This window comes from Myripristis murdjan, chromosome 18 (genome assembly GCF_902150065.1).
Source record: "Myripristis murdjan chromosome 18, fMyrMur1.1, whole genome shotgun sequence".
Taxonomy (NCBI): domain Eukaryota; kingdom Metazoa; phylum Chordata; class Actinopteri; order Holocentriformes; family Holocentridae; genus Myripristis; species Myripristis murdjan.
Genome location: NC_043997.1, coordinates 2,271,781 through 2,391,717, shown reverse-complemented (window position 1 = coordinate 2,391,717; position 119,937 = coordinate 2,271,781). Strand labels below are relative to the sequence as shown.

The window sequence follows — 119,937 nt, the reverse complement described above, 5'->3', positions numbered from 1 at the left end:
CACTCACCAAAGGAATGAAGAATGTTCTCGGTTCAATCAAAGCGCTTGATCTGGAGTTTAAATGTTGGAGGTAATTTAGTTTAGTTGGTAATGAAACCACAGCAATTCAATTTCCACTTCTGAGGTTCTCCTGTGTCTTTTCCATCAGGACGAACTACAAGGATTATTCCATGGAGTCCAGACTGCACTTCAGGATCCACGCAGCGCTCAACAGCCTCAAAGGATCACCAGTCGGCACCCCGTGAACTCTGGCAAACGTTTCATACGTCAACGTCGGCGGCGTCTCGCGCTCCTCCGAGTTTCAGTTCTTACGGGCACAGTGGGATCACGATACAGAATTTTCTAAACAGGTTCGAAAAAATCATGTCAGCCTTCCGCAGTGGAAAACGAAAGTCACCATCTGAAAGGTGCTCAACTCGATATACCTTTACCTTGCCTGCGATTACATCTGCACTTCAATCCGTGGTACATTAAGACTGAGGATTTGGGAGAAATTTCAGCTTAGAGTCCGTGCAGCTAACAGCGTCCTTCAGCAAACTACTACACTTATGTATCCTCCGTAAGGTGGCTAAAAATATTACCCAATCTAAGCATTAATAAGGCCCCTGTCTGGATTAGTGAATAACAAATTTTCTTTGAAGCTACATCTGTTTGTTCCCCATTGAGCCCCAATCAGCGACACTGGATTGCAGCAGTGATGCATCATTTCCCCGGGTTTTGAAAAGTAAATCAGGCATCTGAGATTTTGTGTGTGAAATACAGAGGAAATTATGAAGTACCCTGAAACCCACATGCGTCATCCCCCAAAACTTCATCAGAACTGCAAGGATTGTCCGAATCGCTCGTCCAAGATTACCGAGGGATGGCTGCGGTTTGAGGTGGACTTAAGACCTTCCCGTTAAGGAGTTGAATCCTGCTCGGAGTCCATGCTTTCTTCATCAGGCTTTAAGAATCATCCTCAGCACTGTGCCACATAGCTTTACCTAAACCCCACTTTAAGACAGACAACACAAAGCGCCTCCATGCCCTCAGTGGCCAACAGGACAGGAAGTCTCATATCCAGGTTAAATATGCAATAAGAATTCATGAAGGTCTCACTCCACCGCTGAATCCAAGATGACGTGTCTGTCCTGAAATTACAGGAATTAACAGAATAGTACCTCTTTTTGCCGTTTTTCCATCGGTACTTTTGGCGCCGAGTCAAGTTATGCAGCGTTGATTTGCATTGTCGAGCGTGCCGAGCGGTGCTGAACCCGAGATGGACGTCTCCACAGTCGTCCAAAGGAAGGATGCCGTGACATCAGAGGGCTTCGTCGTCAGTCACTGGTCAGAGACAAAGTGAACAGAGCTGCTTACAACCAGGAAGTCCCCATAGCAACACTTGTGAAAGCTGTGTCGTAGCGGGTAATTTAACCATGAAGATTATTTTTCTCAGCAAATCTCTTAGTCACACTAATATTGTCGATCGGTTGAGAATAAAACGCTCGTGCTGTACACTAGTAGAGAAGGGAGGAAAAACCAGTCAACACAGGTGACCAGTGGGGTGTCGACACACCTTCAAGCAGGTAGCCATGTTGTCGTGGAAACTTGAATTACAGCCACACTGGACCGATGTGACAAGTCAAACCAAGTAGAGCCGGACCAGCACATGTATGGAAAAACAGCATTTGACTATGACTCCAACTCTGAAGGACAGTGGTGTTTGTACTGTAATACAGTGTCAGAACAGGTGACCAATCGCTGTTGCTTTATAGAACAACAAAATATCCACCAAAAAAAAAAAAAAAAAAATGGGTCCATCATCTCTGTTTTGTGTAATCAACAACAGAAGAGATGAATTCTTTCTTTATCCGTTTTTGGAACAAATGAGATCTGAGGAGCTCAGCTGCTGAGTTTGGTTCGAGTCGACACTCCCGATTTCATCTGCGGCTTCTCCTCGCCTCCCCCTTCCAGTTTTCACTGTCAGCTTCAGACTGAACCACAACCTGGAAATACTTTATAAACACTAAATTAATATTTAATGCCTACTTTCAATCACTGACAACGTCAAATCACAGGGAAAGCAGTTTCACGTGGATGTCAGAACTACGCCATTCTGCAGCGACAACTCATCCGATACGATCCATATTGTCATGATGCAATAAGCTCCACCCGGGTCCCGACCATCTGGTACCGCCAGCGAGCTGAAACCAACACCAAGAACTTTGGCTTGTTTCAGCTTGATGCTGTTTGACCCGGATCTGGACGATGAAGGAGGTTGTGTGTGTCAGAGCTGGAGTCAACCCACTTTAACATGTCACGTTAACGACATACCCCCGTCTTCAGGTACAAGCGTCTATGATCTCATTTTTTTTAAATTTGGGAAGGAGTGCCGGTGTGCAATGTCAACAGCAGCAAGATCTTAGCAGGTTTAAATCAGGAGTGCTGAGATCTCTACGTTCGTCTGGGAATAGAGCCCCATCCAGCTCCTCCCGTCAGCATCTGTTAATTCATTTCCAGTGAATCGGTCTCAAAGGGAAATCTCCACGACGGCATGAAATGAAAGTTGATGTTGAGGTTAAGCACAATATGTCAGGAGTCACAGTAACACGTCTGCTCATTAACCTGCCTGATAATTCAGTGACGGCTGGTGAATTTTGAGTCCAAAGATTTACTCAATCACAGCAAAAACAAAAGGCTCTGATACACTACACCGGTTTATGGTTAAATACTCATTAATACAGTTCATAATCAAAATTGGGAGTTATTTAGAATGGGAAACTTTCAATCATGAGTTGTTAAATTGACTGACAGAGTTAAAATGACTGGCTGACTGAAGCAAAGTGAATGTCTGGACCCAGCTCTGATGTGTACGTTATTTATTTTACCAACAGGGAGAGCAGCATGTTATTTATATATTAAAAAAATATATATAATATGTAGGACTAAAAGATTTTACTTTACCTTGCCTTTAATTTCAGAATGCAAACATGCAAAGTGCATGCTCATGCAGGCATACACAACATGCGCCCACACAACACCGACGTGTGTATGTGCAGACGCAATTACAGCCTTGTCACCAACTGTGGCTTAAAGAAAAACACACACACACACACACACACACACACACACACACACACACACACAATACCCAAATATACACACTCCCAAATATTTTCTCTGCAAGCTTACACACACTACACAACATGGACACATACATATGCACAATTACACACACACACGCACGGCTGTAAACGCACAGATTTATTAGCAATACAGAATAATTTGTGCAATTAGTTTGTCATTTGTTCCCTGTCATTATGTTAATCACTGTATGTGTGTCTTCTCATATAGTAAAAATTGAAATTTTGGTAATACTATATATCTAGGTGGCAGAGCTGCTCTGGAGACAGAAATAATCTCTTGGATTGAATCAAACTGTGGCAGGTGGAGCCAGGAGCTGCAGTTTTTTAAGAAAATTACACACAATAAATGTATATTACTACATAAGATACTTTCAGTAGATGCATACTTTATAGTTTTTTTTATTTTTCATCTTAAACGTGATCATGACATTTACAATTTTGGCATAGCAACATAGCAAATGTTAATTATTGGCTTGTATGGCTAAGATAAACTTGGAAGGTTATCTACCTTAGTGTGACCAAACTGTGCTTTGGTAGTTACGAGCACAACTCTGATCTTCGTAATATTAAATTCATCCATTGAATCTTTTGTACATCATATTGAAATTACATGGCTAGAAGAGAAGAAAACGTTTTGGCCCCACTAGTGAGTTTTGGTTGAGCGCTGAGATCATTTCTGCGTCTCCACGGCTTTGCTTCGAGTCCTCATGTTCCACTTTAAATCTGTTCATGACATTAAGAACAAATAGTTTGAGTCATCATGGTCATCGTACTGTTTGTAACTGCTTTTTACATTGTAATATTAGTGTCCAAATATTTAACTTAAGGTAAAAACAGATAACAGGCCAGGGAGAGACTGAGAGGAACTCTCAGCTCTGAGTTTTGGCGGTGAAGGCTGACACGGAATCCTGGTCATTTATTTATGGCCTGTATTAATTTAATGCCAGCCTGGTTCATCAATCAGACACATGAAGAATGCATCTGCAACTCTGACCTCCACTCAGACAGTGATAATGGCTACACAACACACACTCAGTGTCCACTTTATCAACTCCACCTGTATAATCTAATCTAATATAATCCAGTCCAGCTGTTGTGCGATAAAGTTTCCTCGCCTGCTGCCTGTAATGCTCAGCTTGTCTTGTTGTCACAGTAACAGAGGTGTTCATTCACTTCTATGTTTGGCATTGAGCTCATAGTTAGTGCTGCTGTTGGACTGGACTGCACTTTACTGACAGCTGTTTCCACTATTCTGTCCCCCATCACTGTACATAAATAGGGAGAACAAAAAATCAGAAACCCCTCTCAGTATAATGCAGTCCAGTAGCAGACCTCTGCAAACTACAACCTCAGTAATAAACAAAGAATTAAAGTGACACATTCTGCACAATGTCAACACAAACTGAACATTATAAACTCTGTTAAAAGGTAGAGTTTATGGCAGAGCTGCTGAGCTGAGCTGCATCAGACTGGACAGCTGGACCTGAGGAAGTGACACTGAGTGGATGCACACCGTAAAGATTCACGACCCGCCGAATTCATCTGTCTTACTCCCAACCTCGTAACATCCACATTTACAGAATGAGACACGAAAGCTTTGCCCTCATGTATGACATCTACCATTGAGCTTCAAAGTAAATTTTCTCTCCAAAGCTACACAGAAACTGCTTTAAGACTGCGACGTATAATCTTTTCAATTCAGTTCATATTGCAGTGTGATCTGTCAGTCCTGATTTCTGACAGGGACCAAAAACAAAAGCATCTCTGTCGCTAAAACTGCAGATTTGCTTCGGTCTTAACATTATAATGAAGGATGCACTTCCTAGTTTCAACATGGCCATGGTAACAGGTCAGCCTTCTCCCTAGATGCTTCATGAATGTATCGGTCCATCTCCTTTAAAGACCAAATTGTGTTTCTTGCTGTGTGTCTTATTTTTTTTTTCTCTTGCCTATATTTTGTTAGTGCCTAAATGTGTGGGATCATTTCTTCCTCAGTGGGATCATTAGCTTTTTCAACTGTATAATCTTATTTAGCAAGTCTAGCAGACATGTGGGAGAGCAGCGAATATCAACAGAACTGTCCTGAGGTCTCCTCGATGATATTCAATCATCAATTTGTATCTGGCAACAAATACAACTTAGAGTTACTGTGTAAAATTGAACTGATGTTCCTCGATTATTAAGATTTTGAAGACAGAAGGGACAAAGAGTGATTCAACTTTCTGGCAGAGTGTCCTATTTGTTTGCCGTAGCTGTTGAATGATAAAATGAGCAAGCATCAGAACTACCTGCTGTAATCTGCTGCAATAAATCTTTGGATCTGGTGCTCCATGCTGATATTACAGGACGCAGTACACTAAATGACAGCAGCCTCCATGCTAAACAGCTGACCAAACAGGTTTATTTTGATCGCGTTAGCATGAAACACCAGAGCCAACGATAGATGATTTTGATGTCTTTGGGAAGTCTTCCAAAGGTTTGATGTGAATCCCTTCAAAATAGAAACTTCATTCATGTAAGGCTCTGGTCTGTGTCGTAGTTTTTGCGTTGATTTGCTGTCAGTGCCTCGCCGTTTAGCTCTTTCTAAATGCATCTATATGTTTGTTATTATTCTGACTTTGTTTACTATAGCGTTTGCATTGCATGTAGTTTCTCAGTTTGTTGAGTTAGAGATGAGACAGCGCTGTGTCACACGGCAGGAGGTGGTTCTCCAATATTACAGGCTTTGCTGTAAGAGATGGTTATCCTATGGTGCAATAAAGAAATACAGAATAATCTTACCAGTCATTCTGAATGACAAGTCGTCTTATTTCATTGTGTCCTCAGGTCATGACCAACATTCAAGTCAGTGAGTTATTCAGCCATCATTCCTCCATGTTTGTGTATAGGCTGAATAATTCTCCTCATAACTTTAATTGTGCCCTAGTGACCTTGTAGATGTACATCATATTACATTCAATACGATAACAATTTAAGCATCAGTTGCTCTTGATTATGTTAAAGCTGCCACTGTGAGCATCAGAGAGCTTTTTCAAACTGGGTTACAGTCGATGTTGCCTGACACCATGCTCATCAGAGAACGTGTCACTCTAAAATGTGCTTCAAAATCATGAGTCAAGGGAGTTTATAGTCGTATGTAGAGAACAACATGCAGGTCTTCCAAACGATGTAGATCTTATTACATGGCTCGGTCAGGAAAACATAGCACATAATAAAAACAGACTGTCAGACAGACAGCAGTGAGAAAAATACACAATATATATCAGTAGAGCCAGTGGAAGTAGTGCAACGGAGGTTGCTATTTACAGATACACAAATGGTCAAATGTAAAGAATTTACAGATCAGGAAAAAAAATATTTCCAATTGAAGAAAATTTACAACAAAAATTGAATGAATAATCAACTGACTGTGGTATTTCTGCAGTAGAAGCTGCAGGTGCGGACCAGAGTTCAGAGTTAGTGGATTACAGTGCAGGTAGTGGAGCTGATTATGCAGTCTGATGGTGGGTTAGGAGTTACTGAGCGATTTGCAGAGCCTGGTAGTCTGAGCCCGGACGCTCCTTTAACACCAATCAGACAGCAGCAGATAGAAGAGGCTGAAGCCTGGGGGACAAGAATCTGTAATGACACTGATGTTTCAAAGGAGCAGTGAAGGAAGCGATCTGTGTTGACACAGAGAGATCACAGGTTTACAGGAAGTTGAACCGTTCAGTCTTGACCCTCTGTGACCCTAACAACCAGCATCCTCTCCTGGCGTCAGGTGACTCACAACAGGGAGGAGCCAACAAGCCCATGACCTGGAAAATGTCCCTAACACAGGATTAACACCTGGGACTCCCCACCAGTATGTCAGAGCTGAAGAAGCTTCTTGGACGAGAAGTGAAACATTCTTGAGTCCAGCTGACCTCGACCCAACTCTGTGTGGATAGACCCTAATATTCCACTAATAATCAGATTAATTGGCTAATCCAAATAAAAATGGCTCATATAACCAGCAGATTTCCAGCAGGTCACTTTACTTAACATCCACGTAAACAGAAAAGCTGGACTCTCGAATCATGACTTCAGTCCTGTTGAATAAATATTGTCCATGAAAGTGCTGCCAGTGATGGGCTTAGCGGTCCTCACCCCGCTCTGGAGAGCCGGGGGGTCCAGAGCGGAGCAGCTCCCATACCAGGTGGCGATCCAGCCAGAGACGAAGCATCTAGACGGTGCATCTAGAGAAGTTCACAAGTGTCCTGGGACAGAGACTTACCCTCCAAGGCCTCCTCAGGACCAAGACTCGTTTTTGTGCCGTCTTCATTACTGAGTCTGTCTGGACCTGGTGAGGTTTTGTTGATGTACACTGATCTATGTCTAAGTTTCCTGAAGACCACGATCATCTCCTCGGTTCTGCAGATCATGCTGCCGGGTCCCAAACCTGGTCTGGATCTACGATAGTTCTATCAGTGACTTGACTGAACCCCATCGACTGAATTACCTCTGGTGCTTGTTTTTCATATTGCTGAAAGTACGCTTAAAATACTTCACCCGCACTTCCTTTCTACCACCTTCCTGCAAACTAGCCTGTCTAGCTTGTTTGGCGATGTCTCAGGAGCACTTCCAAAACAAATATCAACTGTCTGCGTCCATATTTTCACTGAAAATAATGTAAGAAACATATATAAGAAAGAAAAAATCGACCAATCATCATTTACACACTAACCACACAGTTCCAGTGTAAGTGCATGTGTCAGTGTGCGGGAAATGACCGGCAGCCCCCTGACAAACACAGGCAAATATTTGATAAACTCACCACTGTAAATATAACCTGGTGTCAAGAGATTTCAACAAGTGAACACAATATCTAAAGCAGGACAGAGGATTCTGCTCCTCCACTGGGGAAGTGAGATGAGACATAACCTGCAAACTGCTGCTTATGTTGCTTCCGAGTCTGCCTTTGTCACAGAAAATGTAAAAATCTAATTATATTTCATAGTGGAGAAAGATACCCATCAGATCATCAGATTGTCAAATCGTGTTTGTGTCTCAGAAAAATGTTGTAAATAAGAATACGGCATTACCCTTCAGCTACAAGCCGCTAGACTTCAGCACAAAAACAGCCGCCACTTTATTACTTTCCCTCTGTTTCAACCACACTGAACATTTGATTTTTTATCTGTTGCACCTCATTTAACCTTTCATTGCTCAACTGCAGGCAGGCAATATCACACAATATTGCTCTTTGCCAACAAAATACATTTTATTATATTGTGAAAACTGATTACTTAAATTAATATGGCGTATCTCTGATTTGTACAAGTCAAACTACTTAATTTTAAAAGTCGTCAACTTATGACGTATGCCTGCCAACTATGTGTGCTGCTCACAGACATGTGACGCTGAGCTATGTAAAAATATGGTTAACATTAGAAAACAAACTTGCCAGGGAAATGGCACACTACCTGGTCTTTGGGCGTTGCATATCCAGAAATTATCTGACGGTTACGCTTTCACACTCGGATCAAATTCACAGCGACACACTGAGGCGGTCTGAATTCCCAAGTCTGACATTTTTTCTCAAGCCTCCTAAACGTGTTTCAAATTCTGGTTTGCCAAATCCGAGTCTCACACTGACCCTTGGATCACCTTTTCACAGATCTAATTCAAGCTAAATCTGTTCTGACTTTCATTTCAGTCAGGCTTTTATTTGCTCTCATGGATGTGATAGTCCTTGATTTTGATGTATGTAAGTCTTTTCTGAAGATTCATTCCAGCAAAAACCACCCGAGAAGAGAGGACATTCTGTTTGAATTTAGGGTTATGACTCTTATTGCTGACCTGTGGAGAGCAGGCATGTTAAGTACACAACAATTTGTTTTGCTGACAGCAAGTTGAACATTAACTGCCACATTTGTGTAATATTTATGCGTGCATGGTTTTCTACATTATTTTCATGTTGAATTACTGGAAATAGACTCTTTGAAGTTTGCCCAACACACACGGAAACATGGCCCACCCCCTCATGGCCGTGTGCACACACTTTGTCCACCCCTTCAGAGACTGTGTGTGGTATTACATGAACTGAACTATTCCAGGACACAGATTGATTTTGTGTGTGTGCACTGACCAGACAAGATAATGATTGATTGATGATGTCACAGCTGTAAACAAAAGAGACGGCTATGTTTGTTCCAATCACTCCTTTCTTGGGAGTGGATCTCTTTGCCTGTTTTTCCTAAGTCATAAGGGATATTTTTGTCTTATTAACAAAATTTCTCGTCTTCCATCAATCAGCGGAGAAGAATATCATTATTGGACAGCATCGAGGAGGATTATTGGTTAAAAAACAGATTCCAAAAGAACAGCCTGTTTGATTTTCTGCTCATCAGGATGAGATCAGCTGGACTTCTCTTCATGTTGCTTCTTGTGTCTGACTCTAAGTCGGTGAGTTGACGGTTGGTAATCTGTAGAAACACGTATTCTGAGGTACAACATTCATCCTGATGGCAACCGGTATGCTCTCACTGCCTCTCTCTCAGTTTAACGGCCTTTACTAGTCGAATACGTATCCACTGTTTGCACTGTGGTGTTTGGACTAGAGAAAAAACATGTAGGATAGATTGACAGGACAATCCATATTTCTGGTGTTGTGTAACTCAGATGAATATAGTTGTGTGCACATCCGAACAAATCAAAGTGCTCGTTACAAAACCCATGGCTAAAAGGGGGAAGCTCTCCGAGGAAGCTCTTTAAGTCAGTGTTCGATTAATTTCTTCAACTCTTAAAGAATCTGGAGTCTTGTGCCGAGCTTAATTCAGCATTTAATACTTAGTTGCTGCACTTCCCTGTTGGGTTAACTAGTCTAGATTAATTCAGATCACTACGTTCCTACCTGTCACACCCATCAAGAAACCCTGGATTATCCTTACCCATTTACTTTGCCCAGGTTGTGTAGAAAAATGTCCGATTTTCATTAATTACAATACCGCATTCATGTATAATTTACACTTCTACAGTACCACTACATGACTACTACTCTGTACGTACTTACCTTAGGGTTAGGGTTAGCTTACCTGTTGGGTTAAAACCTATTGTAGAGCAATGCAGCACATTTTATGCCTGCCTGTCATACCTGAAGAGAAAATCCTATAACTTACCTGGCCCAGGTTCTGCGGAAAAAGCTGATGACCAATGTTAAATCAAACAAACCTGCTTCAGTTATAATCTAAACTAGTTATGAATGTGCCATGTTACTACCTTGAATCACCTTTGCTGTAAACTAAATGGGTTATATTTACCTGGAATGTTTGAAAAAGAGAAAAAGGATGTCTCAAGAAGTTGGACCAGAATGCCTTTGGAATTCATCTAAATAAAGTCTAGATAGGAATAAAACTGAACTCTAATAACTGGGTTCACTGGTCTGGCAGCTGTCACATGGCTGTTCCTCACCTCTTTCTTCAAGTATCTAACATGGCCTCGGGTTTGCTGAAATAATCTTGTCTTTTATTGACCTCTGGACAATAGTTTTTGGAACCTAGATTAATCCATGCTTGGGAGATGATACTATAATCTCAGTTCCAGGAAAAGGAAGAGCTGGCGGGACCATCGCCTTGATCGGTGACTTGGAAGAAAGAATCTATCCTGAATTCCTCATGTGTTCAGTCTAACAAACACACATACCGGTAACACTTGAGTGCTCTCACTGTCCTGGGGCAGTGAGAGAGGTATGATGGGAAAACTGTATGCTCATGGTGGCTATACCGAAGCTGCCAGGGGAGGCGGCTTGTCTCACATAGGCAGGACGGGCCAGAGTGGCCCGCTGCTCGCAGGAGAAAAACATGGTAAAAATAGGATAGTTTACTTTCAGTTAACTCGTCAACTTTCAGAGTCTTTTGAGAATAATTTTCCAAACCATTAAGAGGAGGACACTTCATTCCTGTTCAGATCTCCAGCCTCCATTTTAGCACTCAATTTCACACATTTTTTCAGAGTTTTAAGTTTTACTTTTCCTTCTCAATTCCCTTACATTCCTGTTCCAGAAATGCAAATGCCAGCTCAGGTTTCTTACATTCTTGTTTTTCTTGAACTGCGACTGGAGCGATAACAGAAGCAAATTAAGACTGGCGCTTAGGGTCACGAACCCATAATCTATATTAATTCAAAAAACAAAACAGGAATACTTAGCACAAAGGTAATATTTTACTGCACAGCATGGTTCAAGAGGTTCCTCAAATCCACGTCTGATGATCAAGCACATTTTCAGAGTTTTACCAGTTATTTTGTGGACTCCCTCCCCTATCAGTCACACAGTCCACCTTAAGAACCACAGGTTTAGAGATTGGGGGAGCGTGGCTCAGGTGGTACAGCGGTTATCTAACAACTGAAATTTTCCTGGTTTGTTCCCTGGCCAAGCCGGAGAACGTATTGAAGTGTCATTAAGCAAGACACTGTACCCCTAACTGGTCCTGATAGCAGCCTCTGCCATTAGAGTATGTGTGTGTGCATTTTTTGAGTATCTATACTTGAGTATTTGTTTTTTGGAAACTTATGACCTGTAACTGTTTCTGTAAAGATCAATACTCGTTACTCATTACTTCTAAGTGCAGCTTTAAAGTTAAATGTTGAAAACCAATCACAGGACCCGCTCTCAACTGGATTTGATGTAACAGCACAAACCTCCAGCTCTGAGAAACAAGTGCGAGCAGGACATTCACTTTCAAAGTAAAGCGCATCCGTTCTACTTCGTTCGTGAAGCGAAAACAACAGACCCGGTGGTGGTTGGTACGTCTGTGGCTCTACAAGCAAGTCAACGTGTTCACTGGGTGGTTTCAGAGAGTTACCATGTCCTGTAAATGCACCATGACAACAATACTGCAATTCATATAAAAATACTTCTGAATGTGTAAATATTTTTTTAAAATACTCCAAGTAAAAATCTGACCAAGCAACTTTCAGTGGTAGTGTGGTAATATTTCAATATGTATCCTTTGACTCAAGCAGTGGAGATGTGTACTTTATCCACCACTGACATTGGAGAGCAGAGAGTACTCCACACAACATTGTACCACCATATCTCACAGTCCTGCACAGAGCTGAATGAAGTGTAGAATCAGATGTGTGAGAACTGAGTATTTTGTTGTAGCTCTACTGAGTTCTACTTTCTGCTCAGGACAGTCCAGAGGAGGGAGACCAGGCGTCCGCCATGCAGCAGCAGATCCGTCAACCGGTGAAACCACCGTTCCTAACCTGTGCAACTGCCCCCCCGACCACTAGCCCCACCACTGCTAGCCCCACCACCGCTAGCCCCGCCCCCACCAGACCGCCCCGTAAAACAGACGATTATCTTGGACCAGCTGAGTGTCTGGAGAAAGAGTAGGTGTTCTGTCCTGTACTGGATTTATTCCTTCACTCTAACACTCTTTATTACTGTGTTCACTCATTCATATCTGTTTATCACCTTCCTACCATTTTTATCACATCATATTCCTTGACTGTCCCTATTTTTTAATATATTGTACTTCATGCTTTGACAGTCCTCTTAATTTTTCTCGTGTTTTTTGCTCATTCTTGATTTTAGCGTCACCAAATATAGATTTATTCGATTTTTCCTCCAGGTTTTTGCGATCTTACTGACTTTCTGGTTCTTTTCCAGCTTCCCTATGATTTATTTCTTCCTCTCCCTCTGTCAGGTTCACTCGTGCGTCATGTGACCTGGTCTTCTGTCCTCCATGGGAGCGTTGTATTAACGGTCACTGTTCCTGTAAACTGCCCTATCTGTGTCCCAGAGATGGCGTGGTCCCAGTCTGTGGACGCAACACGAGGAAATACCTCTCTTACTGCCAGGTGACCAGGGGCAAGGCACTTACACTGCTAGGGTTGGGGGTTCATTTCCCAAAGGTAACCTGCTTACTGGGAGATGATGTAACGAAGGAACTGAGGAGCTTTGTATCATAACACCAGCTGCGAATGACTTGGCGATGACATGAATTCTGGGTACTCAGGCAGCCAAAACTGAATTTGTAACTTGCAAAAGAGCTCAACAGTGAGGTTCTGGAAATTAAATCCCAGCCACATCGTGAAGCGAAAACAGCGATGATTAACCACAATATCCGTTAACCATACATCATCATGCAACCTTGGCAGGTAGACTCATCGAGCTACAAGATTACGTGCTCCACAAATCAGTGAGATCAACCTTGTTTTAAGAAAGATGTATATTATGACTGACACAATACAATCACTGTATACACAATACAAAGCACTGTATACAATATCCACACACAACACAACCTGCAATTTGTCAAATTCAAGCTGAAGCAAGCCAAACTACTGTGGGGTAGGTAGGTAGTTTGTGGGATCTGTAGTTCCTTTGCAGGACAGGAAATCCTTTCAAAACTTCTCTAAAAACAGGTAGGGGCTTTGTGCTTTTCTACATTCTGTATGAAAAATCGCTTTCCTTCCAGTTTGTGTCAACACGTTTCTATGTCTGCATGTCTGTCCGTCCGTCCATCAGGTGATGGTTCTCTCCTGCCGCACGGGAATATCCATGATGTCCCACTTTGGGGAAAACTGTGAAGGTGAGCTGGGAAACATGCAAAAGGTTCTGTGGCTTCTAAACGTTTTGCAGTTTGTAGATTGCTTTTGTGCAGATTGTGGTAATGAAACAGTTTTTATTCGTATTACATATTCTACTATATTGATCAAGACTTAAGTATTTGAAGCTTTCCTGAGGTCATGACTGAGGTAGATTATTAATCTGAGTAGTCACAAAGTGTTCCAACTGGCATTTGTACAGCAACAGAATTAATATAAATCAAAAAATGAAAAACCCTTAGATGCATAAGTATGTCAAAAATGACTGGTGTTGGTTGTTTTTTTCTCTCTATTTTCAATAACCTTGCAATGAATATATTTCATCTTTACATGTTCTAGGTATTCCCCTGTCCTATTCAAAATTTGTATTTAGGCTATGTTTTGTACTTTTTTAAAAAAACAGATGTTATATGTTACTACCCTAAGTTTTCATAAATGGGTCAAAAAATACCCATATGTATTATCTGTCAAATCTCAGTATAACATTTAATTCTCATTAGGTCTGAAGCCTGTTTATTGTTGAGCATGCTTTAAAAGTCAGTATTGGAACCACTTATCAAGATTATTTTTCTGTAATATATCATATCATCTCAATATTATCAACATTACATAATATGATGATATGTTTTTTTTTTTTTTTATCATCAAATCAGCCTTTCTAGATAGCCAGCTAACAGCATGTAGGTAAGATAGCTTGTTAGCAATAGCGGTAGCTTGGTTTGTGTGGTCGTATTCAAAACAGTTGCTAACATTTTTATAGATTTGATAGATTTGATTTCATATTGATTTTAGATCATCAAAACACGCCTTTCTATTAAGTGAATGTTTTTTTTAAACTGAGGGTCTCTCTCTCTCCTTGTTTCCCTGTCAGACAGTAATTCAAGGTTCAGCAGTTTCATAGACCCACAGAGCGGCGTGGTGAAGCTCTTCCTCCCCTCTAACGGGAGCAGCATAGAAGAAGGACCTGGGAAGGAGGTGCTGGTGTGTGGGACGCTGTGGGACATGGCTGCTGCTAACGCCGCCTGCAAGGACGCCAAGCACAAACTGTGAGGAGACACCCCCCGAATATGTTTACACACACACACACACACACACACACACACACATACGTTTAACACACAAGTCCACAGTGTAGTACATTACTGGTGTTCACTGCTGTTCTTCCATATGTGCAAAGCCTTTTGATAATTTAGTTTTTTAGAAAGGAACTGTACAACTTAGGTCTTTATGTCATGCAGTTTCTTTAACAGGAATATGATTTCTTTGGCTCAGCAAAAGGTGTTATCCTTTATAAAGTGCTAACCACACCAAAGAGTCTCAGGGATTGGATAAGTGAATGATGCCACACCCAAATAATCCCACAATGCATTTCATACGCCACCTGAACCAAACAAGATTTTGTGAAACAGTCTATGGTGTTTGTTTAAAGTCATGTCAGGCATGTGTTCGGGTCATGGACATCAGTTGACACCAGTCTCACATACAACACTAGACTGAGACAGCAGGCAAAGAAATGGTTTGCATGCGCACCATTTGATTTTCATTATTTTTCATTTTACTCAGCGGGGGAACAGGAAACACAGATGTTACGGCTTTTGGACCGTTGCTGCTGTACGACACAAACAACATACACACTGATGAAAAACTCCAGCATCAGAACAGCCAGTACATCTGTATGAACCCAATTCTACCTTTAACATCAGACTGTGCTGCTGACTAACGTAAAACAAACATACAGCTGCAGTTTGTCTTTGTGCAGATGTGCAGACAGCGCCCCCATCAGTTCAAGCTGTGGGAGCTCATAATAAAACCACACCAGTATCAAATGAAAGCCAAACACACTGGACCAAGCGCTGCCTGTGACCCCTGCATGCTAGACTGCTCAAGTGCTCATTTATTCCTCTATTTGCCAAGATACTACTGGACCACCACGACATAAGCTGAGAAGAAATCCTCTAAAATTAACAAAAAATAATGATGTTGATTTACATGGCAGTATAAAAAAAATAACAGCCCACAGTTCACAGAGCTGAGGCCTCCAACACGGCCACATTACAATTCCACCATGAAAACGACAATTCAACACACTCAATCTCTAATAAGTGTGTGTGTGTGTGTGTGTGTGCGTGTGTGTGTGTGTGTGCAAGCGCAGTGGAGCAGCGTCAGCCAGGGTCGTCCCCTATCACTCCCTGACAGCCGACCCTAGCAACGAGCCGTTGCCAGGGAGTTGTGTGAGTGTTCGTTGTCAAGGTTACGAGCGCTCCCTAGCTGAGTGTGTCATCTACGACCCGACCGAGATCACAGCGACCGCCGCCACAGCGACCGCCGCCACAGCGACCGTCGCCACAGCAACGTGCTACACGGAAACCCAAGGTCAGGATCAGTGCCTCTCAGTCGACTGTATTGTGGTCAACTGTTACTTTGATATGAGGAACTTTACTGGCATGTTAACGATCCTGTGTGTTTGTTTGTGTGTGTGTGTCCATCACAGAGGAGGACAACTGTGAATTCAAGTGTGTGAACAAGAAGTGTGTGTCTGTGGAGCAGACATGTGACGGAGTGGACGACTGTGGAGACCGCAGTGACGAGATGTGCTGCAAAAGTAACACACACACACCAAGCTATACCATCCCATTAAAACCAATAGTATCATACAATGACTTAACATGTGTTTGTGTGTGTGTGTGTGTGTGTGTGTGTGTGTGTGTGTGTGTGTGTGTGTGTCAGAGTGCAGAAACGATGCATTCCACTGCAGGACGGGTGTGTGTGTGCACAAAGAGGCGGTTCGCGATGGAATCGTCGACTGTCTGGACGGCAAAGATGAATCACCGGTTCATACTGCTGACAGGAGTGAGGCTTACACACACACACACACACACACACACGTACATATGCCTATAATGCTCAGCTTGTCTTGTTGTCACGGTAACAGAGGTGTTCATTCACTTCTATGTTTGGCATTGAGCTCACAGTTAGTGCTGCACTTTACTGACAGCTGTTTCCACTATTCTGTCCCTCATCATTGTATATAAATAGGGAGGACAAAAAACTAGAAACCCCTCTCAGTATAATGCAGTCCAGTAGCAGACCTCTGCAAACTACAACCTCAGTAACAAACACAGAATTAAAGTGACACATTCTGCACAATGTCAACACAAACTGAACATTATAAACTTTGTTAAAAGGTAGAATTGATGGCAGAGCTGCTGAGCTGAACTGGTCAGACTGGACAGCTGGAGCTGAGGGAGAGACAGTGTGTGTGTGTGTGTGTGTGTTTACACAATTAGACAGTGTTAAATTAACAACACCGTGTTGTTCTTAACTGTTTTACCTGTTTGTTTGTTTTTTCACAGCACGGTTCGAGGCCAGAACACTCAAAAACACAGGTACAATTGTTACCATAGCAACACACTACCCGTCATGTGATCCCTTCACCAAAACACACACCAACACGATGCCAGAAGTGCGTTACACTGCTCATCAGCAGCAGCAAATTTGCTCTTACCCACATCTTCTGCACCATCCACTTCCTATGAATCAAATCAGGGTCAAATGATTTTTTTCACTGCGGTGATGCGCCCACACCAGCCCGGTTTAACGGTGTCACATCAGCTGTTTCAGTCCACACCGGTGATTACTGTGTCCATACCTGCCCAAACAAACTGCACCAACCACATTAACCACACACACTTTCCACAGAAAGGTATTTAACCTCCAAGAATGTGTGTTTCCGCCTCCAGGGGGCGACACAGGGGCTAAAATGGGGCCAAACAGAGTCAAATGAACAGCAGTCAGTGTGTCTTTTCCAGAAATTCAGCCCTCTAAATGAAAATGCTGGGTAATGAAACAGTTACAGTGAAGTAGTTTAACAATAAGTAACTCAAAACTTTAACCAAGAGGGTTAATAAGCTCTGCAACGCCTAAAACACAACGGTTAAACGCACTACCATGGTGATCCCCACAGCACCATGGTGACCTCATCTGTTGACGCTACCTCGGGTCTGGAACTGAATGAAACTGGAATATCACTAAACTTGTACCTGATGGGAATATTTGTATTTTTTTTTCCAGAATACATCTCTCCAAAAAGTGGTAAGTAGGTAAACCAAAGTGCTACAGTGCATTTAATTTAAAAATAAATTTAACAGCTGTTATGTTGAGTAATAGCAGAAGTAAGGCTCTTGTAAACTTTGAGTGAAATCATCTGAAATGGGACTTAGTGTCACATACTCAAATCATCGCAAATTCAAATTCATTGTGTGTGTGTGTGTGTGTGTGTGTACGCAGAGACAAGGGCCAACAGACAGCATTTAGAGTCAAAGCTGTACTGTGGGATTCCCAACTCCACCACAGTGGATGACGAGGAAGAGGAGGAGCGAGTGCCGGGTGGCCGAGTCAAGAGGGTGGTGGGAGGAGTCCCAGCTAAACCGGTTTGTTTACCTTTTATTTTCAGTATCTTAATATAACCAGTGAAAACCATGTATCTTACATTTTATTTACATTTCTTAACATGAGAACCTGCACCTTGATGGGTTCAGAGTGTTCATTTCTACAAAATTAATCTGAAACATACAGTTATCAATCTAAATTGAAAAATGTAATTTAATTTGATTTAATTTGAATTTAAATTTTAATTCGACACTTTGGAGATGCATGATTTTCACTTGAGAGCAGCAATATGTAATATTGTTTAACATTGCTCTGTCAACTTTTAATATCCGTGCTCAGGTGATGGGACTGTGTGGACACAGCCTCCTTCATGCAGAAGCTACCGTTAGCTGCCTTTCCATTGTTGTGCCAACTGCAGGCATGCTGGTGCATGCCAAGGCCAGCTGTGTTTCCATCATCACTTCTGGTCTTTGATGGCGCCTCATTGAGCACGTTTACATGCACACCTTATTCCTGTATTAACCGGAATATTCGCAATATTCCGGTTGCGCACGTGTCATGTAAACACGCACCGAACCCGATTAAGGTCATATTCCGGTTGGAGAGAATTCCGAATAAGCCACCTGGCATGTGCCTGTTCCAACCGGAGTATTGGGGCTTGTAAACACCTTAGTCGGAAAACTCCCCGAACCAGAATATTCAGTCACGACTGTGCATGCTCGACTCACAAGGAATTCTGTGGCGTCTTTGTTGCTATGGTTACCTGCAAGCGGGGAAAACGGCATGGCGAACAGCAGCAAGAGCCAGGAGACGGCAGTCCACCTTCAGCTAATGAAAGACTTAAATATCATGGAGGATATCGATGGGAGAAAACATAGAAATAGCGACAGAAGAAGAAGAAAAAGAAGACGACGAGGAAGAAGACTTCTTCGTCTGTTTTCCGGCAGACCAGACGCCTATACGCGTGCTGCTGCCCCCCGCGGCTGACTGTCGCATTACGTCAGAGAGTGGAATACACCGAAACACGGGGGCATGCCAAGTAACATGTAAACAGAATATTCCAGTTGCCGCGGCGCAGTTACCTTAACCGGAATATTGAGCCGAACCGGAATATGGTGTGCATGTAAACGTACTCAGTGAGGCTGTCGGGCCAGTTTTACAGGTGTCGATGGCACTAATGAGGCAGAGTTAAGGCTCGTGGGCGGGGCTTACCTGGCTGTGGGCGGAGAGACGGTGCAGCTGGTACAGATGTCAACACAGCAGCTCGTTTTGTAGCAGCAAAATAACGGAGAAAAGAAATATGGAGAACAAGCGGCAGTGCTGGTCAAACCAGGACATTAGGGCTCTGCTCACTATCTGAGCAGAGGACAACGTCAAATCGACAGCGTTTACCGAAATGAGGACATTATATGAGATATATAGTGAGAGAGCTGGCAGATGGGACAGGGCCGCCAAAAACTGAAAAAAAACTGAGGTCTCAGTACAAGGCAGGTAAAGCACACAATGCACAGTTGCTTTTAAAGGAAAAAAAATCCCGTGGTACGTAGTTCTGCAGGAGTTAGTTGGTGCCGGGTCTGCAGACTTAAACCCCTCGCTTCCTGCTTCCTGCTGGCTGCATGGACGGGACCAGACTGCAGGGCGATCGGCACCACAGTGGAAACATGAATGGTTTTTGTTGTCACAGATGGAGGCTGAGGGCCATTGACACCATTTGGCTGGAGGATAACGCTAGCACACTGACATTCTTCACACGTTAACTGTGGTAAGATGAAGGCAACTGAACCTGCTTCAATCTGTACTTTCCTCGTCTGTCTGCAGACTCAGATCCAGTGGCAGGTTGGTATCGAGGAGTATGGCAAGCTCGACTGTGGAGGGGCGTACATCGGAGGCTGTTGGGTGCTCACGGCCGCTCACTGTGTCAGGTACGATGGGTGAGGGTTAGTGTGACTGTATACCATGGGTGTCACTGCCATTTCAATAAAGGTCCAGGAGAACGAAATAACAGAATGCAAGCAGAGACGTCCAGCACATCATTCATTATAAATGCAAGAAAAATTAAATATATAAAGCAGTAAATATGTTACAGATATGCACATAAATTCAGTTAGTAAGGAGTTTCAGGGGAAGCTCAGGCTTGGTTTTCAGAACAGTCCTGACCAGAGTTCGCTTCTTTCTGAGGAGCTCCTCCCTCAGGGAATAGGAGGTAAAAACAAAACTGAGCTCCAAAACAACTCTTAACCAGGTTCGCCTCTGAGACCGTTGGTATTTTTTTCCTGTGTAATTCTGAACCTACTATCAGTACTTCAGCCAGACGCTGCAGTACTCCAGCCAGCAGCTGTGGTATTTGCAACAGCAGTCGCAGTAACTCTTCCCTCTCTCCCCTCTATGCAGGCCCAAACCATCTGCCTTTCAAGTGAAGTTTTCTCTGTGGAAAAAAAGGAGACCTCAAGACACGACAGATGTCGTTCCCGTTCACGACATCCACATTCACCCCAAGTATGTTCTCTAATCTGACTTTAAGCACATATATTCTTTTTTCTCATAAATTAAATTCGTTATTCCTCAGAGCTGAAGTCAGAATTGAGGATCATTTTTTTTATCATCAGCACAGTTTCTCAGTTTTTCTCTTGTTCTACTTTTTGTATTTCATTTGTTTACCTTCATAATTTGTTCCTTAAAAGAAACAGACTTGTAACGATGGGATGACCCCCTCACCCCCCACCCACATAGGTACAATGCAGCTACCTATGAGAACGACATCGCTCTGGTGGAGCTGGAGAAGCTTCCATTCAAACAAGAGTGTCTGGTAGAAAACCCGGCCGTCAGTGCCGTCTGCATCCCCTGGAGCCCACAGCTCTTCCAGACGAACCACACCTGCAGCATCTCCGGGTGGGGGCGCACCACTGCCGGTACGACGCCGGCCACAGAAACCCACGGCACAGTGATGGACACGAATACCCCTTTTCCACCAAACCAGCTCCAGGGCTGGTTCGGAGCCTGTGCCTGACTTAGCACCAGTTTTTTGGTTTTCCACAAGTTTGGCCCGTGCTTGGTTCCAAATTGGTTCCAAGCAAGCACCAACGGCGAGCAGGGGCTAAACAGGAGCCAGAGAAAGAACCGATGACGCGACCCACCACGTCATCTGTGCGCGGGCGTACAGACTCAAACGGGAGCAGCGAACGCTATAAACGTAAAGCTAAACATACTCACCGTTCATTCCGACCATGAATACGATGGGTAGCCGGCAATAACTGCGTTTTTCGCCTCTGGAATGCAATGTAGGCTTGTAAACACACGAGCAGTATTTGCATCACGTTTCATGCTGACGTAATGACGTGGCTCTGACTTGGCTCTTGGCCAGTGGGAAAGCAAACCGGTTCTTTGTTGGCACCAGTTAAGCACTGGCTCTAGCACCAGCTACAAACTAGCACCAGGTGTTTTTGGTGGAAAAGGGGCAACAGAAATAACAGTGCAGTCCAGGGACACCCAGACATCTTTAAGGAGCTTCTAAGAGTAAAATAGTAAAATAAGGAATAGTTTCACTGTAATTTAATTTACTGTAAACTGTAGAAGTACAAAAATAAACTTTTTCTCTCACCATGATACTTAAAACTTTTTTTTGTCAGCGCTCATGTGTGACATCTAAACAGTCTAATACTTAACATAAACCAAAATACCTTTTCACATCTGGGTCCCTGTGGAGCAAAATCACTTCACTTGACTACATGAACATGAAAACATGAAAAAGGTTTTAAAAGATCCTGATTTAGTTTGTTTACTAGTTATCTACCTATGAACCCTATCCACTCCCACAGATATATGATGGGTTGTAATACACGATGGAGAAAATCTGAATTAATGGTCCCTAATCAGTGAGTTGGTTCAGTTATTCTCAGTTTACTTACGTGGCCAATTAATCAGTTAAATCATCAGAGATGTGGTTAATTATTTAGTCAGTTGGCTGGTTAGCTAACCAGCTGGGGGTCAGTGCTGATGGTTAAACTGTGTCTACAGGTGGTTCATCAGCCAGGGTGTTACTGTGGGCCAACGTCTCCCTGATTTCCAACTGCCAGAGGTTCTACAAGGATCGCTTCAAACCAGGCATGATGTGCGCAGGTACGAGTGTTAGTGTGTGTCAGCAGTGGTGGCACTATACTCATTAAAGCAAGCTGGTCTGTGGATGCCAACAGAGTGTCTGAGTTTATCTGGATCTGTGTGTGTGTAGGGGATCTGAAAGGCGACGTGGACTCGTGTCAGGGCGACAGTGGCGGCCCTCTGGTGTGTGAGGATGACCAGGGTATTTCCTACCTGTGGGGCATCGTGAGCTGGGGGGAGAGGTGCGGCCAGCCGGGCTTCCCTGGGGTCTACACACAGGTAAACTTTATCACACGGGACGTCCCATGCCATTTAAGACCCAGGTTCTGTCCATACTGCCTCTGATAAAACAGAAATGGAGAAAATGTTAGAGGTAAGAATATAATCAGCTTCCCTTAGGTTAGAGCTGCTGCTGTAGTAAATTAAACCAGGACGTTTTCCCACATAACTAAGCACAGGTACGTCCAAGGAGCATTTCTCTCTACATGTCAGTACGACAGGTGAGTAAAAAGTGAGTTAGATCATTTTCAATATAAAAGTTAGCTATAAAGGTATAAAGTACGCACCTTCACCGTACCCTTTTCCGTCATACTCTAAAATAATTATTTTGAGGCACTAACTTTCCGCAACAACCATAATTTCTACGGAACAAACAATTCTGAATTAAATGAGCCTGTTTATTTCCATATTTGTTGAATAGTAATGACATTTTATGACATTTTAAGTGCCCAAGGTGGATTAAAGACCTTTACAACTGAGAGAAACACGACTAACTAATGTGACGGCAACAGCATTTACATGAAATTTGCCCACGTCAAACAAGCTAGCACATTGATTAACAACTGTAATATTTATGTAGTTTGCATTTTCCCCAAAGTTTTACACATAAAATATTCAAAGCATAATGCACATTCATGTATGATATTTTTCGAGCTTTGCAAGAAAAAAATGCACAGTATCTTTTTGAGTCTATCGCCTGGTTAGCTTACATCATGGAAAATGCTCACAAATAGCACAGCAAGTGGCTAATTCACACTCACTAGCCTGCTAACTAAAACACTACAATACACATGTATATATTTCTTTCAATAGATAGGTATACATAGTATTGGGTACATAAAATAATTTGTACTCTGATGCTGTTTGGAGAAAATTTTTACATTTCTTTAAATTTCTGTGACGTTGACCTTGGGCCTCCCTCTGATTGGACGAAAGGCAAGAGGGGCGGGTGAAGCGGCCTAGCAACAGTGCTGTGATTGGTGGGACGGGGGTAACTCTGTGGAGTTAGATGCTGCTCATATAAAGAAAAAGAAAGAAAGAAACTAATAATAAAATACAATGAGATAAAATAAACAAACCAGTTGTAAAGACAGGAAATACAACTTAAAGAAAGGAAAAGTCGACCAGCCGTAAGTTAACACGGTGAACTGACCAGAAACACGTTAGTCATCCACCGGTTATGCTAGCACTTGTTGAACACGTCAAGTAAATAACGTTACACTGAAATAAACCAACGGGCCATAGAAGTAAAAAGTTTAATCCTTACCTTTAGACTATATATAAAAAGCCGAAACAAGAAAAAAAAATAGTCCAAGTAAATCCCAGGTGCGAAAATCTACGAGAAGCTACCAACCGCCGTTAACTCCGATGCCGGCCGGTGGAAACTAGCACGTCTCGCGTTTCGTGCCGGGAGCTAAGTCTTTATAATGCCCCGCCCCTTCGTGCTGATTGGGTAGGCGTTACGGTGCCGACGTGATTGACAGCAGTTTGACCAAATGAAAACCACAGGAGCGGTGCGGCGACGTGGGGGGAGACTTGAAACCGTCGGGTTGATCAGGAGATGTTTCTAAATTGATAAAGCCTAAGTCTGGGGAGTTCTTGAAACCGTCTGCGTGCGTTTAAACCTCGAAGCCCAAACAACAAGGCCTTCTCACCCGGCATTATATATGATTTATGTACTGTACCAGAATATATTATAGTCTATATAAGCTACTCTGGTGTTTTTAGATAGGAAACACATCCATCAAAGCTACTTCAACTGTTGTCAGATATTTCAATTTGCCTGTGCATTCTCTCATTTGTCCAAAAAAAAAAAAAAAAAAAAAAGAAAGAAAAAAAAGGGCTCGGAGTAAACTGAAAAAGCGCTCTTTTCAAGTTTGACTAAGTAATATAGGCTTTACAATTTAAGGAAAAAAAAAAACATAAAATAGGCTGCTATAAGATCCATTACCAAGCAGCTGCTTTCCCACTTCATTCACCTGCTCTGTTGAAACCCTGCACCCGAATAGCTTTCTTTCTACTAGTTCTTCTTCTTCTTCTTCTTCTTCTTCTTCTTCTTCTTCTTCTTCTTCTTCTTCTTCTATTACTATTTGTATAAAATGGAAATGTTCATTTGTAATAACATCAACCACAATAATAATCATAATAATGATAATAATAATAACAAACACTAATGGCATTATTTTTATTACTATATTATTATTAATGAATAGCAAAAGAAAGAGTCTTTCAAAATTTTTTTTTCTTGCTTTTGTTTTGTATGTATGTATGTATATATGTATTATTATTATTATTATTATTATTATTATTAATGATAACTATAAAATAGTCCCTGGGAAAATGATATTTAACGATGATAATAATAATAATAATAATAGTAATAATAATTTATTATTTCATTTCTTTGTTTGTTTTTATTTTTCTTTAAAGGTGAAAGACAAACCAAACCAAACAGGAATGGCATGTTTGCTGTTGTATTGTTTACACAGATAAAAAAAAAAAAAGAAAAAAAGAAAGAAACATGTCTGCAAAACATACAGCAAGAGAGTACAGTCTAATGGTCACTAATACTCTCTCTCTCTCTCTCTCTCTCTCTCTATCTCTCTCTCAGGTCGCTCATTACTTTGAGTGGATCAGAAGCCACACGGGTTGGCCAGCTGTAACCAGATATAACTCCTGATGTCTCACACACACACACACACACACACTTGGGTGTTTAGCTGGCCCCATGATCCACGTGTGTGTTTTCCCGTCAGTCAGCTGAGTGTGTAACTGCTGATGATCAATAAACGTCAGTGCTGTGCTGATCAGTGTGTGGAGTCTTTTCCTGCAAAACACACATCAGGTCAACCTAATGAGAAATTAAACTGCACATGATCCTACAGATGATGCTGGAGCTCCCCCTGCTGGTGTTTCCCTCAAATTACTTCTCCAATTCAGTAAAGGATCTGATCCACCAGCAGCTGCAGCCGCACGGCACTCTGCAGCCTGCTGAGGTCGCTCTGCACCTGCACACACACACACACACACACACACTGTCTTAGTCCATATCTTTTGGACAAGGTGGAGCTGTTTCCGTTGTCCTCTGTCTCTGTTTTTTTTTTTTTTTTTTTTTTTTTTTTTAATGTTTATTTAACAGGGACAATACAAAAAACTATCAAGTTATAAAAACATGAAACCGTTGCATTGTATATGGGGTTTATAGCCGAGGCTAGTTTGCGACCCCAGTCCCTAATTGGGCCTTTCTATACAAGTATCTACAGTACCTATTTAAAAAATAATCAATAACACCAAATCCTGCATGAAGCTCTAATGTGTGCGGATACAAAAGCAGTGACAAAAGCAATAACGTTCCCTAAATTACAAATGTACAAAATTACAGTGCCGAATTACAGTCATAAAAGCTGTGTCATCACCAGTTTAAATTATGCCAGTTAATGTTAAGATAAGATAAGATAAGATATTCCTTTATTAGTCCCACGGTGGGGAAATTTCACGCATCACAGCAGCAAAGTGGATAGCAAGATACGAAGCACAATTTACACAATAAACAGTATAAACAGATAACAGTACCAAAGAGCAATATAAACACTGTAAACAAGGAATGAGCAATATAAACACTGTAAACAAGGAATGAGAAAAATAGTCTGTGAACAATTTAAACCACAGAAGAAAAAAAAAAAAAAAAAAAAACCCAAAACCTGACAACACACTCCACCAGAGGTTCAGGGTTAGTGTGAACCCATGAGACCAAGTGGCAGAACCTGACTCCCGGACCTGGGTCTCAGGAACCTGGGTTCACACATGTGGTTGGATTTCAACCAGAGTTTAACCTTATCATTAAATATTTTGATATTCAGTTTCTTTTTTTTATTTCAGTTGGTGGAGCATTCCACAAATGTAGGCTATCCCTTTCACTGTGTAAGACGACTGACCAAAAGCGGCGGTGCGCATTGCTACCCTGTAGTTGCCATTCACTGATCTCCTTGTAAATCTATTAGGCCTATTACCTGTCCCATTCACCTGCGAGCAATAATACTGAAGACGTAATTATTGTGTGTGTGTGTGTGTGTGTGTGTGTGTGTGCGTGTGCGTGTTTTAAAATAAACTTTTAATAAATTTGTCTGACTTTCCGTTGCTACATTTCATCGAGGAAGTTGTTAATTTCCTCCAGCGTGTACAGCTCTGCGCTGTGAGACTGTGAGTCTGAGACAGAGACACAGTCCGAGTCGGTGTCGTACTCCATCTCCTCCTCCTCCTCCTCCTCACCTGCAACACTCTCTCCCTGACCCCTGGCTCTACTGCTCTCACCTGTGCGCCCGCAGCCTGACCGAGCTCACATTTATCTCCCGGCTTTTCCCCCTTATTATCTCCACCTTCCCCGATAGCTGGCGGCGCACCTGCCACGGCCATGGGGCGGCGATTTGCTAGATTAGTGTATATCTGTATATATCATATATTTGTTTTGGCTTTTTAGTAGGCCTAAGTACTGAAATGAAATGAAATATTATTTATTTATTGTTTAAAATATGTGTATACGATATTCTTTATTTATATGTGTGTTTGATTTCTGCAAGTTGAAAATGAAACGAAATGAATTCACTAAACTAAAACTAAAACTAAAACATGGTCGTTTCCAGCGGCGTCCCGTGACCTCTGACCTCCAGCTGTGTGAATGAAAATGAATGGGTTCTCTGGGCAGCCACGGCTCTCCCCTTAATTTGCAGACACGCCCACCTTCTGCTAATCCCATGCAGTTTGGCCCACGAGGTCAGTCTGAGCCACCTCGTCCACAACACACACACGACACACTCACTACCCATAGAAACTGACCCAGCGGACGTCCAGAGGTGGAAATCCATGTGTCCAACATCTGGTCTCAGTCTGGGGAAGTCGAGAAAAGGGGATTTTGCCGCACAACATTGGGGAGTTCTTTTAATTTTACATCCTGAAATGTGGACTGGATCATCTCTCAGATTATCCGGTGCAGGTTTAAACATTAGACCGCTGTGGTTAGGAGAGGGTTAATGTTTCCCAGCTCCTCGCTCAGCAGTGAAACCTGTTTCCACCTGCCTGGCCAACTTCAGCCCTCATGAGACGGCACCATGTCTGCTCTCTGAGGTGAGCCAGCCGTGTGACCGTGACCCCTCTCAGCCTCACCATGAGCTGGTTCTGCAGGCTGGCCCGACGCGCCCGACCGGCCACACTCAGGATCCACCGGGTGAGTTTGGACCCGTCGGCTCTCCGGGGTCGAGACGAGACGCAGATCTGGGTTTAGGAAGTGCAGAGCGGTCGGGCTTGACATGATGCCTCTTTTGCCTCTTATCTTGTTGGCCACTTTAATTCACTTTTAATCTGATTTAGTTGAATCGAATCTAATCTTGTTTATGGATTTATAGATTTTTCTTGGGCGCCGACTTGTGACAAGTGACTTCGCTGTAAAAAAAAAAAAATAGGCTATCCAAATTCAGTTTTGTTTATTTAGTAAAGCGTGAAGTGCTTTGAGGTAAATATGACAGGACACTGGAATGTAATTTAAAATCCTAAAAAGTACTTTAACTACAACTAGTGCCTCTTCTATGAGGCTTACAACTGCATCCACAACTACCCCTGCAACTACTGCTAGTATCACTAGTACTAGTATCTACTACTATACTAGTACTACTACTGCCATTTGTACTACTCACTGTGCTGAAGTCAAAGTACTAACAATTTCCACTGAAAAGAAAATGTAGCTGATTAAATTATTGTTGTTTTTTTTATGATGTTCAGTTCACAACAACACCTCTGCTGTGTGTGTGTGTGTGTGTGTGTGTGTGTGTGTGTGTGTATGTGTGTGTGTGGAATGTGGAGCTGTTGTGGCATGCAGCAGGACATCCGTGTCTCTCTCTCTCTCTCTCTCTCTCTCTCTCTCTCTCTCTCTCTCTTTGTGTCTCTCTGCTGTTCAGCACACCTTCCTCTCACACAGCCACACCCGTTTAATGAGAGGTCTGACTCACACACACACACACACACACACACACACACACGTCATAATGTCATTCCTAAAGAGACATTAAACCTGATGAAGCACCGGGGCTGATGGGAAATGTAGTTTCCTTTATTTTGACCTGTCTCTCTCTCTCTCTCTGTTCTCAGGCCAGGCCAGTCGGTGTTTTCTGCTCCGCCAGGTTCAGCAGCCAGCCGCCCACCACAGGTAACAGCCCGTCTGTCTGCCTGTCTGTCTGTCTCTACCTGTCTGTCTGTCTACCTGTCTGTCTGTCTGCCTGTCTGTCTACCTGTCTGTCTGTCTGTCTGTCTGTCTGCTCTGTCTCTCTCTCAATTTCTTTTCAATTTAAATAGCTTTATTGGCATGACAAGGCAGTGTTTATATTGCCAAAGCAAATAACAGTGGTAATAATAATAATAATATTAATAAAATAAGCAAACGAATAAGTGACAGTTAATGACACAACATACACAATAACAATACCATAATAACAATAACAATACTCTCTCTCTCTCTCTGTCTGCCTGCCTGTCTGTCTGTCTGTCTCTCAGAAGCTTCATTGTCATTAAAGTTAGCCTACAAGAACAATTATTAAACATTTAAACATTAAACACACATAAAACATTAAGATTAATATTTGTTAATTGAGCATTATTACACTCGAGGGTGTGCTTTACTGTTATTATTGTCACGACTGTGATGTGGCCAGATAATAATGCGATTATACAACTATTACCAACAAAATAAAACGCATAATCAAAATGTATTCATACTGTGGGCATTTCACTCTCAAAATATCAAAGTTTTTTGCTATATCCTCTCCGTTTCAGTGGAAACACATGAGATCTGACGATAACTAGTCCTTGTCAGCCAACTTGGGCTTATCATGTTTTCTAGACATCGTGATTCCCCAAAACTGAATAAATACCACAGATAACAACACAAAACTGCTCTACTAGCTCAATCATGTTGTAACTAGAATATCCGCTGGAAAAAATCATTTTTTCATGCACTGATAGTTATACTCCTGCTGACTTCTCAGTCATTTTTAATCTAACAGGTGCCGTGACAACAACTCACCAACACAGCTGATTTTTATCTACAACCAACTCATATGAACAGTTATATTTAAATACAGGCTACTGCTTTCCAGTGTCGGCAAACATCTGTCTTTTCATAAACTCACTGGCAGATGTTTTATTTCAGCTGGGGTGTGTTGAAGAGCTCATGAAGCGCTCTGAAGTCTGACATGACAGATTTGAACTTGATCAAGTAACTTTTTGTTAATTTTTCTCATCTCTCTCTCTCTCTCTCTCTCTCTCCCTCTCTCTCTCTTTCTCTCTCTCTCTCTCTCTCTCTCTCTCTCTCTCTCTCTCCCTCTCTCTCTCTTTCTCTCTCTCTCTCTCTCCCTCTCCCTCTCTCTCTCTCTCTCTCTCAGATGTGTGTATCCAGTACAGGTTTGGTCGCCCGGTGCTCTCTCTCCCTCTCTCTGTGGGCGAGCGTTGTCGCTTCACTCTGACTCCCATGCTGACCACGGTGGGCGACCTGCTGAGGAACATCGCCACCGAGGACCCCGCCGTGCACACGGCCGTGCTGCTCACCGCCGGTGTGCACGCACACACACACACACGCACGCACGCACGCACGCACGCACACACACACAACATAAACATATACAAGTGTTTGTTTGAATTCATACATTTTTCTGTTTTTATGTAATTTATCCCACTTCTCTTTTCCTGCCGCTTGTTCTTTCATTTTTTTTTTCACTGACTTTCCTTTCCTTTCCTTTGTTCATTTCCTTTCCTTTCCTTTCCTTTGTTCATTTCCTTTCCTTTCCCTCTCCTTGTGTCCTTGTGTCCTCTCCCTGTGTCCTTGTATCCTCTCCTTGTGTCCTTGTGTCCTCTCCCTGTGTCCTTGTATCCTCTCCTTGTGTCCTTGTGTCTCTCCTTGTGTCCTTGTGTCCTCTCTCTGTGTCCTTGTATCCTCTCCTTGTCTCCTTGTATCCTCTCCTTGTGTACTTGTGTCCTCTCCTTGTGTCCTTGTATCCTCTCCTTGTGTCCTTGTGTCCTCTCCTTGTGTCCTTGTATCCTCTACCTGTGTCCTTGTGTCCTTGTATCCTCTGTTTGTGTCCTTGTTCCTCTCCTTGTGTCCTTATATCCTCTCCCTGTGTCCTTGTATCCTCTCCCTGTGTCCTTGTATCCTCTTCTTGTGTCCTTGTTTCCTCTCCTTGTGTCCTTGTTTCCTCTCTTTGTGTCCTTGTGTCCTCTCCTTGTGTCCTTGTTTCCTCTCTTTGTATCCTTGTATCCTCTCTCTGTGTCCTTGTTTCCTCTCCTTGTCTCCTTGTGTCCTCTCCTTGTGTCCTTGTGTCCTCTCCTTGTGTCCTTGTGTCCTCTCCTTGTGTCCTTGTGTCCTCTCAGATGGACAGAGAGTGTCCTCCACCACCTGTATGGACACTGTGTTGAGTAAAGACTTCCAGCTCGTCATCAACGATGTCACGTACAACGTGCGCTCACCTGGCCGAGGTGTGTGTGTGTGTGTGTGTGTGTGTGTGTGAGACACCTTGCTCCTCCTTTCCTTATACATTCATTCAGTGAGAGACAGACAGAGAAAGAAAGAAAGAAAGAAAGAAAGAAAGAAAGAAAGAAAGAAAGAAAAAAGAGATACTAGAGATAGCCTACTAAAGATACTTGGGAAGCATGATGTAAAATATAACTAAAATATATCTCTGTCTGTCTCTCTCTGTCTGTCTGTCTGTCTCTCTCTGTCTGTCTGTCTGTCTCTCTCTCTCTCTCTGTCTCTCTGTCTGCCTGTCTGTCTGTCAGAGTCTCATGAACACGCCACGTGTCTGGACGATGTGAAGTTTGTGGTTCAGCTGCTCCATGCGGCTCTGCAGCTTCCTCAGCAGCAGCACAGCCAGCAGGAGGCGCTGCAGAGCCGGAGGAGCTGCATCCTGAAGGAGCTGCAGCCGCTGGAGGAGGTGCTGCCAGACCTGTGGCACTGCTAACGCTGCTAATGCTGCTAATAATGCTAATGCTGCTAACACCGCTAACGCTGCTAATACTGCCAATGCTGCTAATACTGCTAACGCTGCTAATGCTGCTAATACTGCTAACGCTGCTAATGCTGCTAACGCTGCTAATGCTGCTAATACTGCTAACGCTGCTAATGCTGCTAATACTGCTAACACTGCTAATGCTGTTAACGCTGCTAATACTGCTAATGCTGCTAATACTGCTAACACTGCTAATGCTGCTAACACCGATAACGCTGCTAATACTGCTAATACTGCTAATGCTGCTAACACTGCTAACGCTGCTAACACCGCTAACGCTGCTAACACCGCTAACGCTGCTTACACTGCTAATGCTGCTAACACCGCTAATGCTGCTAACACCGCTAATGCTGCTAACACTGCTAATGCTGTTAACACCGCTAATGCTGCTAACGCTGCTCACACTGTTAATGCTGCTAACACTGCTAATGCTGCTAACACCGCTAATGCTGCTAACGCTGCTAATGCTGCTTACGCTGCTAATGCTGCTAACACTGCTAATGCTGCTAACACTGCTAATGCTGCTCACACTGCTAATACTGCTAATACTGCTAATACTGCTCACACTGCTAATGCTGCTCATACCACTAACGCTGCTAATGCTGCTATCACTGCTAATACTGCTAATGCTGCTCACACAGCTAACGCTGCTAATGCTGCTTACACTGCTAATGCTGCTCACACTGCTAATGGTGCTAACACTGCTAATGCTGCTAACACTGCTAATGCTGCTCACACCACTAACGCTGCTAATGCTGCTATCACTGCTAATTCTGCTAATGCTGGTAATGCTATTAATGCTGTTAACACCGCTAACGGTGCTGATTCTGCTAAGGACGCTAATGTCGCTAATGCAGCCAATGCCGCTAATGCTGACGCTGCAAATGCTTCTCACACTGTTAACGCTGCCAGCGCTGCCAACACTGCTAACACTGCTAATACTACCAATGCTGATAATAATGATAATGCCGCTAACAGTGCTAATGCTGTTAATATGGGTAATAGTGCTGATAATGGTAATACTGCTGACTCTGCTGATACTACAAATACTGTTAATACTGTTAATACTTTTAGTACTGCTAATACTGCAAATGGTGCTAAGAGTGCCAATATTGCAAATCCTGCTCATGGTACTAACACTGCTAATGATGCTAATGATGCTAATACCATGACTACCACACTGTTAGTACTATTACTCCACATGGATACTCTGAGGCACTGCTACTGCTGTTATTACTGCTTCCAGTTTAGTACTAAACATGAATATGTGACTGGATCTGTGTGTGTGTGTGTGTGTGTGTGTGTAGGTACGGGTCCAGATGGCACTGGAGGCGGAGTCTAGAGCATCCATGTTGGGCTGGGTGGGGCTTGCCTACCTCTCGCTGCAAGGGGGATTCCTGGGTTACCTCACCTGGTACACACACACACACACACACACACACACACACATATGTACTCTTACTCACACACTCTCCAAGTCAGAGTCAGTCTGTCTCTCTTGGCTGTTTTATCCTGCCTGTCGTACCAGGTGGGTGGGGCTTACTGCCTCTTACCCAATCAGGTCGTTTGGGGTGAGCTGTCAATCACAGAAAAAGACTCTAAACTGATTTCCATGTAAACTGCATCTAAACTCTTTGACAGTCACTCCACAAGCCCCGCCCACCTGGCACTGCAGGTACAATCAAACACACCTCCCATTGTACCCACACTCATCGTCCACTGCAACACATTACCAGACAGGTACAGTATGTGTGTGTGTGTGTGTGTGTGTGTGTGTGTGTGTTGCAGGTACGTGTTTGCCTGGGACATCATGGAGCCGGTGACCTACTTCATTTCCTACACCACCAGCATGCTCTTCTTCGCCTATTACATCCTCACCAGACAGGTGTGTGTGTGTGTGTGTGTGTGTGTGCATGGTGCAGCATGTTACACACATTGTTTACTGGCTATTTATAAGGTACTAAGCTGGATCGACTTTTTTTCCTCACCCACAATAAAAAAATTTCACCCAACTTTTATCATTTTTTTCAAACTAGGGGTGAGTGGAGGCAGAGCTGTCTGGATTTGTTTTTGTTTTTGTTTTGGAGCAAAATAATTCAGATTCAGATTCGGGAAAAAAAAGTGGGCGTGGCTTAAACTGGAAGTCATTTATTATTTTTTTTAATCATTGGATTTTAATCACAAATTAATATAAAATGACTGAAATTCCTGCTTATTAAAACTATATACATTTGAGAAACCCACTATAACAACTCTGTATTCTGCAAATCTAAAGAAATATAATATTATTCACATTATTTTCTGCACTGTGACTGTTACTGTCTATTCTTTTGGTCTATTTCCATCTGCTTCCATTAAAGTCCTGGATGTTAAATTAGAATTATCTTATGCAGGTAAACTCAGGTTATGAAGAAATTCTTTTATTTAAAGCTGAACTGAAACAACATTGTCTTTAAGGTTCATTTATTTAAAAAGGGACAGTGCACTGTTGATGGGTTGATACAAAAAACAGATGTGACTCTGTGTGTGTGTGTGTGTGTGTGTGTGTGTGTGTGTGTGTGCAGGACTTCATCTGCCCGCAGGTCAGGGATCGTCAGTTCCTCCACATCTTCCATGAGAAAGCGGCGAAAGAGAAATTCAACGTCCACAAGTACAACCAACTGAAAGAGCAGCTGGAGGAGGTGAGCGCGCGCACACACACACACACACACACACACACACACACACACACATAATACTTACGTCTTCATTATTATTATGAATTACACAGAGACAGAGGACAACGGAAAGAGCTCCACCTTGTCCAAAAGATATGGTCTAAGACAGTGTGTGTGTGTGTGTGTGTGTGTGCAGGTGCAGAGCGACCTCAGCAGGCTGCAGAGTGCCATGCGGCTGCAGCTGCTGGTGGATCAGATCCGGCGGCAGAAGAAGAGATCGGCCTGATGTCGCCTCTCGACTCTGTTTGCTTTTGTACATGTTTCTGTTTTATTTTCCTGCTTCTGTTTGTATCGGTGCCAGCTCTCTCCCAGTGTCACTGAAAATGACCGTATTAAAGGAACATTTCAGCGTTTTGCGACGAAATCCTCTTTCCTGTTAGCTTAGCATAAAGACTTGAAGTCTATGGGAGTGGTTAGCCTGGCTCTGTCAAAGTGAAAAAATCAACCTCCCAGCAGCTCTGAAGCTGTTTTGTTTACACAGCGGATCATCATTATTAACTTAAATGACAATTTAATGAAAATTAAATCTGGCTGTGAAAGTTTGGCTGAGTATTAAATGAAAATAATAATACAACTACTAATACTACTACTACTACAACTAATCCTTTACTGAATTGGAGAAGTAATTTGAGGGAAACACCAGCAGGGGGAGCTCCAGCATCATCTGTAGGATCATGTGCAGTTTAGTTTCTCGTTAGGTTGACCTGATGTGTGTTTTGCAGGAAAAGACTCCACACACTGATCAGCACAGCACTGACGTTTATTGATCATCAGCAGCTACACACTCAGCTGACTGACGGGAAAACACACACACGTGGATCATGGGGCCAGCTAAACACCCGAGTGTGTGTGTGTGTGTGTGTGTGTGTGTGTGTGTGTGTGTGTGTGTGAGACATCAGGAGTTATACTTGGTGACAACTGGCCAACCCGTGTGGCTTCTGATCCACTCAAAGTAATGAGCGACCTGAGAGAGAGAGACAGAGAGAGAGAGAGAGAGAGTATTAGTGACCATTACACTGTACTCTCATGGTGTATGTTTCGCAGACATGTCGGTATTCTTATGTGAAAGTGCTTTTTTTTTTTTTAAAATCTGTGTAAACAATATAACAACAAACATGGAACTCCTGTTTGGTTTGGTTTGTCTTTCACCTTTAAAATAAAATAAAAAACAAACAAACAAGGAAATAAAATAATTATTATTATGACAGCAACAACAATACCAATATTGTTGTTGTTGTTATCATCGTTGGTATTAAATAACATTTTCCCAGGGACTATTTCATAGTAATTAATAATAATAATAATAATAATAGTAATAATAACATTAATAATATTGATATTAATAATAATAATAACTAGAAAAGTGGAGTTTCTGGGGAAACTGTGTGGGCAAGCTGGAAGACGTGAAAATTTGAAAAGTTAAAAAATTCTAAGACACAAGCTGAACAGTTTAAAATTTGAATGGAGTTTCTAGTTCAATGTATGACAGAGCTTTTGACCTGCGTCCACGCACCAAATACGAAAAACGTTCGTCTTGTGGAGAAGAAGCGGAGCGCCGATTTTCAAGGTGCTCCGACTTTCCGTTTTTCCGGAATTCCAGTTTGAATTCGGAATTCCGGACGCAATACACACTAATGGTGTGAGCTAGAGTGAGTGACATCACGGCTAGAGTGCAGCAGCCCTGAAAAATCGTGACAAACTTTGGTCTTTTACTCGCTCCCCCGGCCACAATTTTCACTCCACATGCATAATTTTGGGTAAAGTAGTAGGAAAACTAGTTGTGCTTTGAAAAATGTAAAAACGAAAGCAAAGTAGCTTCAACTTTTTAAACGGTGACCCTTAACGAGGCAGGAGTGCCAGCTCTCTCCCCCATAGACTCCCATTATATCTGGAACCCAGAATCTGGGGAGAGGACAAACACACACTTTTTTTTAACTCGCTCTAGGGTGGGCATTTTTGGGAGTTGACAAATAATTTTGACAAAGTTTGAAAGCCCAAAGCCTTGCCTTTCTCATGATGCCTTTTATTTTCTGCTCGGACTTACTGTCATTGAGGAAAAAGCAGCTGTTTGACCACTACTTTCAGGAGATTCTCTCCCAAGCACCACTGTCACTCATGCTGTGTGCCTTACAGAACACACAGTCTCATTCTGCTTTCATAGTTTAGCTTACAGACGTCATTCAATCATAACATGGTTGAGCAGAAGTAGTAATTTAAAGGCCCCATGGCCTGAAAAATGAAATTTTCGTTGTTCTTGCGTGATAGGGAAGGTCTTGGGACCACATATATACTGTCCCAAGCATTTCACCTATGATAAATGGAGAAGTGCACAAATTCCGTTTTTTGAAACTGTCCCTGTAAAACGAGCAGATTGCACTTCCTGAAGTCTGCCAACAGCCCGCCTTCGATCCCCAGGCAACCAACTCTCAAGCCAGCCAACTCAGACAGTTTGTTTACGCTCCTCGAGCTACAAGCTACCAAGCTAACTTAGCCAGTTAGCTTCAACTCCCCAACCAACAAGCTACCAAGCTAGCGAGCTCAGCCAGTACCCCTCCGCTCCCCGGGCAACAAGTTCACAACATATTTAAGAAACATAACTTACCATTCTGAAACATCTGGTAATAAACAGATTTGAGGTGGTTCGGTTTCTCCTGCTGTCTGTGGTTCGGGATCGTACGGTCGTATAACATCACGCTCAGGGTCCCGGTTTCACGGGTCCCGCAGGGTTTTAGTCCAAAATTGCTCGTCTGTTGGGCTCAATTCAGTGCCGACTGTTTTATCAACCCGACACAATCAAATTAAATCAAGCTTTACTGTCATTTAGCTGCACATACAGCAGTAGTGCACACAAAATGAGATAGCATTTATATCCTCGAGTGATGGGTAAAGTCAGCCTAGTGTGGATCCCGGCTCTCTTCCGCCTCCTTTGTTTATGTTCACACCGCTTGCCCTGCCTCCTCTCCCTGGTGAGGAGAGGAGGAAGGGCAAATAGTTATGGTATCTCGTTGGCTCCATTTTCTCTCACTCTATTGTTTACGTCCCAGAATGCATTGTGCAGTGATGTTGGTTGATTGGCCCGACCATATGTCACTCAGAAAACAGTCAGCCAATCAGTGGAGAGGGGCTGATTCTCTCTTCTGATTGGCTAAATGAACCGTGCTGCCAGAGCTCAGGGATAAAGGCAAGAAAGAGGAGCTGTAAAACTATATTTAGCAGACCACAGGTACTCAAAACCACAAATACATCATGCTAGAGATATCAACAGTTAAAATAAAACCCTGGAAAAGTGTACACCATGGGGCCTTTAAAGGTTTAAAACGTTTTCAAGCTTTGACCTCAAAATTTCAGTGTCTTCCAGCTTGCCCACGCAGTTTCCCCCGGAAACTGCACTTTTCTAGTTGTTAATTATCATTATTATGATTATTATTGTTGTTGATGTTATTACAAATGAACATTTCCATTTTATACAAATAGTAATGGCAGAAGAAGAAGAACTAGTAGAAAGAAAGCATCTCTTCATGTGCGGGGTTTCAATCAGGTGAGTGAAGTGGGAAAGCAGCTGCTTGGTAATGGATATTATAGTAGCCTATTTTATGTTTTAAAAAAATTGTAAAGTTTGTCAAACTTGAAAAGAGCGCTTAATTTTTCAGTTTACCCTGGCCCTTATTTATTTATTTATTTATTTTCACATAAATGAGCGAATGCACAGGCAAATTGAAATATCTGACAACAATTTAAGTAGCTTTGAAGGATGTGTTACTTATTTAAAAACACCCGAATAACTGGTATAGACTATAATATATTCTAGTACAGTACATAAATCATATATAATGCCGGGTGAAAAGGCCTTGTTGTTTGGGCTTCTAGGTTTAAACGCACGCAGACGGTTTCAAGAACTCCCCAAACTTCGGCTTCATCAATTTAGAAACATCTCCTGATCAACCCGACGGTTTCAAGTCTCCCCCAACGTCGCCACACCACTCCTGTGGTTTTCATTTGGTCAAACTGCTGTCAATCACGTCGGCACCGTAACGCCTACCCAATCAGCACGAAGGGGCGGGGCATTATAAAGACTTAGTTCCCGGCACAAAACGCGAGACGTGCTAGGTTCCACCGACTGGCACCGGAGTTAACGGCGGTTGGTAACTACTCGCAGATTTTCGCACCTTGTATTTACTTGGACTATTTTTTTCTTAAATCGGCTTTTTAGGTATAGTCTAAAGCTAAGAATTAAACTTTTTACTTCTATGACCAATTGACTTATTTCAGTGTAACGTTATTTACTTGACGTGTTCAACAAGTGCTAGCATAACCGGTGTTCTGGTCAGGTCACTGTGTTAACTTACGGCTGGTCGACTTTTCCTTTCTTTAAATTGTATTTCCTGTCTTTACAAGTGGTTTGTTTATTTTATCTCATTGTATTTTATTATTAGTTTTTCTTAATATGAACAGTATCTAACTCCACAGAGTTACCCCCGTCCCACCAATCACAGCACTGTTGCTAGGCCGCTTCACCCGTGCCTCTTGCCTTTCGTCCAATCAGAGGGAGGCCCAAGGTCAACGTCACAGAAATTTAAAGAAATGTAAAAATTTTATCCAAACAGCATCAGAGTACAAATTATTTCATGTACCCAATACTATGTATACCTATCTATTGAAAGAAATATATACATGTGTATTGTAGTGTTTTAGTTAGCTGAGCTATTCGTGAGCATTTTCCATGATGTAAGCTAACCAGGCGATAGACTCAAAAATATAAAGTGCATTTTTTTTTCCTGCTTAGCCCGGAAAATATACAGGAATGTGGATCACACTGAATGTTTTATATGTAAAACTTTGGGGAAAATTAAAACTACATAAATATTACAGTTACTAATCAACGTGTCAGCCTGTTTGACGTGGGCAGATTTCATGTAAATGCTGTTGCCGTCACATTAGTTAGTCGTGTTTCTCTCGGTTGTAAAGGTCTTTAATCCACCATGGGCACTTAAAATGTCATAAAATGTCATTACTATTCAACAAATATGATAATAAACAGGCTCATTTAATATCGTAATAAACAGACATTTCATTTAATTCAGAATTGTTTGTTTCATAGAAATTATGGTTGTTGCGGAAAGTAAGTGCCTCAGAATAATTATTTTAGAGTATGACGGAAAAGGGTGTGGTGAGGGTGTTTACTTTATACCTTTATAGCTAACCTTTATACTGAAAATGATCTAACTCACTTTTTACTCACCTGTCGTACTGACATGTAGAGAGAAATGCTCCTTGGACGTACCTGTGCTTAGTTATGTGGGAAAACATCCTGGTTTAATTTACTACAGCAGCAGCTCGAACCTAAGGGAAGCTGATTATATTCTTACCTCTAACATTTTCTCCTTTTCTGTTTTATCAGAGACAGCATGGACAGAACCTAGGTCTTAAATTGCATGGGACGTCCCGTGTGATGAAGTTTACCTGTGTGTAGACCCCAGGGAAGCTGCTCCTCTCCCCCCAGCTCCCAATGCCCCACAGGTAGGAAAGACCCTGGTCGTCCTCACACACCAGAGGAGCACCGCTGTCGCCCTGACTCGAGTACACGTTGCCTTTCAGATCCCCTACACACACACACACACACACACACACACACACACACTCAGAGATGCAGATAAACTCAAATTCTCTGTTGACGTCCACAGACCCGAGGCCCGATGCACAAAAGTAGGATTAAGACATCCGGGATAAGTGACTGAGCCGAGTTCAATGAATCCAAAACAAAAGCATCCAGGCTTAATTGGTTGCACAAAGACCAAGCCAAGATGAGCAGACACGGATTCATCAAGCCAGCTGAAACCTATCCTGGATAAGTGCGTGCACGCGGCTTCCTCAGATAGACCCCGCCATGGCAACCAGAGCGGAGTACTTTTCCCCGTCGGAGGCAGAAATCCTCATGGAGGCATACGAGGAGGTGAAGGATCAAATAAAAAAGAAGGACAACACGGCCACTGCTTTAAAACAACGAGAGGAAGCGTGGCAAAGTATTGATAACCGCCTGAATGTGTAAGTGTTAGCTCCCGATTCTTTTGTTGAAAGCCCAAGAACAGACCGGAGTCAGTCTTCAATTTTCTGATGCAATATTTATTATGGTCACATATAAAGCAAGGCAGCGCTGGTCTCAGTGTGACAGAGCTCCCGCAGGATCTCAGTCAGAATGACCCCCGATATCAGGAAATGATACACATTTATGTTCTTGGGCTTGGGCCTGCCCCGTACAGAGGTTGGACTTAAACGCAACCGAGAATAATTGGCTCGTTACCCGGACATGGACAGGCCAACCACTGTCCATGCCTTGTTTCTGGAATGTGTGATGCTATGTGTGTGTGTGTTGACTGGGCGTGTATCTAATGCAACAGACCTAAATAACAAGATAGAGAAAGTACATCTGGCTCCTGCTGTGTCTATCCTCTGCTTAGCAGCCAAGCTGTCCTGAACTATGTAATACATTGGATAATGCAAGAAACATTGAACTATACGGCCAATTGTAACATAAGTAGTGCACAAATACACACTCACTGCTCCGCGTTACAATCCAGATAGTTAATTAACATCTCCGAAAACATAGCTGTATTCTGATTATTAATCAGTTGAAATTATAAGTGATATTGACTGCAGATGTGAGTGAAATTGTGTAAATGTAACTCCATCAGACTGTATAACACTTTGATAAATAGATGAGCTCACTGACTTAATTGAATTTCACTTTAGGATAAATAAAGTTCCTCTTATCCTTATATTTGCTCCTCATGCTCCCCTGCATGCACATCAAGGTAAAATCCCCCTCAGGTGCCCATCAGGTGGGTTTTGTGAATAGGAAATCCTTTCACAGCATTAATGTTCAGGTGAACATGACTTTTTGATATTGTCAGTTAATGAACACTGTACATTGCTTGTGATGTCAGTTGATTGGTTTAATAGTCTTCATCTTATAATTTCAGATGGTCTGCAGTGCTGACTGTCTGATCAGGAATGTTGTGGCAAAGTGGCCCGGCTCAGTCCATGACTCCCGAGTCTTTCAGACCTCCAGAATCTATCAGCACCTATCACAAGGTGAGCCACACAACCTCTATTAATAACCACTTTTTACATCATGGCTGTGTCAAGAATGTCACTCTATTTATGAGGTTGTGATGATGAGATTTTGTATTGACAGGTGAATTCTCTGGTGTGTTGCTGGGGGACATGGGGTCTGCCTGCCAGCCTTTTCTCCTGACACCACAGACCCCCAGGGGGCACAGCAGGCCTACAGTCCTGCCCATGCCAGGACAAGGGCCAGGACTGAAATGACCTTTGGCCTCCTGAAGGTGCTTTCACTGTCTTCCGGACTTAAGGGTCAGCCTTTTGAGGGCATGTGACATCACTGTGGCCTGTGCTGTCCTCCACAGTGTGGCCTGCCTGAGGAAGGAGAGGGCCCCCAGAGTGCCATCACACAGACTGGGACAATCCTGCATCTTCCCTGATGACGACAGTGGTCGGCTGCTCAGGGACCAACATGTGCTAAATTATTTTAGTTAACATGCATGCTTTAAATTTAAGTTACATATGTCCTGCAGTGGCAGAGATGCATGCTGTGAATTTCAGTTAAATATGGCCTGCATTGGCAGAGGATTTTTTTTTTCTTTTTTTAAATTCAGTTTAAATTGATTTGGCCTCTTATGTCGTTTGTGCTGTATACTGTGTGTATACAAGCTTGCTACTGCATCCATTCATTTGTCTGTTCACTTGTGTATGGATTTGTCCTGCATTTATTTCAGTGTGCAGACATGCAGGGTGTATTACATACAGACCTTTGAATGTGTCTTTATTCTTGTGTTGCATAATATGCTTTGATTCTGTGTCTCTTTGGGCAAAAATGAATCGTAGGCAACTGGACTTGTATTTGTCTTAGGAAGACGTTTCGCCTCTTACCAAGGGGCTTCATCAGTTCATGCGCATCGGTCTTTCTAGTCCGCACTAGTCTGACCACTAGTCAGACTAGTGCTAAATAAATAAATGAGATAAATGAGAATATCCATAGACACTTTGATTCCGTGCTTTCTATCTTGTAGAGTCACTGTGTGACTTCAGTTTGAAAGGAACTGATGGTTTACCTGCTTTGATTTATCCTTATCAATAAAGGAACATCATGTTACTCTTCGATGTGTATTTATATTTATATAACTGTAAATTATTTAATGATTGCAACATCATCTAAAATCATCATTTATATAAAATGATTGAAATTAATGATCACAAATGTTTAAATAATGACAGTGGGTCTAGTTTCGACACCTTCCTAAAATAATCGTCTAAGTCATTTTTTGTCAAAAATGAGTTTTTCGCCTAAATCATCTCTTGATGCTGGCCACCTCTGGTAAAATCATCAGCATCCTCAGTTGAACAGATCATACCATTCTACCCCTGAAGTATAACTGCCTAAATCAAGAGTCAAAACTGTGACTTACGTAGTTTTATTGTGCCTAAGTCGAAAGAAAATGTGACTTCGGCAATTTTATGTTATTTAGGCTATTTCAGGCTGTTTGAAGATGGCAGCGGCATCAAGAAGAAAGAAAATTTTCTCTGCCAGTGAAGTTATTTCAATGATCCAGGACTCCTCCTCAATTGGTAAGTGATGAGGTTTAGTATAACATTGGCATATAACGTATTACAAAGGCATGTTCAGAAATTTGCCTAAGTCATTTATTTCTGTTATGTGACATAATTGACTGACATTGTTCTTAGTATGTCAGTAATCATCTTTTTTTATAACCTTTTTGAACGAAATTATAAATAAATATCCAGTTAATTTTTGGTGAATTTTTTTTGTGTCTGCTGAAAAACCTGAAAAAATGACTTAGGCAATTATTTTAGGAAGGTGTTGATGTGATAACAATGTGTAGTGGGCAGTGGAATAACTATTAGTTTCCGTTTGTGGTGACTGCTGACTGAGATAAGGGATGAGATTAAATAGATCCTGGAACTTAGCCTGGTCTGGAGCAGGCTAGCTCCACAGAATATATCTCCATGGTAACTAATGTCATAACATATCCCACTATCCGCTATCCCACCTTTGTGCAACCAGATCAAGGATAAGTTAATCCAGGATGACCAAGATATCCTGGCATAATCCCTTATCCTAGTTTTGTGCAACAGGCCCCAGCTTGCTTTACTGATTATAGTGCCACCACTGCTGACACACACACTAACACTCATACCTGCGCACATCATGCCTGGTTTGAAGCGATCCTTGTAGAACCTCTGGCAGTTGGAAATCAGGGAGACGTTGGCCCACAGTAACACCCCGCCTGATGAACCACCTGCAGACACAGTTTAACCATCAGCACTGACCCCCAACTGACTGGTTAGCTAACCCGCCAACTGACTAAATAATTAACCACATCTCTGATGATTTAACTGATTTATTGGCCACGTAAGTAAACTGCGAATAACTGAACCAACTCACTGACTAGGGACCATTAATTCAGATCTTCCCCATCATGTATTACAACCCATAGTACACTCCTGATCAAAATCTTAAGACCAGTTGAGAAATTGCAAGAATTTACATTTTGCACTGTTGGATCTTTAGAAGGTTCTAAGTAGAGCTTCAAAATGCAAAAAGAATAAATGGGACTGAGGCAAAAAAAAAAAAAAAAAAATGAGTAAGCAATTTATTGCAAACAACCATTAAACTGAAATAGTCTGTTCATCAGCTGATCAAAAGTTCAAGACCACAGCTTTTAAAGCCCAAATCTTGGCAAAAATGTGGATTCAGTGTCATTCTCTGTCAGGTATCCACACTGTCATGACCTCCTGATGGCAAACGCAAAAAAGCTTTCTTGTTAATCACCTCAAAAATTTGTTTCAGCATGCTTGATGCTAGTGTTTCCAGGAGGCTAGTGGGAATGTTGCTCCAAGTGGTGAAGATGGCTTCACGGAGGGCATCCACTGTCTGGAACTGGTGTCCATTTTTGTAAACTTCCCTTGCCATCCAACCCCAAATGTTCTCAATTGGATTGAGATCAGGGGAACATGCAGGATGGTTCAAAAGAGTGATGTTGTTTCTCTGGAAGAAGTCCTTTGTCAGGCGGGCATTGTGAACTGCAGCGTTGTCCTGTTGAAAAACCCAGTCATTCCCACACAGACGATGGCTTTCAGTCATGAGGGATGCCCCCTGCAACATCTCCACATAGCCAGCTGCCGTTTGACGCCTCTGCACAACCTGAAGCTCCATTGTTCCATTGAAGGAAAAAGCCCCCCAGATCCTCTCCTTGTCATGCCAGTAACGTTGGAAGCGATCAGGACCGTCAAAGTTACATTTTTTCTCATCAGAGAATAAAACTTTCTTCCACCTTTCAATGTCCCATGTTTGGTGCTCTCGTGCAAACTCCAAATGGGCAATTTTGTGCCGTTGAAGGAGGCGAGGCCTTTGAAGACGTTTTTTGTTCTTAAAACCCTTCTCTCGCAGATGCCGTCTGATGGTTATGGAACTGTAGTTGGCACCAGTGACAAGCTTCATTTGGGCCGAGGATCGTCCCGTGTCTTGACGGACAGCCAGTTGGATCCTCGGGCTCAGGGCTGGTGAAATTTCTTTGGGTCTACCACTTGACTTTTTTGTTCCATAAACCTCAGGATCTTTTAAGAAGCTTAAAAAGACTGTCTTACTACGTCCAACCTCAGCAGCAATGGCACGCTGCGAGGGCCTTGTTGTTCGGCCTTGCTTATGCAGCTCAACAATCCGGCCGCGTTCAAAGACAGAAAGCTTTTTTGCCTTTGCCATCAGGAGGTCATGACACTGTGGATGCCTGACAGAAAATGACACTGAATCCACATTTTTGCGAAGCTTTGGGCTTTTAAAGGCTGTGGTCTTAAACTTTTGATGAGCTGATGAACAGCCTATTTCAGTTTAATGTTTTTTTGCAATAAATTGCTTACTCTTTTTTTTTTTTTTTGTCTCACTCCCATTTCTTCTTTTTGCATTTTGAAGCTCTACGTATAACCTTCTCAAGATCCAACAGTGCAAAATGTAAATTCTTGTGTGGCAAGTGGTTCTTCCCTCCCAGCCACTGTGTGGCACTGTGCCAGCCTTCCGACACTTTAATTATCAGCGAGGCCTATATATGTCGGGGGCGCCCATGCCTGAGCCTTCCTCTTTCCCCGATGCATCTTCCGGGTGTATAGAGGCAGCGTGCTGGGCAGCTTGGCTCCTTTGTTTGGCGCGGCGGTCGACGAGGGTCATATTACTGCTCAGCGTGGCTGACCACTGGTCCAGGGGCGGACGGACTGCTCTGCTGGAGGGCTGGGGCTTGTACTAGCCTCCCTCACGCTACACTTGCAATTTCTCAACTGGTCTTAAGATTTTGATCAGGAGTGTATATTTATTGGAGTGAATAGGGTTCATAGGTAGATAACTAGTAAACAAACTAAATCGGGATTTTTCTAAAACCTTTTTCATGTTGTAGATCGCATCTGGCTATCTGGTGGCAGCTGTACCCTTCCTGGCTGAGAATCTTTATCTTCAGGCGTGTTTCCTGCGTTAGGTTCCTTGTTTTAGCCATTTTTGTGTCCGAAGAACTTTCAAATGTGCTGGCTTTATATAGACACCAAGCTTGGCAACAAAAATTGTCATTCTTTTTAATAAAAAGAATGACCTTCATCACTGGTACCAAAATGACCCAATACTCCAAATTTCTTATGTATTTTTATGGAACCAATCAATTTTAAGTTTTTAATGTCTTTTTTAGGATTTGTTTAGTATTTTGGCTGTGACTGTACTAAAAGAAATTGCACTTGAAGACCTAAGAGTGATTCTTAATGCAATATTTCACAAATGCATGGGGTGTCCGAAAACTTTTCTCCACCAATGTATCTGTGGGAGTGGATAGGGTTCATAGGTAGATAACTAATAAACCAACTAAATCAGGATTTTTTAAAAACCTTTTTCATTTTGTAGATCGCCTAAGTTGACTCAGATCCTCATTTGAAGTGATTTTGCTCCACAGGGACCCAGATGTGAAAAGCTACTTTGGTTTATGTTAAGTATTAGATTGTTTAGATGTCACACAAAAAAAGTTTTAAATATCTTGGTGAGAGAAGTTTTTTTGTACTTCTACAGTTTCCACTAAAATAAATTACAGTGAAACTATTCCTTATTTTATTATTTTACTCTTAGAAGCTCCTTAAAGATATCTGGGTGTCCCTGGACCACATTGTTATTTCTGTGCCGTGGGTTTCTGTGGCCGGCGTCGTACCGGCAGTGGTGCGCCCCCACCCGGAGATGCTGCAGGTGTGGTTCGGCTGGAAGAGCTGTGGGCTCCAGGGGACGCAGACGGCACTGACGGCCGGGTTTCTACCAGACACTCTTGTCTGAATGGAAGTTTCTCCAGCTCCACCAGAGCGATGTCATTCTCATAGGTAGCTGCATTGTACCTATGGGGTGGGGGGTGGAGGGTGGGGGGTGGAGGAAGAAATTATGAAGGTGAACAAATGAATTCCAAAAGTATGAATTATAGATGATAAAAAATGATCCTCAATTCTGACTTCAGTTCTGAGGAATAACATTTAATTTAAGAAAGAGAATATGTGCTAAAAAGTCAAATTAGAGAACATGAACCCTCATCAGAAGAACATGCAAGAAGAGACAGATACTTGGGGTGGATGTAGATTTCGTGAACGGGATGGACGTCTGTCGTGTCTTGAGGTCTCCTTCTTTTCCACAGAGACAACGTCACACTAAAGGCAGATGGTTTGGGCCTGCATAGAGAGGAGAGAGGGAAGAGTTACTGCGACTGCTGTTGCAAATACCACAGCTGCTGGCTGGAGTACTGCAGCGTCTGGCTGGAGTACTGCTGCGTCTGGCTGGAGTACTGCTGCGTCTGGCTGAAGTACTGCTGCTGCTGATAGTGGTACTGATTAGAGTTCTCATCGGGCCTGAAAATTAAGACCCGACCCGACCCAGGCCCGACTGGGCCAGCCCGAGGCCCTACCCGACCCGACTAATTAGCCAAACTTTAGGCCCGACAGCCCGATAAAGCCCGAAAAAAAAATATAATAAAAAAATCGCCAAATTCGCCATTATTTAGCAGCGCCGGTGGCTCAAATTCTAGTAGCAGTGAGAGAACGGACATAATAGTTGGCGAAAGGCAGCTTCAAATGTTCAGTTGTTCATAAAACATAAAAGTAGGCTATTAATTTCTCCGTTCTCTACTTCTCTGTTGTAAAGTGTCTTTGATTTATGACTCTGCCGAGCAGTGGCGGTTCTGCCTATGTTGCCGCGCTAGGCGAAATTACTGGCTTGCGCCCTTTCATATTACTACTCCAACCCCCCCGCCCCCACGGCACCAGTTGGCCGCGGCACCGGGGCAGCATCAGTCGGCACCATCAGTCGGCATCAGGCGAGCCGGCCGTGGCACCGGCCGGCATCAGGCAGCTCACCTGTCAGATCCGGCAGACCTGACCGGGTGGGCGCGGTACCGGACGGTGCCGCGGCTGGCCCGCCTGATGCCGACTGATGGTGCCGCGGCATGTGTGGGTCAATACGGTAGCCTAGAAAACTGCCGATTTTTTGTTTTTTTTTTTGTCTCGTGCGCCCCCAAGTAGATTGCGCCTTGGGCAGTCGCCCGCACTGCCCATAGCAAAAACTGTCCCTGCTGCCGAGTCTGCCAGCACAGCGGGATACTGCTGCAACTCTCTCTCACTTGTTTGCGCTGCGCTCGCACAGCTGATTGTCTGTCTGTCACTGAAAGTTTAGCCTCCAAATCCAATCCAGTCTCTCACTCTCACCACCAGTCACATAAAAATGAAACGTCATAATCAATAACAGAACACATAGCTAATTCTATTTTTTTATTAAAAAAAAAAAAATCCCCCACAGAACCCGAAGCCCGACCCGACCCGCCCAATTCATGTAAATTTTAGGCCCGACCCGACATTTTCAGGTCGGGTTCGGGCAGAATATGAGAACTCTAGTACTGATGCTGATGGCTGCATGGCTTACAGATCTGGGTTGCCGGCAATGTCGTCATGTCAGAAAAATTGAAGGTTCAGAATTACACAGGAAAAAAATACAGACAGTCTCAGAGGCGAACCTACGACGGCATACTAGGGCCACTGAAGAAAAAAAATTTACGAGAAAAAAGTCGAAAATTCTGAGATTATAAACTCACAAATTTGCCAGAAAAAAACTCGAAAATTCTGACTTTATAAAGTCGCAAATTTACAAGAAAAAAACTCGGAAAAATATATTTACTTTTATGCGTCACTTTGCAAGGTTGGATCAACCACACACTGAATAGCCTACACTGCTGCTTGCTGTATATCATGCCTGCAGTTGATGACCTTATCAAATTATACTTTGCAATCGGCTTTAGTAACAAGGAAATCCTGGTGATTTTAGCCCAGAATCACAATATTATCATCGGCATCCGGACTTTAAAGAGACATTGCCGTGACTTGGGCCTATTCAGAAGAAAACATTTTTTTCATAAAATAGGTTTTTCCAGTTATTAGGCTACTTTGTTTTTGTCAACACTGTCACCGTAATGTTTTTTTTTTTTTTTTGAAAAACATATTTTTGTATTAAAGAGACTATTACTTTAATAAGTCAACAGCACAAAAGAAACATATTGTAAGCATCTTCATTTAAAACAAATATAACTGCCTCTGACGGTGGTGACACTAATCTGACGGTGGTGACAGTCGCCTCATTACAACATACATTTCCAAAATTTATACCAAAGTCAATGGCTTCTTGCTTAACAACTTTATTTAACTATTTGGTACAAAAAATAACAATCCTGAGCACTGTTATAAGCATTTTTCAGACTTCAGTCATCACCGTCACACAGAAAACCTGACGGTGGTGACGTCTGACGGTGGTGACAAAAACCTGCTCTTTCACATGATAAGCATGAGTTGTTCACATTAGCCAGCTTGTTTTCGCCCTGTTGCTACCTGCATCAGACCTCTTCTTAAAAAGTATACATTTATTCCATAATCTAATCTAATATTTTTTATACAAAAGTGACGGTGTTGACATGTTATGGTTGTGACAGTAGCAGTGTCCAAAAATATGAAGAGATTTAAGAGAAAAAAGAAAACTTCCAGGAGCCTGAGTGGTCTTGAAGCATGCAGTAGAGCTGAAGGTTTGAAAAGGGGTCCTCAGGAATGTAATTGACCTTGTAGTTTTTTTATTATTATTTTTTAAATATATATCTGACGGTGGTGACGAATATCTGGGACACATTTTGAGCAACCACAAAATAATAGTAAATATTGTTCAAAACCCATCATTTGTAGTTTTTAATACATATTATGATGTACTCTTTCATGTGGTAAAGATATTATTCAATGAAATTATTACTTTTAGTTGTTTTAATCAAGTTGAAATGATTATCTCCTATCCGAGGACAACTGGTTTTGTAGGCCATGGGCCAACATATCATCATTAAATTAATACAAATTAAAAATAAACCTATAAAAGAACCTTACAAATGTGCAAAGGACCCACTGATTATGCCCTTGATTCTTTTTATTCATTAAAATGTTGTACATTTCCAGCAGAAATAGCATTATTCTTAGTGGGACATGATTTATCCAAATTCTCAAGAATCAGTGTTTTGTGTATCAGGAACTACAACACAATGGACAGATGCAAGGATATCGCTGGTTACATCTGCGTGCAATTCAGATGGGGTTTGTTGTACAGCAGGACACAATACGACAGATCATCAAATTAATTGATCCTCAAGGTGTGAAGCTTTGCAGAGCGCATGCAGAGCTCAGTTTTGTTTTTACCTCCTATTCCCAGAGGGAGGAGCTCCTGAGAAAGAAGCTAACTCTGGTCAGGACTATTCTCAAAACCAAGCCTGAGCTTCCCCTGAAATTCCTTACTAACTGAATTTATGTGCATATCTGTAACATATTTACTTTGAATTGAATTTACTTTGAATATTTAATTTTTCTTGCATTTATAATGAATGACGTGCCGGATGTCTCTGCCCGCATTTCATGTGTGCTGTGCGGAGCAGGGGATTGCTCCTGGAGCCAGGGATTGCTCCTGGAGCCAGGGCAAGGTGTTCAAATGGAGGCTGCTCCTGGATGAGCTGTGGAAAAGGCTTGTGAATGCTGCATATTCTACGGAGACAGAGCCTCCTCTGCACACCAAACCCTGCTGCCCTAATGGCAAACTTGCAGAATCAAGGGGACGCACATGAACCCAGACAGCTCCAGCAGCAACAGGAGGAGACAGTATGCGTTCTGCACGGAGAAAATAAAGCAAATTGAGACTGTTTGTGTTGTTTGTGTTATTTTGTTCTCCTGGATCTTTATTGAAATGGCAGTGACACCCATGTTATACAGTCACACTAACCCTCACCCATCGTACCTGACACATTGAGCAGCCGTGAGCACCCAACAGCCTCCAATGTACGCCCCTCCACAGACGAGCTCGCCATACTTCATGATAGCAGCCTGCCACTGGATCTGAGTCTGCAGACAGATGAGTAAATTATAGATTGAAGCAGGTTCAGTTGCCTTCATGTTACCACAGTTAACGCGTGAAGAATGTCAGTGTGCTAGCTTTATCCTCTAGCCAGATGGTGTCAATGGCCCTCGGCCTCCAGCTGTGACAACAAAAACCATTCATGTTTCCACTGTGGTGCCAATCGCCCCACAGTCTGGTCCCGTCCATGCAGCCAGCAGGAAGCAGGAAGTGAGGGTTAAAGTCTGCAGACCTTCTTCTTGCGTATGTCTTTAGATCCTCAGTTCTGTTGTAGCAAGCCATTCCAGCGTCTCGTTGTCCAGGTTCATTAGGCCCAGGTTGCCTTTTGGTGGCCGGTGTTTGGGGCAGCTGGTCAAGATGTGATCAACAGTCTGTAGGGGGTCTCCACATTCACAGTGGGCACTGTCCGCGAGGCCCCACCGCTGCATTGATTCTCCGAAACGTCCCACACCTGTCCTTAGGCGGTTGAGGGTTTTCCACTGCTTTCAGGGAAGGTGCTCGCCAGGGACATCTGTGGGGTCCTCAATGTTGTGGTGGAGCCTGGATAATTCTGCTGCTCTCCACTGTTCCCTCCATCTGGCCTTGACCCAGGAAGCTCTGCTGATGTCAGCTGGTGTAGTGCTGAGCAATTCCTGGGCGTGTATGGCAAATGGGTGCCGGGATTTGAGACTCTTGTGCTGCAGTCTCTCCGTAATGGTCTTGTGAAGGAGGTGGGATTCACTCGTCTGTGCCTTCCGAGCAAGAGCCAGCATAGCTCCTTCTCGTCTGACCTCGGCTGGGGTGATTCCAGCGAGGACAGGTAGTTGGTGGGTTGGGGTGGCCCGTAGGCATCCAGAGATCGTGCGTAGGGCGTCATTGATGGCAGTGTCGAGCTTTTTTACATGGGGACTGCGGCTCCAGACTCGGGCACAGTACTCATCAGCAGTGAATACCAGCTGCTCCAACGCTCCAGACCTGTCTGCAGACCTGTCACCAACTAACTCCTGCAGAACTACGTACCACGGGATTTTTTTCCTTTAAAAGCTTTTGGCGACCCTGTCCCGTCTGCCAGCTCTCTCACTATATATCTCATATAATGTCCTCATTTCGGTAAACGCTGTCGATTTGACGTTGTCCTTTGCTCAGATAGTGAGCAGAGCCCTAATGTCCTGGTTTGACCAGCACTGCCGCTTGTTCTCCATATTTCTTTTCTCCGTTATTTTGCTGCTACAAAACGAACTGCTGCTCTGACATCTGTACCAGCTGCACCGTCTCTCCGCCCACAGCCAGGTAAGCCCCGCCCACGAGCCTTAACTCTGCCTCATTAGTGCCATCAACACCTGGAAACTGGCCCCGACAGCCTCACTGAGGCGCCATCAAAGACCAGAAGTGACAATGGAAACACAGCTGGCCTTGGCATGCACCAGCATGCCTGCAGTTGGCACAACAATGGAAAGGCAGCTAACGGTAGCTTCTGCAGGGAGGAGGCTGTGTCCACACAGTCATTTTGCGACCCCAAAAGTCCCATCACCTGAGCACAGATATTAAAAGTTGACAGAGCAATGTTAAACAATATTACATATTGCTGCTCTCAGGTGAAACCATGCATCTCCAAAGTGTCAAATTAAAATTTAAATTCAAATTAAACCAAATTAAATTACATTTCTCAATTTAGATTGATGACTGCATGTTTCAGATTAATTTTGTAGAAATGACCACTCTGAACCCATCGAGGTGCAGGTTCATATAATGCAAGATACATGGTTTTCACTGGTTATATTAACCCATTGGCTGCCATTGACTTCTACAGACGTCAGTTCAAATCCAAACGTTGACTGCCAAAGACAGAATGCGCCGTCAATTAGACTTTTCAAGGGGGCAGGCTAGGAGGGGGCTGGCGAGGTTTGTGCTCGTATCTGCATCAGAAAGGATAGAGATGATAGAGAGAAGGCAGAGAGGATAGAGAGAAAAATGTTGCAACATCGCAAATCGGACAAGTTTAGGCAGCTTACGCTAGAACAGAGTATGTGTCGCTGTAATTCAAGTAGTAAGATGGTAGCAAACGTGAGAAAGGATTCTTCGAATTCCAGTGACTCTGATGGTTACCAATCCCGGCTTCGTCATAGCTCACAGTAATCTAGTCGCGTTTCACCGCAGCCCAGCCCTGTTTACATAATCATAAATGTATGGGGCTTTCTGTTCTGAAAATGGCTGGCAGCCAGTGAGTTGAGATATTGAAATTAAAAGGTAAACAAACCGGTTTAGTTGGGACTCCTCCCACCACCCTCTTGACTCGGCCGCCCGGCACTCGCTCCTCGTCATCCACTGTGGTCGAATTGGGAATCCCACAGTACAGCTGTGACTCTAAAAGCTGTCTGTTGGCCCTTGTCTCTGTGCACACACACACACACACACACACACACACACACACACATACGTGAGACATTTGCCATGATCTGAGTATGTGACATTGTAAGTCCCATTTCAGATGATTTCACTCAAAGTTTACAAGTACCTTACTGCTGCTACTACTGTTGTTACTAAACTTAGCACAAAAAGTAAGGAAATTGTTTTTCGTAGATTATTTCTTTGTTCTAACAATGCTTCTTGGCAATAAATCCTATACCATTGCAAAACCTGTTTATTTCCCTATTAAATGGTGCCACATTTGTAAGGAACATGCATTTATGGGATGAGCAGCAGAGCTGAGTATGTGGGTTGCGCCCATGACAAATTTGCTAAATCTTCTCTGCCAATGCAAAACGGCTTATTTTGCTGTTGCTATTGACTCTTGTTTTGAGCTTCTGGTACCCCCAGCTGATTGGCAGCACCTGTGAGCACGGGCCCTGCTATAGAGGTAAATAGGTGCCTGCTCCAAGAATTGGCATGCCACGTTTGACTGATCTGGATAGGGCCGTGCAACAGGGCAACTTCAAGCTGGTGTTCCGCAAAACCAAGTTGCGGCATTATTTGGAGTGATCCCTCGTACCATCTCTGTCTCATTTAGTCTGAAGAAGTTCCACACCACTGCCATGTTTGTTTTGAGCCCTATCATTCTGTGATGGACAATAAAGTTTTTTGAATCTTGAATCATTCCCTGTCGGATTCAAACGAACATGTCGGTGGTGTGGGACTTCTTCAAGGTGTCTGAGACAGAAATGCTTCAGAATACTTTTGTTGATACTCCGCAAACGGTACATAAGTATATACAGTAAATAAACAAGTTATTTAAATAGACATATTACTCCCTCGTGATTGGATCAATGATCGGCCCCAAAAATCCTGATCGTGTAAAGCCTAGTGATGAGTCCAGATTCTGCCTACAGCATTTGGATCATAGGGTCCAAGTGTGGAGAGGACGTGGAGAATGCTATGCTGACTGCTGCACCGACAGAGTAACATCTTTTAGTGGAGGCAGTGTGATGGTGTGGGGTGGCATCTCCCTCTCTGGAAAAACTAGGCTTGTCATCATTGGAGGCAATCTCAATGCAGAGAGATATCGAGATGAGATTCTGCAACCAGTGGCAATCCCATATCTCCACAGTCTGGGACCGAACTCTATCCTCCAAGATGACAGCGCTTGCCCCCACAGAGCGGGGTTTATCAGAGACTACCTCCAGAATTTGGGAGTGGAGAGGATGGAATGGCCTGCCAGCAGTCCTGACCTCAACCCCATTGAACACATGTGGGATCAGCTTGGGTGTGTTGTTCGTGTCAGAGTGACCAACACAACCACGTCGGCTGACTTGCGACAAATGCCGGTTGAAGAATGGGATGCCATCCCACAGCAGTGTGTCACCCGGCTGGTGACCAGCATGGGGAGGAGGAGCCAGGCTGTTGTGGCTGTGTATGGTTTTTCCACACACTACGGAGGCTCCTGTTTGTCAAATGAATAAATTGTTAAATTGCCAATATGTCTTGTTTCTTCAAACTTCAATCATCCAATCCACCAAATACCAAACAAGAGTCACTGGCAGAATAAGCTGTTTGGCATTGGCAAACAGCTTATTCATGGCCGCAACCCACATACTCAGCTCTGCTGCTCATCCCACAAATGCATGTTCCTTACAAATGTGGCACCATTTAAAAGGCAAATAAACACCCTTTCCAACGGCGTAAGATTTATTGCCAAGAAGCATTGTTAGAACAAAGAAATAATCTACCAAACTCAAATTTCCTTACTTTTTGTGCTATGTTGATTATTGCTGCCATCAATGTAGCTACAGTTTTTAAATTTATTTTTTTAAATTAAATGCACTGTAGCACTTTAGTTTACCTACTTACCAGTTTTTGGAGAGATGTACTCTGGAAAAAAAGAAATACAAATATTCCCATTAGATACAAGTTTAGTGATATTCCAGTTTCATTCAGTTCCGGACACCAGGTAGTCCAGGTAGTAACAATTGTACCTGTGTTTTTGAGTGTTCTGGCCTCGAACCGTGCTGTGAAAAAACAAACAGGTAAAACAGTTAAGAACAACACGGTGTTGTTAATTTAACACTGTCTAATTGTGTAAACACACACACACACACACACACACTCAGTGTCCCTCCCTCAGCTCCAGCTGTCCAGTCCGAGTTCAGTTCAGCTCAGCAGCTCTGCCATCAATTCTACCTTTTAACAAAGTTTATCATGTTCAGTTTGTGTTGACATTGTGCAGAATGTGTCACTTTAATTCTGTGTTTATTCCTGAGGTTGTAGTTTGCAGAGGTCTGCTACTGGACTACATGATACTGAGAGGGGTTTCTAATTTTTTGTCCTCCCTATTTATAGACAATGAGGGGGGACATAATAGTGGAAACAGCTGTCAGTAAAGTGCAGTCCAGTCCAACAGCAGCACTAACTATGAGATCAATGCCAAACATAGAAGTGAATGAACACCTCTGTTACCGTGACAACAAGACAAGCTGAGCATTATAGGCATATGTACGTGTGTGTGTGTGTGTGTGTGTGTGTGTGTGTGTGTGTGTGTGTGTAAGCCTCACTCCTGTCAGCAGTATGAACCGGTGATTCATCTTTGCCGTCCAGACAGTCGACGATTCCATCGCGAACCGCCTCTTTGTGCACACACACACCCGTCCTGCAGTGGAATGCATCGTTTCTGCACTCTGACACACACACACACAAACAAACACATGTTAAGTCATTGTATGATACAATTGCTTTTAATGAGATGGTATAGCTTGGTGTGTGTGTGTGTATGTGTGCGTGCATTTAACTGTTGTTGAAAAAGACGGTCTAGTATTATCCGACTAGATGTGATTGGGAAGGCTGGGTCATGGAATTGTTGAATGGTGTCAACATTTAAACACAGGGATTCAAGAGCTGTTCAACCATTTATTGAGCACTGGATGACAGGGGGGTAGATGGATGATTTTCTGTGCAAAATAACAAAGGTTCAGTGCATTGCTACACAGACCAATTAAATATAATCTGAAATAAATATGTGTCTGTGTGTGTGTGTGTGTGTGTGTGTGTGTGTGTGTGTGTGTGTGTGTGTGTGTTACTTTTGCAGCACATCTCGTCACTGCGGTCTCCACAGTCATCCACTCCGTCACATGTCTGCTCCAGAGACACACACTTCTTGTTCACACACTTGAATTCACAGTTGTCCTCCTCTGTGACAGACACACACACACACACACACACACACACACACACACAAACAAACACACAGGATCGTTAACATGCCAGTAAAGTTCCTCATATCAAAGGTTGACCACAGAGGCACTGATCCTGACCTTGGGTTTCCATGTAGCACGTTGCCGTGGCGACGGTCGCTGTGCTTTCGATCTCGGTCGGGTCGTAGATGACACACTCAGCTAGGGAGCGCTCGTAACCTTGACAACGAACACTCACACAACTCCCTGGCAACGGCTCGTTGCTAGGGTCGGCTGTCAGGGAGTGATAGGGGACGACCCCGGCTGACGCTGCTCCACTGCACACGCACACACACACACACACACACACACACACACTTATTAGAGATTGAGTGTGTTGAATTGTCGTTTTCATAGTGGAATTGTAAAGTGGCCGTGTTGGAAGCCTCAGCTCTGTGAACTGTGGGCTGTTATTTTTTTTTAACACTGCCATGTAAATCAACATCATTATTTTTTGTTAACTTTAGAGGATTTCTTCTCAGCTTATGTCGTGGTGGTCCAGTAGTATCTTGGCAAATAGAGGAATAAATGAGCACTTGAGCAGTCTAGCATGCAGGGGTCACAGGCAGCGCTTGGTCCAGTGTGTTTGGCTTTCATTTGATACTGGTGTGGTTTTATTACGAGCTCCCACAGCTTGAACTGATGGGGGCGCTGTCTGCACATCTGCACAAAGACAAACTGCAGCGGTATGTTTGTTTTACATTAGTCAGCAGCACAGTCTGATGTTAAAGGTAGAATTGGGTTCATACAGATGTACTGGTTGTTCTGATGCTGGAGTTTTTCATCAGTGTGTATGTTGTTTGTGTCGTACAGCAGCAACGGTCCAAAAGCTGTAACATCTGTGTTTTCTGTTCCCCCGCTGAGTAAAATGAAAAATAATGAAAATCAAATGGTGCGCATGCAAACCATTTCTTTGCCTGCTGTCTCAGTCTAGTGTTGTAAGTGAGACTGGTGTCAACTGATGTCCATGACCCGAACACATGCCTGACATGACTTTAAACAAACACCATAGACTGTTTCACAAAATCTTGTTTGGTTCAGGTGGCGTATGAAATGCATTGTGGGGTTATTTGGGTGTGGCATCATTAACTTATCCAACCCCTGATACTCTTTGGTGTGGTTAGCACTTTATAAAGGATGATAATACCATTTGCTGAGCCACAAGAAATCATATTCCTGTTAAAGAAACTACATGACATAAAGACCTAAGTTGTACAGTTCCTTTCTAAAAAACTAAATTATCAAAAGGCTTTGCACATATGCCACAACAGCAGTGAACACCAGTAATGTACTACACTGTGGACTTGTGTGTGTGAAACGTATGTGTGAGTGTGTGTGTGTGTGTGTGTGTGTGTGTGTGTGTGTGTGTGTGTGTGTGTGTAAACATATTCGGGGGGTGTCTCCTCACAGTTTGTGCTTGGCGTCCTTGCAGGCGGCGTTAGCAGCAGCCATGTCCCACAGCGTCCCACACACCAGCACCTCCTTCCCAGCTCCTGCTGCCATGCTGCTCCCGTTAGAGGGGAGGAAGAGCTTCACCACGCCGCTCCCTGGGTCTATGGAGCTGCTGAACATTGAATTAATATCTGACAGAGAAACAAGGAGAGAGAGAGACCCTCAGTTTACAAAAGCATTTACTTCATAGAAAGGCGTGTTTTGATGATCTAAAATCAATATGAAATGATGTGGTAATGACCGGCACCTCCGTTCTTCCCATCAAATCTATAAAAATGTTAGCAACTGTTTCAAATACGACCACACAAACCAAGCTACCGCTATTGCTAACAAGCTATCCTAGCTACATGCTGTTAGCTGGCTATCTAGAAAGGCTGATTTGATGATAAAAAAAAAAAAAAAAAAACATATCATCATATTATGTAATGTTGATAATATTGAGATGATATGATATATTACAGAAAAAATAATCTTGATAAGTGGTTCCACTACTGACTTTTATAGTATGCTCAGCAATAAACAGGCTTCAGACCTCATGAGAATTAAATATTTTCCTGAGATTTCACAGATAATACAAATGGGCTATTTCTGAAAACTTAGGGTAGTAATATATGACATCTGTTTTCTTAAAAAGTACAAAACATAGCCTAAATACAAATTTTGAATAGGATGGAGGAATACCCTAGAACATGTAAAGATGAAATATATTCATTGCAAGGTTATTGAAAATAGAGAGAAAAAAACAACCAAACAACCAACACCAGTCATTTTTGACATACTTATGCATCTAAGCGGTTTTCATTTTTTGATTTATATTCATTCTGTTGCTGAACAAAAGCCAGTTGGAGCACTTTGTGTGTGAGCGTGAACGTGCTGCCTCCGCTTGCGTTTGTCATATCACTGTCTGCAAAGATTCAGTAACTGACTAAAAAAATTAAGAGCAAGATGTTGAGTCAGATTAATAATCTACCTCAGTAATGATCTCAGGAAAGCTTCAAAAACTTCAGTCTCGATCAATATAGTAGAATATGTAATATGAATAAAAACTGTGTTTGTCCTTTTATTACCACAATCTGTACAAAATCAATCTACAAACTGCAAAACGTTTAGTTTTCCAGCTCACCTCCACAGTTTTCCCCGAAGTGGGACATGATGGATACTCCCTTGCGGCAGGAGAGAACCATCACCTGATGGATTGATGGACAGACATACAGACAGGTTGACACAAACTGGAAGGAAAGAGAAGTTTTCTTACAGAATGTAGAAAAGCACAAAGCCCCTACCTGTTTATAGAGTTTTAAAGATCAGTGAAACAAGACGATTTGAAAGGATTTTCTGTCCTGTCAGCGTTGTGCTTGAATTCAGATATTAATATGTATTAATATGAGTTGTAATTCTCCTCCTTGAACTGCCACCTTATCGTGGTGGAGGGGTTTGTGTGCCCACATGATCCTTGGAGCTATGTTGCCGGGGGCACTTTGCCCCTGTTAGGGTCTCCCATGGCAAACAGGTCCTAGGTGATAGGCCAGACTAAGAGCAGTTCAAAAACCCCCTTATGAAGAGGAAAATATCGAGGACCGTGACGTCTCCTGGTATGGCGGAGCTGGGGCCCCACCCTGGAGCCAGGCTTAGGGTTGGGGCTCGTGAGCAAGGCCCAGCCCGAACTGGTGACGTGGATCCAACCCTCTGCGGGCTCACCACCCACAAGGGTAGCCGTAAGGGGTTGGTGCTTTGTGGGTTTGGGCAGCAGTCAAAGGCGGGGGCCTCGGCGACCCCATCCCCGGACACAAGAGCTGGCTATTGGGACATGGAATGTCACCTCACTGGGGGGGAAAGAACCTGAGCTTGTGTGGGAGGTTGAGAGGTACCGGCTAGAAATAGTTGGGCTCACCTCCATGCACAGCCTGGGTCCTGGAACCCAGCTCCTCGAGAGGGGCTGGACCCTCCACTACTCTGGAGTTGCCCTCGGTGAGAGGCGGCAGGCAGGTGTGGACTTGCTCATAACCCACCAGCTTAGCCGTCATGTGTTGGGGTTCACCCCGGTGAATGAGAGGGTCGCCTCTCTGTGCCTTTGGATAGGGGAGAGGGCTCTCACTGTTGTTTGTGCCTACGGGCCGAATAGCAGTGTAGAGTATCCGGCCTTCTTGGAGTCCCTGGGAGGGGTACTGGATAGTGCTCCGACTGGGGACTCCATTGTTCTACTGGGGGACTTCAACACCCACGTGGGCAGCGACAGTGATACCTGGAGTATGAAATGGCCTCCTCGATCTGAACCCGAGTGGTTTCTTGTTACTGGACTTCTGTGCTAGTCACAGTTTGTCCATAACGAACACCATGTTCGAGCACAGGGGGGTCCATAAGTGCACATGGCACCAGGACACCCTAGGCTGGAGGTCGACGATTGACTTTGTTGTCGTTTCATCTGATCTCCGGCTGTATGTCTTGGACTCTCGGGTGAAGAGAGGGGCTGAGCTGTCAACTGATCACCACCTGGTGGTGAGTTGGATCCGCTGGCGGAGGGGGAAGCTTGGCAGACCTGGCAGGCCCAAATGTATGGTGAGGGTCTGTTGGTAACATCTGGCTGAACCCTCTGTTAGGGAGGTCTTCAACTCCCTCCTCCGGGAGAGCTTCTCCCAACTCCCGAGGGAGGCTGGGGACATTGAGTCCGAATGGACCATGTCCATTGTCGGCGCAGCTGTTCGGAGCTGTGGCCGTAAGGTCTCTGGTGCTTGTTGTGGCGGCAATCCCAGAACCCAGTGGTGGACACCGGAAGTAAGGGATGCCGTCAAGCTGAAGGAGTTCTACCGGTCCATGTTGGCCTGTGGAACTCCTGTGCAGTGCAGGTGGTGAACTGTTGACCTTGACTGGGGATATTGTTGGGCGGTGGAAGGAATACTTCGAGGGTCTCCTCAATCCCGTCGTCACGTCTTCCACTGAGGAAGCAGAGGCTGAGGACCCAGAGGCTGAGGACCCAGAGGTGGACTCATCCATCACCCAAGCTGAGGTCACTGGGGTGGTTTGCAAGCTCCTCAGTGGCAGAGCGGCGGGGGTGGATGAGATCCGTCCTGAGTATCTCAAGTCTCTGGATGTTGTGGGGTTGTCTTGGCTGACACGCCTCTGCAACATTGCGTGGCGGTTGGGGACAGTGTCCCCGGACAGACCGGGGTGGTGGTCCCTCTTTTTAAGAAGGGGGACCGGAGAGTGTGTTCCAACTACAGGGGGATCACACTTCTCAGCCTACCGGGGAAAGTCTACGCCAGGGTACTGGAGAGGAGGATTCAGCTGATAGTCGAACCTCGGATTCAGGAGGAACAATGCGGTTTTCGTCCCGGCCGTGGAACACTGGACCAGCTCTATACCCTCTGGAGGGTGCTCGAGGGTTCATGGGAGTTTGCCCAACCAGTTCACATGGGTTTTGTGGATCTGGAGAAGGCATTCGACCGTGTTCCTCGTGGTACCCTGTGGGGAGTGCTCCGGGAGTATGGGGTCCGAGGCCCTTTGCTAAGGGCTGTTCGGTCCCTGTGCGACTGGAGCAGGAGCTTGGTTCGCATTGCCGGCGATAAGTCAGACTTGTTCCCAGTGCATGTTGGACTCTGGCAGGGCTGCCCTTTATCAGCGGTTCTATTCATAATTTCTAGGCGCAGCCAGGCGCCAGTGCCAGAGATTGACAGGCGGATTGGTGCAGCCTCCACAGTGATGCGGTCGGTGTACTGATCCGTCGTGGTGAAGAAAGAGCTGAGCCAAAAGGCAAAGCTCTCGATTTACCAGTCGATCTACGTTCCTACCCTCACCTATGGTCATGACCTTTGGGTAATGACCAAAAGGACAAGATCACGGATACAAGCGGCCGAAATGAGTTTCCTTCGCAGGATGGCCGGGCGCTCCAGATGCTCTTTACCCCGTGACATAAAAGCTGCTGCTGTCAATTTCTTAGTTGATCGGCACGATCTTCCCATAGTTTTACTCCAGACATGTTCCAGACCAACATTATATAAAGAGTCTTAAACCAGCTACGAAACAAATTGTGACCAGCCTGGTGCTAGTTCGGTGCTGGTGCTAGAGCCGGCGCTTAACTGGTTCCAACAAAGAACCGGTTTGCTTTTCCACCGGCCAAGAGCAAACTGGAGCCAAGTCAGAGCCCCGTCATTATGTCAGCGGAAAACGTGATGACGTGGGTGCATGAGATGTTTGCTCGGAATCACAATAACCAACATGAATGAATGAATGAATGATACTTAATTAATCCTTTGCAGGAAATTACATTATCATGGCAGCTTCATCACTTCAACACACATAAAATTGCACACTCATACAATACAGTGATTTCAGTGTCTCCGTCTCTGTCCGCCCGTACTGTCCTGAAGCCGGTGAAGCTGATCAGTGAGTCAGGGATGATGTCCGTGAGCCATGCCTCAGTCAAGCATATAATGCTGCTTTCCCGATACAGTTTCTGGTGTCCAGGTGTAGCAGTATCTGGATTTATTAGCAATGCAAATACTGCTTGTGTCTGTACAAGCTGTCATTGCCATCCAGAGGCGAAAAACGCAATTATTGCCAGCTACCCATCCTATTCGTGGCCGGAACGAATGACAACTATGTTTAGTTATAAAACGGGTCCTTCCCATCCTTAAATGTGATTGACTGAGCCACGTTCCATGCCGTTATAAAATCAGCGTAACCCAGGGTTTCTCGGGGCTTATTGCTTAACTATACCTTTATAGCGTTCGCTGTTCCCGTTTGGGTCTGTAACCCCGCCCACCAATGACGTGGTGGGTCACGTCATAGGTTCTTTCTCTGCCTCTCGTTTAGCCCCTGCTCGAAGTTGGTGCTTGCCTGGAACCAGTTTGGAACCAGTTTGGTCCGTGCTTGGGCGGTGGAAAAACAAAGAACTGGTGTAAAGTCAGGCACTGGCTCCGAACCATCCCTGGAACCGCTCTGGTGGAAAAGGGGTAACTGACTTGTGGAGCACGTAATCTTGTAGCTCATGGTAAGTCTACCTGCCAAGGTTGCATTATGATGTATGGTTAACAGATGTTGTGGGTAATCATCACTGTCTTCGCTTCAGGATGTGGCTGGGATTTAATTTCCAGAACCTCAGCTGGCATTATGATTCAAACCTCCTCAGTTCCTTCATTACATAATCTCCCAGTAAGGGGGTTACCTTTGGGAATTGAACCCCCACCCCTGGCAGTGTAAGTGCCTTGCTCCTGGTCACCTGGCAATAAGAGAGGTAGTTCCTCCTGTCGCGTGCACAGACTGGGGCCATGCCATCTCTGGGACACTGATAGGGCAGTTTACAGACACAGTGTCCGTTAAAACAACGCTCCCATGGAGGACAGAAGACCAGGTCACATGACGCACGAGTGAACCTGACAGAGGGAGAGGAAGAAATAAATCACAGGGAAGCTGGAAAAGAACTGGAAAGTCAGTAAGATCACAAAAACCCGGAGGAAAAATCGAACAAATATATATTTGCTGACGCTAAAATCAAGAAAGTGCAAAAAACACGAGAAAAATTAAGAGGACTGTCAAAGCATGAAGGAAAATATATATATATAAAAATAGGGACAGTTAAGGAATATGATGTGATAAAAATGGTAGGAAGGTGAAAACGGATATGAATGAGTGAACACAGTAGTAAAGAGTGTAAGAGTGAAGGAATAAATCCAGTACAGGACAGAGCACCTACTCTTTCTCCAGACATTCAGCTGGTCCCAGATAATCATCTGTTTTTCGGGGCGGTCTGGTGGGGGTGCGGCTCGTGGTCAGGGGAGCAGTTGTTCGGGTTAGGAACGGTGGTTTCACTGGTTGATGATGCTGCTGCATGCTGAACAGCTGGTCTTGCTCCTCTGGACTGTCCTGAGCAGAAAGTAGAACTCAGTAGAGCTACAACAAAATACTCAGTTCTCACACATCTGATTCTACACTTCATTCAGCTCTGTGCAGGACTGTGAGATATGGTGGTACAATGTTGTGCGGAGTACTCTCTGCTCTCCAATGTCAGTGGTGGATAAAGTACACATCTCCACTGCTTGAGTCAAAGGATACATATTGAAATATTACCACACTACCAGTGAAAGTTGCTTGGTCAGATTTTTACTTGGAGTATTTAAAAAAAAATATTTACACATTCAGAAGTATTTTTATATGAATTGCAGTATTGTTGTCATGGTGCATTTACAGGACATGGTAACTCTCTGAAACCACCCAGTGAACACGCTGACTAGCTTGTAGAGCCACAGATATACCGACCACCGCCGGGTCGGTTGTTTTTGCTTCGCGAACGAAGTAGAACGGATGCGCTTTACTTTGAAAGTGAATGTCCTGCTCGCACTTGCTGGAGGTTTGTGCTATTACATCAAACCCAGTTGAGAGCGGGTCCTGTGATTGGTTTTCAACATTTAACTTTAAAGCTGCACTTAGAAGTAATGAGTAACGAGTATTGATCTTTACAGAAACAGTTACACGTCATAAGTTTCCAAAAAACAAATACTCAAGTATAGATACTCAAAAAATGCACACACACATACTCTAATGGCAGAGGCTGCTATCAGGACCAGTTAGGGGTCCAGTGTCTTGCTTAATGACACTTCAATACGTTCTCCGGCTCTGCCAGGGAACAAACCAGGAAAATTGCAGTTGTTAGATAACCGCTGTACCACCTGAGCCACGCTGCCCCAAACTATAAACCTGTGGTTCTTAAGGTGGACTGTGTGACTGATAGGGGAGGGAGTCCACAAAATAACTGGTAAAACTCTAAAAATGTGCTTGATCATCAGACGTGGATATGAGGAACCACTTGAACCATGCTGTGCAGTAAAATAATACCTTTGTGCTAAGTATTCCCGTTTTGTTTTTTGAATTAATATAATATCGTGACCCTAAGCGCCAGTCTTAATTTGCTCCCATTATCACTTCAGTCCCAGTTCAAGAAAAACAAGAATGTAAGAAACTTGAGCTGGCATTTGGATTTCTGGAACAGGAATGTAAAGGAATTGAGAAGGAAAAGTAAAACTTAAAACTCTGAACAGGAAGGAAGTGTCCTCCTCTTAATGGTTTGGAAAATTATTCTCAAAAGTCTCTGAAAGTTGTCTGTCCTATTTTTACCATGTTTTGCTCCTGCAAGCAGTTAGTTTGCAACAGAGGTGATTCCAGGTAGTAACATGGCACATTCATAACTAGCTTAGATTATAACTTAAGTATTATGACTTAAGAAGTTTTGTTTGATTTAACATTGGTCATTAGCTTTTTCCGCAGAACCTGGGCCAGGTAAGTTACAGGATTTTCTCTTCAGGTATGACAGGCAGGCATAAAATGTGCTGCATTGCTCTACAAGAGGTTTTAACCCAACAGGTAAGTTAACCTTAACCCTAAGGTAAGTACGTACAGAGTAGTAGTCATGTAGTGGTATTGTAGAAGTGTAAATTTTACATGAAAGCGGTATTGTAATTAATGAAAATCGGACATTTTTTCGGACGCATTCGATAAGTAAAGGCCGTTAAACAGAGAGAAGCAGTGAGAGCATACTGGCTGCCATCAGGATGAATACTGTACCTCAGAATACGTGTTTCTACAGATTACCAACCGTCAACTCACCGACTTAGAGTCAGACACGAGAAGCAACATGAAGAGAAGTCCAGCTGATCTCATCCTGATGAGCAGAAAATCAAACAGGCTGTTCTTTTGGAATCTGTTTTTTAACCAATAATCCTCCTCGATGCTGTCCAATAATGATATTCTTCTCCGCTGATTGATGGAAGACGAGAAATTTTGTTAATAAGACGAAAATATCCCTTATGACTTAGGAAAAACAGGCAAAGAGATCCACTCCCAAGAAAGGAGTGATTGGAACAAACATAGCCGTCTCTTTTGTTTACAGCTGTGACATCATCAATCAATCATTATCTTGTCTGGTCAATGCACACACACAAAATCAATCTGTGTTCTGGAATGGTTCAGTTCATGTAATACCACACACAGTCTCTGAAGGGGTGGACAAAGTGTGTGCACACGGCCGTGAGGGGGTGGGCCATGTTTCCATGTGTGTGTTGGGCAAACTTCAAAGAGTCTATTTCCAGTAATTCAACATGAAAATAATGTAGAAAGCCATGCACGCATAAATATTACACAAATGTGGCAGTTAATGTTCAACTTGCTGTCAGCAAAACAAATTGTTGTGTACTTAACATGCCTGCTCTCCACAGGTCAGCAGTAAGAGTCATAACCCTAAATTCAAACAGAATGTCCTCTCTTCTTGGGTGGTTTTTGCTGGAATGAATCTTCAGAAAAGACTTACATACATCAAAATCAAGGACTATCACATCCATGAGAGCAAATAAAAGCCTGACTGAAATGAAAGTCAAAACAGATTTAGCTTGAATTAGATCTATGAAAAGGTGATCCAAGGGTCAGTGTTGCTTCTGATAGATGTGGAAATATTTTTACCGACTTGAGACTCTGATTTGGCAAACCAGAATTTGAAACACGTTTAGGCTAATTGTTTTGTCTGAGAGAAAATGTCGGCAATTTCTGGATACGCAACACCCAAAGACAAGGTAGTGTGCCATTTCTCTGGCAAGTTTGTTTTCTAACGTTAACCATATTTTTACATAGCCCATATTAATTCAAGTAATCAGCATTCACAATATAATAAAATGTATTTTGTTGGCAAAGTGCAATATTGTGTGATATTGCCTGCCTGCAGTTCAGCAATGAAATGTTAAATGAGGTGCAACAGATGTATAAAATCAAATGTCACTTCCCCAGTGGAGGAGCAGCATCCTCTGTCCTGCTTTATTGTGTTCACTTGTTGAAATCTCTTGACACCAGGGGCTCTAGTTTCCCGGTGCAGCGCAGGGTGGCACAGTGAGGCGAACCCTGCAGTGCTAGTTTGGACCAGTGCAACCCGAGGTGCACACAGTTTGGTAGTCTGGCAGACGGAGGTGCACTAAGATGGGAGTGGCGTTGCAGCAGGGGGAGGTGTTGACAGATTCAGCTTGGCGCAGTGACAGCTTCATGCCAAAAGGTTTCGCCGAGGTGCGCTCAAAGCTCGCCATCTTAAACCACGTCTACTGTCAGCGCAAGGCGGAGCGGAGCCAGTGTAGTGGAAGTTTGGCTGACTGGCGCGCAGTGCACACACGTCACCAAAACCTCACAATCAGCACAAATGTTGCCAATCTCCTTTGATCTGACATCAGATGTGATGGGACAATCGATATGGAGATAAATTTCTGTGCTGATTGAGATAGTAGCGTTGAATCGCCTGTCAGCCAAACCTCCACTACACCGGCTCCGCTCCGCCTGCGGCAGCAGACCTCCATGTCAGTTGTGTAAACGTTCATTACGCCTTCGCGCAGCGCATTTAACGGGACAGGGGCTCATTTGATTGGTTTAAAGTGAATCGGCTGTGTCAAACCCACTTCACGCCTTCTCTCCTCCCTTCTGCAGGTAGGAGGGACGGCGGAGTAGTTGCACCACTGCGCGCAGTGTACCAAACTTGCAAAATCCACCTGGCCACACCCAGTTGGCGAAGCGCAGCTGTGCTGCGGCCCCGCCTCGCCCGGTCTGCAAAACTAGACTCCAAGGTTGTATTTACAGTGGTGAGTTTATCAAATATTTGCCTGTGTTTGTCAGGGGGCTGCTGGTCATTTCCCGCACACTGACACATGCACTTACACAGGAACTGTGTGGTTAGTGTGTAAATGATGATGGGGCAATTTTTTCTTTCTTATGTCTTATGTGTTCTTATATGTGTTTCTTACGTTATTTTCAGTGAAAATATGGACGCAGACAGTTGACGTTTGTTTTGGAAGTGCTCCCGAGACATCGCCAAACAAGCTAGACAGGCTAGTTAGCAGGAAGGTGGTAGAACTAATGCAGAGCTTGTAGAATCAATGGTTGTGATTATCTGATCTCAAAGGAGCAATTTCTGTTCATTTTGAGGCAATTTTTTACTTTTGTTGGGTGAAGTATTTTAAGCGTACTTTGAGCAATATCAAAAACAAGCACCAGAGGTAATTCAGTCGATGGGGTTCAGTCAAGTCACTGATAGAACCATCGAAGATCCAGACCAGGTTTGGGACCCGGCAGCATGATCTGCAGAACCGAGGAGATGATTGTGGTCTTCAGGAAACTTAGACATAGATCAGTGTACATCAACAAAACCTCACCAGGTCCAGACAGACTCAGTAATGAAGACGGCACAAAAACGAGTCTTGGTCCTGAGGAGGCCTTGGAGGGTAAGTCTCTGTCCCAGGACGCTTGTGAACTTCTCTAGATGCACCGTCTAGATGCTTCGTCTCTGGCTGGATCACCACCTGGTATGGGAGCTGCTCCGCTCTGGACCCCCCGGCTCTCCAGAGCGGGGTGAGGACCGCTAAGCCCATCACTGGCAGCACTTTTATGGACAATATTTATTCAACAGGACTGAAGTCATGATTCGAGAGTCCAGCTTTTCTGTTTACGTGGATGTTAAGGAAAGTGACCTGCTGGAAATCTGCTGGAAATATATATTCTGAGTCATGATGGCCAGTGGTGGCACCCCCATCAGGTGGTCCATAAGACTGTAACTGAAACCTGGCTGGCTGGTTTGGACTTTTATTCTTGTACCAGGAAGCCTTCAAACTTCTACTGCAGCTTTTTGATTTGCTTGATGTTTCGGAGGATTCTGCCATCGTTCGACTTCTCAAACAACTCATTTGAATGACACGTGGTTTCCAGCCTTTCCACCACAGAGCCATTCAGCAATCCTTTACAGATTTAATCTTTACAACAGAAAATTTATCAGCCACAGTCCAGCCGTGTTTCTGTCCCTCCTGGAAATTCGTCACATCGCCTGATGCCCCCCCCCCACGTGCGGCAAACATGAGCAGAAAGAACAGATTTATTCTAGAGATCAGATTAGATCAGACATCAGATTAAGAGTTTGCATGTTTGTCAGGCGCTAAAATTTTCCTATTGAACAGATTATCTATGGTTTACATCAGTCTCTTCTTGGGGTGGTTATGTGAGGCATTTTCATCCTGATTAACCTATTATTCTGATCATAAGTGTTAAGCTTCGGCCTATTCTCTCTGCTGCTGTCTGATTGGCGTTAAAGGAGCGTCCGGGCTCAGACCACCAGGCTCTGCAAATCGCTCAGTAACTCCTAACCCACCATCAGACTGCAATCAGTTCCACTACCTGCACTGTAATCCACTAACTCTGAGCTCTGGTCCGCACCTGCAGCTTCTACTGCAGAAATGCCACAGTCAGTTGATTATTCATTCAATTTTTGTTGTAAATTTGCCTCAATTGGAAATATTTTTTTCTTGGTCTGTAAATTCTGCACTTCTGACTATTTGTCTACCTCTAAATAGCAACCTCCTTTGCACTACTTCCACTGGCTCTACTGATATATATTGTGTATTTTTCTCACTGCTGTCTGTCTGACAGTCTGTTTTTATTATGTGCTATGTTTTCCTGACCGAGCCATGTCATAAGATCTACATCATTTGGAAGACCTGCATGTTGTTCTCTACACGACTATACTCCCTTGACTCTTGATTTTGAAGCACATTTTAGCGCGACACGTTCTCTGATGAGCATATTGTCAGGCAACATTGACTGTAACCCAGTTTGAAAAAGCTCTCTGATGCTCACAGTGGCAGCTTTAACATAATCAAGAGCAACTGATGCTTAAATTGTTATCGTATTGAATGTAATATGATGTACATCTACAAGGTCACTAGGGCACAATTAAAGTTATGAGGAGAATTATTCAGCCTATACACAAACATGGAGGAATGATGGCTGAATAACTCACTGACTTGAATGTTGGTCATGACCTGAGGACACAATGAAATAAGACGACTTGTCATTCAGAATGACTGGTAAGATTATTCTGTATTTCTTTATTGCACCATAGGATAACCATCTCTTACAGCAAAGCCTGTAATATTGGAGAACCACCTCCTGCCGTGTGACACAGCACTGTCTCATCTCTAACTCAACAAACTGAGAAACTACATGCAATGCAAATGCTATAGTAAACAAAGTCAGAATAATAACAAACATATAGATGCATTTAGAAAGAGCTAAACGGTGAGGCACTGACAGCAAATCAACGCAAAAACTACGACACAGACCAGAGCCTTACATGAATGAAGTTTCTATTTTGAAGGGATTCACATCAAACATTTGGAAGACTTCCTAAAGACATCAGTAACATCTCTAAATAAATGATTAACATCATTTTTTTGCTTCATATTTAATGACTTTTCCTAATGTAATGAGTACTGCTCGGTAAACATGAAATTCACATGATGATATGTTTTCAATGTCCTGTACACACTGTGTAGCGCATTGGTTATAAATAACAAAAATCTGTACTTAGAAATAATATAAAGCCATTAAAACACCACAAATTAATATTTCTTTCCAATTTTAGGCCAATCAGTGAGATTTTATGGTGATTAGCATATTTTTCCATAGTGGCGTAAAAGGAATACTGGATGTATAAGTGGGGGTGGAGGGGGGGGAGTTATGTTTTATTTAAAGGGCTATTTAGAATAGAAGGATAGAATTCCTTTATTGTCATTGCATACAAGATACAACGAAATTGTAAGCAATCTCTTAAGGTGCGTCAATATAGAAAAATAGAAAATACACAGCAGCAGCAACAAAACAACAACATATGGTATAAATATAAGTAGTCCCTGAGATATGAATATTGCACTGAATACATCAATATTGCACTGGTATGAAATATTGCAGTGGATAAAAAGTAAAAATTTCTGTGGGAGTAAAGGGGGAGTGCGTTGGGGAAGATGGGTGGATGATTGTGGGGGTGGGGGGTTAGGGTTGGGGCGTTAGTGCAAGTTTGAGTTCAGAGTGGTTACAGCTTTAGGGGAAAAAAACTGTTCTTGAGTCTGTTTGTTTGGGCTTTACAGTTTTTTCCAATGGTTTTACCACCTCTGTCAACTCAGAAACCCTGGTATCAAAACAGTAAATCCATCGGCCTAATGAGAGGCGCTCTGCCCAAAATAACACATTTTGTTTGCAAAAGGCTCTTACCATGACAAAACATTTCAAACATGCAGCAAAAGCACATTTTGTCACCGCCCAATACAACTAATCCACTCACTCACTTCATCCTCAACACCAAAATGCAACACACCCTTTTCAGTCTGAGCAGGTTCCACTTTACTTTTTTCCTGTGTGTACTGCAGTCATATTTTTTTTTGACAATTTCCATAGTTACATTTTGTAAAGCAAGTAGCAAAAGCCAATATTTCCCTCAAACAACTCAACTTGTGCCCAAATGAGTAGATTCCTTCAATCAGCTCTACTGTACTGTAACACAGCTGACAGCAGAATACAAAATACAGCTGTCAGTTTTAACAAGGCTCTCCTGTGAGCTACACATTCAAATGTGAACTTACAGTAAAGAACTGCATCCAAACTCAGAAAGACTTTGAAGTGACATTTACTGTATTGATGGGAAAACTGAAATACTGTAATTCACATACAGTATTACACAGAAAAACTCAAAGGAGTTGAGAAAAAAAAAAAAAAACTTTTCTGTAGGTGCATCCTGATTGATTGGTGAATGGAGATTGGTTGAAAGGGCAGTGATGCAGGTGCACTAGTGATTTCACAGTGATGCAGCTCATTTCTATCAGCTGTGAGCAGATGTTTTGCTTTTGACCTCCACAGTGAAGTCAATGGGGTCAGGGCCATGGAAATGACACATGTGAGAAGTGAAAAATGTGTGAATCCAATGAAAAGGCATGAACACATTTGCAAAAGAAAACTTCTGCTGTGGTTTGGAGGTGAAGATGACGACAAAGTGGATCCCAGTTTCATTATAAAGCGACTGAAAAAAAACTGTAATGCACCTGTAGCGCCTCCCAGAGGGCAGCAGGTCAGCAGGTGGAAACCGGGGCGTGAACTGTGAATTTAGGTCGTCAACAAAGGAACATAAAGTACCCGACACATAAACTGTGGTAACGATTTTAATCATAATAACTTTGTGGAGGTTTAAACTGCTGGGGTCAAACTGAGCCCAAACATAAAAGATTTTAGTCAATTTGAACAGAACGGGAGGCTTAAACTGGACAACTCAGTGTCGAGTGATACCAGTATCTCCAGTCCAGCCGTGGAGGCTGAGAGGCTGCAGGTTTTTATTCCACCAGGTGAGTCACTGATCACCTTCAAACAGAAAGAGAGGGAACTGACCTGGTGGAGGTTTTGGTTGGAATACCCCCTGCTCCACAGCCTCTGACGGCTGGTAACGTTTGCTCTTATGGCGCCACCGTGTGGTCAGTTGATGTGTTGCATATGCTCTGAGCCAGGGGTCTGCAACCTTTACCATCAAAAGAGCCATTTTGCCCCCAAAACATACCACAGCTTATAAAGTTTAATAAGTTTTAATCTTTTTCTATTTTTATCTGTTATAACACAGGAAAACCCCAAACAGAAGTGTCGTGTGCATGTGCAGGCCTACTTTGAAATGAATTAAACACTGAACTACGCAGGCCTGAGTCCTTACCCGTATTTGTGTAAAATTAATAAAACAAAAACTAGCCCACTTAATATAAATAAAACATATAGGCTAGCCGCAGCTTTATAAAAGTAAACATATAATTAGGAATGTTTGTGACTAAAAAGTCCATTTCAGTGTGCTCTCATCCTCTTCTCTCTCTCTCTCTCTCTCTTTTTTTTTTTTCTTGTCTCGGCCACGTAGGCTACAGCAGGGCCAAAACCACCATTTCAACAACCGAAGAACATACAAGAAAATAATTAATTAAAAAAAAAAAAAAAAAAAAAAAAAAAAAAAAACTATGCCAGCTCCGGGTCTAAAATAAATGTTCTCCTGAAAAATAATAGCATATTAAATTTTAGTGTTCTCAGCTGTTTAAGGTGACGTCTGTTTCTGAAGATCGCTGTAGATCTCCTCCATATCGGGGCTGTAAGACGTGACTTGGACCTCCACACGGGACTGGAGGCTCGATATTTGGACTTTATGAAGTTCATGCTGGAGAAAACCTGCTCGCATAAGTAAGTATGTTGAGCCAAAGATGGACAGGACTCCAAATTTACACCTTTTCCATGTTCATATACGTGTCGGGGATGGCTTTCCATGTGTCAAAAGCAAGTTTGTCGGGTTTGGGGAGGTTTTCAGTATCACTCCATATCACTTGTTCTGATACTCTTTACATTTTTTTGTTGTTTGCTAATTTCTCGCCACGTATCGAGCACACGGGTAAGACAGCGTCGTTGGCGGTGAGGGCAAACGCATCTGTCCGCGCAGAGTTAAACTCTCTATTTTCTGGGGGTTTTGTTGGATTTATTCATGGTTGGCTTCCCGCGGGGGTCGCACACTCGAGACGCCGCCTGCAGGTAAAGGCGAGGGCTACGGACGTGGGTGTGACGCTCACACAGGCACGGAGCGTCTCATGAAAAAACCCTGAAAAAGTCCCATCTCGACTTGTTTTGGAGCGAAAAAGGAAAATGAGGAACGCTTCACGAATTTGCGTGTCATCCTTGCGCAGGGGCCATGCTAATCTTCTCTGTATCGTTCCAATTTTAGTATATGTGCTACCGGAGTAACACGACTAAGAGGAGGAGCCAGGCGGTATATATAGGGTGACATATGTTTTACTTTCTCAGTCATGGTTTGCTCTCAGCTGAGCCACCTTTGGCATTTTCCACAGAAAATGTCTCCCTGCATCCCAAACAAGCCCGTTCTGATGAGACAAATGCAGCCGGACCGAGCCGCTTCAAGTCCAGTCTGCTCTGCTGGAGGCTGCAAAGCATGCTGGGACTTTTATGCAAAGCAGCTGTGACGTCGGCCCCTGAGGATTGGTCGGCTGCAGGAGACAAACCCCTCCTCCCACATTCCCTCAACTCGCTCCGCCGGCCACCGCTCCGCCACATGACACACACACACACACACACACACACACACACACACACACACACACACACACACACACACACACACACACACACACACACACACACAGAGGATTTTTAGTTTTTTTAGTTTTTTCACTTTCTCTGTGTTGTGCTAAACCCAAAACAAAATGTATACTGGCAGCAAGACGAAGCTTCGTAGGTGAAAAAGACCAAACCACAAACCAAGGAGCTTTATCTACAAGACTAATTCTCACTACAAACGATGCTTTCTGATTGTAAACCAAATGCTTTTGTCCACGCGGTGGGACTTGAGCTCATAGTATTTTTTATTGAGCTCACAATCCTGCTGCCGTTCTTTGGTAATCCTGAATATAATCCCACTAGCGGCAAAGTAAACGGAGCTAAAACACATCAGTCCCTGAGCCCGTTTGCAGGAGGAAGTCCGTCCTGCTTCCTGGTTTGTTTTTATTCAAAATTGTGCAGTAGGGTAAACCGACCACCAGGTGTCAGTGTGTGTCTGCACTACAGGCTGCAGGCTGAGGCAGAGCGGAAACTGAAAAGCTGCAGGTGCTTTGAGACTTGTGGTAGATTTCAAGTTTGCGGGATGTGAATACAGGGGCGGACTGGCGTACGGGGAAGCCGGGGATTTCCCCGGTGGGCCGGTGGGCCGGGCCACAGACAAAGAAGAAGCAAAAATAAAAGAAAAAGAAAGGGAAAAAAGTCTAGCGCAACGGCCAGCAGCGTTGTTGTCCACTAGCAATTGGTGGTGGGGGGCTGGGTCGGGCGGCTATTGTTGTGATAGGCCAGACCTGGGAATAGCACGGCCCGCGAGCCGTATGTGACCGGCCCCTGTAAGCCGGTTCATTATACAACACATAGATCCGACCGAGCAATCTGATTGGTCAATCAGACGTTTAGAATGTGCTCAAATGAAAAAACCTTATCACTGAAAATATTACTCCGCCTATATCTGTATCCGCTGAGTCTGTGTGGTTTCCATGGCAACACGAAACGTTTCACTGAAACCCGCATCAAAAGCCGCTGTCAGCTTTGCTAGCCTGCATAATGGACCGTTTTGTTGTCGCTTTTTATTTATTTGGCGACCTAAGTTTGGATAAACGGCTGAACGAGGAAGACAAGACAGAAGAGAAAAAGGAGATACGCGAGAGTGAAGAGCTGGATCTACAAGACTACCTGACAAACACCGGGCGAGCTAAACAAGGTCCTCCGTGAATTTTATGGAGCTTTAATTTCTATAATAAAGAGAATGAAATGCCTCAGCGGAGTCAGCACGCACAGCACCTGCTGTAGTAGTACTACTGTCTCTATATGTAAATCTCCCTCTCTCTCTCTCTCTCTCTCTCTCTAAGTTAAATCTCCATCACATTAAATCTCTGCGATGACTCTCGGGCTATTCTGCATCTTATTGGCTTACCTGATATTACTTTAACCAATCAAACTCCTCTGGCCTAAAACCTGACCAATCACAGCCAAGGAACGCACCGTTCATGTTCGCGTGCCGCGCGAGGAAGAGAGATTTAACGGTTAGTCTGTTTAAAAACTTCGGTCGGAGTGAATTAATTACAGATATGGATGCCAAACACTTTTTAAATTATTTTAGCGAGAACAATGCCGGCCGCTTGGCTGTGAGTGAGCCCTGAAGAGGCAGGAAGAAACACCTGAAGTCGGTTGGCTCTAACGCCAGATTACGGTGACGGTGTGGACTTGCTTTAGTTTCTGTCTGCTAGCTAGCTAGTAGCTCCAGACTCCACAAAGCTTCACTATGTCTAACGTTAGCTATAAAATGACTGCGTGGCTGAAACGACAATGAACTTGGAGGTGGGATTACAAAGCTTCTTCATACCCTGAGCTGACCTGCTAGCTTCCAGGCACAAGGTAGGCTACTACTATCTTCTCTCTCTCTCTCTCTCTCTCTCTCTCTCTCTCTCTCTCCTGCGGTTGATCAATTTGGTCGTTTCATTCAAACGGTTGTATACACAGGATAGAAATAACTGGTTGTGTGCAAGTTTAGAAATGGTTATTTTGTTGATTGTATTGTTCATTATTGTTCTTTATTTTTCAAATGCTGCAAATCCTGTGTTGTTGACAGGTAAAGGTGAATCTATTGATCTGTTGATTGACGTGACTGTGGAGTAAACCCTGTTGAGATGCAGCAGGTGAATGTGAACCGCTGTGTCATACATGATACAGGCCATGTCGGCGTCATCACTGTTTTTATTATTTGTAATAATGCGATTATACAACTATTACCAACCAAACTAAAATGTATAATCAAAATGTATTCATACTGTGGGCATTTCACTCTCAAAATCTAAAAGTTTTTTGCTAGTAGGGCCTAGGCCTATTCTCTCCGTTTCTGCGGAAACACATGAGATCTGACGGTAACTCGTCCTTGTCAGCAGCCAACTTGAGCTTATCATGTTTTCTAGACATCGTGATTCCCCAAAACTGAATAAGTACCTCACACAGCAACACAAACTGCTTTGCGAGCTGCATCATGTTGTAACTAGAATATCCGCTGGAAAAAATATTTTTTCATGGACTGATAGTTATACTTCTGCCGACTTCTCAGTCATTTTTAATCTAACAGGTGCCGTGACAGCTACTCACCAACACAGATCTTTATCTACAACCAACTTACATTAACAGTTATATTTAAATATGGGCTACTGCTTTCCAGTGTCGGCGCCACAACAAACATGTCTTTTCATAAACTCACCGGCAGATGTTTTATTTCAGCTGGGGGTGTGTCACTCCAATTTAACATCAGCTCCGATTAATGTGGCTAAGCAGCAAAAGTAACGCCAGTAAACAGTCACATTAAGGCTGAACAGAGTTATATCATTTCAACCCCACCTTTCGGGGGCTTTTATTAATCACCTTTCAGGCTGTTATCAATTTACCTCTGAAATAAAGACGACAGTTTTCACAGACATCTGTTTTCAATGTACAGATACAAACAAACTGACAAATTAATTAGATCAATGGCCTAGGAAACTCATAAAAACTAAAACAATTAATAACGATTAATAGGCTAATTAATAACTGATAACATTAACACATTAAAGAACAAAGTTATAGCCGCACATCTCCGTGGAAAATCTGACAGGTACTGTCCGTGGTGCTGAATCTGCTGAGGCATTTCATTCTCTTTATTATAGAAATTAAAGCTCCATAAAATTCACGGAGGATCTTGTTCAGCTCTTCTTTCCTTACATGTGAGAAATCAGCTGTTTGCTCGGTGTTTGTCAGGTAGTCTTGGAGACATTTGACGGCCCATGACGTTGACCGGGCCGTACCGGCTTCATTTCCTGACCTCTCCAGCTGATCCAGCTCTTCACTCGTCACTCTGGCGTATCTCTCCTTTTTCTCTTCTGTCTTGTCTTCCTCGTTCAGCCATTTATCCAAACTTAGGTCGCCAAAGAAATCAAAACTGACAACAAAACGGTCCATTATGCAGGCTAACAAAGTTGACAGCGGCTTTTGATGCGGGTTTTAGTGAAACGTTTCGTGTTGCCATGGAAACCACACAGACTCTGGCAATAATATTGCTGGGCGGAGTAATATTTTCAGTGATGAGGTTTTTTCATTTGAACACGGCTAACCGTGCTGTCATGCTCATTTGAGTACATTCTAAACGTCTGATTGACCAATCAGATTGCTCGGTCTGATCTACGTGTTGTATAATAGATATTTCATATGCATGCCCTATGCAATTTGAGTTCTGATGCGTTAATTGACCCTTGGCCATGCCAAGTACCCCACCTCACGTTACTGTCTGTCTGTCTATCTATCTATCTATCTATCTATATAGATAGACAGACAGATAGTTAGATAGATAGATAGATAGACAGACAGATTGATAGATTTATGTCAAAAACACAGAGGGAGGTGTAGTGAGAACTTAGAAAAACAATGAGAAATGAGATATCTCTCTATATCTGGCTGAAAAAAATGGCTGAAAAATTTTCGCCGGCACGGGCACTGCCCCCCCCCCTGGGATCTTTCATGCCCCCCCTGTCATTTCTTGCTGGATACGGGTCTGGTTCTACATGTCTAACAGCCTGGCAAATTGGTGCTATACAAATAAAATTTAATTGAATTGATTAAAATCACTACATGCTGTAAATTCACTATACTGCTGTAATTATTTTACTGTAGGCTACCCAAGTGTTCAGGTTATTGATTACTCCATGAATTATGGTCCAAAATAACGTCAAATGCAGTTTTTTTTTCATCGGGTCACATGAAACTTGTGTTGCTGGCTGGCTGGCTCCCCACACCGCGCATGAAGTGGGCCGGTCTGTCAATGACTCCCGGGCTACTTTTTCCCCCCAGTCCGCCCCTGTGTGAATATATGTGATATGTTTCACTTTAACTGATCTGACGTTTGCTCTCTTCATCATATTATTTATTTGACCTCACATCGAGGCAAAGACCCTCAGTTAGAGATATATACAATAAAGACTATATACAGTAAACAAATATAAACATCTAACAATATGCTATATGACATATACAGATGGTTGCTTATGATAAAAACAGTATGAATGTATTGAAGAAGAAAACCCCGTGAGATAATTTACTGAAAAGACATAAAAATAAACGGCAGGCCTCGCTTGTGGACTGTGGACTGAGGCATTTAGGGCATTTAGGGCCCTATCTTGTGCCAGCGGGTGGTTCTGACCACCCGATATCCGCTTTCCCTAAAGTTTGGGCTGTTACGAGAGCGCGTCCAGGCGGCTTCAATGCGCGCCCCGACGGAGCCTCACCACGCACACGGTCGGACTGATACCGGGACGCCGCCGGAATGGACTGAGTATATAGACTGTTTAGAGGAAAGACTGTTTTAATTGGACACGTACGCCAGCACGTTTTATTGTTTTATCATAAGCCAGCAGCTGTGCTATATTTTTATTTTTAATATTTTATTTGCCCAATCTACCTTGTCAATAAATTAGTTTACACATAGTTCCACCTCTGCCTCTTGTGTGTGTGTGGTGTGACCCGGGGATTTTACTCAATCAGTACAACCTTGTGACACGTCCACTTGGACACATGTGGCTCCACCTCCCGAATTAACTCGCCTATAATATAATATATAATATGTATATAAAGCCAACTTGCTTTAGCCTCAGTAGAAGCCCTGAGAAAATCTACCTCCCTCTCTCCATCGCGGGTTTAGGATTTAGGATTTAGGATAGCGCATCCTGCCCTTAAAGGCAATGGCACCTGGCACACTGATTGGTGTAACTAGCGTAACGCCCAAAACACGCCTATACATAATATAGCGGGTAGCGGAGGTGTTTTGCGGATAGCGGGAGGTGCGTAAGATAGCAACTTTTACGGGGGAACGCCTCTTGCGCAACCCGAAATCCGCAAATAGCGGGTTAAAGTGTTAATCATATTTAAGAGCGAGTTCCTCGGCTGATAAAACTCCACACGAGTCCTGATGAATAATAAAAAATTGACAAACATGACTGAAAGACATCTACAAGGCTTTGCTGGGCAGAAAAGGAAAGAAAATCACACAGAAGAAATTAAAAATCCTCTCTCTGTGTCTGTCTGTGCTTTATGTGGCTGAGCGGTGGCTGCCGGAGCGGGTTGAGGGAATGTGGGAGGAGGGGTTTGTCTCCTGCAGCTGACCAATCCTCAGGGGCCGACGTCACAGCAGCTTTGCATAAAAGTCCCAGCATGCTTTGCAGCCTCCAGCAGAGCAGACTGGACTTGAAGCGGCTCGGTCCGGCTGCATTTGCCTCATCAGAACGGGCTTATTTGGGATGCAGGGAGACATTTTGTGTGGAAAATGCCAAAGGTGGCTTAGCTGAGAGCAAACCATGACTGAGAAAGTAAAACATATGTCACCCTATATATACCGCCTGGCTCCTCCTCTTGGTCGTGTTACTCCGGTAGCACATATACTAAAATTGGAACGATACAGAGAAGATTAGCATGGCCCCTGCGCAAGGATGACACGCAAATTCGTGAAGCGTTCCTCATTTTCCTTTTTCGGTCCAACACAAGTCGAGATGGGACTTTTTCAAGGTTTTTTATGAGACGTTCATGCCTGCCTGACCTTTGACCTGGTTGCCCAACATGGTGAAAGCAGCAGCAGGCAGGAGGGGGACTGGATCGGGGGCCAGAGCCTCCACACAGGACAGAGAAATCAAAACTCAGTGTTCTGACTCCTGTCAGTAGTTGAAAGGGAAAGAAAGTTAAGTTTTCCCCCTGGTGGTGGGTTTAGGTTACTGTGGCTTAAAAGGTTTTTCCAGTGTTCATGTATAGGCTACATTTGTCTCATCACAGAGTTGGTTGTCTGTGCCTTGGAGAGGAACCAACAGTATTGCCATTTTATCCAAATTCATTGCATCATTTAATGCATTAACGTTAGGCTGACCAACATTACATTCGTGGTGCTCGTCTCACCCACGGCATCCTCACAGTTGAAAGCAAACTTCTCATCAATATTTTGTTTATTGATGGTTTGTTTACTAGTACTACAACATCGTTTAAACTGGCGCCGTTAATGTTATGTGTTGAAGCAAGTGTTATTGTAAACGGCAGTGCCTTATATTGTTTACAGAGAAAGGTTTTTGTCAAAGTGTCAAAATTCGGTTGTTAATCTATTTTGAAAGCATTTCTGAGCATAATAACAACAAATCATATACAGTGTGTTGATTTCCATTGCTTATAAGTGGCTCCAGTCTGCAGTTAGTTAAGTTTTATTAAGAGGATGTTGAGAAGGTAGCCAAATTAATTTCCACCTATCGACTGAAAACAATAGTTGACAAGTGTGATGCTTGTGATTTTTGGGACCATCTGCATGGTTGCAGTTTATTTCCTCTCATGCTCCGTCAAATTGCCACATGAGGAAAGTGATGTAGACTGCACTTCAGTTTCACGTTTCATGTATTGTACTGTAATATCTCCTGTATTTACATTGTCTTGCAGTTTTACAAAAAAGAAGATTCAGTAAAGGAACTTCTGTTAAATCTACTGGGTCTTTTGTTCGCTATCTGTCAGCCAGGACAGAACACTCAGATTCATATTCCTTTATTGTCATTCAGACATCACATCAGAGATGCAGTGCAGGACGAAATTACGACGCATTAGTCACGATAAAAATTGAATAAACACCATAAAAGAATAAAAAAGAACAAGAATAAAAACCAGGTCAAAGAAAAGGAGGCAGTATAAATATATAAATATAAACATGTATGTGCAAAATATATGTGCAAAATGTATGTACAAAACAGTCGTAATAAATAGATGAGTAGGCTATAGGTGACAGTGTGGCTGAGGTCTGCTCAGCATAGTGTTTTTTTATGTGGCGTTAGCATGGGCGCCGGAAACAAAAACAAACAAACAAACAAACAAACAAAAAAATGTGGGTGGGACAACTTAACGGGAGGTCTGGGGGTTCTCCCCGAGAAAATTTCGTAATGAGTAGACATAGATATGAGTAGATATCATTTCCTGTATTCTGGTGCATTTTAACACGTGATTTGATACTTTTATCTAGCTATAGCAAAAGAAAAATATGGGTACATTTTTTTTTTTAAAATTTCCTTCAGACAGTGGTGGCCCTATGGGGCTCTACCGCGTAAAACATAAACAGAATTATGTTTGCCAGCTATGCGTCCTGCGTCTCTGATGCATCAAAAGCCGAAAGGACGCAGTGAACTCACTGTCCACGCTCCCCAGACATGCACCTATCTTCCCATGTAAAACCAAACTCCGTGACCAGGTGTTTAAATCACAACCAGGCAGGCCCGGACTGTACATCGGGAGAACCGGGAGAATTCCCGAAGCGCCGGCCTGTCACTGGCCTGCTGGCCTGCCTGTCTTTTTTTTTTTTTTTTTTTTTTTTTTTTGGACAGGTCGCCGGCCAGGCCAATCAGCTGTCATGCCGGTCCGCTCTCCGGTTGGCCTGTCCCTTACAGAGGGACAGGCCAGGCCAGGCCAATCAGAGGCCAGCAGCCCGTGACAAGCTCAAGACGTGATTGGTTTGTTTTGATTAACACCCGCCCCAACAGTCCGAGCACGCTGTAAACATAGGAGGGGGTGTGGCGACTCGCGCGAGTGTGTTGGACTGTGGAGGAGAGCAGAGGAGGCGGAAGGAAAGGTTTAGTGATTACATTGCAGTTGATAAATACATTTTTCCATGGACCCCAGTCCAAATCCGGGGGAAAAAAAGAGGAAAGGTGGGGCAGAAAGGGAGAGAGAGAAAAAAAGAAAGGCACTCGAGGAAGACGCTGCCAAGTGCCTCAAGTTGCCCTTGTTATTCAGCCCCCCCCGCCCCCCCCGCTGTCGCACCGTCAAAAAAAAGTGATGCTTCAGCAAGTGAGTTTTCTAAAACACACTGGTTCTTCTCAGTAGGAGGTTCTTTAGGCCATGTACACTCTCAGTTAGAGTTGAATTAACACTGAGGATTAGATTTTACACGTACAGTGTAGAAATGTAGGACCTGGACTTGAAATTCAAAAGTTTTGAAATTAAATAAGGATTGAGGTTTTAAAATCACTGATTTACAAGCCATATTTTTTTTTACTGCCTTTGAGATTAATTTTTTTGTGCAACAAATGGGATATAATCATTCCATTATTCTTATAGTGAATGCAAAACAAACAACCTGTATGTGTAGGCTTCCAACCCCCCCCCCCCCAAAACAGGATTCAAGTTAGTTTGCTACAAATAGCCGATGTATATATTTTTTTCATTATGTGCATTTTCAGCCATATGAAAAAGCAGGTCAACACAGAAATAATCCAAACTAGGAATAACATTTTTAACAATCCCCTCAATTTAAATTAACAACAAAATTAAGGCGCGCAAAGGGTTAGGGTTAGGGTTAGGCTTAGAGAACCACGGACAGCAGCTACCTGCATGGAGGAGAGGATGGAGAGACAGACGCAGAGACAGGCAGGCGGAGAGAAATACTATAACTGAGCTCACTGATGCGGGCTTCAGCCGAGCAGGCTCTCTGTCAGCAATCGGAGTTGCTTAAGCCCCGGATCTTTCTTCAAAAGCCCCGGATTGTTTTTACCTTTTTTTTTTATTTTTATTATTATTTTATTCAGGGGCGTTGTAGTGGGGGAAAATGCAGGACTGATGGGCCACAATAGGGGAGAGGGCCCTCGAAAGGCCTGAAATAAAAAGGTCGGCTATACAAGGGCCTAATAAGATTTCTTTTCTAGGGGCCCAAAATCCCTGGCGGCGCCCCTGGGTGCCTGCATCAAGATACTTCATGCTCATGCAAAGCAGATAGTGAACACACTTCAGGCCATGTCTGAGTCTGAGAACACAAAACTCAAAACACGGCGACATCTAGTGGTGAGACTGAGGAACAACAAGCTCTGTCGCAAAATGTGAAAGGACATTGATGAAGGTACTTCTCTGTCCACTGTGACTGTCTAAAAAAGCAGAAATCCCCCACCCCAAATAAGAATAGTCTTGAGATTCAGATATACTTTATTAATCACCGAGGATCAGCTGCAGTAGCTAAAATGCAGAATTAAGGAATTGAATAATGAGATATACAACAAGAAGTATGAGAAATAAAAAGAAGTGCCTTACAAATGTGTAAAAAAAAAAAAAAAAATAGTATAAACATTATGTATGAAGTTGTATCAAAGTATGTGCTTTTTTTTTTTTTTTTTTTGTAAGAAAACCTTTAAAACTTCCAAGTTCAATGTGTTTTTCACTATTATTTCTACTATTATTATCTATTATTTCATTGACTAGAGGTTAGCCCAATGGGAGAATGTGTAAGAATGTGTAAGTTGTTATTGTGAAGTCTCCTCTTTGCGGATTTCTGTACAAATTCACCTGAATTTCATCCCACTTTGAGGAATGTGATAGTTTGTACACCACAATATTGTCGTTTTTTTAAAATTAACAAGACAATTAAAAAAGACAACAAGCACACGTTCAATAAATATGAAACTAACATGAATACTAGAGAATAGGTATGCTACAAAAGTAAACTACCTTCTGTTAAAAAGCAGGGAGTTTTATGACTGTCAGTGCCTTTTTTTTTCTATTTTCAGACATCTCATGTGCTGTCAGTGGATTGCTCTTTCTTTGATTGTGAGTTACTGAGTTCACACGGTGATATCTAGAAGTGTTTCATGACAGGAGCATGCAATTTTTAATCTGGAGCTAAAATCATCCAGGTTGGAGTTACTAGGTTCTCACATCACGTCTTGTGGCAGAGTAACGATCTGGTGAGAGTGTGTGTCATCTCTTACGGGCTTTATTTCAGAGTCCCTGAATTTAAATGCACCTGCACGGTGTCAAACTCTACATGGTGCTTCACACATCTCTGAGAGCAACAACAAATGTTTACCATGAATTTTAAAAGACTAAGGAGCTGGTTGTGGACCTGAGGAGGGCCAAGCCTGTCTCCATCCAGGGGGTCATCGGCGTGGACATCGTGGAGGACGACAGGCGCCTCGGAGTGGACACGGACAACAAACTGGATCTACTTTGTGAGGAGGCTGAGGTCCTTCAACATCTGTGGAATGAAGCTGAGGATGTTTTATGAGTGTGTGGTGGCCAGCGCTCTCCTGTTTGCTGTTGCATGCTGGGACAGCAGGCCGAGGGCAGCGGACGCCACCGGAATCAACAAACTGATGCACAAGGCCGGTGAGGTTGTGGAGCAGGACTCAGAGAGGAGGATGCTGTCTAAACTACGTGATATCTAGGACAATGTCTCCCACCCACTCCACGACCCACTGGCCAATCACAGCAGTGCATTTAGTGGAGGACTGACTCCACCGAGATGCAGCACAGAAACGCTGCAGGGAGTCATTCCCTCCTGTGGCCACAAGACTTTTTACCGCCTCCCGTGGAGGGTCAGATAGTCAGACTTAACTGCATGACAGTACACTGTTATAACCCGTTTATTTAACCATTTAACAGTGCAATACTTTATATCTGCAGGACTCGACAACAACTCAACAGTGCAGAATTCCCCTGGATCTAAGGTGTATATAGGTATACTTTTAAAATATGTTCATTTTTTTATTTCTACATTTGTTGCTGCATTATTTTGTTGGATTAGTGCACATATCTAGACTTAATGCACATAACGCACATGCTTTTGATACAGCTTTAAACATAATGCACACACTTTTTTGCAAAGTTGCAAGGCACATATTTTTATATTTCTTTTTTTTTTTTTATTTCTTATAATTTAATTCTGCTCTTGATAATTTGAGCAACCACAACCGACCCAATTTCCCCTCTGGCATCAACAAAGTATTTCTGATTCTGAAACAGATTTAGCTTTGGGCCATCAAAATAGTTTTATCACAAGTTCAGATACACAGGATTTTCATTTCAACAGGAAATAGCTGATTCAGAGTCAGATTATGGAAAGCCCCTCCATACTGCTGAGATAAACTTATCAAGTGAAGTTCATGAGCGGTTTGCACAATCACTCTTGTATTTGCAACTGAGCCTTTGAGCAGAATGGCCGCAGTCGCACAGCTCGTCTTCCTGCTTGTTGCTCTCACTGACGGCGTTGGTGCAGAGCAAACCATCGAAATCCTGCCAAAGGACGGCCTTTATTTCTTCATATCCCCCCGTGCAGCCAACTTCTGTGTGATGTCCAGATCCACCGGTGAGGAGACGCTGATGCTGTGGAACACCTCGCACTTGTCGCCCAGGAACTCGATGCTACCTGAAGACCTCAGGGAACGCCTGCAGGTCAGTGAAGAGGTAAATGCCTCCTTTTATGAGATCCACAATCTGACTCTCTCAGACTCCGGCCTGTACCGAATGGAGTGCTGGACCGAGGGCAACATGACGCACCAGATGATCACTGATGTTACTGTTTGCGGGGCCATAAGTGAGAGGAGAACTGCCTACACAAGTTTTGATGGGACAGTGAACCTGACATGTGAAGGAGCAAATGACAACCTGATGGTCCAGTGGCTGTCTAAGGGTTCTCGTGGTTGGACCAGATTATTTGGGGATGATGACAAAAGTCTGACAGAAAACAGAGGAGAAAGGCTGCAGGTGGTGAAGGACCACTCCTCTCTTCATTTCACCAACTACAGAGACCATTGGACTGACGTCTACACCTGTCTGGTGATGGACAAGCAGCAGTGCATCAGCAGTCATCCTGTCGAGGTAAAGTTACAGATGGAGATCATCTACCACCGGGTGGGAGACAGTGCTGTGCTGCAATGTGACAACTCTGATTTTAGTGACGAGCAAAAATGCTGGCATGCGATCAGTGGGAGGATGCCCACGCTGTGTGAGGACATCCCTGGGCTCCTCAGTAACTTCACCGTCCGAGGAGGAGCACAGGCGACCTCACAGGACTTAAAGGTCAACCAGAACTTCTCCCTGGTCTTTCCACCTTTGACACTCAACCATACAAGTGATTACATATGCTTCTCCATCAGCGCTCTACACGCACTTTACCTCCTGGTGGTGTGCCCTGACTTTGCCCCGGCAGATGTACACCTCTTCTCGAAGGGAGATGAGGTCACTCTCAGATGCGACCACGATCACGATGACAACATCATGGTCCTGTGGTTCAGGAAGAGGGACCAGGTGGAGGGCCTCGTCTATGTATCAAATACTTCCTACGGCGCAATCAATCTCATGCAGGACAAAGATTTTGAAGGCAGAGTCAAGATGTCCTTCCCTGACAAAAGCCTCATTATTTCTGACGTCTCGCTGGAGGACGGAGGGGAGTACTGGTGTGCAGCTGTCAACAGGACCGGCAAGAGGCTGTGTGAGTCAGCCACCAAGACGCTGCTGGTCCACAGAGACCCTTTTGGGGTTTACTCCACCTTCTACCTGGTGAGGTCCCTGGTGCTGAGTGGTGTCCTGCTGGTGCTGTGTGCCTCTGTGGTCGCTGTGATCCTGAAGACAAGGAGAGGACAGTGACCTTCAGTCATCTGGACTAAACTAGGAGAGAGAGAGAGAGAGAGAGAGAGAGAGAGAGAGAGAGAGAGAGAGAGAGAGAGAGAGTTGATGTTATTCCATGAAGCTTCTCACAGCAGAACACAGTGTCTCTGTGAGGGAAAAAAAACAATCAGGACTTTATTACTGCAAAAGTATAATACCATATTTTCAAATGTATACAGAGGTTTGTAAATATGTTTTTCCAGGCTTGAGCACATGCGCTTAACGGCTCATTAATGTGTCATTTAAGTCGTTTCTAAAGTTTTGTACACAGGTCTGTAAAGTAGAATCAAGCGATTTGATATTGTTGTGCTTTGGTGTGTGTCTATTGTTTATTGTTTATTAGGATCCCCATTAGCTATTAACATTCATTTAACGATTATGCAATCACCAGTCTTTGAAATAATGAAATAAAAATAGGAAAAAAAAAGATGCTACAGTAAATAAAGATAGAATCAATTTGAAATACACCAAAATCATATACAATACAAGAACTTGTTGTGCCTCTGGGGATTAGTACAGGCTTATTTGCATTAAGTGTTGTTTTAGCTTTTTCTTGAAATGAATTTTTGTGCTAGTATTGTTTATATAATTAGCCAATGAGTTCCATCCTGTAATAGCTCGATAGATAACAGCAGATTTAAGTAGTTCCTGTTCTTGGTTTGGGTGGTTCAGTATAACCTGAGCTGGCTTGTCTGGTCATGTGGTTATGTATATCTCATGAATATTCAACTTGGTCATATAAATGCTGTGGTTGTCTTGTCAATTAAAACATTTGGGAAAAATGTGTGGATCTGTTGTGAGATTTGTGTGTGTGCAGTAGGAATGGGCGTATCTTTCCTGTGGTATCAATATATCGATACTCATGCGCTACTCATTTGGCATCAGTTTCCTTAAACAAATGTCGATACTAACAAATAAGAATTGGGGGTGCATGCATAACTTTCAGCTGTTTTAGATAGCTTACTTCACTTACTATGTGCCGACACACCCCTGTGCCTGGTGGCGTATTGAGCTGGCCCGTGTCATGTGACAGGAAACCTGAGATATGGTTTCCTGTTGAATGGTGGAGCCGGAGGAACACACAGAAAATAATGACAGACAGAAAAAGAAGCTTGGTGTGGAGTTATTTTTCACCACTCGACAAAGTGACGGCAAGGTGCCAAGTGTGTGATAAAAAAAAAAAAAAAAAAGTTTCACATAGCAGCAACATAAGTAATTTATTCAAGCATGTTAAGACCACACATGCAGAGAGCCACAGTGAGCTTGAAAAAAGGCAGGCTGCCGTTAACGTCCAGCCTATAGCGCCACCTGCTGTCCGGCAAAAGACCCTACAAGAGAGTCTGCAAAAAGGCCAAGTGTATCCAGGTACAGACAGTTACCTTTGCCAGTGTACTGATAAGGACAATAAATATTGAAATCTCAATCTAATTTTTAACAGACACTTAAGGTGAAGAGGACAATTATATCCAGTTTTGTACAATTACTGATTACTTAAAACATGCTTTGGTTTTTAGTAATGTATACTGAATATTTTGCTTAAGTAATCAGGAAAAACTTATGTGAATATGCATATATTTTAAAAAGTCTGAACACTTGATTAACCCAGGTACATCCGTATTTGATTATGTGGATAAGTAAGAGGCAAAACTTCTGTTTTATGTTATTTATCTCAATTTTAGTTTTATTACACATTGACCATAATATATGGTATAAATGGTCTGTATTTGTCATGTGATTTGTCTTAAATGTAATAATATTTTGAAATTATCAGTATCGGTATCGATGAAAATGCAAGAAAAAGTAACGGTATCATATTGATTTCTAAAAGTGTGGTATCGCCCATCCCTAGTGTGCAGCTGTGCAGCTCCACCTTCCAGGTAGGGGGCGCCAGTGGCTTCCAGTCTTGGTCGGCTTCTGGAACTGGATTTCCTCCCCGTCTGTATGAACCAAGAAAGTGGAAACTGCACATTATTTTGGTACTGAAGAGATGGAAAGGCTTAGCCGCTGATGTGGATTAAATGACATGGAAAATTAAAAGCATTTTCTTTTATTTTGTCCTTTATGTCATGATTTAAAGAAGTAATTGTTTGATAAGATTAATGGGGAAGATCTTGATTATTTTAATATTTAACGTTGCAGAATGTTTGGGTGGCTAATGGTAACAAAGAAAATATATTGTATGTTGTTTAAATAGGAATGATATCTGGAAGTCTGTTTTCTGTGTTGCTATAATTGTGTTATGTAATCCCATGTGGAATGAGCTATTTAGATGGCATAACATTAAAATAAATACTTTAAAAAAAATCATTAATTCATTCTATTCATATTCAGCTAGACAGCAGTCAGATCTTCAACTCCCTGCACATTTCAGTGGCAGAGGACAATTTGTAGAAAGATTTCCTCATCCTCCTTCATTTCTTATCGATCCCTAAAAAAACATTTATTTTCTGCTATGATTTTTGCTATAATCTAGCCTTTCCTATATCTTGATTTACCTCAACTCACAATGTTTTACTTGTTTTGTGATGATTGTCCAATACATTATCATTATGATTAGTAACAACAAAAACACCACCACCACCACCAACAACAACAACAACAACAAATAATAATGATATTTTGTAATTATTATGTTTTTTTTTTTTTTAACTATTATGGAGTAACAAACTAGAAGTCATACTTCGTCTTGGAGGATTCATCTCAGTGTCGTCTCAGCTTGAATGCATCTCTGCAGGTGTAACTAAGTTAGTTAAATTAAGTTAATTAAACTAAAAACTAAGACTATGTGTAAAAAAAAAAAAAAAAAAAACATTTTCGTTTAACTGAAATAAAAATAAAAACTAAATGTTAGAGAAAAAAGAAATCTAACTGAAGCCATACAGTGTTCTTACTAAACTAGACAAAAAGTGTGCTTAGTTTTGCTGATGGTTATTGAGACTGGGACGTGGACATGATTGGGAGTCACTGCTTTCACAAAGTGAAGAGCTAATCTGATTAGAATTAGAATAAAGATTAGAATAAAACAACTAAGAGCAATACTGAAACTCAACTCCAACTAAACATTTTCACACAAAAACAACTGAAACCAGCAAACCCACTCTGGAGACTGAACTGAGTTGAAGCCAAAATTACAAATGAAATAAAAAAACAAAAAATAATGAAAAATGCACAACCATAATAACTCTTCTGTGTAATTTTTCACACAACTCTAACACTTCCCCAGCAAAAAGAGCCATATATTTTTACCCACAAAGCTTTGAGTTTATCAAGATACACCAGCTCCAAGTGCTTCAAATACTGCAGGACATAAGCAGGTAAACAGTTAAAAATACACACAACAGAAACAGCAAAAAATAATGGTCAATAATATATATAAAAGATGGAGATAAAACAAATTAAAATATGGAAACAGTAAAATATGTAGAATCAAAGGAAGCACATAAAAATGTAAAACAAAGACGGACATAAAAAAAGATTGCAGATTTTTAGCTGCGTAGCCCACTCACCTCCCTCTGTTTCCTTTAAAGTGACGATGAGACGCAGAATAACCTTCTCACCTCGCCAGCTCATTCTTGACTAATACATTCTGAATGACTTTAACGAATGATTTTATCTCTTTGACTTCATTTCTGTCACAAAATTCCAATCCAAAATGCCATGTTCTGCAAAAAGGTGTATATTAGCGAGACTTAAATGAAAACTTTAAGCGATAGGACATTTGTGAACGCCCCCTCCACCTCCCCCATCATATAAAAGCAGCCTCCTCAGTGCCTTTCAGTGTGGGAGGGTCAGGTGCAGAGAGTCGCTCCACCAGGTCACTCCTCCTCGTCCCGACCGCTTCACACTCAACTGTAAAGCGCCCCAGTGCATGCTGAAGCCAACTGGAGGGAGGCGACTTTGTGAAGCCAACTGGACCACATCATCCGCCAAAAAACAAACAACAACACAACAAACAAACTCACACACAGAAAGGCTGTTTCAGCTCCGGTGAAGAAAAACCACAGGAGAGATTTTGACAACAACACCGCTTGCAGCCAGGGTGTCACAAGTGGGTTTGTTCAGGTTGGTGGAGAAGGCCCGGCCAACCAGACCCCCATGAGACCCCTTTACACCGGCTGTTACATTAAAATCCTGTGCTGCATTGGCCGGGAATCAAACCTGGGACTCCCGCGTGGCAGGCGAGAATTCTGCCACTGAACCACCAATGCTGGAATTCAGCACTAGAGGGCACAATTGCACCTGACTGCAGTCTGCAGGTCGGAATTGGGCTAAATGTGGGCGGAGCTAAACGTTTGACTCAGCCTGGGCGCCATCTGGTTAGGGTTATGGTTAGGTTAGGGTTAGGGTTATTGCGTTAGGTGAAGGGTTAAGGTTAGGGTTAGGGTTGGGTTAGGGTTAGGTGAAAGGTTAAGGTTAGGGTTAGGGTTAGGGTTGGGTTAGGGTTGGGTTAGGGTTAGGGTTATTGGTTAGGAGTATAAATTAGTTGCACAGGCCGACAGATCTGATAGGGTGGGGATGTGAAGAAGGTGGTTGCCCCTCCCAAAGAGGACCAGGGTTTGGTCCCCAGGCAGGGTTAAGGTTAGGATTAGGTTTAGGGTTAGGGTTAGGGTTAGCAACCTCTTCCGGCTGCTTGCTATTGAGCACGTGGGCGGAGTCAAACGTTTAGCTCCATCCACGTTGAGCCACTCCTTGATCTGCGGCCTGCAGTCAGGGCTTACTCAAACCCTGAGGCCACAATCAACTTTTGTTGCAATGCAACCCGATGTCATGCTGCATTGGCCAGTCACGTAGCCGGCAAACACACCGAGCTGGCAGACAGCGGACAGACGGGCAATGTTTAGTAGCCACCACTGGGAGGCTCCGGTAAGATAGCTCTGAAAAAATTCAGCAGGTCAGTAGATGCCATTTCCGTTGCTAGGTCTTCCAACCGCTAGCGGGGGTCTTGCACTTTCACATCTACAAGACTATCAGTATTTATTAGTTCATTCATTCGTGTTTGATTATTTATTTCTTTGCTTGATCATGTATGTCTTGACTTATTTATTAATTGACTTATGTATGTAGATAATATACGTCATTCCTGACTAGCTACAAAGCCCAAATTCATGTCTTGAACACTTCTGCCCCCTGCAGGCTGAGGTCAGTGGTCTACATCCAGTTCATTGGTCTACATTCAGTTCCTCAGCATGGCTTCCTGCATGTTGTCAGGGTGAGGTTTTCCACCTCCTACGATGCAAAAAGGAAGCGTTTCTCCCCGTCGGGGAATTGAACCCCGGTCTCCCGCGTGACAGGCGGGGATACTAACCACTATACTAACGAGGAGACACACTGTGGGGGTGGGGCCAGGTCCCATCTCACAGCTTATTCAGGTCCGCTTCCAGTCATCGCTCTCTTCAAGTTCTCGTTCAGGTCATGCCCACACTGTGCTGCGTCACTTTGCAAATGCTTCTCTTTTTCTACGCTTTAGCCTTTTGTTCTCCACCAAGCCGGCATCTTCCACCCACAAAAATGGATCTTTTCAAAAACGGTCTTCAAGGTGTGGAAATCTGACAACACGGGTCTGGTGTTTTTGAGCAGATGGGGTAAACCGTGATTTCTGGAAACTAGGGTTGGGAATCGAGAACCGGTTCCCATTTGGAATCGACCCAAAACGACTCGATTGGTCGGAATCGTTCTTGTTGACACGTTATCAATTCCTTCAATGATTCCTCATATTCCTGCGTCACGCGCTGACGTCATCGCAAATTTAACAAAGGACCTCTTCAACCAGAACTACCATAGACAAGAGCAGACGAAAGCGTTCGAAAGTATGGCTACAATTTACCAAAAAAGACAGCAATTTTGCCACCCGCCATTTTTGCAAGGCAGAAATAACCTGTAAAGGAGGAAATGCGTCTAATATGCTGAAAGACTTTAGTAGCAAACCCGGCGTTAAACATCAACAGTGCCGAGTGTTTGACAGCCTGCGCCGTCCGCTAATGAAGGTAGGATCAGCTACGATTGTATGGGACACCCTCCTCCAGTGCCGGCTCTGCCGATGTTGGCAACCTAGGCTAAATTACTCCCTTGAACCCTTCCATGCTATTTCCATGCTGCCCGCTTCGCCCAGGTGTGGCAGCCTACATATAGGGCACGGCTCCCCCTGGTGGTTGTGTTACTCTGGTAGCACATATACTAAAATTGGAACGATACAGAGAAGATTAGCATGAACTCTGCGCAAGGATGACACGCAAATTCGTGAAGCGTTCCTCATTTTCTTTTTTCGGTTCAAAAACAAGTCGAGATGTGACTTTTACAAGTTTTTTTATGAGACGTTCATGCCTGCCTGACCTTTGACCTGGTTTCCCAGCATTGTAAAAGCAGCGGCAGGGAGGAGGGGGACTGGGTCGGGGGACTGGGTCGGGGGCCACAGCCTCCACACAGGACAGAGAAACCAAAACTCAGATTCAGATTCAGATTCAGATTCCTTTATTGTCATTCAGACATTACATCAGAGATACACTGCAGAATGAAATTACGATGCATTGATTCAGTGGTGGATACAGAACATGGCTAATGGGTGGGCCTAAAAAATTTTGGATGGGCCTGTTATTTCATTTTGTTTATTTTTTTAGATAGACGTATAAAATCTTGAATCTGATAGGGTGGGCAAGCTGTCAATATGGGTGGGCCTACGCCCATCCAGGCCCACCCGTAGATCCGCCTCAGCATTGATTATGATAAAAATTGGATAAACACCATTGAAATTACCCCACTGTGGGACTAATAAAGGAATATCTTATCTTAAGAATAAAAAAAAAGAACAAGAATAAAAACCAGGTCAAAGAAAAGGAGGCAGTATAAATATATAAATATGTATGTGCAAAATATATGTGCAAAATGTATGTACAAAACAGTAGTAATAAATAGATTAGTATACGTAACAGTGTGGCTGAGGTCTGCTCAGTATATTGCACAGGAAAGTGTGAGTGTTTTTTATGTGGTGTTAGCATGTGGGTGGGACAACTGGGGAACTGGGGAAAATTTCGCAATGAGTAGATATCATTTCCTGTGTTCTGGTGCATTTTAACACGTGATTTGATACTTTTATCTAGCTATATCAAAAGAAAAATATGGGTACATTCGTGATCAGTGCAATTAACAAGACAGTTAAAACAGACAACAAGCACACATTCAATAAATATGAAAGTAACATACTAGAGAATAGGTATGCTACAAAAGTAAACTACCTTCTGTTAAAAAGCAGTGAGTTTTATGACTGTCAGTGCCTTTTTTTTCTATTTTCAGACATCTCATGTGCTGTCAGTGGATTGCTCTTTCTTTGATTGTGAGTTACTGAGTTGACACGGTGATATCTAGAAGTGTTTCATGACAGGAGCATGCAAGTTTTAATCTGGAGCTAAAATCATCCAGGTTGGAGTTACTAGGTAGACATCACGTCTTGTGGCAGAGAAACAATCTGGTGAGAGTGTGTGTCATCTCTTACGGGCTTTATTTCAGAGTCCCTGAATTTAAATGCACCTGCACAGTGTCAAACTCTACATGGTGCTTCACACATCTCTGAGAGCAACAACAAATGTTTACCATGACTTTTAAAAGACTAAAGGGGCGCTCACACTGAAAGCGACAAAATCGCCTGTGGTCGCTCAGTTCGCTCCCTTCGCGTCGCCTGCAGTTTTCTTTGCAGTTTTCTGCTGGCGCGATGGAAGCGATAGAAGCGACGGAGGGGGCGGGGCAGATGTGTCAACGGAAGTTTATTTGGAAGTGTATACATTACTTTGTTTCACTCCTTCACCATGGATCGTACTTTGGGAAGGCTTCTGTGCATTGCTGCGGGATATATGATCCAGAAACGGAGAGCCAGGGGCCGTCGGTCCGTGTGGGTCCATAACATCCTGAGAACCCGGCATCTCCACGGTGAATTTCACCGACTGGTCCAGGAGCTCCGCTTGGATGATGCCTGGTTCCAGCGGTATTTCAGGCTGGATAAAAGCCAGTTTGATGACCTCCTCAACAAGGTGGGTCCGCGGATCCAGAGGATGGACACAAACTGTCGCCGAGCCATTGGTCCCGGTGAACGCCTGGCTATCTGTCTGCGGTGAGCCATCCCCCGACACACACACACACACACACACACACACACACACACACACACACCGCTCGCTTTTTCATGCTACCACATACCTGCTCGTATAATTCACATTCACTGAGAGTCAGAAAACACAGAACAATTCAATATTATTTACAGGAACATCACTGCAGGGTCGCTACAGTATTTAGTATTGTGTGTGTGCAGTGGAGAGAAAATCAAAGCTGTCAGATACGTTTTATGTTGCGTTCATGGTGCTTTGTAAGATCACAAGTCGTAAATAATACGTAAATAACATTGAAGTATTCACTGTCAGTAAATGTGTATTATAGCCTAGTGTGTTTCGATATTAATTGGGAAAAAAACTGCACGAATAAACAGATTGTTTACTGATAAAACAGCATGTTAAAAATGACATTAAATACTACTATATAGTAAAATATTTTCTTCTTTAGCTTTAGGTTAATGTTTAACCTATCACATCTCCCCCCTATAGTGTGTGGTTTTGGTTTGTGTGCACAACATACAAAAATGTGCAACTGTATATGTGTGTGTGTGTGTGTGTGTGTGTGTGTGTGTGTGTGTGTGTGTGTGTGTGGCTCATTAAAAAATTATATGATCACCATTCTAACACCAGAATTTCTTTTCTCTTTAAACAGATACCTTGCAACTGGGGATTCCTTTCGCACCATAGCGTACAGCTATCGTGTGGGGCATTCCACAGTGTGTGGAATTGTGGCAGAAGTAGCCAGGGCTATCTGGGATTGCATGGTGGGAGAGTACATGCCTGTCTCAACAGCAGATGACTGGAAAGCCATCTCTGCTGAGTTCTCCCAGCGCTGGAACTTCCCAAACTGTCTGGGATCCATCGACGGAAAGCATGTAGTGATCCAGGCTCCAAACAACTCTGGATCACTCTTCTACAACTACAAGGGGACATTCTCTATTGTCCTCTTGGCAGTTGTAGATGCTACATACTGCTTCCGTGTGGTGGATGTCGGCAGTTATGGGAGGACCAGTGATGGGGGGACCCTGGCAAACTCCACCTTTGGTCAGGCACTGCTGGGTGGCACTCTCCAAGTCCCTGAAGATGCCCTGCTTCCAGGAGGAGAGCACTTGGGACCCCAGCCCCATGTGTTTGTGGCGGATGAAGCCTTCCCCCTCCGCAGGGACCTCATGAGGCCTTTTCCAGGTCTCAACCTCTCCCGGCGGAACAAGGTGTTTAACTACAGGCTGTCAAGAGCACGGAGGTGTGTTGAAAATACCTTCGGTATTTTGAGCAGCCAGTGGCGCATGTACCGCCGGGTCATTGAGGTGAGCCCTGAAAATGCAGATGCATGTGTGAAGGCAACCTGTATCCTGCATAACTACATCAGGAAAAACGCCACAACCATGAGAGAACCAGTGCCAGCATCAGAGGAGGAGATGTCAGTGCTGCAAGACCTGAGAAGAGTGGGGAGCAACAATGCTGCACGGGAGGCCATCCGTGTGAGGGAGACCTATGCTTCCTACTTCTCAGCTGAGGGTGCAGTGCCATGGCAACCCAGTTCGTAGACAGGGTTCTTAAACCCTGACTACAACTAAAAAGGTTCTTTTAAGAACCAACCACATTAAACTAAAGAGTTGTCTTCCTGTTGCTTTTTTCTTCATTGTCTCATCGACAGTTTACACCATATACTTTATCTGAATTAGTCAATTCCATGCATCATTATTATTCCAAATATTAATCTTGTGTTTTTCTAGTAACTGAAATTGAAATTGCAGTCATATTTTCAACCTTCTCTCATTTAAGTTGTAATAGTACAATATTGCCACACTTGGGTGCATATGCATGCATTACATTGTTATATTTATTCATTCACTATTTTCTTCTTTTTGCCACATAAAAATACACATTTGTTGGATTAGAAAGTATTTATTTAACATTTTTAACAATGAACATCATGAATGATGACTTCTGAACAAGTGAACAAATACAACAAGAATACAACAAAAAAAAAACTATTCTAAATTACACACAGAACAAAACAAGGTGTGAAACAAAAATTTTAATTACATTATAATAAAAAAAAAAAAAACTACTCCTCTCCATCCAAACGTGCACAGGTGGCTTCATGGATAATTCTGTGAATTTGAAACTTCACCTCGGCTTTTTTTCTCTCCGAGAGGGCCTTTAGATCCGGCAGAAGGCCCTCAAAAAACTGCCTGTCGGGGTCAGGGGGCTGAAACTGCGCTGCAGCCTGTATGGCACCCATCAGGTGGCTTTCAAAAGGAGAGAGGGGGCCATCATGTGGCCTCTTCTGTCCCCTAGCTCTTGCCCTGGCTGTAGATGGTGTGGGTGTGGGTGTGGGGATGGGGATGGGGGTGGGGGTGGGTGCGGGGGTGGGGGTGGGTGATGGAGCTTCAGGGGGTACAGGCTCCAGAAAGAGAGTAAACAGATCTGCCTCACTGCTGAGCTGGCTGAATAAGGCATCCTCTCCCCTCTCCTCTTCCTCTCCTGCATCTCCCTGCATCTCCCTGGCAACTGAAGGATAATTGCTGCTGGTGGCCCGGTCCTCGAGGAAGGGATTTAAAAATCCCATTATTTGGCTATAACGCCATGGCCGATGAGTTGAGGCCTCTGCCCCACTCCTGCAACTTTCTCTCTCTTTCTTTCTCTCTCTCCTATATGTGTCCCTCAGGTTCTTCCACTTTTTTTTACAATCATCGGCTACAGAGAAGCAACACACAAAGTCACCCACCTCTCCTGTATAGAGACAGCTAAAATAATAGATTTGCACTTGTTTACAGGTAAATACAGTAACCTACAACTTACCAGATATCCCCACAATCTCAGATACCTTCCTCCAGGCATCGTTTTTTTTGTTTTTGTCCCTGTATAGAAGCAGGCTTGGGTCATATAGCTCTGGAAATCCGGAGACCACCGTTATTAATTTCTCCTCCATGATCGGTCCTCCTTCTCCGGTCAAATTTTGCCGCCGTGGGAATCCAGATCGGCTCGCTATTGGCCGTCGCCTCGGTCGCGCCACTCCTCATTTGCATAAAGTTGAGATTTTCTCAACTTTTTTCGCTCGCATCGCGTCGCTCAATTCGCTCGTCGCCCGTCGCTCGTCGCCGCTGTCGCCCGAATCGCCCCTAGTCGCCAGCGTACATTGAAAATGAATGGCAGCTCGTCGCTCAAGTCGCCTCTGTCGCTTTCAGTGTGAGCGCCCCTTAAGGAGCTGGTTGTGGACCTGAGGAGGGCCAAGCCTGTCTCCATCCAGGGGGTCATCGGCGTGGACATCTTGGAGGACGACAGGCGCCTCCGAGTGGACACGGACAACAAACTGGATCTACTTTCTGAGGAGGCTGAGGTCCTTCAACATCTGTGGAATGAAGCTGAGGATGTTTTATGAGTCTGTGGTGGCCAGCGCTCTCCTGGTTGCTGTTGCATGCTGGGACAGCAGGCCGAGGGCAGCGGACGCCACCGGAATCAACAAACTGATGCACAAGGCCGGTGAGGTTGTGGAGCAGGACTCAGAGAGGAGGATGCTGTCCAAACTACGTGATATCTTGGACAATGTCTCCCACCCACTCCACGACCCACTGGCCAATCACAGGAGTGCATTTAGTGGAGGACGGACTCCACCGAGATGCAGCACAGAAACGCCGCAGGAAGTCATTCCCTCCTGTGGCCACAAGACTTTTTACCGCCTCCCGTGGAGGGTCAGATAGTCAGACTTAACTGCATGACAGTACACTGTTATAAACCGTTTATTTAACCATTTAACAGTGCAATACTTTATATCTGCAGGACTCGACAACAACTCAACAGTGCAGAATTCCCCTGGATCTAAGGTGTATATAGGTATACTTTTAAAATATGTTCATTTTTTTATTTCTACATTTGTTGCTGTAATATTTTGTTGGATTAGTGCACATATCCAGACTTAATGCACATAACGCACATGCTTTTGATACAGCTTTAAACATAATGCACACACTTTTTTGCAAAGTTGCAAGGCACATATTTTTATATTTCTTATTTTTTTTATTTCTTTTAATTTAATTCTCCTCTTGATAATTTGAGCAACCGCAATTAACCCAATTTCCCCTCTGGTATCAACAAAGTGTTTCTGATTCTGAAACAGATATAGCTTTGGGCCATCAAAATAGTTTTATCACAAGTTCAGATACACAGGATTTTCATTTCAACAGGAAATATCTGATTCAGAGTCAGATTACGGAAAGCCCCTCCATACTGCTGAGATAAACATGTCAAGTGAAGTTCATGAGCGGTTTGCACAATCACTCTTGTATTTGCGACTGACCCTTGGAGCAGAATGGCCGCAGTCGCACAGCTTGTCTTCCTGCTTGTTGCTCTCACTGACGGCGTTGGTGCAAAGCAAACCATCGTAGTCCTGCCAAAGGATGACATTTATGTCTTCAGGCCCCCCCGTGCAGCCAACTTCTGCGTGATGTCCAGATCCACCGGTGAGGAGACGCTGATGCTGTGGAACACTTCGCACTCATCGGCCAGGAACTCGATGCTACCTGAAGACCTCAGGGAACGCCTGCAGGTCAGTGAAGAGGTAAATGCCTCCTTTTATGAGATCCACAATCTGACTCTCTCAGACTCCGGCCTGTACCGAATGGAGTGCTGGACCGAGGGCAACATGACGCACCAGATGATCACCGAGGTTACTGTTTGCGGTGCCATAGGTGATAGGAGAACTGCCTACACGAGTTTTGATGGGACAGTGAACCTGACATGTGAAGGAGCAAATGACAACCTGACGGTCCAGTGGCTGTCTGAGGGTTTTCCTGGTTGGACCAGATTATTTGGGGATGATGACAAAAGTCTGACGGAAAACAGAGGAGAAAAGCTACAGGTGGTGAAGGACCACTCCTCTCTTCATTTCACCAACTACAGAGACCATTGGACTGACGTCTACACCTGTCTGGTGATGGACAAGCAGCAGTGCATCAGCAGTCATCCTGTTAGGGTACGGTTACAAATGGAGATCATCTACCACCGGGTGGGAGACAGTGCTGTGCTGCAATGTGACAACTCTGATTTTAGTAACGAGCAAAGATGCTGGTATACATTCAGTGGGACGGTGCGCAGGCTGTGTGAGGACATCCCTGAGCACTTCAGTAACATCACCGACCGAAGAGGAGCACAGACGACTTCGCAGGACCTAAAGGTCAACCAGAACTTCTCCCTGGTCTTTCCGTCTTTGACACTCAACCATACAAGTGTAAACATGTGCTTCTCCAGCAGCGCTCTACACGCAGTTTACTTCCTGGTGGTGTGCCCTGACTTTGCCCCGGCAGACGTACAGCTCTTCTTGAAGGGAGATGAGGTCACTCTCAGATGCGACCACGATCACGGTGACAACATCACGGTCCTGTGGTTCAGGAAGAAGGACCAGGTGGAGAGCCTCGTCTATGTATCAGATCCTTCCTTTGCCGCAAACAATCTCATGCAGGACAAAGGTTTTGAAGGCAGAGTCAAGATGTCCTTCCCTGACAAAAGCCTCATTATTTCTGACGTCTCGCTGGAGGACGGAGGGCAGTACTGGTGTGCAGCTGTCAACGTGACCGACAAAGAGCTGTGTGAGTCAGCCGCCAAGACGCTGCTGGTCCACAGAGACCCTTTTGGGGTTTACTCCACCTTCTACCTGGTGAGGTCCCTGGTGCTGAGTGGTGTCCTGCTGGTGCTGTGTGCCGCTGTGGTCGCTGTGATCCTGAAGACCAGGAGAGGACAGTGACCTTCAGTCATCTGGACTAAACTAGGAGAGAGAGAGAGAGAGAGAGAGAGAGAGAGAGAGAGAGAGCAGGAGACAGAGTTGATGTTATTCCATGAAGCTTCTCACAGCAGAACACAGACGGTCTCTGTGAGGGGAAAAAAAACAATCAGGACTTTATTATAGCAAAAGTATAATAACGTATTTGCAAATGTATACAGAGGTTTGTAAATATGTTTTTCCAGGCTTGAGCACATGCGCTTAATGGCTCATTAATTTGTCATTTAAGTTGTTTTTAAAGTTTTGTACACAGGTCTGTAAAGTAGAATCAAGCGATTTGATATTGTTGTGCTTTGGTGTGTGTCTGTTGTTTATTGTTTATTAGGATCCCCATTAGCTATTAACATTCATTTAACGATTATGCAATCGCCAGTCTTCTAAATAATGAAATAAAAATAGGAAAAAAAAAGATGCTACAGTAAATAAAGATAGAATCAATTTGAAATACACCAAAATCACGTACAATACAAGAACTTGTTATGCCTCTGGGGATTAGTACAGGCTTATTTGCATTAAGTGTTGTTTTAACTTTTTCTTGAAATTAATTTTTGTACTAGTATTGTTTATATAATTAGGCAATGAGTTCCATCCTGTTATAGCTCGATAGATAACAGTAGATTTAAGTAGTTCTGTTCTTGTTGTTGGTTCAGTATAACCTGAGCTGGCTTATCTGGTCATGTGGTTATGTATATCTCATTAGTATTCAACTTGGTCATATAAATGCTGCGGTTGTCTTGTCAATTATAACATTTGGGAAACATGTGTGGATCTGTTGTGAGATTTGTGTGAAGATGGGCGTATCTTTCCTGTGGTATCGATATATCAATACTCATGCGCTACTCATTTGGCATCAGTTTCCTTAAACAAATGTGGATACTAACAAATAAGAATTAGGGGTTCCTGCATAACTTTCAGCTGTTTTAGATAGCTTACTTCACTTACTATGTGCCGAGACACCCCTGTGCCTGGCGGTGTATTGAGCTGGCCCGTGTCACGTGACAGGAAACCTGAGATATGGTTTCCTGTTGAATGGTGGAGCCGGACGAACACACAGAAAATAATGACAGACAGAAAAAGAAGCGTGGTGTGGAGTTATTTTTCACCACTTGACAAAGTGACGGCAAGGTGCCAAGTGTGTGATAAAAAAAAAAAAAAAAGTTTCACATAGCATCAACACAAGTAATTTATTCAAGCATGTTAAGACCACACATGCGGAGAGCCACAGTGAGCTTGAATAGAGGCAGGCTGCCGTTAACGTCCAGCCTATAGCGCCACCTGCTGTCCGGCAAAAGACCCTACAAGAGAGTCTGCAAAAAGGCCAAGTGTATCCAGGTACAGACAGTTACCTTTGCCAGTGTACTGATAAGGACAATAAATATTGAAATCTCAATCTAATTTTAACAGACACTTAGGGTGAAGAGGATAATTATATCCAGTATTGTACAATTGTTGATTACTTAAAACATGCTTTGGTTTTTAGTAATGTTTACTGAATATTTTGCTTAAGTAATCAGGAAAAACTTATGTGAATATGCATATATTTTAAGAAGTCTGAACACTTGATTAACCCAGGTACATCCCTGTTTGATTATGTGGATAAGTAAGAGGCAAAACTTCTATTATATATTGACCATAATAAATATGGTATAAATGGTCTGTATTCGTCACGTGATTTGTCTTAAATATAATAATATTTTGAATGAAAAAAATTGCCAATAAGAAATGATCAATATCGGTATCAGTATCGGTATTGATGAAAATACAAGAAAAAGTATCGGTATCGTATCGAATCCTAAAAGTGTGGTATTGCCCATTCCTTGTGTGCAGCTGTGCAGCTCCACCTTCCAGGTAGGGGGCGCCAGTGGCTTCCAGTCTTGGTCGGCCTCTGGAACTGGATTTCCTCCCCGTCTGTATGAACCAAGAAAGTGGAAACTGCACATTATTTTGGTACTGAAGAGATGGAAAGGCTTAGCCGCTGATGTGGATTAAATGAAATGGAAAATTAAAAGCATTTTCTTTTATTTTGTCCTTTATGTCACGATTTAAATAAGTAATTGTTTGATAAGATTAATGGGGAAGATCTTGATTATTTTAATATTTAACGTTGCAGAATGTTTGGGTGGCTAATGGTAACAAAGAAAATATACTGTATGTTGTTTAAATAGGAATAATATCTGGAAGTCTGTTTTCTGTGTTGCTATAATTGTGTCATGTAATCCCATGTGGAATGAGCTATTTAGATGGCATAACATTAAAATAAATACTTTAAAAAATCATTAATTCATTCTATTCATATTCAGCTAGACAGCAGTCAGATCTTCACCTCCCTGCACATTGCAACAGCAGAGGACAATTTGTAGAAAGATTTCCTCATCCTCCTTCATTTCTCATAGATCCCTAAAAAAAAAATTAATTTTCTGCTATGATTTTTGCTATAATCTAGCCTTTTCTTTATCTTGATTTACCCCAACTCACAATGTTTTACTTGTTTTGTGATGATTGTCCAATACATTATCATTATGATTAGTAACAACAAAAACACCACCACCACCAACAACAACAACAACAAAAAAATAATAATGATATTTTGTAATTATTATGTTTTTTTTTTTTTTTTTAACTATTATGGAGTAACAAACTAGAAGTCATACTTCGTCTTGGAGGATTCATCTCAGTGTCGTCTCAACTTGAATGCATCTCTGCAGGTGTAACTAAGTTAGTTAAATGAAGTTAATTAAACTAAAAACTAAGACTATGTGTAAAAAAAAAACAAAACATTTTCGTTTAACTGAAATAAAAATAAAAACTAAATGTTAGAGAAAAAAGAAAACTAACTGAAGCCATACAGTGTTCTTACTAAACTAGACAAAAAGTGTGCTTAGTTTTGCTGATGGTTATTGAGACTGGGACATGGACATGACTGGGAGTCACTGCTTTCACAAAGTGAAGAGCTAATCTGATTAGAATTAGAATAAAGATTAGAATAAAACAACTAAGAGCAATACTGAAACTCAACTCCAACTAAACATTTTCACACAAAAACAACTCAACTGAAACCAGCAAACCCACTCTGGAGACTGAACTGAGTTGAAGCCAAAATTACAAATGAAATAAAAAAACAAAAAATAATGAAAAATGCAAAACTATAATAACTCTTCTGTGTAATTTTTCACATAACTCTAACTCTTCCCCAGCAAAAAGAGCCATATATTTTTACCCACAAAGCTTTGAGTTTATCAAGATACACCAGCTCAAAGTGCTTCAAATACTGCAGGACATAAGCAGGTAAACAGTTAAAAATACACACAACAGAAACAGCAAAAAAACAAATGTCAATTAGATATATAAAAGATGGAGATAAAACAAATGAAAATATGGAAACAGTAAAATATGTAGAATCAAAGGAAGCACATAAAAATGTAAAACAAAGACGGACATAAAAAAAGATTGCAGATTTTGAGCTCCGTAGCCCGCTCACCTCCCTCTGTTTCCTTTAAAGTGACGATGAGACGCAGAATAACCTTCTCACCTCGCCAGCTCATTCTTGACTAATACATTCTGAATGACTTTAACGAATGATTTTATCTCTTTGACTTCATTTCTGTCTCAAAATTCCAATCCAAAGTGTCATGTTCTGCAACAATGTGTATATTAGCCAGACTTAAATGAAAGCTTTAAGCGATAGGACATTTGTGAACGCCCCCTCCACCTCCCCCATCATATAAAAGCAGCCTCCTCAGTGCCTTTCAGTGTGGGAGGGTCAGGTGCAGAGAGTCGCTCCACCAGGTCACTCCTCCTCGTCCCGACCGCTTCACACTCAACTGTAAAGCGCCCCAGTGCATGCTGAAGCCAACTGGAGGGAGGCGACTTTGTGAAGCCAACTGGACCACATCATCCGCCAAAAAACAAACAAAAACACAACAAACAAACTCACACACAGAAAGGCTGTTTCAGCTCCGGTGAAGAAAGAGCACAGGAGAGATTTTGACAACAACCCCGCTTGTAGCCAGAGTGTCACAAGTGGGCTTGTTCAGGTTGGTGGAGAAGGCCCGGCCAACCAGACCTCCATGAGACCCCTTTACACCGGCTGTTGCATTAAAATCCTGTGCTGCATTGGCCAGGAATCGAACCCGGGCCACCCGCGTGGCAGGCGAGAATTCTGCCACTGAACCACCAATGCTGGAGTTCAACACTAGAGGGCACAATTGCACCTGACTGCAGTCCGCAGATCGGGGTTGGGCTAAATGTGGGCGGAGCTATACGTTTGACTCAGCCCGGGCGCCATCTGATTAGGGTTAGGGTTAGGGTTAGGTGAAGGGTTAAGGTTAGGGTTAGGGTTGGGTTTGGGTTGGGGTTATTGGTTAGGAATATAAATTAGTTGCACAGGCCGACAGATCTGATAGGGTGGGGATGTGAAGAAGGTGGTTACCCCTCCCAAAGAGGACCAGGGTTTGGTCCCCAGGCAGGGTTAAGGTTAGGATTAGGATTAGGGTTAGGGTTAGGGTTAGCAACCTCTTCCGGCTGCTTGCTGTTGAGCACGTGGGCGGAGTCAAACGTTTAGCTCCATCCACGTTGAGCCACTCCTCGATCTGCGGCCTGCAGTCAGGGCTTACTCAAACCCTGAGGCCACAATCAACTTTTGTTGCAACGCAACCCGATGTCATGCTGCATTGGCCAGTCGCGTAGCCTGCAAACACACCGAGCCGGCAGACAGCGCACAGACAGGCAATGTTTAGTAGCCACCACTGGGAGGCTCCGGTAAGATAGCTCTGAAAAAATTCAGCAGGTCAGTAGATGCCATTTCCGTGGCTAGGTCTTCCAACCGCTAGCGGGGGTCTTGCACTTACACATGTCAGCATTTATTAATTCATTCATTCGTGTTTGATTATTTATTTCTTTGCTTGATCATGTATGTCTTGACTTATTTATTAATTGACTTATGTATGTAGATAATATATGTCATTCCTGACTAGCTACAAAGCCCAAATTCATGTCTTGAACACTTCTGCCCCCTGCAGGCTGAGGTCAGTAATAGTCGGTCTACATTCAGTTCCTCAGCATGGCTTCCTGCATGTTGTCAGGGTGAGGTTTTCACCTCCTCCGATGCGAAAAGGAAGCTCTTCTCCCCATCGGGGAATTGAACCCCGGTCTCCCGCGTGACAGGCGGGGATGCTAATCACTATACTAACGAGGAGACACGCTGTGGGGGGTGGGGCCAGGTCCCATCTCACAGCTTATTCAGGTCCGCTTCCAGTCATCGCTCTCTTCAAGTTCTCGTTCAGGTCATGCCCACACTGTGCCGCGTCACTTTGCAAACACTTCTCTTTTTCTACGCTTTAGCCTTTCGTTCTCCACCAAACTGGCATCTTCCACCCACAAAAATAGATCTTTTCAAAAACGGTTTCCAAGGTGTGGAAATCTGACAACACGGGTCTGGTGTTTTTGAGCAGATGGGGTAAACCGTGATTTCTGGAAACTAGGGTTGGGAATCGAGAACCGGTTCCCATTTGGAATCGACCCAAAACGACTCGATTGGTCGGAATCGTTCTTGTTGACACGTTATCAATTCCTTTAAAGATTCCTCACATTCCTGCGTCGCGTGCTGACGTCATCGCAAATTTAACAAAGGACCTCTTCAACCAGAACTACCATAGACAAGAGCAGACGAAAGCGTTCGAAAGTATGGCTACAATTTACCAAAAAAGACAGCAATTTTGCCACCCGCCATTTTTGCAAGGCAGAAATAACCTGTAAAGGAGGAAATGCGTCTAATATGCTGAAACACCTTAGTAGCAAACCCGGCGTTAAACATCAACAGTGCCGAGTGTTTGACAGCCTGCGCCGGCAAGCCAGCTCCGCTAATGAAGGTAGGATCAGCTACGATTGTATGGGACACCCTCCTCCAGTGCCGGCTCTGCCGATGTTGGCAACCTAGGCTAAATTACTCCCTTGAACCCTTCCATGCTATTTCCATGCTGCCCGCTTCGCCCAGGTGTGGCAGCCTACATATAGGGCACGGCTCCCCCTGGTGGTTGTGTTACTCTGGTAGCACATATACTAAAATTGGAACGTTACAGAGAAGATTAGCATGAACTCTGCGCAAGGATGACACGCAAATTCGTGAAGCATTCCTCATTTTCTTTTTTCGGTTCAAAAACAAGTCGAGATGTGACTTTTTCAAGGTTTTTTATGAGACGTTCATGCCTGCCTGACCTTTGACCTGGTTTCGCAGCATTGTAAAAGCAGCAGCAGGCAGGAGGGGGACTGGGTCGGGGGCCAGAGCCTCCACACAGGACAGAGAAATCAAATGTCAGATTCATATTCAGATTCAGATTCCTTTATTGTCATTCAGACATTACATCAGAGATGCACTGCAGAACGAAAATTACGATGCATTTGTCACGATAAAAATTGGATAAACACCATTGAAATTACCCCACTGTGGGACTAATAAAGGAATATCTTATCTTAAGAATAAAAAAAAAGAACAAGAATAAAAACCAGGTCAAAGAAAAGGAGGCAGTATAAATATATAAATATGTATGTGCAAAATACATGTGCAAAATGTATGTACAAAACAGTTGTAATAAATAGATGAGTATAGGTGACAGTGTGGCTGAGGTCTGCTCAGCACATTGCACAGGAAAGTGTGAGTGTTTTTTATGTGGTGTTAGCATGTGGGTGGGACAACTGGGGAACTGGGGAAAATTTTGTAATGAGTAGATATCATTTCCTGTGTTCTGGTGCATTTTAACACGTGATTTGATACTTTTATCTAGCTATATCAAAAGAAAAATATGGGTACATTCGTGATCAGTGCAATTAACAAGACAGTTAAAACAGACAACAAGCACACATTCAATAAATATGAAACTAATATACTAGAGAATAGGTATGCTACAAAAGTAAACTACCTTCTGTTAAAAAGCAGTGAGTTTTATGACTGTCAGTGCCTTTTTTTCTATTTTCAGACATCTCATGTGCTGTCAGTGGATTGCTCTTTCTTTGATTGTGAGTTACTGAGTTCACACGGTGATATCTAGAAGTGTTTCATGACAGGAGCATGCAAGTTTTAATCTGGAGCTAAAATCATCCAGGTTGGAGTTACTAGGTTCTCACATCACGTCTTGTGGCAGAGTAACAATCTGGTGAGAGTGTGTGTCATCTCTTACGGACTTTATTTCAGAGCCCCTGAATTTAAATGCACCTGCACGGTGTCAAACTCTACATGGTGCTTCACACATCTCTGAGAGCAACAACAAATGTTTACCATGAATTTTAAAAGACTAAGGAGCTGGTTGTGGACCTGAGGAGGGCCAAGCCTGTCTCCATCCAGGGAGTCATCGGCGTGGACATCTTGGAGGATGACAGGCGCCTCCGAGTGGACACGGACAACAAACTGGATCTACTTTGAGAGGAGGCTGAGGTCCTTCAACATCTGTGGAATGAAGCTGAGGATGTTTTATGAGTCTATGGTGGGCAGCGCTCTCCTGGTTGCTGTTGCATGCTGGGACAGCAGGCCGAGGGCAGCGGACGCCACCGGAATCAACAAACTGATGCACAAGGCCGGTGAGGTTGTGGAGCAGGACTCAGAGAGGAGGATGCTGTCCAAACTACGTGATATCTAGGACAATGTCTCCCACCCACTCCACGACCCACTGGCCAATCACAGGAGTGCATTCAGTGGAGGACGGACTCCACCGAGATGCAGCACAGAAACGCCGCAGGAAGTCATTCCCTCCTGTGGCCACAAGACTTTTTACCGCCTCCCGTGGAGGGTCAGATAGTCAGACTTAACTGCATGACAGTACACTGTTATAAACCGTTTATTTAACCATTTAACAGTGCAATACTTTATATCTGCAGGACTCGACAACAACTCAACAGTGCAGAATTCCCCTGGATCTAAGGTGTATATAGGTATACTTTTAAAATATGTTCATTTTTATATTTCTTATAATTTTCTATTTCTTTTAATTAAATTCTCCTCTTGATAATTTGAGCAACCGCAACCGACCCAATTTCCCCTCTGGCATCAACAAAGTATTTCTGATTCTGAAACAGATTTAGCTTTGGGCCATCAAAATAGTTTCATCACAAGTTCAGATACACAGGATTTTTATTTCAACAGGAAATAGCTGATTCAGAGTCAGATTATGGAAAGCACCTCCATACTGCTGAGATAAACTTATCAAGTGAAGTTCATGAGCGGTTTGCACAATCACTCTTGTATTTGCGACTGAGCCTCTGAGCAGAATGGCCGCAGTCGCACAGCTCGTCTTCCTGCTTGTTGCTCTCACTGACGGCGTTGGTGCAGAGCAAACCATCGAAATCCTGCCAAAGGACGGCCTTTATTTCTTCATATCCCCCCGTGCAGCCAACTTCTGTGTCATGTCCAGATCCACCGGTGAGGAGACGCTGATGCTGTGGAACACCTCGCACTCGTCGCCCAGGAACTCGATGCTACCTGAAGACCTCAGGGAACGCCTGCAGGTCAGTGAAGAGGTAAATGCCTACTTTTATGAGATCCACAATCTGACTTTCTCAGACTCCGGCCTGTACCGAATGGAGTGCTGGACCGAGGGCAACATGACGCACCAGATGATCACCGAGCTTACTGTTTGCGGGGCCATAGGTGATAGGAGAACTGCATACACGAGTTTGGATTGGACACTGAACCTGACATGTGAAGGAGCAAATGACAACCTGACGGTCCAGTGGCTGTATGAGGGTTTTTCTGGTTGGACCAGATTATTTGGGGATGATGACAAACCTCTGGTGGAAAACAGAGGAGAAAAGCTACAGGTGGTGAAGGACCACTCCTCTCTTCATTTCACCAACTACAGAGACCAATGGACTTACCTCTACAGCTGTCTGGTGATGGACAAGCAGCAGTGCATCAGCAGTCATCCTGTCGAGGTAACGTTTCAGATGGAGATCATCTACCACCGGGTGGGAGACAGTGCTGTGCTGCAATGTGCCAACTCTGATTTTAGTGACGAGCAAAAATGCTGGGATACGACCAGTGGGACGATGCCCATGCTGTGTCAGAACATCCCTGAGCTCTTCAGTAATGTCACCGACCGAGGAGAAGCACAGACGACTTCGCAGGACATAAAGGTCAACCAGAACTTCTCCCTGGTCTTTCCACCTTTGACACTCAAACATACGAGTGATTACACGTGCTCCTCCATCAGTGCTCTACACGCAGTTTACTTCCTGGTGGTGTGCCCAGACTTTGCCCCGGCAGATGTACAGCTCTACTCGAAGGGAGATGAGATCACTCTCAGATGCGACCACGATCACGGTGACAACATCCTGGTCCTGTGGTTCAGGAAGAAGGACCAGGTGGAGGGCCCCGTCTATGCATCAGATCCTTCCTTTGCCGCAAACAATCTCATGCAGGACAAAGGTTTTGAAGGCAGAGTCAAGATGTCCTTCCCTGACAAAAGCCTCATTATTTCTGACGTCTCGCTGGAGGACGGAGGGGAGTACTGGTGTGCAGCTGTCAACAGGACCGGCAAGAAGCTGTGTGAGTCAGCCGCCAAGACACTGCTGGTCCACAGAGACCCTTTTGGGGTTTACTCCACCTTCTACCTGGTGAGGTCCCTGGTGCTGAGTGGTGTCCTGCTGGTGCTGTGTGCCTCTGTGGTCGCTGTGATCCTGAAGACCAGGAGAAGACAGTGACCTTCAGTCATCTGGACTAAACTAGGAGAGGGAGAGAGAGAGAGAGAGAGAGAGAGAGAGAGAGAGAGTTGATGTTATTCCATGAAGCTTCTCACAGCAGAACACAGACGGTCTCTGTGAGGGAAAAAAAAACAATCAGGACTTTATTATTGCAAAAGTATAATACCATATTTTCAAATGTAAACAGAGGTTTGTAAATATGTTTTTCCAGGCTTGAGCACATGCGCTTAATGGCTCATTAATTTGTCATTTAAGTCGGTTTTAAAGTTGTGTACACAGGTTTGTAAAGTAGCATCAAGCGATTTGATATTGTTGTGCTTTGGCATGTGTCTATTGTTTATTGTTTATTAGGATCCCCGTTAGCTATTAACATTCATTTAACGATTATGCAATCGCCAGTCTTCTAAATAATGAAATAAATAGGAAAAAATAAGATGCTACAGTGAATAAAGATAGAATCAATTTGAAATACACCAAAATCATGTACAATACAAGAACTTGTTGTGCCTCTGGGGATTAGTACAGGCTTATTTGCATTAAGTGTTGTTTTAACTTTTTCTTGAAATTAATTTTTGTACTAGTATTGTTTATATACGTAATTAGGCAATGAGTTCCATCCTGTTATAGCTCGATAGATAACAGTAGATTTAAGTAGTTCTGTTCTTGGTTTGGGTGGTTCAGTATAACCTGAGCTGGCTTGTCTGGTCATGTGGTTATGTATATCTCGTGAGAATTTAACTTGGTCATATAAATGCTGTGGTTGTCTTGTCAGTTATAACATTTCAGAAAAATGTGTGGATCTGTTGTGAGATTTGTGTGTGTGCAGTAGGGATGGGCGTATCTTTCCTGTGGTATCAATATATCGATACTCATGTGCTACTCATTTGGCATCAGTTTCCTTAAACAAATGTTGATACTAAGAAATATGAATTGGGGGTTCCTGCATAACTTTCAGCTGTTTTAGATAGTTTACTTCACTTACTATGTGCCGAGACACCCCTGTGCCTGGCGGCGTATTGAGCTGGTCTGTGTCACGTGACAGGAAACCTGAGATATGGTTTCCTGTCGAATGGTGGAGCCGGAGGAACACACAGAAAATAATGACAGACAGAAAAAGAAGCGTGGTGTGGAGTTATTTTTCACCACTCGACAAAGTGACGGCAAGGTGCCAAGTGTGTGATAAAAAAAAAAAGTTTCACATAGCAGCAACATAAGTAATGTATTCAAGCATGTTAAAACCACACATGCGGAGAGCCACAGTGAGCTTGAAAAAAGGCAGGCTGCCGTTAACGTCCAGCCTATAGCGCCACCTGCTGTCCGGCAAAAGACCCTACAAGAGAGTCTGCAAAAAGGCCAAGTGTATCCAGGTACAGACAGTTACCTTTGCCAGTGTACTGATAAGGACAATAAATATTGAAATCTCAATCTAATTTTAACAGACACTTAAGGTGAAGAGGACAATTATATCCAGTTTTGTACAATTGTTGATCACTTAAAACATGCTTTGGTTTTTAGTAATGTGTACTGAATATTTTGCTTAAGTAATCAGGAAAAACTTATGTGAATATGCATATATTTTAAAAAGTCTGAACACTTGATTAACCCAGGTACATCCCTATTTGATTATGTGGATAAGTAAGAGGCAAAACTTCTGTTTTGTGTTATTTAGCTCAATTTTAGTTTTATTACATATTGACCATAATATATGGTATAAATGGTCTGTATTTGTCATGTGATTTGTCTTAAATGTTATACTATTTTGAAATTATCAGTATCGGTATCGATGAAAATGCAAGAAAAAGTATCGGTTTCGTATCGAATCCTAAAAGTGTGATATTGCTCATCCCTATTGTGTAGCTGTGCAGCTCCACCTTCCAGGTAGGGGGCGCCAGTGGCCTCCAGTCTTGGTCGGCCTCTGGAACTGGATTTCCTCCCCGTCTGTATGAACCAAGAAAGTGGAAACGGCACATTATTTTGGTACTGAAGAAATGGAAAGGCTTAGCCGCTGATGTGGATTAAATGAAATGGAAAATTAAAAGCATTTTCTTTTATTTTGTCCTTTATGTCACGATTTAAAGAAGTAATTGTTTGATAAGATTAATGGGGAAGATCTTGATTATTTTAATATTTGCCGTTGCAGAATGTTTGGGTGACTAATGGTAACAAAGAAAATATACTGTATGTTGTTTAAATAGGAATAATATCTGGAAGTCTGTTTTCTGTGTTGCTATAAATGTGTCATGTAATCCCATGTGGAATGAGCTATTTAGATGGCATAACATTAAAATAAATACTTAAAAAAAATCATTAATTCATTCTATTCATATTCAGCTAGACAGCAGTCAGATCTTCACCTCCCTGCACATTGCAGCAGCAGAGGACAATTTGTAGAAAGATTTCCTCATCCTCCTTCATTTCTTATAGATCCCTAAAAAAAACATTTATTTTCTGCTATGATTTTTGCTATAATCTAGCCTTTTCTATATCTTGATTTACCTCAACTCACAATGTTTTACTTGTTTTGTGATGATTGCCCAATACATTATCATTATGATTAGTAACAACAAAAACACCACCACCACCAACAACAACAACAACAAAAAATAATAATGATATTTTGTAATTATTATGTTTTTTTTTTTTTTAACTACATTGTGGAGTAACAAACTAGAAGTCATACTTCGTCTTGAAGGATTCATCTCGGTGTCGTCTCAACCTGAATGCATCTCTGCAGATGTAACTAAGTTAGTTAAACTAAAAACTGACACTATGTGTAAAAAAACAAAACATTTTAGTTTAACTGAAATAAAAAAATAAAAAATAAATGTTAGACAGACTAACTGAAGCCATATAGTGTTCTTACTAAACTAGACAAAAAGTGTGCTTAGTTTTGCTGATGGTTATTGAGACTGGGACGTGGACATGACTGGGAGTCACTGCCTTCACAAAGTGAAGAGCTAATCTGATTAGAATTAGAATAAAGATCAGAATAAAACAACTAAGAGCAATACTGAAACTCAACTCCAACTAAACATTTTCACACAAAAACAACTCAACTGAAACCAGCAAAGCAGCTGTGATGTCTTCTTTCTGACATGTGGTGCCATTTTGCTTCCCTCTGGAGGGGCAGCAGGAATTTGATCCTTTGGTTTGTCTCCTGCGGCCGACCAATCCTCAGGGGCCAACGTCACAGCTGCTTTGCAGCCTCCAGCAGAGCAGACTGGACTTGAAGTGGGTCCATCCGGCTGCATTTTTCTCATCAGAATGGGCTTGATTGGGATGCAGGGAGACATTTTTTGTGGAGAATGCCGGTGGTGGCTCAACTGAGAGCAAACCGTGACTGAGAAAGTAAAACAAATGTCAGCCTATATATAGGGCACAGCTCCCCCTAGAGGTTGTGTTACTCTGGTAGCACATATACTAAAATTGGAATGATACAGAGAAGATTAGCATGGCCCCTGCACAAGGATGATGCGCAAATTCGTGAAGTGTTCGTCATTTTCCTCTTCAAACTGAGATTTTTCTGTCACAAAATGTTCGAGGTATGACTTTTTCAAGGTTTTCCAGGTGTGTTTGGCTCATTTCTTTGACAGCACCCCTAGTGGCAGCTTGCTGGCCTCACTGTAGTGGCAACAGACAAAGAATGGTGTTGGTAGACAAAGAATGGTAAAAAAAATTACTGAGCTACGATATTTTCAAAAGAAACTCCACGTGTTTGGTTTTTGAGTGTCATAGCGCCCCCTGGTGACTGGCACGCTTTCGTGGCAACAGACAAATAACTAACTGAGATTTGAGTTTTTCATGAGATGTTCCAAGAAATCTCCTCTTATTGCAGCAGATAATTTAACCTAGAAACTGTGTCATATTGGAGACAATTTCACCAAGAAAACTGGTCCGAAAACAAACACAGGATCAGACCCGCGTTAAAGGGCAGGCTTTACGGGGCTGTGCCCGCCCTGAACGAACAGCAACGAAAAGCTTTTTTTCTTTTTCTTTTTTTCGACACCAAACTTTGTACTACTGTCTCTTTAATTTTTTTTCTCTTTCTCTGTCTTTAAGTTAAATCTCCATCACATTAAATCTCTGTGATCACTCCCGGGCTATTCTGCATCTTATTGGCTCACCTGATATTACTTTTACCAATCAAACTCCTCTGGCCGACAACCTGACCAATCACAGCCAAGGAACGCAGCGTTCATGTTCGCGTGCCACGCAAGGGAGGCAGAGATTTAATTTAATAATTTAACGTTAGTCTGTTAAAAAAAAAAAAAAAAAAAAAAAAAAAAACTTGGTCGGAGTGAATTAATTACAAATATGGATGCCAAAGAATTTTTAAATTATTTTAGCGAGAACAATGCTCTGCTGGTTCAGAGGAGAACTGCAAGAGCGTGAGAGAAAATAACTACAAACTTTTTTTCTTTTTTTTTTTTAAGTAAAGTCTTGTTGGAGGTCCCAGCTCAGCTTGTTTGTGATCCTTAATGATGGGGGGCAGAGAGCAGTTTCTAGGTTGTAAAAATCAACCTAAATGTAAAGGGATAATTACCAAAAAAAATAAATAAATAAATAAAAAAAATACACGAGATAACTCTTACGAACAAGTTAATGGATATATTTAGGCCTCATTGTACTACTGGGTGATAAATGACAGAAACAGAACTGCGTTTACCATGCTTTTATATTTTTCATTAAAAAAAAAGAAAGAAAACATAAACTCTAACACATGACAGGTAAGGTACATGACAGGTAAAACTCAAAGTCCGTCAGTGAAGCGCCAGCCACGTTTCATCGTCCATCACCCGCGTGTCATCACAGGGAAAGAAAGCCACGTCCCAAACCAAAACCAAAAACACAAAAAGTGAATTCATGTCCGCTTCCACTCTTCTCAAATGAGTCTGGTGTAGAAAAACAATAAATGTCCAAAACCAAGTCAAAACACCTCCCCCACAACGGACGTCTCTGTTCCGATAATTCAGGAAAAAAAAAAAAAAAAAAAAAAAAAAAAAAAACAGGAAAAATAAATGAGAACTTTCTCACCGGTCGGTCGGACTCGTCTGCTCCCCAACATCCAATCCTCCGGTGAGTGTATAGAATTTGATTTCACGTGAAAATAAATCTGATCAGTTTTCTTCCGCTATCCACCTGGTCAGACCCGTGTTCAAGGGAGCGAGTGAGGGAGAGAAACTTAACGTTAGTCTTTAAAAACAAATCGGTCTGAGTGAATTAATTACAAAAATGGATGCCAAACAATTAATAAATTATTTTAGTGAGAACAATTCCTTAGCTGTGAGTGAGCCCTTAAGAGGCGGGGAACAAACATTCTGCTTTTGCTCATCACCTTTTCAGGCTGTTATCACTTTACCTCTGAAATAAAGACGACAGTTTTCACAGATGTGTTGATTTATTAAATGTTCATTTCAATGTACAGATGCTAACAAATTGACAAATTAATTAAATCAATGGCTTAGGAAACTCATAAAGAATAAACAAATTAATAACGATTAACAGGCTAATTAATAACTGATAACATTAACACATTAATAACAAGAACAAAGTTACAGCCGCACATCTCTGTGGAAAATCTGACAGGTACTGTCCGTGGTGCTGAATCTGCCTCTGCCTCATCAGGTACTGTCCGTGGTGCTGAATCCGCCTCAGCGGGTACTGTCCATGGTGCTGAATCTGCCTCTGCCTCATCAGGTACTGTCCGTGGTGCTAAATCTGCCTCAGCGGGTACTGTCCGTGGTGCTGAATCCGCCTCCGCCTCAGCGGGTACTGTCCGTGGTGCTGAATCTTCTGAGGCATTTCATTCTCTTTATTGTAGAAATTAAAGCTCCATAAAATTCACGGAGGATCTTGTTTAGCTCTTCTTTCCTTACAGCTGAGAAATCAGCTGTTTGCCCGGTGTTTGTCAGGTAGTCTTGTAGACATTTGACGGCCCAAGACGTTGACCGGGTATCGGCTTCATTTCCTGACCTCTCCAGCTGATCCAGCTCTTCACTCATCACTCTCGCGTATCTCTCCTTTTTCTCTTCTGTCTTGTCTTCCTCGTTCAAACATTTATCCAAACTTAGGTCACCAAATAAATCAAAATTAACAAAACGGTCCATTACGCAGGTGAATAAAGTTGACAGCGGCTTTTGATGCGGGTTTCAGTGAGACGTTTCGTGTTGCCATGGAAACCGCATAGACTGGGCAATAAGATATAGGCGGAGTAATATTTTCAGTGATGAGGTATTTTTCATTTCAGCACGACTAACCGTGCTGTCATACTCATTTGAGCACATTCTAAACGTCTGATTGACCAATCAGATTGCTCGATTGGATCCACGTGTTGTACACTCCCTCGTTATTCCATGACAAATTAAGAAAATAAAAGGTCTAGAGTTCATTCCAGATGTTTGCATTTGCGTTTGATTGATGTTTATCAGAGCCCTCAACAAACAGAGATGTCTATGCAGGTGAAGGAGGTCGTCATTAGGCTAAAAAAGCCCAAAACAAAACAAAACAAAACAAAACAAAAACATCTCTTTAAATGGATCAGAGGTTCTTCAGAGAGCCATAAAACCAGTTCTCTTTCTTTCTCTTCTTCTTCAAAGAAGAGAGAAGAGACGAGGAACATGGAGATGGAAAAATAAAAATGTGAACTGGCAGTGAAAATAGTTCTTCATGGTGGTGCTATTGGACAGTGATATTCAAAGTGGGGTGCAGCGACCCCCAGAGGTCATTGAGAGTTCTCCAGGGGGTCGTCAACAAAATAAGGAATGATTTAAATGTTTGTGAGAGACGTTTGAACACAATAAATCTGGAAACAATTATATGATTTAATGATTATGAATAAAGTTTCCTTGTAATTTTATTGAGGTTGAAATGCTCCAGATGTATCTCTGGTTCAGTTGTGAATTTGAACCACTAGATGTCAGCAGAGAGCCACTCTAAAGGAGGAAAATCCAGGAGGAGAGGTTATTCAGTTTAAAAATCCTTTATTCAAAAGACCTGGGAGCCTCTGCAGCGACAAGACCAGAGATTAAAAGTGTGTATGTCAGTTTTTATTTGCCAAAGTCACACACATCTCCACACCAACATCACTTCTGTCATTCTGCTGGAAGACCAAGAAAATCTCTCCTTCTAGTCGACAAAATACCTTGATGGACTTCAAATATCATCCAATGGGTGCAGTCATGCCGCCTTAAACATTAGTAGTTTTACAAAGAACTACAGATTAACTTGAGTTCAGGGAAAGTGAATCTCAAGTTCAAGTTCAAGTTCAAGACCTTTATTTGTCCCTGGGGGGCAGTTGATTCTGCCGCAGTAGCAGTAAAAAAACAGTACAACAACAACAACAACCACAATGACAACAACAGAGTCAAACACACAGCACAACAACAGCCACAAAAAAACACACAAGGCAGACAGTAGTAAATAAATGTGCAAGTGCATACTTGAATAAAATGGGAACTAAAGATGATGCTACCTGTACTGTACAGAGTTGAGCAGTGAGATGGTGGAGGGCATGAAGGAGAATTTGTATCTGTTAGTTTTGGCTAAAGGTTGTGTGAGGTGGGAACCAGAGGGCAGGGACCTAAATTCTGAATGCAGGGGAGGTGAGTGCTGTCAGACATGATGGATTTTGCCTTTTTTGAAGGCTGGTCATTCTACAGATCTGAGAGACTTTTTTTTCTGGGTACCGATGATTTTACTGCTAACCTTTGTTATCCTGGATAATGAGTTTTTCTGTTTCAGAGTGAGGGATGCAAACCAACCAATAAATGAAAAGGTGAAAACAGACTCAATAAAAGATTTGTAAAACATTGTCATCAAAGATCTGTCAACCTGAAACTCGGCTAACTTCCTCAGACAAAACAGACGCTGCTGGCTTTTCTTAACAAGCAAGTTAGTATTGTCCTCAAAAGTCAGTTTGTTATCAATGATGATGCCAAGATCCACAATTTCCACAATTTCAATAGTCCACAATTTCAATAATTTCTCCATTGACTGTTGTATTTACAGGGGCAGGGTGGTTGCGTCTAAAATCAATACACATGTCCTTGGTTTTTTTGACATTTAACTCTGAAAAGGCCTCACTGCACCAATCTAAAAAAATATTTAAAACAGGGCCATGGGACGTTTCAGTGTCATTTAACAGGCTCACAATAACTGTATCATCTGCAAATTTAACAATGTGGTGGTTGTCAGATTTACTGCGGCAGTCATTTGTGTACATGATGTATAGGAGAGGAGAGAGAACACAGCCTTGCAGAGATCCAGTTGATGTTCTTGATAAAGTGGATATGTGCTCATTCACCCTGACTCTCTGAGACCTGTTAGTGAGAAAGTCCAAAATCCAGCCCACAGTGTTACCGTCCAGTTTGAAATGTTGTGTGAGCTTCTCCGCCAGCAAATGAGGCTGAATGGTGTTAAACGCTGAAGAAAAGTCCACAAATAACAGTCTGACATGGTTTCCGCTGCCCTCCAAGTGCTTGTGTATGAGGTTGAGTAGAGTGATGGTGGCATCCTGCACCCCCCTGTGGGCGCGATATGCAAATTGCAGAGGGTCCAGGAGATGTTCAGTTTTGCCCAATAGTTCCTTTTTTATGAGTTTATCGAGTGATTTCATTGTAAGTGAGGTCAGGGCAACCGACAGAGTGACAGATTGAAAATAGGGCCTAATTGTTCGGCACAGTGGGTCAGCAAATGGCTGCTAATATTGTCAGGGCCAGGGCTTGTGTTCGTTTTGCAGTGCTTAAAAATGTTCACCACATCCTGAACAGAAAAAGAAAAAGAGGGAGTAAAATCACTGGAGCTTAAAAGACATCTTTTTAAAACAGCCATTTCACTACTAAAATCATGAATATCAAACCTAGAATAAAAATTATTAAGCTCCTGTGCTAGCGCCATGTCTGAAGTAAAGCCTTCTAGCACCACCCTTTTCTTTGTTTTGTCATTTAGTCCCGTCATAGTTCTGACATTATCTTAGTGGTACACAGTGTTTGTGTTACATGTTCATGTTAATGTATGTCCTGTCTGTCCAGGTGAGGCTGAGGGACAGTTTCTATCATGGTGGACAATAAACACATTTCATTTAATTGCATTTTTTTAATTGGACCACACAGCTCAAGGAATCCACTGGTACCAAGCTTGTCACGCGAGGCTGGGCAAGGGAACAACTGGGATTCAAGAACTGTCAGACTTGAGCCTTTTGGACTCACCCCTTCCCTTCCAGTCTTTGCGTGTTATTTACCGGAAGTGCAGTGTGTGTGTGTGTGTGTGTGTGTGTGTGTGTGTGGAGGGGGGTGGGGGGTGGTGTGTGTGTGTGTGTGTGTGTGTGTGTGTGTGTGTGTGTGTGTGGCGGCGGAGGAGGGGTTATTTAATTTATTTGAATTTATTTAAAAAATGTTCACGTTTTTTATGAGTCTTGCATCATTTATTCTGTAAAGCACTTATCAGTATGTTGTAATGCACATGTTGAAGCTGAAATAAAAACCATTTCAGCCTGAGGGTAAAACCATGCCTGACATTACTGTCCCAGGTCTGTGTGTGTGTGTGTGTGTGTGTGCTAGCTATAGGAAGACAGAGACACTGACCTCAGCAGCGTTCAGCTCCCTGGGCTCTGCCGTCATGAGGAAGTTCACAGTCATAAGGAACAAAGCCACATATTTTTAGGATAAATCTGTGCCTCTCACATCACTGCAG

General features: G+C 43.1%; 4 protein-coding genes and 8 non-coding genes across 12 annotated transcripts in view; 7 read left to right on the top strand and 5 right to left on the bottom strand.

The window, feature by feature from the left end:
* The window catches only part of ttc39b (tetratricopeptide repeat domain 39B), a 28,977-nt gene extending 26,625 nt beyond the window's left edge, over positions 1 to 2,352 (top strand). Inside the window, exon 19 of the mRNA XM_030076358.1 lies at positions 149 to 2,352. Within this exon, the coding sequence (XP_029932218.1) occupies positions 149 to 245 (97 nt within the window). The 3' untranslated portion in view covers positions 246 to 2,352. The remainder of the gene's footprint in view (positions 1 to 148) is intronic.
* Positions 2,353 to 12,309: 9,957 nt separating this feature from the next.
* On the top strand, positions 12,310 to 25,151 carry cfi (complement factor I). Its single transcript, XM_030076826.1, has 16 exons — positions 12,310 to 12,479; positions 12,797 to 12,950; positions 13,621 to 13,684; positions 14,572 to 14,746; positions 15,853 to 16,073; positions 16,192 to 16,302; positions 16,428 to 16,550; positions 17,054 to 17,086; positions 17,772 to 17,792; positions 17,988 to 18,130; positions 19,908 to 20,011; positions 20,481 to 20,585; positions 20,820 to 20,998; positions 22,104 to 22,205; positions 22,315 to 22,463; positions 25,075 to 25,151. The coding sequence occupies exons 1-16, from the start codon at positions 12,310 to 12,312 to the stop codon at positions 25,141 to 25,143; spliced, it is 1,923 nt and encodes a 640-aa protein (XP_029932686.1). The 3' UTR covers positions 25,144 to 25,151.
* Positions 25,152 to 27,262: 2,111 nt separating this feature from the next.
* Positions 27,263 to 35,093, top strand: LOC115376672 (calcium uniporter regulatory subunit MCUb, mitochondrial-like). The gene is made up of 9 exons (XM_030076408.1): positions 27,263 to 27,684; positions 28,602 to 28,659; positions 29,891 to 30,058; positions 30,873 to 30,977; positions 31,278 to 31,432; positions 32,815 to 32,921; positions 33,296 to 33,392; positions 34,072 to 34,188; positions 34,361 to 35,093. Exons 1-9 carry the CDS (start codon positions 27,625 to 27,627, stop codon positions 34,448 to 34,450), a joined length of 957 nt encoding a protein of 318 aa, XP_029932268.1. The 5' UTR covers positions 27,263 to 27,624; the 3' UTR covers positions 34,451 to 35,093.
* LOC115376973 (complement factor I-like) lies at positions 35,079 to 63,884 on the bottom strand. The gene is given in 21 exon segments (XM_030076825.1): positions 35,079 to 35,188; positions 39,685 to 39,824; positions 43,458 to 43,559; positions 46,494 to 46,595; positions 46,598 to 46,671; positions 46,891 to 46,995; positions 50,627 to 50,730; positions 52,980 to 53,113; positions 55,132 to 55,164; positions 55,708 to 55,830; positions 56,230 to 56,340; positions 56,446 to 56,660; positions 57,791 to 57,965; positions 58,958 to 59,021; positions 59,518 to 59,631; positions 59,736 to 60,032; positions 60,325 to 60,782; positions 61,626 to 61,638; positions 62,996 to 63,203; positions 63,524 to 63,693; positions 63,819 to 63,884. Coding segments are annotated over 21 exon segments (2,877 nt in total). The 3' UTR covers positions 35,079 to 35,119.
* Positions 63,885 to 73,322: 9,438 nt separating this feature from the next.
* On the bottom strand, positions 73,323 to 73,428 carry LOC115377203 (U6 spliceosomal RNA). Its single transcript, XR_003929952.1, has one exon. It is a non-coding gene; the product is annotated as a U6 spliceosomal RNA (small nuclear RNA).
* Positions 73,429 to 79,653: 6,225 nt separating this feature from the next.
* On the top strand, positions 79,654 to 79,759 carry LOC115377202 (U6 spliceosomal RNA). Its single transcript, XR_003929951.1, has one exon. It is a non-coding gene; the product is annotated as a U6 spliceosomal RNA (small nuclear RNA).
* An 11,060-nt stretch (positions 79,760 to 90,819) lies between these two features.
* Positions 90,820 to 90,890, bottom strand: trnag-gcc (transfer RNA glycine (anticodon GCC)). The gene has a single exon. It is a non-coding gene; the product is annotated as a tRNA-Gly (tRNA).
* A 1,042-nt stretch (positions 90,891 to 91,932) lies between these two features.
* On the bottom strand, positions 91,933 to 92,004 carry trnad-guc (transfer RNA aspartic acid (anticodon GUC)). The gene has a single exon. It is a non-coding gene; the product is annotated as a tRNA-Asp (tRNA).
* Positions 92,005 to 92,833: 829 nt separating this feature from the next.
* Positions 92,834 to 92,939, top strand: LOC115377238 (U6 spliceosomal RNA). Its single transcript, XR_003929985.1, has one exon. It is a non-coding gene; the product is annotated as a U6 spliceosomal RNA (small nuclear RNA).
* An 11,730-nt stretch (positions 92,940 to 104,669) lies between these two features.
* On the bottom strand, positions 104,670 to 104,740 carry trnag-gcc (transfer RNA glycine (anticodon GCC)). The gene has a single exon. It is a non-coding gene; the product is annotated as a tRNA-Gly (tRNA).
* A 1,854-nt stretch (positions 104,741 to 106,594) lies between these two features.
* LOC115377242 (U6 spliceosomal RNA) lies at positions 106,595 to 106,700 on the top strand. The gene has a single exon (XR_003929989.1). It is a non-coding gene; the product is annotated as a U6 spliceosomal RNA (small nuclear RNA).
* Positions 106,701 to 113,644: 6,944 nt separating this feature from the next.
* On the top strand, positions 113,645 to 113,750 carry LOC115377232 (U6 spliceosomal RNA). The gene has a single exon (XR_003929980.1). It is a non-coding gene; the product is annotated as a U6 spliceosomal RNA (small nuclear RNA).
* The last annotated feature ends 6,187 nt before the right edge of the window (positions 113,751 to 119,937 follow it).

Bases quoted from the DNA above. Each gene is read 5' to 3' on its own strand.
- cfi (XM_030076826.1), top strand. From the start codon at position 12,310: ATGCAGCAGCAGATCCGTCAACCGGTGAAACCACCGTTCCTAACCTGT. The intron at 16,303-16,427 runs GTAACACACACA...TGTGTGTGTCAG, and splicing joins TGACGAGATGTGCTGCAAAA to AGTGCAGAAACGATGCATTC. The intron at 16,551-17,053 runs GTGAGGCTTACA...GTTTTTTCACAG, and splicing joins GGTTCATACTGCTGACAGGA to CACGGTTCGAGGCCAGAACA.
- LOC115376672 (XM_030076408.1), top strand. From the start codon at position 27,625: ATGAGCTGGTTCTGCAGGCTGGCCCGACGCGCCCGACCGGCCACACTC. The intron at 33,393-34,071 runs GTGTGTGTGTGT...GTGTGTGTGCAG, and splicing joins ATTACATCCTCACCAGACAG to GACTTCATCTGCCCGCAGGT. The intron at 34,189-34,360 runs GTGAGCGCGCGC...GTGTGTGTGCAG, and splicing joins TGAAAGAGCAGCTGGAGGAG to GTGCAGAGCGACCTCAGCAG.